Genomic DNA, 118,975 nt, shown 5'->3' on the forward strand with positions numbered 1-118,975 from the left:
TCCTAGGGCCATTCTGTAACTGTGCCCTTTTACTACTACAAACAAATCACAAAGGGCAAGTGTGCAGCTTAATAACCTTATGAATATTGGACTGGACATTCAAGTGTGTAATACCCCCTGACGTACAAATATGACCATCACATCATGCTTTGTTCCAAAGCCAGTGCATTTCATAAAGTAGAAACAAGAACCATAGTAAAAGTGTATGAACCTGTTCATATCAGGACTTGTTTTCTCTTCCATGGGATTGTCTAGGTTAAGAAGTGTAGATTTCCCACCTACCTTCCTTATAACGCCTTTTTTTTCATTTAGATTCGGTGAATTAGTCTTAAAAATGCAATTTTTTTCCTGATGTGTTGATGTTTAGGATTTTCTTTTCCCAGAAGGTGCTGTCCTGTTGTCTGTAGTCCCCTTTCATGTCTGTAAATTTAAAGATGTTAAGGCAGGGTCCTTGTGGTTTTTAAAAACAGTGCTTTAAGAGTAGAAGGTTATTAGTACCAACCAATTTGTGTTTTAAAAAAGACCTTGATTTTTTTTTCCAAAAATAGTAGCTTTCAGGCTTTTGTACTGCTTTGGAGCAGTACCAGACAACAATTGTAGGCTACAATCAGCAGATCCTCATTCTGTGGCCAGAGCGGGTACAATGCTATTTTGGTTTAAGGAATAATAATTTTAAAAAGAAAAGATATAGAGGAAGTGTTAAAAACATAAAAAAAAAAGTTTGAGTATAAATTTCAAGCCTACTGTCTGAAACTTTGGCTTCATGTTTTTTGCATTTGTAGTATGTACAGAATCTACACAGGCACATAATAAAATAAAATGAAGCTTCAGCTCTTGTGTGTGACTTATCTGGTGGTTTACAGATTCTTCAGCTCAGCACTGGGAAGCCAGGAGACATAAAGAGAGCTGGAGAAGACAATGGGGCAGAGGCTAGCTATAAATGCAAAAACAAATGAAAGATTGAGAAGGGGGAGGACATAAATTCTTTGTCTGGACCTTGGTAATAGAGGCTGACAGGGAAGGCATGATGATGAGGGAAGTGGTGATGAAGCCTGTGGAGGCAGAAACCAATTCTTATGTGTCTGTGTGAGATGTGTAAGAAAGATGTGCCCAGGTGTGCAGTAGCTTTTTAAACACACTCTTCTAATCTATGACTTATAAATGAAACTTGTGCTGTGTGAGCAGGTTTTTAAAAAAACCAAAATAAGTGAAAAATAAAATGGAAAACCCCATCTGTGATGGATACGGAAGTGGAAGTGAAATCCTGCCAAGAAAAAGTATTGTGAAAATCAATTCAGAGGAATATTTTGTTGTGACAGCAGCTGAGGTGTAGAGGGCTTTGACAGGCTGTGTGCCACCTACCCTTCAGAGAACCCCTCTGTGGGTACAAGGTGTCAGTTTGCATGAGGAATTTGTGATTATCAAGCTGGAATATGGCACATCTGCCGAGGATAACCAAAGGGAATCACTTTATGGCACTCAACTGGGAAGTAGCCAACTGCTGGTACTGGCTATACCAGTAGGGCAAGAATGTGCTACCAAGGGATCATCAGATGCATTCAAAAACTTTCCAGTTTACATTCTCTGTGCTGCATGTATGTCATCAGGAACTTTACAGCCACTATATGATCAGCTCATTCTTTGTTACAGTGAAAAATGTAAGCAAATACCTACATCTTTTACTGAGAACACACAGGTAAGAAGTCCCCTTTTCTTCTAACAGCCCAAATCTGTCATCATTTAAGTAATGACAGATGCACATGTCTCTGCCAGAATGAGGCAGAGTCTGGAGCTATCCTTTCTGTCTGAAGCTAGTTTTTATGTTGCCAAAGCATAATTGTGTCTTTTGCAAACTTGATGTCCTCTAAAGCAGACAACATTGCTGTGTAGTTATTTTAACCATTATAGTTCAGACACTCTTCTACTGGGGAAAGGAGACAGTATGGGAAAAACCTCTTCCCAAACCTACTCATGCTGGAAGCCAGTAGCTAAGGGAAAGCTACATAATGTGGCATTGCAGATTACACCCCTAGCAGCCTAGGCATAGTGGCTATTTGACAGAAATAAACCAGGCTCTGTTGTACTTCAGGGTTTTTTCAGCTCCAAAGCAAAAAGGGCACATTGTGCTAGTTGTTGGCATCACTGACAGCATTTGAGGCGAGCCTTTATGCTCTTCTCGAGGATCTTGCTATTAGCAGATATGGCCTAGAAGGATCTTATCTACTCAAAACCCAGTTGGTTTGGAAATGAAAATGTTGACTTTACCAACATAATGGTATCTGCAAGGTTGATAAAACCTTTTCCCCCACCCTTTCCTTCTTTTCAGCTATGAAAGTCACATTCCCTCTTGCAAAATGAAAGGCTCCATTAATGTTTATATTAAAAGAAAGGCAGGTATGACAGGAGGGACTGTCTCACAGAACATTTGCCAACACTGGCCCACTGTGTTGGTAGCAAAGCTGATGTATTGAAATTGCAGGTTAGCTGCCACTAAATACTGGTAGACCTTTGGTATAGATCTACCCAAAATTCAGTCATAGCCTGGGCTTATATGATTTTTAGCTTGATGTAATGAGTATTCAAAAATGCAGGTGATGATGGTGGGGAAGTAGAGCATATCCAGCAATTTTAAAACCTGACTTGTCTACAGAAATTACTACATATCAGCACTTTTCATCTTCAAGCTGGACAATCTGTGCTCATAATTAGCATTTTTAGGAAGTAGAGCTTCACAAGCAGCTGTTAAGACACTACTTTTTTATTGGTAGTGCATAGACAAATGTGTCTAGCTGTATGTTACAACTATGTAGATATTATGTTCATGCTTATATAGACAGGTGAGGTGGTGGTCATAAGGGTGGAACATGGGAGATGCTTAATAAAGATTTAAGGAAATATAATAATTCAAAAATCTCATTACCATAGAACAAATTCCTTCTTCACTGTTCCCTAAGTTTTCAGCCACTAACCTAGCTCAATATGACTCTTTCACAGAGAGGGAGACACCTGCCCACATTGTATTTCCCACTTGATTTTCAGAATTGACAAATAAAAGGTGTAATTCTGAGCACACACATTTCACAGTCTTTAAAAAGAACACTGCAATGCTGTACCACTTAACATTTTGTGTAATTACAGCAATGGCAGATGATGAATGAAATAGGTTTGAGTTAAAATGATTCTGCTACCCTGCCAGTATGGGAAACTGGCAGGATTGTTACTGGCAGAATAACAGGTGATACTGCAAACTACTTGTTTCAGACAAGTATCATCATTTAAACTTCTTTCTGTGAGGTTCTTACTCCTTGGTGTTGACTTTACCTGACTTTTATGAAAATGTACTTCTTACATAAGCTTTTGTTAACTTTGCTCCAAATGTCTCCTAAATGAAATACAGAACTACTTTTGCTTCAGTGCAGTGAATAAAATTTAGATACCTTAGCCCATTTCTTGTCAACTTCATCAACTCTCAGTTGACTAGTTGTGATAATCTGACTTTCAATGCACACTTAACAAGAAAATGTCAACATTGTCAACAGTTACTCTCTTGTTCTTGTCAGGTTACCAGTCCTGGGCAAGGTCCAGACTTTTCAAACCTCTTCTAAATGAGCAGAGTCCTAAGCCTCAAGTTAAGTTTCCTTTTTGGGCTTCTCTAGTGCTTAAAACTGGGAATCATCTAATACAGCTTACTCAGAGCTGATGCAGGTAGTCGGCAAAAATATTCAGCTAAGAAGGGTGTTAGTCAACTTGTCCATTTATTGACTCATGCATCCTACTTTAGCTCACAGGAAAAATACATAATTACAACATTTTTTTTATTCTAGGGGCAGTAACTGTCCTGGAATTGATTCTCAAGGTTTTTTTCACATCCACCCGTCACTTTTCCCCATGTTCACCACCTTTTCCTCCTTCCCATCTCCACCAGAATGTGAGTTTGATATACTCATTTCCTGTAATGACTGATTTAAAATCTTCTCCACAAACAAAGCAATGAATAGAGGAACAGCATGTGACATTAGATGTTCTTCACTTGGCCAGCAGCAGCCCGACAGAAACGACTTAATGATTAAAAACCTTTGACTCACTAGTTTGTGAATGGCCATGTTAAGGAATGTAACCCCTCTTAACTTCTTTACACCACGGCACAGTATAATTCACTCAGCCTAAGAGGAGGATAATGACAGCTTTATACAGGATCTCACTTCACACCTCCAAGTTTTCTCCTTATCTCAAAGGTTACACTATGCATTTAAGCAATAGTCTGTATGAATCTAACCTCTGATATTTGGGGCATATTAGCCCACCAATGCAGGTTTATGTATCTCACACCTCAAACCCTATCAAGAAATTTGGCAGTGGCAGCTTGATAAGGACACCATACCTTACTGAACTTGTTCTAAAAACAACATCAGCAAAAACACTCTGGTGGCACTTTTTAATGACCTTGTTCACTCTTCTTTAGCTATTGGCTATTTGGATAATTCATGCTCCTGTGGCATCAGAATTGCTGTAAAGGAGCAATGAAAATTCCTGTTTATCCGTAAAAAATATTAACATCCAGGGTTGTAAAATATGAGGAAAGTCTATAAACTGGAAGCTTGAGCTCAACTGAGTTCAATTTTAGATGACAGAATAATTGTTTAAAGCAGGGTTATGTTTTTAATGAGACTGACCATATTTCCTTTGTTTCTATACTGGACTAATTAACAAACTAATCTTCATTACCTGCTTTATAGTGAAAATTCTACCAGAGGGATCTTTCTGGTATTGCATCAAGTGGTTTAAGCAACCATTACAGCATATTCAGATTCTCTTTTTTTATTCATCTGGTATGGATAGTGAAATAACACATCTAAAATGTATTATCCCAGCTTCCCAAGATGGGATCTGTACTGGAATGTGTATTTCAAAAGAAGGAGGCAATAGCCAGATTCTCAAATTAAACTTAGCTTGTTTCAAAAAAGCTGTGACCATTCTGAAAAGTACTTCATCATCTTAATTCTGTGTCAGAGTGGTTTAGGCAGGCAAAGGTTTACCTGTCTTTTAAAGAACAATGGAAATAATGGAAATTGCACTTTCATAAAATCTTAAAAGTCTGCAGATGGGGTTTCCATGTTCTAACCTGACCCTCACTTAGACGTCTAAGTTCCCATTCATTATGTTGAAAACTTTTTGATTACCATATTTTGATTAAACAAAGATTTTGACGACTGTAATTAAAACACAGACAAAAGTCAAGTTACTTGTTTTATTAAATACATCATTCTAAAAACCTTTAGAGAGGCTGGATAATGAATGCAGTGAGAGCACTTGACCGTACAACTTAAGAAACAAATGATAGCTCTGCTTCAAAACTGCACGACAGGTTCTTGAGAGATTCCCTTTCACACTTGTCCAGTGGTATTTTTAGGATCAGCTTACAAAAGAGCCAGTGCTTTATTGCAGTCACTTTCCAAGGCAGCTCTGGCTAACTTTACACTTCTTTTATCTCCTTTCCTTTTTTTCTCTCATTATCTTCTTGCTTTCTTCTCTTCTCCTCTTAGTTACGGGATTCCGTGGATCATAGATCTCAAAAGTATCTTCATCCTGCATGCTTGCATCTTTCACCTTTCTGCTTCTGTCTTCAAACTGAAGCACATGTGACATCCTACAAAAAACCAAACTCCAACTCAGTGAAAGAATGGAAGATATAATTTGTAATTATGACATGCATGATTTATTTTTGGTCATAGCAAAAAAGAACTCACCTAGCTTTCTTTTGTTAGTGGGGTTTTTTTAAAATTTCTTAGAAGACCCTAATATTGTAGTGATAATTTTGTAAAGACTCCTTTTGAAAAATACATCTAAATACAGATAGAGTTTTCTGTGGATTTTATTTCACATACTAAATTCTCTTTTCCTGTATTCTTCTATTTAGCATAACTTCCAAAATATATGGCAAATTTTTCCCAGCAACAGGGAGTGTTCCTCAAGTTTTCCTATTAGTCACTTTACACACCTTTCACCAGGGTGGAGGGTTTTACAAAAGTGGGAAAGAGTTTACATGGAAAATGCTTGAAGTAGGTACACAGAAGATCAAAAAGGAAATGCTTCATGTCCTGCTGTTTCACATTAACTTGGTTCAGATCATGCTTTTTAATTCTCAATTTAATTTTAATTAAATAAATACCTTGTTCAATTCAATGTTTTTCCTACTGTTCATTAGAAGTTTCCCCCCATTAGATATTTCCTAATTTCAGCAAATTGCCAGTAATCTGAAAACATCTCTGTTACATAATGGAAAAATGGCACACGTGAACCTCAGGAGGTTCAACAAGGCCAGGTACTAGATCTTACACCTGGGCAACTACTGATAACAACACGTGGTGGAAGAGGAAAGGATTGAAGCAGCTCTGCCAAGAGGAACTTACATGTGCTGGTGGCTGAGAGGCTGCACATGACCCAGCCATGGCACTGCCAGCCCAGAGAGCCACACGTGTCCTGGGCTGCATCCAGAGCAGGGTGGGCAGCAGGGCAGGGAGGGGATTCTGCCCCTCTGCTCTGCTCTGCTGAGACCCCACCTGCAGGGCTGCGTCAGCTCTGGGGGCACAGCACAGCAAGGACAGGGACCTGCTGGAGGGGACCTCCTGGCATGAGGAGGCCACCAAGATGATCTGAGGAATGGAGCAGCACTCCTGTGAGGACAGGCTGAGAGTTGGGACTGTTCAGCCTGGAGAGGAGAAGGCTCTCAGGAGATCTTATTGCAGTACACAACAGGACTCCCTAGGACTGATGGTGACAGACCCTTTAGCAGGGCCTGTAGTTACAGGACAAAGGGTAAAGGTTTTAAACCAAAAGAGCCCATATTAAGATGAGATCAGAAAGACATTTTTAAGACAAGGGTGGTGAAACACTAGAAGAGGTTGCCCAGAGATGTGGTAAATTATTTTTTCAGGACAAACTCATATATCTAGGCAAAACCCACACTTAACCTTTGGATTCTGTGTGATCAATTTTCAAAAATGTCTTTGACTTTGGTAGGACAACTTAAGAACTATACTGATCTGATCAATTTCTATAGCCTTTCTTTGTCAACAGTCTTAGTGACAGAAAACCCAGGAAAATGCGCAAGTTTCAAAGGGAAAGTTTTGTGGCCAATGAAGCACTGCTTTACTGGTCTCTTGCAACATGTACAACATTCTGAACTAAACAGTTTTCAAAGAGCTTTAGTGCAAATCTCCATACATAAAGGGAGGGAGAACCAGCTCAGTTACTGCAGATTACAATACAGTACTATTAATGAAACCAGAAAAAAAATCAAAACTATAGACCATATGTGATGTGCTTGAATGCTTAGAAAATTCCTAAAAACAAAAATTGAGAATTTTCATCACAACTGATTTTTGACATATGTGTTTCATAAATACTTGAAGAGTTGTTTCCAATGTAAGAAACTTAGGTAGTTTATAATCCTGTCCACGCTACTAACACCCAAACTTGTTTTTTTAGTCATCTCTACAGTTCAGAATAACATAATGTACCATCAAAGTGACTCATGGTTGCATATTTGTAGTTTAATTATAAAAACATTGTCTCACAGTGGAGGGACTGAAGTAATTTATTTTAGCTAACATGCTTTCTGCATTTGTCATATTCTTCTCAACTTATTAAAGATGAGTAGACATATCAAATCCCTCTGTCCTAGTATGAATAAAGTACAGGCCTAAGAGATGGAGTCATTCCTCTGTCCATGGTTTTAAAGTGTGTTATGGGAGTGTAAGTAGAAGTGTAGTCACACTTAGTCCTTTCATCAACTCAGGTTTTCCAAGAATACTATAGCACAGGACATAACCTGCAGGATACAACTGACAGGAATTAAAATTAAATGTAACTCTAATTCTTGGATCAGGCCATACAGTGTCCCAAGTAGTTTGCAAATTACATGCAGTAGATTCAGACTAAGCAATATTTACTTCTCCCCAAGAGCTGAAAGAAGTCATAGTCTCTGACTCTTATTCGTAACTTTCCACTAAGACACTCCCAGCTGTGATTAAAAATAAGCCAATATTAAGAAACTTTTTGATATTCCCAGAATCAATTTTAGATGCAGCATCTCAGAGGTAAAGCAAAATAAACACAGACTGCAGTGGAGATTTTAAGAAATATTTTCCTTCTGTGACCTTAAATTTATTTTTGCAAGTCACTCATCTTCCCAGGTAGACCTGTTCTGCACCTATATGAACGGTGAATCACAGTGAATACTGTTCTTCAAAGCAATTAATTTTTTAAAGGAACATAGGAAGGATTTAATAATTATTTCTATATTAAGCATTTGAATTTAAATTAATCTTACTCAAGTTCCTCTAACTGAAGTGTGCCTTTGCATAATTTTCCAAGTGCAGAGTTAGGTCCACAAATACAAGTTTCATAAGACTTTTCCTTGTTCAGTTTATAACTCTCTTCCCTTCTGCATGCTCCTGGGTTCAGTGAGGAGCTGCCCAGTCATGTTTCTGCAGTCACTGTGCTGAAACAGTAACTTTATCTCTGTGTCTCTGGTCTTCAGGAACCCACTAACTTCTGCTTATCACTGGTTGTTGACAACTCATTTTATATAAGAGAGATATTCAATTTTAAAGTCCACTTTTCTTCAAAATTTAAAGGATGAGAGGTAGTCAGTTCTACCAAGCAAAACTCAAAACAAAACAAAACCTTGATTTTGCAGCTTAGTTTTTTGCTAAAAAGTTGTAAAATAAAATAGCTTGCCAAAACTGATTACTCTGTGTTTGAAGTACCTAGTTGTGCAAGTTGTTGTTCTTCCTAAATAGAAGATACAATCACAAGATTTCTGTTAAGATGCGCATCATCTTAACAAAAATGAACAAGGAATCTTTGCACGGATTTATTGCTGAAGAGGTTGATTTTTACCCTGACCAGATGACAGCGTCCTACAAGTTGACCACGCTCCTATCCCATGTAATGGGGGGAAGCTTCCCTGCATTTCTTTCCTTTCGTATTACTAAAGAACACTCAGTAGCTGGCTCTCTTCTGTAATCCAAAAATGGAATGTCTTGAAACTTTGGACTGAAATACACAAATTAATTTAAGACAGTTTCAGAAACAGCAAAGGATTTCAAAGGTACAATGATACTCCTGTGGCCTAGTGACATTCTCAGGTCAGTGAACAGATCAGGCTCTTTTGAACTACTCTAGTGAGACCGTACTTGTAAGAAAAGATATGATACACTGTAATCCCTCTGCTTTTGAGATGTGTGAGCCATGCACTGTATCTGAACCATATGCCAGCTGCTGACAGCTGGTAGTCATGTTAAGTGTAGCATAAAAAGAAGTCCCATGGTCCAAAAGCTTTGGCCTTTCCAGAACTCCTTTTGGGAGAAACTGAAGTGGCAGTCAGTGAATTGAATAATTTTGAATCTTGGCAAGAGTAAGGAAGCACTATGCTTTTGCTCTACGGATAAAGTTGAAACCTCCAGGTACACTCATGCATCAGTGATTTTTATACTAAGTGAAATGAAAGTGCAAAGCTGTATTGCCTAAGACCACACTTGCTTTTCAAACTGATATAGCTGCTGTTTGCTACCAGCTGCCTACTGCCCCCTTTGACTTTCCTTGCACTAATGGCCCTGCAGAGCAAACCTCCTGGTGCCTGGAGGAAAACCTGGGACATTATCTTGCACTCAAATACATCAGCATTTTAAACAGGAAGTCATCAACAAGTGTGAGCAAAAGTTACATCCTGCCAACTCTGTTGTAAGGGTAGTAGCTTCTGGCAGAGCAGCAGTAAGTTCTTTAACAGGTTTAGGCAGGTGCCTGCACTTTGGAGGGGCCTGTATAAAAAATTGCAGTTGGTGCTATACTTCTTTTTACACTAAATGCATACAAAATAAATAAAGCAACTAATCATGTTGCTATAAAATGTAGAGTATCATAATTTTGAACATTATGGCTGTGTTTTATGATAGTTATTGGTTCTTTTCATCAGGTTGCCTAAAATGAATGCAGAAGAATTAAGTATCTGTGTCAAGAAACTCAGTTGTATTGTATAAGCTGTCTAAAAAAATGGGACCAATATGAACCATAATTACTAGCAGTACCATTTGTTTCTGAGTTGAACATTGATTGCAAGTAACAGGCTTCCTATTTCTCAATTTTACAACGCATCAAATATTTAAAACATGGGATACTCCTTTCTGTAAATTATATTCTACTTAATTCTAATTTTACTTCAAGTACAGTAAATATTGAAGTGTAAGCAAAAAATCATTAATCTAGAAAATATTCTAGCATTTTTCTTCCACCATCCTCAAGATACCTAGGCAGTGGACAGAAAAGTAATTCAAGTGAACAGATGAGAAAACAGATGAGAATCCACAGATCAAAGCAAAGGAGATATCTCTCCCAAGGAAAAAAAAATTAGGCTTTTCTGGAAGAATGCACTCACTGGCAGTCTCTCTGCTCCCAGCAGAATAGTGGGTGGCACAGGAAGAAGAGATATTTGAGAAGGACCAAGAGACAGTTAAGACTACAAAAAAAATTGAGGAAGGGAAAGACTAAAAGAAATATAAGAATGAGAAACAAAAACAGAGAGAAAGAGACTTATCAAAATGTAAATCCAGTGAAGAAAATTTTCAAATGACAATTAAAAAAAAATATGAATTTTAAATCAAGGCAAGAGAACAAGAGTATGAACAAGGCAAAAAGAATATCAAAGCCATAAAACAAAGGGAATTTTGAAAATTTAATCTTCTTCCATTTTTTAAAAAATGTTTTCAATTGAGATGCTACAAGCAAAATAAGCCTCTTGGATCAGGCTGCTGTCATTATTCCTTGCAAAAGTGTGTCCAAGAGCTTTACAAATAATTTTGTAAACACAATGCAGCAGAAGAGAGGGAGCATTTTTGTGTCTCTAATGAAATCTGCAACTATCACTAAGTGCTCTGTGTCATACAACTCTTGTAAGAAAATTTTGTAGCTTCTGTTTGCTTTATCTCAACATCCAGATTTGTTTTCCTTCTTGTGTAACATAACACATAATCTCTCTTTCCACGCAAAGTAGTTTTGTAATCCAAGTTTCTCTCCTTTATCATTAAAAGAAAATTAAAAGAAAAATTATTTTTTACCAAGTACTTCAAGTAGTTTTTAATTCTTACAGCAATGAGGGTTGATATCCTAAGTATCATGATAGACCCAGTCTCAAAGATGGATGAATCTCTTTAATTATCACTGTTTCACACAGCCACTTCTGTTTCAAAAAAGATGCTTCAGAAAACAATTTCCTTAAGTATTGTTTGTCTCATTAACTCATAATAGTGGAGCTGTGCTAAATTACCTACAAAAGCTTGTATCCCTTTGTAGCACTTGGTATTTAAGCCTAACACTGCATCACACATTTCCACCATGCCTAGTTTGCCAAATCAGATGTGATTTCCACTTTAAGCAAGTTAATAATTAGAGAACCATAGATACTGAAGTTGGGAAGGATCTTTTGGATCATAAAAGTTGACCGTTGATCCAGCACTGCCAAGCCCACTAAACCACGTCCTGAAGTGCCACATCTACATGCCTTTTAAATACCTCCAGGGATGGAGCCACTTCCCTGGGCAGCCTCTTCCTATGCCTGACAACCTTTGTGGTAAAGAAAACTTTCCCCAGTATCCAATCTAAACCTCCCCTGGCACAACTTAAGGCTCTTGCCCTATCACTTATTAACTGAGAGAAGAGACTGTTTCACACAATGCTTTCTAGGAATAATTTCTGGTCCTAGGTTTCTGCTGTGATTGTTACCACTAAGAGATTTCACTCTTTCTTTTTTAAAGTACTTGTTTTCATCATTCCACATTCCTTGTTTCTTTTTCCTCATCTCCCTTCCTAATGATGGGATATCTTGTCCCTTTTTTAATACTTTCATAACACCCTGTATTTTTCATGTTTATTGACTTGATGTTTAAAAAGAGAAATACAATTTGCTATTCAGATCTATCAAAATCCAAATAATTAGTTATTCCATGGAAGTTTTAAACACTAAAAAATGCCTAGAAGAATAGTGAGAAAATAGTTATAAATACAGCTATGTGCCATATTGCAAATGTTAAGTATTCATATAAAACACTTACTACTTTGTAACCCAGAAGAGTCTATTACAGTTTTCAATATTTTAGCTTTCAGCTGTTTGTGCTGATTTTGACTGGGGTAGAATTGGCTTTCCTCACAGTGGCTGATGTGGGGCTGTGCTTTGGATTTGTGCTGAACAGGGTTGGTGATGATGTTTTTGTTATTGCAGAGCAGGGCACACACAGAGCCAAGGCCTTTTCTACTTCTCCTGTTGCAGTGGTGGTCTGGAGGGCACTGGGGATGCCTGGGAGGCTGGGAGGAGACACAGCCAGGACAGCTGAGCAAAGGGATATTTCAGACCATATGGCATCAAGCTCAGTATATAAAATGGGGGGAAGAAGAAGGAAAGGGAGATGTTTGGAGTGATGGTGTTTGTCTTCCCTACTATCATGAAGGATGGGGCCCTGCTGTACTGGAGATAGCTGAACACCTGCCTGCCCATTGCAAGTAGGGAATTAATTCCTTGTTTCACTCTGCTTGTGTGGGGGGCTTTTGCTTTCCCTGTTAAACAGTGTGTATCTCAACCCACGAGTTTTCAGGTTTTACCCTTCGACTCACCCTGCAGGTGGGGCAGTGAGTGAGCAGCTGCCTGGGGCTTGGCTGATGGCTGCGTTAAGCCATCACTACAATGGAGCGATTACTGCTGCTCTTGCACAAAGCAAAAATGTCCCTAGTGTTAAGCAAGTAAACGACGAAAATATGCTTTAAAAACATGCTTTAAAAATATTATACCAAGTCAGGCCATACACTTCTGGTAACTTTAACTAGCCCTTTGAATTTGTATATTACAGTTACTGGAGGATTGAAAATTGGCTTAACCTCTTCAGAATAACCAGCAAGTTTTGGATCCTTCACAGACCGAAGAATTAATTGCTTGTAACTTCTCTTTGTGTTGGCCTATAGCATAAAATTATGAGAACAGAACTTTTGCAGATATTTCTAATATAATACTTTCTGAGATAGTTTATTTAAACTGTAATATGCTTTGATTATCACAAAACAATCACTGCCAAAATTAGAAAAAGAAACTAATAGTTTCACTAACCAAAATTAGAAAAAGAAACTAATAGTTTCATGGGACCTCCAGTTCAAAAAGAACCCCTTTGTTGTTTGCAAAGCTAACAACAAAGTAACATAATCTTGGTGAAGACTAATATAGTATTGTATTCTTGGATTGCTCAAGACAGTACTAAAAATCTTTTTCTCTTGAAAGAACATTTAACTGTAAATAACCTTCTAAGAGAAGGAGAATCACCTTAACTATGAAAAAGCTCACCTTATTTGTAATAACTACGATGACTTATTTTTTCAAGCAATAAATATTTTTCTGAATAAAATTCAGTTATCCTATCTTGAGCTATCCTATGCTATCTTGATATTGCTTCTGTTCTATAACAATTAATATGTATAGTATATTTACACTACATCCTTGACCCCTTCACAAAAATGTTAAGTAGTTTGATGTGAGAAGATGGATGCTTTAAATAGACAACTGCTCCTGGTACAGTAGACTGGTATGGAAGACTAAAATGTAAATTCCAGACAGCACACCTGTAACGAAAAGCTCTACATAGCATTTACTACAGGGATATGTGAGCCACAATGGTGGAACTCATCAGTGATCCATCCATTCTAGCATCCTGTCTCTGGCAATAGCTTGTACAACATCTGATACTCGGAAGTCAGTCAGCAAATCACCACCCCAAGTTAACGCAAGCAGATAGGCATTATTTTATCAACACAGCACACAGCTGGAGTGAAAAGAAAGGAGAGGAGAATATTTCTAGCACAAAAATACTCAGATTTTCAAAACATTCGGATTTCTCTGGGCACTCTCCCTTTTCATTTGCCCTTCCCTCTCTCATTCTGAATATATCAAAATCCTTACTTCTTAGATTTGTCATTTAATGCGATGAAGTTGGGGTGCTTGGAAAGGTGTGTAAATATACAGGAAGCTTAAGCCAGGCTAATAAAGATTTAGAAGATTATTTTTTCATTCTTCACTAGATTTTCTGGCAATAAAAAAGATCAGCTTTCCAGACAGTAAATCTAACACTAGATATCCCTTAACTGAAACATGGATCATCTCTGAATTTAAGTCAAACAGTAGTCAATTCAGATGCCTAGTCCAAATAAACTCAGATACAGGGAGTTAGCAAAAAATAAACAAGCAAAAAGCCCCACTTTAAATGCTCTGACTTTCTCAGACATGCTCAACAGCTACAGGCAATCAATATACAACGTCAGCAGAAGAACAATTTGTTAATTTGAATTACTGACTGAAGCAGTGGGGTAGGGGGTGGCATTTACAAATCAAGCAAGGTCTGACCATATTCTAGCAGTACAGGGGTGAAGGTGGAGACAAAACTGGAGGGAAAAAAGAAAGATTTACAGCAGAAGTGGTTTTTTTTTTCTTCCTTTAAAGGTTAGTGGCAGTACTAAAACCCAAACAAACGCTTACTTTTTTGCCAAACAGAAAAGAAACCTCTCTTTCCAATGTGTTTCTAATACAGACCTCTGGCATTCATTTATCCTTTGTAGCAATCAAGTAAGTATTTTGTCAACTTTTAAAAAATGTAGTTGAGTAAATCAATGGCCTTAGCAGGAGAGACCTAATATAGAGCCAGTTTTTCCAGACTAGTGAAGGAACGCTGGCTCAAGTCTGGATGGGAGGAGGGGAGCAAACATGGCTTTAATCCATCTTTGTGCCTCACTGGCATAAATTACAGCAGCACTTTTTCTGTCATTCCCCAAGCTAGCATCAGCATGTAAAACAGACTGCAGCTTAGTTTTCAGGGGTTTTCTGTGTTTATCAGTTAAGCTTCTGCAACTGAAGCTGCAAAGACTGGTGCTAATCTTGAGAAAGCTGTATTTCATAATCCTGAATTTGAGGTTTTGCAGGAAAAAATCTACATTTTATAAAATGTATATTAAACAAGGCTTATAAAAGAAATATAACCAATATTTTAGGTGTCTCTCCTGAAGAACTTCACTCTGAAAATTTAAATAGTATATGCTGCAGTACATAGGAAATCCTGGAAATAAAATGGAACACATTATCAAATGTATATGGATTAAATACTGACAGTGTGCATTGTGATTTAGTTCTTATTAGAAATTAAGTCTTGTAATATAAAAACAGTCTGGCTAACTTCAGCATTTACTGATTCTAAAATTACTATTTCAATTAAAAAATACCCCAGTCCCAACCAATTCTAGCCTATACTCTACAAGAGACATTAAAAAATGATGCCTTGATACTGTTTTAAGACCCAAATTGCTCTGTTACAAAACCTTTTACTGTGAGACTACAAGGTAAGTAAAATATTGTCTGTTTCCACTCCTAATTGTGCCATATTTTTCATGAAAGCAATCATAAATCTTCTGAAAGGAAACTTCCTTGTATTATGAACAAAAATGTTTCTTAAAGAAGATAGAGGGCACAATTGTTGATGGTGGATAGAGAATACCTTCATTTAATATACAGATTTATTTTCTGTTTGTTCTAGTGTAAAATGAAACTATCTCTACAAACTGGGTAAAAAATTGTACACTGAAATTGCAATTATTGTCCTGGCAAAAAGAACTCAGCATTAGCACCCAATGCTCCCACAATATTTAAGTGGCCCCACTGAGGTTTTCTGAAATTCAGAATTGGGAACAGATTACAGTATTTGATTTATATAAGCCAGGCCGTACTTTAAAATGATTAGCACTGAACTTCTTTGAGTTTTTTGTCCACAGAACCAATAAATTAATAAAACCAGACTATTCCCTTCAATTTCTGCTAAAATCAGGAGATCTGATCTGCGTAAAGCATCTGATCTATGTGCAGATCAAGATATTTTATGACCAAGAAGAAGGTATGTTTAAAAGCTTTCTAAGACACATGAGATTTTAAACAGTGCCTTTTAAGTATGCATGTCATTACATCCATTTGAATTGGTTTTAATCCTCATTATCTTACATGAGGTTTTCTACAAATAACTTAGAGGACAACACTAGTAATTACACAATATGGACATGAAGCCATCCATTAAGCAAGACATGAAATACCTTTTTGTTTGAAATAGAAGACCTTGACTATCACACAGTTTTCACAACAACCTTTTGTAAAAATTGGAAGGTATTTTCAGGTATTGACTTTTTCATTTTGATTTAAAAAAAAGTCTATTTTCCCTATACCTCAAATTAACCAACAAAGACACAACAAAGGTAAGTAACCAGAAGAATTTTAGACTGAAAAACCATGTGAAAAACTACTACCTCATTCCAAATTCCCATTTTGCTCATTTTTACTTGTCCCAAAGTATATCTGAAAACTGAATGGATTTATGTTATTTAAATAAAAAGAAAGACCAAGTTTCAGAGTCTAGACATACTTCCAAAAAAACTTAAGTGACTTATTTACATTTGTTGCTTAGTTACAACTGTGACAGCACTCCACAGGGAAGGAAAAAGCTGATTTCTTCTAAAGATTAAGAAGCTTTATGTTTCACATGTAACACCTTACATTCCACCCAGGAAACACTGCAGTGGTTCAGTTATGAAGCACTGGTATCACGTGCTATTAATTAAATGAACTATATAGCATGCTGGCAGTCTCAGTCAAATTCTGAAAGGCTGCAGAGTGCATTCTGAGAGCAGATAAAGGCCAGTGATGAGATCTGAATCCAGAAGAAGAAATCCTAAACTTCTAGCCAGCTGCAGAGTGAAGGAAAAATTACTGGGCTTCACTGTAACACAAACTCTAAAATCAACTGGGGGTCTACTTGCAGTCCTGACTTGTGAACTGATGGGATTAATAACAGACCAAATCCTTCTACTGAGGATGATACAGATTTTGGCTGATTCCCTGGTGGCAGCAATTTTAATGCACTTCACATAATCATGTCCATCTGGTAAGGAACAACTTTCACATATTAATATTTCAGTTTCTACACTGAATATTGAAGGTCCAACAGAATGAATCTGGCATCTCCCATGAAGTCAAAACTGAAGAAGTAACAATTAAAACCGTATTTATCAGAACTCAGATTATCAGCATGGAAATAGTTTTCAAGCAGGAACAGAATATTGCCTCAATGCTCATATTATAAAATCATAGAATGGTGTGGGTTGAAACGGATCTTTAAAGGTCACCCAGTCCTACCCCACTGCCACTCCTCTGGGCAACCTGTTCTAGTGATTCTACCCTCTGAGTAAAGAATTTCTTCCGAGCATCTAATTTAAATCTCTCAATTTAAAATCATCACCCCTCATCCTGTCCCTACCTGCCCAAGTAAAAAGTCACTCTCCCTCTTTCTTTTAATCACCCTTTAATTACTGAAATATCTACCACAATAAGGTCTCTCCAGAGCCTTCTCTTACCTATCCTGAACAACCCCAGCTTTCTCAGCCTTTTCTCAAAGGAGAGATATCATTTTTGCATTCCTTCTCTGGACCAGCTCACAAGAGTCCCTGTCCTTGCTGTGCTGTGCCCCCAGAGCTGATGCAGCCCTGCAGGTGGGGTCTCAGCAGAGCAGAGCAGAGGGGCAGAATCCCCTCCCTGCCCTGCTGCCCACCCTGCTCTGGATGCAGCCCAGGACACGTGTGGCTCTCTGGGCTGGCAGTGCCATGGCTGGGTCATGTGCAGCCTCTCAGCCACCACAGCCCCAAGCCCTTCTGGGCAGGGCTGTCCCCAGTCTCTGATCTTGTCTGGGATTGCCCTGGCCCAGGTGCATCACCTTGGTCTTGTTGAACTTTATGAGGTTCACAAGAACCTACTTCTCAAGGCTGTCCTGATGCCCCTGGATGTTCGTCCCATTTTTCTGCAGTGCCACCTGCACTGCTCAGCCTCCTGTCACTGCAGATGTACTGAGGGTGCACTCTGTCCCACTGCCTCTGTCACTGATGAAGATTCTGAAGAGCATCAGACCCAAGCAGTGAATGAATAGGGATGTGTTTTCAATCAATCCAAAAAATTACCCATCATGATTTCCCAACCTATGTGTCTTCCATGTATTATGAAGTTCCGTAAACTTGACTGGTTTTGTGTGCAATGTGTGGTATTTTAGTGGTATGGAGTGATGATCATTTTGACTTTTCAGCTACTTGACACAGACAATTACATTTTAAGTTCAAGAATGTTGAGGAATACTAAAGTTGATTCCTGAACATTTTTGTGCATTTTTTCTGTGAGAATGTATGGAGATCCTATATAGATATATGCTAAACTGACTTGGCAACCAGGTGAGTTTTCAAAAAGCAGTGTGTGGCTTCATTACCACAGAAAATTCCACCAACTCAAAAGTTGTCATAGCACTAGATATACTTCAGTATTTCAATAAATCGTGTAGTTTCAGGAAGCCTCCACTTGTTTTAAAAGATCAGAGGGAGAAGAGTAAAGTCCAGATTTTAGTTAAGGACATGACATGTATTTTTAGAGCAGAGAATCTGTTCCTTCCACAAAAACCAATATTCCATATAAGAAAGTTAAGATATATTTCTCACATTTCACAAGCATGTAAGATTCCTAAAAATTCAGCTGGAGAGCCCTGTTTTTAGGAATAGACAGCCATAGTTTAATGTCAAAGTGAAAACCTTAATATGGTAATGGTTGGTTAGTTCATTTCCACTTATGACTATACTGGAGAAGAATATAATTACAAAACATATGTATAATGTGAAGTTTTGAATGTTTATTGGAGTATTCAGAATTCATGTGATTTTGGAAAAAAAGAGTAGCAGTTTGAAAACTGGGATACAATTTAAAAAGAGCAATGGCTAAATTCCAATAAGAGTGATCAATAGTATGAGAACAGGACAGAACTAAGTTAGGTAACCATTCAATAGGAAAGGCTTAGAAAGGAATGAAAACCAGGTATTAAAAAAACAGCAACAAAAAAGTAATCCTTCCACTCAACACAGACAGACTTAGCTGAGTGCTGTATTTAGTCTCAGATTTCACATCTTGAAAGAAGCACTTGGAACTCTCAGAATTACTTGATCGAAGGGTGCTTTACAGTACCAAGTATCACTCTTATCCTATTTGAAAAGGAATATTTTGCACAGATTAAGTAAAACAATTTTTGAATGTACTTGACTGCATCAGAATTTTTTATCCCATTGCTGGATTCTTTCTATGAAAAATATTTTGTCACGTTCACAGGATCTCCATCATTAGTTTCATTATCTGCAATTGCTGTAACATCCTTCTGGAATGAAAGCTGTGTTTTACTACAATTGCAACTATTTGTTATTATCATCAGAACTCTGAAGTGTCACTACTACCTGAATGAGTATCGCGTGCAACTATATGTGTTACAGTAAGTCCTACACAAGATGAGTAGCAGCAGAGCTCTGAATAAGTGTAGCCTGTGCAGCATTTTCTTATTCAAATTCAGGCCTATCAAGTAATCAAAGTGGCAAGTATCAAGCGGATTCCAGCTGGGTCTTCTGTTGTGACATATTTGGTTTTCATAATATTAGTCTCTAAGCAAATGACACCTCATTGTCACCGTGATTCACCTCACCTACATTTTTGGGAAAAGTCTTCTTGGTTAAGACTCTAAGCCAAGAATGAAACTGAGTTCTGACAGATAATCTCTACCTACCTCTGCAGCACTTTATACAATGTTTAAGAAATAAGAATATAGTAATGCATCTGAGTCCTTCTTACTTGGATTGTAAGCAAATAACGAACCACTAGTGATCAAATAGTACTGAGAATATCTAACAAATCATTAAGAGAAAGGCACAAGCACTAGTTGTCAACATGAAGCCAAAAGGAAAATAATGGCTGGAAGAACTCAGATCAAGAATGTCTTTCTCAGGTACCCAGATGCTGTAAAATTGTGTCCACTTACTTACTGTCAGACATTTTTATTCTTTGATCCCTTCTTTGAGCAGATACCATGTTTATGATGGTATTTTTGAATTCTGTAAGGGAAATTGGATTTTGATTGCTGCAGACAAATACAAATAATCATTCTCACAGAGCAGTAGAGGTTGCAATAAAATGTCTCATGCAAGATTCTGATATCCCACATTAAAATTTAGTCTTATGCATTTCTCTTCAGCACTCCTTACATTTCCTCAGATGTGTTCTTAGACAGTAAAGTCTGGTAATAATTATCAAACACCATACACACTGTTTACAATAGAGTCATATTTCTTCCTTTTTTATTGCATAAAAAGTAGAATGCTGATGAAAAGTGCCCAAATGTCTGCTATGTGCCATGCCAATACAGCAGCTCAGCCAAATATGCAGAGAAAAGTTTGCCAAACAAAAGAAAACATAACAAATTGGTAATGGTTTCTATCTTGACAGAGAATGAAAATTATACCTCAATGTGTGGCCACTCATGGACACATAAAAATGTCTTAGAGGCAATCATTTTACTTCAGATAACATACCCTGACAGTAGAGCAAAGCATACTGGCAGGCTTTCCCTTCCCATAAAAACAGCAACCATGACCTACGAAATGGCCTGGAGGAAGCACGTTGTTTGTGTGTACCATACATGCACATGCCATACACTAACTGTATTTCATAAAAATCAAATAAAGTGAAGTTACTGTCTTTTGAGAAATAGATTCAAATTAAAAAAGAATTTTAAAATGTAAAGTCACTATAGTTATCTCAAATATTCCTATAAAACAAAGGTACTGAAAATGTAAACACTTAATCCAAAATATGCAATTTAACTTTCCCAGTGCTTTACATAATAATTCATAGCTTTCAGAAGATTTCATTGCTTTGTTAATGTTGTCTACAGCCAATGTGTGCAACATATATTTCACAATTTACTTGGCCTCAAAGTAAATTATTTGAAAACAGAGTGCCTCATCTATCTGTAAATTTAACATGAACACTTACTGCTGAGCTACAAAATTAATGATATTAATTATTAATCTATTATGTAGTTTCATATTAAGTATTTGTTTTAGTTCAATTCTGAACGTAGTATTGTTTTCTGAACAAAAATACAACTTCATAACATAATCATAAATTACAGCACTTCTTAATTCAGTAGGACTGACAGTGGATAGCATTGCTGGTGATTAGGTATTAGTAGTTACTCAGAAAGAAATAGGAAAGATATGTTTGAACTCTATAAAGGTATTTAAAAGACTGGTCATATTACTGTGACAAGAAAATATTTGACATGAAGATCAAGTTCATAAAATGCTCATAAAAAGGCCAGATAAAAGAATCATATAGTGGACATGGGAGGTTTAGACCAGATATTTGGAAGTATTTCTTTACCAAGAGGGTGGTCAAACACTGGACCAGGCTTCCTAGAAAGGAGATCAATGCCCCCAGCCTGTCAGTGTTCAAGAGGCAATTGGACAATGCCCTTAACAACACAGCTGTTGGCCAGCCCTGAAGCTGTCAGGCAGCTGGACAGATGATGATTGTAGGTCCCTTCCAAATGAAATAATTGCTCTATAATTCTTGGAGGATATAAAAGCACTTTGGTAGCTCAGAAGGATCTCAAAATACCAGTGAACTCCAAGGATCTTGAAATTTATATTGTATGTTGTCTCTCATCCTCAAAGAGCCTGAGGTAGGAAAAGACGTAATGAAGGAAGAAAACACTGTTTGAAGAAGCAACAAAATATTTTTAAATCATCTGATATACAGAAATACCAGTTGTCTTAAAATATTTGCCAAGAACTTTGTTAAAGTTTCTATTTTATCGTAATTTTGCTGTAGCTCAAATGGCTTATGCACACAACTATGAAAAAAAACCTGTAGGCAGAGACAGCCTATTTTGTTGGACCAGCTGCAGTGTTTGCCTTATAAATGGAGACGGACAGACCCTTACAAAATTTTTTTGCTAGGATTTCTTTTCTTTTTTCCAGGTATTTTATGCATTTTTGCATTATGTCTACTTTTATGAGCATTTAACTGCATGCAGCCTAGAGCTTTAAGATCACACTTCAAATCATATTGATTTTTATCCCTTTGATTACCTAAGGTGGGTAGTTTGTATCAAAGATGAATATGAGACAACAGGGTACAAACTGAGTCCTCGACTGGGAGACATTAAGGCAGTAACTTCTGCAGTGCTTTATCTACTTCAGTAATATCCCACTGCCTTAGGGTCACCCTACACTTCAGATGAGTCAGACTATCTCAATCTCATCCATCATTTACAAACACTTACCATGCTCAACACACAGTTTAAGAAAGATTTAAAACTAGAGAATGCTAAATGTCATCTGCTCTCATGACATATTTCTCAGAGTGCTAAACCAGTACCTTTTAGCTGACTCCTAATGGAGCAGCTGCCTTCACATTCAGTGTTTTCTGCTACTCAAATGTATGCATACCAGTGTCACTATGTTAGTACAGCAGGATTTGTATTGGTAAACACAGAAACCCAAAGGAAAAAAACTTACCATCCTTCGTCATTATCTACATCAGGTTCAGACAGCTCATTTTCAGGAGTCTCTTCAATTGCCTGGGTTAACTTTGTTTTAAATCGGTCTAACAAGGCCAGTGTCTGAAATTAAACACATGGTTTTAGAGAAATTGTATATTTCTACACACCAACAGGCATATACAACATTTTTATTATTTTTGAGGAGAAGTACAATGAGAGTGATGTTTCCTATGAATTTGGAAGAAACACTTTAGAGAGCCAAGTGAGAGAGCAAGAGGCGATGGCGGGTGTGAGAGCGGGACTGCAAGGAAAGCCCTGATGAGTGAGTGGGCAGGCAATGCTGAGGCAACAAGAGAAGCAGGGAGGTGCCTGTCAGGTGTGAAAAAATACTTCTCTCACCATCTAGTGAAATGAAAAGGAATATTTAAGGAACAAATACTTGTAGCTACCTAGAGAATAAAACAGCTGAATAAATAACACTGCCAACAATGAATTTTACTTTTTGGATATGCTACTGTCCTATTTTAAAGTAATCTACTGTATAAATTACAAACCATTCAAGCCTTGAAGACCCAGTTTAACTGATACTCATATACTTTCTGTTGATGATCTTTTAAATTATATGTGGACATTGAAAAAACTCAATGTTTTTCTCTAAAAAAATGAACCAGCTTAAATAATTCTGCAGATACAGTTTCTTATGCTGTATATATAAAGCTCATACTCATTTAAATCTGCTGTTTTATTCTCAAACGGACATTGCCTGATCTTTCAGGGACAATGAGGTCACCAAATCTCAGATGACACCTGAAGGTCATACCATAGTTCTTGTTTCTGATCATCTCAAATGGAAGTTTGATTATACAAGTCATATGTCTGAGCCTTGTGATGGTACAGGGGGGGGCTCTTCAAAAAAAGGCAGAGAGCTTATGAATAATTTGCACAGTCCACAGCTTTTTTTTTTTTTTTTTCTGATATTTGAGACATTCCTGAAAAGGAAAGCATCAGGGAGTAAGTGCCTAACTGAATTTACGGCAGGCTACATTTGATTTGTAGGTGATAGGTTGGCAACCTATGTTGTAAAACACCTCTGTATGGCTGTGTAGTTTTGTTTGGTCAAGTTTTTCAAATTTAAAAGAATAAAAACTAAACAAGAATAGAAAACAGAAATAGGAAATACCAGAAGTGTTCACTGGAATCAAATTTCCTTCTGGGAGCAATCTTAACTTGAGGAGTTTCCTGGCTTTTGAATTCTTTCAAAAACGTATTTTTGCACTGCCAAGGGCAGATTTTGGAGGACTTTTTTTGCATTTACTTTCTTTATTTTTTTGTCTATTCTTCTGTTTAAGGTGAGAAAGTGGAAAGTTTTGAGGATATTTGGGCCCGCAAATCATTCTAGTTCTATAGCTTTCCATACTATTGTAAACAAACACTGTACTTGCAACACCTGAGACAGCAAATCTTTGCTGAGGTCATAAGAAAGAAACAAACTTAAACTGACCCTTTAAATATGAAACTGTGACCAAAAAAAAGCCACATTCCTTGTGTCCTGTCTAATTTTCTCTGGTGACAGCATTCCTGCGAATAGACCTGATGACAGAAATAATTTTGAAATATCTTAGTAGGTATGTTTTGCAATGAGTCACTAGATGCTATACTGTGCTTTGAATAACTTTATAATTTGACCCTAGCTGAATAGGAGGGCTATTATCTAGTATTTTAGAGAAAGATACCTTTTCTCCCTCTTCCTTAATTATTGCACTGAGGATGGAAAATGCTATTGTACTGTAGAATAAGTTACAATGGGTGTGAGACAAGAAGAGGTTCTCCATAAGTGAAATGGATTACAAAGAACTTGATTAATTATTGTTGAATTGTTGCCAGCAGAGTTACGTAAATAAAAATTAAGATCTCTTAGAATACATATCCCTATAATCTCATCTTGTTTTCTGGTGATGTCCAGGACAGGGCTGATATAAATTCATTAGAGATGGTTTTAAGTCCCTTGATCCTCACTGCCAACAGAGCTTTAGTACTCTTTGATTCAAAGATAATGGGATTTTGAATATACAAAGTTTCCATAAACTTTTTAGTTTAGGGCTAAATCAGCTTGCTGCATATATAAAGGTTTGCCAAATGCTGCTTTGAACTTACTAAGCCTCAAGTTTCCAATCTCTTCTAGATTCAACACGTGAACAGGAACATCTTTGTAGCTGAACTGACTTGCACTTACAAACCTATGTGTTTGATGTACAGCACAGATTTTATGTTGATGGTATTTCCATTTCATAGGCAGTTTCATATATTTAGCCATTTCAGACTTTCCTATTTTAGAAAAAACAAATGCCTTTGTAAAGCAAACCTTACTTTGCTCATATTTGCTTACTAGAGCCTACAGACATACTAACTAATTTTGAATAATAATTGTATTTAAAACAGCATCTGTTTTCACAGTGCTTATAAACCATTTCTTTCATTTCACAACAAGAAGTATTGATGAGTTTAATATTTTTAAACTGTAATTTAAAATGTTAAAAACCAAATGCCAAATATGTAAACTTCTGTCCCAGTGTTATCTTATAGCAAGGAAAGCATAAGGTGAAGAAATGGGAATTCTTAAAAATGTAATCAAGGACACCTCTTCATGACTAGCATTTCCTTTCAGAAGATTTTAGCAACTAAACTGGGAGCCCTTTCAAACACACAGTGAAAATTCATTTGCCTGTCTACCTGGGTAATAAAAATACCTATTTTTATAAATAATAACTTTCTTTCAATAGAAAATGAAATGACAGACTTTTAAATTCTGCTTTTATACAAATGAAGAGATAAACATTCAAAAATGAACATAAGTAATTTTCTGGATTTTTGTTGCCCAGGCTATCATTACCTGATCTTCACGGGAAACTCCCTTCTTTGGCTGCTGCTTTCGCTTGTCTTCATATTTTCTCTTCTCTTGAAGGTATTCTTCAACAACACTGTTTGGAGCAGGTTCCTCCTCTGAATAAGGAAACATATTTGGTTAAACAAATTTAGGTTGGTTCCATGATTTAGTGTCTTTTTGGAGATAAAATACCAAGCAAAACACTCCCATAAAACATTTCAGTTGTACTGCTTTCTCAGCAGTAGAATGATTTGCTGCTTGCTGAAATGAAAAACACAACACTGCACTGGGCAGAGAATGAGTCAAAAGATTTTTGTTTCAATTATATTTTACTATGGAGCCAGAGAAAGCAGGATAACAGAAATAAAACCACTGATGAAAACTGTTGAAATTCCTTTAACCAGATGACCTTAATTTCTGAAGATCTTGTAGCAGTTGAAATGCTATGTGTATTAATATTCTGTGACTATTTGTTCAAAAGTAAACAAATACAATTTATAGAAAATGTCATAGTTTTCCTCTTTTGTAGGCTGAAGTAGCCACAAATCAAGTCCTTGATTTTGCAATACAGAAAAAACTCAGTAACATTTAAATTCTTAACAGAGTCCATGTTGTTAATCAGGAATAAGCTCTTTTTTATATAACTCTTCAGGAATAAAACTATTCCTTATAAAGCGATATATGGATGAGTCAAGAGCTACTTTATCTTTTTTAACAGAGTCTGTACTGCAGAGTATGCACTGTCCCATTATATTATTAATTAATAAATTATTCATTAGTAGTTTAATGGGAAAAAAACTCAACTGGAAAATTGATCAATATCATACTTTCACATTAATTTCTTCTTGAACAGCATTAAGACATTGTACATGCTGATTTAGTATACTTAAAATTTATGAACTTATATTTACAGAATTGCTATTCCTGGTAACAAACAGAAGATTAAACCTCCTGGAAGTTCATTGCAAATGATGAACATTTGCAAATAAAAACATTTTTGGAGAAAACTGTTTCAAGAAATTTCAGGATTTATGGCCTGGTGAACTGCAAATCTAAATGAATTTGTTGTTATCAGGTTCTTTAGATGGCTGCCGACAGCTATACAGAAAAAGTTTCTGATTCCAAACTAAATTTCTCTTGCAACTCAAGTTTTCTATGAAGTTTATAAACACAGCCATTTGTAATAAAACAAAATAAATTTGTAATTATATATCTACATATAAAATAATGGCTTAAATTCTACAAATAAAATATCTTATTTCCTTTAATCTTAATTTCTACATTGCATTTGAAAAACATTTAAACGCTTTCTACATTGTATTTAACAGGTACCAGGGAAAATGATCAAACATACTTAATACCATTCAGAGCTGGGGTTTTTTTCGCTGATTTCCAGTTGATATGTTGGATATAATCATGAAAAAAGTATGACAGGTAGCAGTGAGACAAAGAAAGAAAAATCCACCTTCCAGAATGACCAAAATAGATAAATGCATACACACACACATTTAGTGATGATTAAACAGCTGCCTGAATGAATTAAAATCTGCCATAAAATCTTATGCAGCATACTATCAGATGAATTGAGGAGAACAGAAGTTCACAAAAAAACTACCACATAAAATTAAAAAGCTCAGTATTTCCCCTTATTATGTCATTTTCTTCTACTAATTAAAAATCTTGTTCTTAATTCAAGACCAACCCCTAGTCAAAATAATGCATTAGTTTTAGCATAAATGCATGTATTCAAAGTGTTGACTCCCTGGAAACAACATAATATCTTCTTTTACTAACATTTAGCCCCTAGATAAATAAATTGAAGTAAAAACCCATCAGCTTCCATATAAAAAACAACCTTTCAGGTGACATTTAGCTAAATGAGTGCTTTGAAGGGAAGCACATTTACCCCATGATGAATATAATTGCCCATCTATGATAAGCAAAAGAACTGAGAAGATCGTTCTTGAGCATGTTTGAAAATGCCAGGCCACGAACAAACTGGCCACGAACATTTAAACCTTAAATCCACCCATACATATTCTGAATTTAAAGATGTGGTCCTTAGTCATATAGATCTTTTGACTAAAATTTAATTTAATGTAGTGCAGCTCAAATACAATTCTTATACAAAATGGGTGAAATTCCCCTGAAGCTGGGTGTTTGTGTGTTTTTATCACACTCCTATGTGTGCCACGTACTGTTAATACAAGTAATTTAAATTTCAGTTAAAGCCTTCTTTTGGTATTATTGTTTCTTGGGTCTTTGCCTGTCAGAGGCTTTCTAATCCTCAACTTCATGCTCTCTGCCTCCTAGGAAAGCCTTTTCATAACTCAGACAAAAGCTAATCAGATCCACTTGAACTAACTTCAGAGTGACTCAACCAAAAGAGCTGTGCCCTTGTACACATCATAGTTTCCAACTTTCATTAAAATTACTTCAAAACATGCTTGTATTTCTTCATTAAGTCCTACAACCTATCACACACCATTTAAAGCAAGCAACAAAACAGGAAGGACCTTCAAGAGCCTCTAAGCCAATCAGTTATTAATATTTTAAACTTGAAGACTCCAATGATTATAAAACTACAGAGTGCTTTTTAACAGAAATTATATATTCAGTTTTTGATAAGCAGGAATTATTTGACAAACTTTGTGTCTGACTGGTAACTAGCAACCAAGGAAAAAAGTCCAGAAGAGAGTGACGTGGTAAGAAGAAACCTTTTTAAATGTAAGAGTAGATTGCTGTCTACTACTTCATATCTCCCAGTTTGCAACCCAGACTCCCTGCAAGTGTTTTGCAGCTGAATTGAAAATAAGAGGAACAACAGCACTGTATGATGGACTTGACATTCATATCAAGCTTGACAAATTTACGTCCAGCTTGCTCATTCAGCAAAAATACAAGGATCATGACTTTGATATTAATCTCCTTAATCTAAGAGGATTTATTTAGACAAAAATTAATGAAAAATGGCATGGATACACAAAAGTAAAAGAACAATTAAATTCAATTTAGGTACCACAAGGTGCAGAAGATAATTTAAGTTACAGGAATCTTGTTCCCTAGTAGGATCTCACCACAAAGTGTAAATAGCACGAAGAAAATAATTTCTTCTTTAGTTTGAACAAGCTGTTGTACATATTCCATCAGGAGGGAAGGTGAGCAAAAAAAAAAGAAAACAGATCATGTTCCTTATTGAAAATACATTTCATCCTACATTCAAAAGAATTTATAAGTAATTAGCTATTTATGTAAGCTAGCTTGTTACCACCAAGAAAGTCTTCATCTTACTGTCTCCAAATAATTTCTTTCAGACAGATTCTTCTATCCTGAAATTATGGCCAGTCCATGCCAACATGATGATGTAATCTAACTTAAACTTTGGGTTTGGGACATGGTTTACAGTGATAGTCTGAAACTAAGAGGGAAATTCTAAAGTCTTTAAAGCAGAAAGGAAGATACTGATTAAAAAAAATATGAAAGACATTATTTTGCTCACACTTAAAACAAGAACAGTTCAAATGATGTCCATTTTTAACTAACAAATGGCAGAAGTACAACAAAGGCAAAACTCAATCCAATGGCATTGAACTGAAGTGAGTGGATAGTTTAGGAATGATCAGTTCCTAATAAGAAGTGAAGCAGAAAAAAAGAAAGCTTGGTAATTTTAAGCTTAATTCCTAAAGCATCTGGTACATTTAACAGCATAACAAACACTCAACAGAAGATGTATCAGAAGTATTGCATTTTCAAAACAGCAATTTTATCCTCCACTAAATGAAACCAAGAAATATGAATCCTAATTCAGCTGCCTGTGGTAGATCAGAACAGCATGATCACTGCTTATGCTCACATTGGTATTGATCTTGAAGACTGGGCTCCATTCCTAGCACTGGAGGTAGTGTAACTTTGCCATAACAAGTCCACCAATTGTGGCACAGATAGGGTACAATTTGACACAAATGCAGATCTGAGAGTAATTTTCCACAGTACAAACTCTTTTAAGAAAACCACCTTGTAGTAATTACTGTTCTTGTACTTGGAATCTGTAGGAAACTCTACAGATTTTATTTCCTTTTAAGAAAGAGACAATGAAGCTGTGCATAAAACCCTTGTTAGAAAATGAAGCAAACTTGATTTGGTGAAAGTATTACCAGAAACGCACATGAAGGGTAGAAAAAAAATACATATTTTGGCAGACAAAAACATCCTGATTCTGAAGATTTAATGTAACCATAAAAAACCAAGAGCCTATAGCATTGAAAAGGATCAATGGAAGACTTATGATTTTTCTTTGATGAGATACAGCTAGCATGAAGATATTTACACACACTTATGTATTTAACATTACAAAACATTCTGGATATGCTAAAGCAATCCCATTAACTATTGTAATGAAATTTTAATATGTAATCATGACTTTATGCAGAACTGAGGTAAGATAACAAGAAAAATGTACAAAGATGTGCATATAAAAATGCATCCCAGTTTATTCAGCAGGGTTTGTGTATGTTTGAAATGTAGCGGGCCCATAAATTTTCCTCAGTATCCAAAATGTACTCTTTAGCAACTCAGATGACACATTTCATATGATAAAATACCTACTGGACAGAAATTCCAAAAAATGCATGGCATAGCTAGACTAAATACCAAAGGATCAAAAAATCCTCAAAAACTTTTTGTTTGAAGAGAAAGTAATTATGATTGAATGTTTTGGTGAATTAAAATAAGAGACTTAAAACACTTTCCTGTATTACTTCAGTATACTCCACTTTCAGCTCATCAATATTCAGTTTATATTGCATTCTTTTGGAATTGTAAGGGTATGCAGTAGTCATTTAAAAATCTTACTGAGACTGAGATCTTAAAAAAGAGAAGTTGTTTTTGCTCCAAACCAAATAAAATCCTCACAAATTATAAAAGAAATTCCAATATGCCATAATATTTCAGGAATTAAAATAGAATTCCTATCAGAAGTTACAAATACAGAAATTAGAGACACTTTGGATAATTAATAACCGAAACAAATAACTCACTTCTTCCAGAATTAGGAAAAAAAATTATTACAGCTTTAAATATTACGTATTTGAAATACAGTTACTTTAAATATTACGTATTAAAATACAGCTCAGTGTAAAGTAGTGTAAAAAATATATCAGAAGAACAACATGAAATAATTTTATGCTTGAGAGAACTGGTAACATACTCTCTTGTATTTAGGACCAGCTCTACTTGTTTTCACTTAGGTTTTCTTTGCCTCTTCAAGAACTGTTTAGTTAATGTCGCTATAGCTCTGGCCTGCCTAAGATTCTAAAGAGCCACTGTTTGCCAAGAAGTTAGGTAAGAGTCAGGAAATATTTAGCAACTGTGAGCAATTGAATAGATTTGCTTACAGAATGAGCTTCCATGGTTGGGCTGATTACTAGATTTTCAGTTTGCTACAGTGAACAAAGCAACAGCTCTAGAACAAAGTTACTAGTTCATCAGTGAACTCAAACACTAAAATTTTACAAGTAATTCCTAGAGGTTCAAAACACTTATCTGAAAGACCAGAGCAGATTTGCAAAACAGTGTGAACTACAAGTTTCTAGTAAATGCTTTCTGAACCTTGGCAGGCACACGGTCCTAGTCTAAAATACAGTTAATTTTCAAATGTTGGTGGATTTTGAGTACTTGCTCAAGATTATTACTAAAATCAAAGCTGGTATACAGTGAGGTTTTGGCCTCTTTTCTTCTGCAGACAGAGAGACAAACAGAAAAAAGTAGCAGGAAGGGGACTGCACAGGGATTCTGGGTATTAGGAGATTAAATGTAATAAAAAATGTGAACAGTGGGAGAAAACAAAGTTTTGCAAAAATGACAGATGAATACTTTGTACAATGCAGCTCTACTGTGTATACTGAAAAAAAACCTCCAGACTTAAAGCATTTGTGCTGCAAAGTTCCCAAACCATCAAAATTTGGATTTTGTTATTTTCAAAATTCTGTTAAAGTCCCAGACTTCAAGAAAGTATCTTTCCATGTAAGAAAGGGCTTAATTCTTTGAGTGCCCCTGATATTATCCAGACTGTAAAATAAAACAGAAATAAAACATAATGTTACACTGGAGCACTTGATTTTGAGAATTTTCTAAACATTTTAATAATTTGATTACCGTATCACAATAAAAAACAAAGAGAAAATGCCTCAACACTAGATGCCTCAGTAGAACTCTTATCCTTGAATGTTGGTTTTCACATTAGTTTTAAGGTTTTCCTACTCAGACAGTATTTTACAGCATTTCTGTTTTCTCATGTATGACAATTAAATTTCATAGTCAACAGATTATTTGTCCATTTACAAAAATGTCCTAACAAGAAAAACTAAAATATTACTTTCTAAATACTTCTAGTGTTTAAAACCAACATGTAATTAACTGGACAGATGCTGTTTGTCTGAAGCAGATTTCACTGAAGTACATTCCCAGGTTTACTCTACAGAACTTTGAAAATTCAAAAAGATCTTTTTTGAATATTTGACCAAGTACTTCAAAATGTTGAACTAATTCAGCTCTCAAATGATAGTGTTTGATGTAATTTCTGGCATCACTACAACAAACGTCACATAAAAGAAAAACATCTTATCTAAAGTAAGGTCTTGACAGCAGTCTGGCATAGTCAACAATACTATTCACCAATTGGAAGACTGGTTATAATCAAACATGTACAGAGGGAATTATTTTTTTTCTCTGACCTCTTGAAACAATGTAAACATTTAAATTTTCACTCCACAGTCCTTCTTAATTAATCTAATCTCCAAATAAAGAAAAATATTAGGTAAGTATAATATGAACAATTTGAAGAAGTGATACTAAATATGATGCCAGTACTAATAAAGATCTGTGCAGTAAACTTAAAATAGATGTTTCATGCTGCTGACCCTTCCTTAGCATCCTCTCAGAACAAAACTCAATGTTGTCCAGTATGACCTAAGCCTTATTCTCACTGTTCTGTGATCTTCAGTGAAATTCTCCCACTATGGCTGCAAGTTCTGGCTGTGATGTAATGTTTATTAATTAAGCACAGAATCACACTAATGTGGTTACATAGCCTGTGAACTAACATTTCTTCCTAATGCAGCCAGCTTAAAGCATAGGCAGACGCAATGCAAGTGTCTGCACCATCTGCACAGGTACACCTGATACAGCATGACAACTCCCCATCCCGAATTTCCTAATAGGGTAGGCAGAGAACAATGGAGAAATTGGCTGCTACTTAAACATCAATTTCCTGATAGAAGTACTTTTAAAATATGTATAATTTCTCATATGTAAACTAATGTGGAACAGGTAAACTATTGTATGTTTAGCAAACTGTCTTCCATGTTGATATCTCTACTGTACCGATGAAAATTCAGGCCAATAAATATAAAATGACTAAGTGCTTTTAACTTTGGGGCAAAATTTGGTACAACACTTCTGTCAGAGTTCATTATATTAAGGATAAAGTTTTTCTAAAGTCTATTCTATTATTCTTCAGTTGTAAATTCTGTTTCACAATAATGGTATGCTTCATTCCTTTGACTTGAGATTTCACCCTTCTATCTCCCTCCCTACATAAATTACACATATCTTCAAGTATCTTCTAATAAATTTGTCCAAATAATGTTCTGCTAGTTTTGTGTGGTCTTTTCCATTTTAATTGACTTGTTCATTATCCTTTTTGGTGGTACAATACTTGGAACTGAGTGCAATAGTACAACCACCCTTTCACAGGTACTGCACTTGTAGCAAAAACCACACAGTGACAGCCACATCAGAGCGTAAATTCATGTTCAGTTCATTTTCTAGTACAAACCTGAAATCTTTCACTACATTTTCATTAATAATTTTATCCTTTACTACTTGCATCTCATTTAACATCCTTTTAATTTTGCCTTAAATTTTAGAACATGTTTATTTTAAAGATTTTTTAGTTAGGTACTCCACTGACTAGGTCAATAGGTTTTTTCCTGCCATCCATCTTTTTCAACAGGTACTGGAACAGACCCCTTCCTATCACAAAAAGGAAAGCTAAGATTATTCAAGATTATTTGTACCATTAGCTGTAACCTGCAGATTTTCAACTGATTTATGTCCTGCCTGCTATTTATTTCAAAGAAAATAGAAGCCTCCACACCAACCCTGGTATATAAGCTCCCTTTGCTTGAATAGAAGATATCCTTCCAAATTGTACCATAGTAGTAACTATTGCCCAAGTACTACTTTATTCTGCCACTGTAAAGGTGAATTTCCTCAAATAACAAAGCCCACTGACTGGTACCAGAACAGGGAGAAGTTAAAGCAATAGTGTAAGAACTGCCATACATGGCACTATTCAAGATAATTTATCATATATGTTCAAAAGGACAACACTTTACCTTTGCAATAACCCTACTCACAGTTCTTTTTTTACAAGGCTAGTGACAGCACTCATTATTTTGCCAGTGAGAGCTTATATTCCAGTGATTACTAGAACATTTTCAGAGTCAGCAATTCTTAACATTTGGTGCCAGATTTCATATACAAATTCATGATAATGTATTTTTTTACTTTGTCAAAATGCTGACCAAGCTCACCTGTTATTAAGAGAGTGCACAATTTTTTCTAAAAATTATGTTATCTTTTATACCACTCTTGCAAATTGTGTGTTATCTGAATTTTGAAAAAAATGTTTTAATATTTTCTTTCATATTTCTATGGTATTGAGAACTGAATTAAGAATCCACTCTAAAAGCGTGTCTCGCAACCCCACAGTGTTTAAAGACACTTATTTGTTTCCTCAGTTTGGCTAATTAAGGGTGTTTCATCCTCCTGGACTAAAATGTGCACTTTACATGCTATTATAAACATAGTTTATTCACATTTTAAAAGAAACAGAATATAAAAATGGTCTGACAATGAAGAGGGCTGTTGAAGATGCCATTTTATCAAGGCAAATAAATATGATAGTAACTTTGTGAATTTGAGTTCTATCAGTATCTTATGACACATGAAATTTGAAGTCAGTAGCTTTGAGTTCAAAGTTAGCCATCTGCATTTAAGAACCTTTCCAAGTCAGAAAGGCAAAAAGACCCTGCAAGTCAAGAGGCCACAGTATGGATGTAACTAATGAACACTTAGAAGGAGAAATACTACATGATTTGAGAAAAAATGCTATCTATACAACTTCCTTACATACTGGCATCATTACATTACTACCATCCCTAAGAAAAGAAAAATATCTACATTTCAACAATATTCCACATTTATACACATTTATAAAACACAAAACCAAAAAAACCCTTTAAAACCAGAATGTTAACTGGAGATGTACACAAAACCTCTTACCTTCTTTCTCTTTAGGTCTTAAAGCTCTTTCTTCTTTTTTGTGCTTTGCTTCCAGCAGTTCTCGTTTCAGCTGTCGGGCTTCCTTCCGTAGCTCCTCACTGGAAAGAGAAACATTTATAGGAATATAATCTTCTAAGATATACAACTACTCAGAAGAAAGAGAGTCAAAGTTAATGGGCAGTAGATTTTTGATACAAACAAAGGGAAAGTACGGACTCACTGATGCTAAGAACATGGCTTAAAAATCACTTAGGACCTCAGAAAGTCCATATTTTCATTAGCAGTGATAACAAAAGGACATTAACAGACATCTTACCTAAAGACCCCACTAGAAATATGTTAAGGAAATGAATACTATTTGAATTTTAACATTCTACTTAGCCATGAGAAGCACACGAAATCTGAAACAGAGGTACTGACAAATAAATATTGCATGTGTTATAAAATTTAGTTCGCTCAAGTAATAAATCCTGGTATTTTTCCTGGATTTTTGGCTGGACAAGCAATGCAAGTTGCAAGCAAGTTGTTCATTGACAAAGACATGAAATGTATATAAGTATATATTATTAGATATGAACATTAATTTCATTCTACAAATACCTACTGGGATAACACTAGAAAAAAGAAACTAAAATTTTCAAATCATTGTGCCAATATCAAATTAAATATTTTTCTTTATAGAATCACAATTTTTAAAGGACCTCTGAAGATCAAACAGTCCAGGTTCTTTGTTCAGTTGAGGGCCCAATACAGGAGGATGCTGAGAGCACTGTCCAGTCAGGTTTTGAATACCCAAAAATGAAGACTTCAAAAAGTCTCTGGGCAACTACTTCTTAATCTCCCTCAATGCAAAAAAAGCTGTTCTGTAAATTGAATTTAAATTTTATTTCAGCTCTTGCCAATTTGCAACTATCTAATGGTTACCTGTGCAAAAGAACTGATAATTAATTCAAATTATTCTGATGTTAGAATTTGTATTTTGCACTTTAAAATTTTTTAGCTTTAAATTAGGTTCTTGATTTAAATTTCATCACAATCAATGAACTGCAGGTATTATTACAATGCAGGAATGTGACATGCAAGCATTTTCCCCCTGCACTTGTTTTATGCACCTTAATTTTCATCTGTAATACCACTACAGACTACAACCTTTTCTAAGCAAAAGACTCGAAACTGATGACTACTTTTGATTTTCACTGTCATTTGTATATATGCACAAATACAGAAAAGCACATGCAAAAAGCACTTGCAAAAAACACTAGCAAGGAAGACAGACTATCACTGTAAAAACAGACTATCACTGTATTCAGCCAACCACATCAGGAGGTCTTTATTTTCAAGAGCATGGCAGAAGCTGCACTAAGCAAGATTAACAGCTTTTACAAAAAACTACAGTTCTACTTTTCTACCTGAAAAGAAAATCATAGGGGGAAAAAAGGGATAAAGAGAGATTTTTGATCCAAGTATCTCCATTGCTTTTCTACAAATTGAGGGTAAAACTGTAAAAAGCTGCATTAAAATACTATTACAGTATACTGCAACATTTTCTTATTGAAGTTGCACAGTAGGAACAACACACATCAATAAAAGGTTATATGTTTAAAATATTTAGAGTGACAGACAGTGACAGCAACACAGAGAGAGTGGGTTATAAATGGCACTTGGGAATGACAGTCTAGCACATCAAAAGTTTTCTGTAAGGGGGACACACTTACTCTTTCTCCTTGTTAGCTAAACACTACTGCAGCATGAACAATGAACTAGCTAGTGACTATTATTCAGCCCCCCACATCCTCTTTTACCCCAGCAGAAAGAGGTTTTTGTACCGAACACAGAAAGTCTAACTCTAAAATATTTATTCAAGACCTTTCTATGATCAGTACTAGGTCAATAAACAACTTTGATACTTGGCTCTTTACAGACTCCACACTAAGCATATTTTTTTATTTCTAGGTGACTGCCAAATCAGGTTGGTGAGAATTGCAATCATTTCATCTTTGAGGCCTAGGTCTTTGGATGCAGTAAATTTGCATTCAGGTTTCACATAACATAGCTGTCACTTTGTAATCAATTATGTAAGTTCCTGCTATCCCTGGAAGCTTCTGTTGCTATAAAAGCACACCTCTCTGCTCTATCGTTGTCTCATTGCTCCCTTGATTCCACAGCTACAGCAGGCTCTCCCCTTCCTCTTGCTTCCTGCTTCTTCCTCTTTTTCCAAGTTTCTGCAGCTTGGAAACTTCTACTCTCTACATGCAGAGATAGTGCCAGAGCAGATGAAATCTTCCTCTGCAGAAGATTTAGGATCTAGTCAACTGGTTCGTAACACCAGAATTTTCAGATTCCACTGAGAACAATAAAATGATTTTATATTCCAATTGAATTTCTGGTTCAGCTGTGCCTTGGTTTGATAGGACTGTGAAGGGTGAACTGATAGGAACTCCATATGTTAAGAACTATGAGTACTTAGGTAGCTTTCTGCTGAAATCTAGTTGCATCCTGAAGACACCATGTATGGCGATGGCATCAGCTTTCCTAGTAAACTATTCTGAATGCACAATCAAGAAACAAAAACTCTACATTGTTAATTATGGTCACCACTCTGGCATCTCTTTAGCAGATTAATTCATACTCTTTTTAAAGAGCTCTTTTTAAAAGAATGTTCTCCTAATATTCACTTTAATCACATCTGTCTAATCCAGAACTCCCAGCAGTATTTCCTTAGTCCTTCTCAAGATGGAATTCAGAATCAGATATACCGAGGGGTTTCAGCTTTCTTGCAACTCTCTGCTGTTGGTGCACTCCGTTCCTAACTCAAATAGCAGCATAAGGCCAACACTGCACTGAGCACTCATTTTCCACAATGACTCTCAATTCACCTCTTCTTGGTAATTTCTTTCCAAAATGTCATTCAGCTGTTGTACTGTCCTGCAGCTACAATCTGCATTTTTGATTTTCAGCTATAAAACATAGCATTTAGTTATATTACAAGGATATTTTTATTGTATTGTGCCAACTTAGGTATTAAATTCAAATTATTTGTAATATTCTGTTGACATGTACTCTATTAATTTCTCATGAGGATTTCTGAAAAATAAAAATAAGAATGTCACTGGCTTTCAAATAAATGATTGATATAAAATTACCTGTACTATAAACATTGCAGAAGTTCAGTTATTTCTCTAAACCAACACTTTCTGAACTTGTATCATCTAATTTCCTGCCTCCAGTTATCTACTACCTACAAAATCACACTAACTTGCATTAATTTTAACTTTGGTAATTTCTTTTTCTTCTGAAGAATGTACAAAACCATTCTCTTACACCTGGTTAGGAGAGAAGGAAGGCTAACTTTCCCTCATTTCTCTGTATCATACCTATCACGATGAAACAATAGTTCTGTTCTTTGAATTCTTCTAGCTTTCTAGCTTTTATTAAAATTAACACTAATAAACCAGAAAGCATTATATTCTCACCAAAGTTCTTACACTTAAGTTAGCAAGCCCTGTTATCTGAAAATGTTTAAACTTAAAAGATGAGGGAGGAAATGTTTGAGAACAGCCCTCCTGAGAAGGACTGGGAGGTGCTCATGGATGAGAACATGAATATGACCCATCAGTGTGCATTCTAAGCCCAGAAAGCTAGCTGTGTCCTGGGTTGCATCAAAGCAGTGGGGCCTCCAGAGACATGAAGGTTATTTTCTGCTGTTACCATCTTAATAACATATATTCCACGCTTCAACTTTCTAATATATATATAGAGAGAGAGAGAGAGTGAAAATTTTTCTTTTGTCTCTTAGATCAGAATAATACTCAGTTAATAAGAAATAAAATCAGCTGGAAATTTAGCCAAATATTTTAGGTTAAATGGATAAAATTGTTTTTGAGTGCCATGTACTGAAGGTGTTTTTCTGAAAGTAATTAAGGGCCTTCTGAATTTACACAGTAAATTTATTCAAAACAGAGAGGTTCTGTATTTGACTTCACTTTGGCAAAAGAAAAGAGAACTGATGACAGAAATAAACAATAATTGTGACTTTGGTATAAGTGACCATATGACCATACTTGCTATGCACAAGTCCAAAACCGTTCCTCCTTCTCTACATACAGATATAAGCCTCTCTGTACTTGTAGGCTTCTGCACGCAAGTATACAAACCATAGATGCCTGTATTTATTTAAGCATACCAAGTCTCTAAAAATAAAAAATATATTATATATAGACAAATAAGACCTAGAAAGGCACAGTATGTTATTCCACTGTGATTTAGGGGGAAAAAAAAGGCTGCATATATTTAAGACAAATTCAGATATTTTCATCCGATGATGACAAATCTCAGAAGATGCTAAGATTCATTTGATGCTGTATTTCAATCACAAAGTGCTGGAAAACTTTGCATTCTATGCATTTCCAAATTTACCCCTACTCCAGTCTAAACTCTAAATTCCCTACAATTTGGAGTATTCACTCCTCCATCTCTAAACTCCATATAAGACCTTAGAGAGGCTCAAACTCCTTGAGGTAACCCTAGAACACAGTCATTCACTGATGCTGGTACAACAAATATGAAACAAGACCACAGACTTTCAAAACTGAAATATTTGGGTGGTGGCAAAACAATACAGATCACCTCACAGCTAGAGCATTTACTGAAATAAATGTAAATTTATAATCGAGGAACTATTCAGAGACTAAACAACAGAAAAATCATGGCATCTTCATCACTGGGCCTGACATTTTTCTAGAATGCAAGTCACAGTTGAAACAAGAATTAATTCAGGGAAGTGCTGTAGTAATGATTAAATTATTATTTTTGATGGCATAGTACGTTATTTTCCCTTTTTCTTTTTCAGTATTATAATTACATTGCTTATATTTTTTTAAAGACAATTTCCTTCCATTTGCTTTTACTGTCTTCTCATTCAGTAACATCAAAAGAAAATTATTAACTGGTTATCCTTAGACGGTAACATTATTTAGGAAGTGCTGTTCCAAGTAATCATATCAGAAGAAAGAAAACAACCTAAAATACTCTTATTAATTTTAAAAGATATTCTAGAATGTTATAAATAATAAAAGTATGTACATAATTTTAATTTTTACATGAGCAGAATCCTGTAATATCTTAATAAAATAAAATTATGACTGAAGTACTTCAACATTGCTCATGTTAATTTCATAGCAGAGATGGATCTTAATTCATTTTAGATAAACCAAATAAAAACCAAGCTATAGTACAATATTATCCTTTCATCATGTAAACAAATAGCCTGGAAGGAAGTCCTGGATTCAATCCCCTCCTATTAGGCAGCCACATCTTTCCCCAAACATATTAATTCCATTAAAAGCACATTTCATGTTCTCATTCTTATATTTGTCAATGATAATTTTCAGCACTCATGATTTTTATGGAAAGGTTATTCTAGAACTGACAAGCAGGCACCTTAATAATACCAGAGACAATGAGAAGGAAAACAGAAATCTCTGTTCAGATAATAGTTTTGTTTTCTGCTAGGCACTCTTGAAAAACTGCATGATATTCTGTTTGAGAGTTCCAATTCCAACATAAACACAAACAGTATTTTCAAATAGAGAATCTTAATGATAAAACAAAACAATATAAAATGTAGTATTTGCACAACTTTCAGAATGTGTGAAAGAATCAAGGTGAATGTTCTGCTCTACAATGTCAATTTTGAAGCCTTTTCTGATATTACCCCTTCTGCTCCTTGGGGTATCTGTGAACATGCAATTCTTGGAATGGATAGCAAATTCCCCATTTGGCATGTGCATCTAAGACTTTTATAGGGTTCAAGAATCTTATTTTTGTCTGGATTGCATTACTGTTCATCTCTGGTACTGCAAGAATTTTACAACTGTAAATATTAGAATAAAAAATATGGATTTGGAATACGCACTTTGTCTCTTTGCCAGCCTGGTTTTGCTGTAGAAGTCAGACATATATCTGTCTGTTTTCTGCAAGTGGTGTATTGCAACTGTATCTCAAATAAGATGATGATATAAAAATGGTGGCAGACATATTCAGCAGTCTTGATGTTGGAAAACTATAGATGAAACATTTTAATACAGCTGCTGGGTCCTGTATGGCCACCTGTGTTAACAGTAAGGCTGACAGTTAATGTTGTGTTTGACTTAAGCAGTAGCTGTTACAGTTTGCAAGCAGTACTGCGATTCTGTGTTTTAGAAAGAAAATGTTAAAAACTTCTGCACTGAATTAATTTATGCATGAATCACCAGTATTTATATATTTTACCTAGGAAAGATTTCAATGAGGAAATCTAAAAGGACCGGCATGTTTATTAAAGACTACATGGCCAACTCTTACTATCTTTTCACTACCATCAACCTGAGTGTAAATAGGTGCATCACATCACAACACTTCAGAAAACTGGCACTCTGTTTTAATTATACATACTGAACTGTAAGCTATGTGGTATGTCAGCAGTCCTAATACTGTGCAGTGAATTCTCACAACTGAAACTGATGAAGAATGTTACCACTTGACTCTACTGGGAGAAACTCAGCAAACAACAGGGCCCATAAGCTGAACATGCAGTACAAACCTGCGCCAAAAAGATACCAAAGCAGAGGCAATATATTTTATTATGGTTACTAACACAGATGTAGAAGGAAAAACCCCCACAGGTTTCAGGGCACACAAGCTCTTCTTCAGCTAGTTTATTTTTCTTCCACAGTTTGCTTAATAAAAGGTATTAGCTTTCACTATAAACTTTCTTTGCTTACATTGTTCAGTCACCAGTTACACTGTCAGAAAATGCAGTATGCATTAGGGTATGTATAGAAGCATATATCATATACCACATATCATATATTAAGGCTGATTTTATGCACTATCTGGACCTTCTATGTTCACAGTAGATCCTGGAACAGATAGCAGACTGTGTTTTCTCGGTTTAAGACAGAAACCTAACTTTGCTTACCGCAAGATAGTTAACAACTGTTAAACAAAACAAGAAAAAGTGGAGACCAACAGCATCTCTCATCCAGACCAATGCTATGTCTATCTGGATTTGGTTTTGTTCCTTATTACGATTCTATGACTCTTAAATTTCACCCTATTTCTATCATTCAACCTTTTGAGATCATATGATTTTGCATTTGTCTCATTAGCATTACCTTTCAGCTTTATAGTATTTACAAGCTTCTGATAACAAACTGTGGTGGGTTTTTTTTTTTTTTAGTATTTAAAGTATTACTGAAAAACCTGGAATTAGAACTAGCCTTAAATTTGAATCAAAACAATAGCTTTCAACATAATTTACATTTTCTTTTGACCAGCTTCTTGCTTATTTTGCAGTTCTTGTTCTTCTTCTGTATTTCCCTCTCTTTAGTTTTAACCATCTCCTCCAGATTAATCCCAAATAAATTTTATCATTAATATTCAGCCTAGAGAAGAGCCTACCATGGCTCAGGAAATACCTATAGGCTGGTCAATTTATAAGAATCTTTTTTAGTAAATCAATTCAACATGTTTTTTCTATTAGTCACTAATAAGGATCTTTAATATTCTTGTTTTCATATCTAGATCATTGTCTTATATTTTTCTACTATCTTAGGGAAGCAAACCAAATCTGTAACTCGATACGAAATCTGAGAAATATGGTTTCAACAAAAAGTCAAGCAGGTTCTAATAAATTAGAAAAGGTAATAAACCCTTTAGAAGTAGCAAGGGTGTACACAAAAAAAAATCCCAAAAGTATTGCTTGCAATGCAAAACTCACAAAAAAATGGACCAGAAAGATGAGCAATTAATTAGTGTGACTAGCAAGCAGTAAAATAATTTTTGGAAGAATTTTGTCTCTCTATGCCTAAAGTTAGATCTGTCAGGATAGACTGTAAAAGGTTTTATGTTAGAAAGTGTATTGAAGGGGCAAAGATGAGTTTTAAAGAGGAAACAGCTGAAAATTTAATGCTAAAATGATTGAATTAATTAAAACAAGAAAAGTAAAAGAAGCCAGAGGTCACCAGGTCACATGGGATTAAAGGGAAGAATAAAGTAAAATAAAATCACTGTTGATTGGATAAATGATTGATTTGTGTCAGCTTTCTCAAAAGAAGATTCTAGGAAGTAACTCTCCAAGAACTTGATCTGATTTGGACATAAAGATGAAACAAAAACAGAGAGAGAGAAGAAGCATCAGAAGGGTAAATTTCAACCAACTTTAAGTGTGATAAAGTTCCAGAGTACATCCTCAGAAACGAACTCAGAAATTACTGTTTCACTAACTCACCTTAAAACCAACGTTGTACCAGATGAGGAGATAGTAACAAGCACTGCATCTCTAGAACAAAAGGGATGACCAAGGACAGCACAGTGGACATCATGACAGCTTCTGTTTGAAGTAACTAACCAAGTACTTGACTTCACTCACGTAAAAATCAGCCTGAACAGTGAGTCTCTAAATTTTCTTGCTAATCCAGTAATTTCATTCAAACATACTGGTAGAGGTGTGGATGAACAAAGTCATGGATAATAAGATGAACAGCTTTATACATTCAAAAAGCCTATACAATGTGCCTTTCAAATAGAGAGAAAAGGATGAAAAGTGGATTGAAAATAAAGCACAGAGTGAAAAAAATTAGCTAGACTAAGACAAGAATGAGCAGTTATATTGTTTATTTCAGTATAACTAAATTGATACTTCAGGTTAAATACTCTGAATAAATGGAGTGAAATACATTTATAGAAGATCCAAAATCAGGAATTCAGCCAATTCCAGAAAAAATATGATGATTTCTCATGGTTTTACCCCAGGAACATGGAAAACCAGGTTCTCACAAATTTTAATAAAATTATCTTATAAAACTGAAGAAGGTCCTGCAGAGTGAAGTCCTTCTACTCTTTACAAGGACTGTTACTCTAAAGTAACAGAACAAGTTCATGAAAAATACATATGAACTTAACTAGTAACAGAACAACAAAGAACTCTATCAATCTGTTGTGGAAAACAGTAACAGAAAATGCACACTTATTAAGGAGAATAAACCAAGGATTATTATAGTGGCTCTACAACAGATAGCCAGTATTACTCCATTTGGAATACTATAAATGAAACAGAATATCCTAGGTGAAAATTGCCAATACAGTAGTACAGGAAACACCAGAAAAGATGACCAAGATTATTCCCATCATGAAAAATCACCCCTGACCTGAAGATGAAGAAAAAAGTAATTACTAATTGCAGAAGAAGATGAGATAGAAGAAACATGAAAAAGTGTAGTAAAACCACAACTTACTGCAAACTTTTAATATCTAGGCAAGAAGACACTCAGTAATATCTCCGTAATTCAGAAAAGATAAAATATTTTTCATTTTTCACACCAGACTACAGTTCCTTAGGGGTAAAAAGCCTCCATATTATTAAAAGTATGTCTGACATTTACATGAAAACCAGAAACATCTATTTAGAACAGCTAGGGCTAAAAATTTCAAAATAAATAGAATATTCTGTGCTTTGGGATCACCTAATTACAAATCACCTTACAGGTATTGCTGATGGATTCCTTTCACAATTCTTTGAGGCCAATGGTACTGGCTGGCCACTGGCCAGACAATTCTACTAGCAGATTCCTACATCATCAATGGAGGCAAAGACACTTCAGACCACAGCATATGCCAAATGGAAATTTTTCTTTACAAGTGTCACTCTGACTCTCCATTTTATGCAAAGTGTCATCAGTGCTCATGATTACTAAGCACCGAGATATTTGTATCAGCACCTTTGTATCAGAGTCTTCAAAAGAATTTAATGTGAGAGATGATGGAAATAGCTTTCTATATATTCTAGTACTACTGGTATACCATAGGTTATTTAAAACATCTAACTGGACAGATTAAACTAAGAACATAATATATGCCAATTATATATCACCATTTCTTGGAAATTGGATAAAACACTTGCTCTGAGATTTGCCTGCTGTTTCCCAACATCTGATAAAAATTTTTAACAGATGGAAATGATTGCAAAGTGAACAGCACTTCCTTCATGTTCTCCATTCTGCTGATTTAATCACAAATCCACAGAATCTGATAGTAATGAAACAATAGACTTGTTGTTGATGAGATCACCAAATGGCTTCCATAAAATCCTATCAGACACTGTAAAATATAGCCACTACAGATATAGTTATTTTCTGATCTACCATATTATCTGACAATACAAAATAGTAAATTCTATAATAGAAGCAATGTTAAACAAACAAATTTTATTTGTAATTACATTGAAGAACCATATTAAAAAAAGAATTTCGCCAAAAAATTTTCATAGATCAAGTGGCCTAGACATTTATAGATTTTAACATTCTTCCCTATTACAAAATGTCAACATTATTTCTGAGTGAGTCTGCTCTGCAGTCTCTATATAACTGGTATTTTAAAAACCCAAACCATATTAAAATGATTTGCTACTGCAGACTACAACTGGGAACTCTGAGTACACAGTAGCTAGTAGTTCTAATAATGTCAAAAAGGCTTGAAATTAAGTTTGTCTTGAGGTGCTCTCAGGATCAATGCTGAAATGTCCGAAAGATCAGCTAAATGTCCTACAGAATCTACCTAATGTATTCCTCCACAAGCAACTACAAATTTTTTTTACTAAGACTTGAAATTAGTAGATATCTGAAGAGAAAATAATTTAATTTTTCCCAAATGTCAACTCTACATAAAATTGCTTTTTTGTCCATAAAAATGTCATCAACTTAATGCCAGTTTAAAGACTGTCTGCAGAATGTTTCAAGTCTAGAAACAAACACTGAGTCTCACTCAAAACAAAACCCCCCTCCTTCTTCCAATAGTACTATTTGAGCCTCAAAGGATCCAACAGGGTGATTCATCCAGCCTGGGGATCCTCCCTGGCTGCCCCCTCTTCTAGGGGCTCCTCTGATCCAGACAAGAGAGAGCCCCTGGAAAGAATTTTTCTGGCAGCAAGAAAAGAACCTAGCTGCAGCAACTGCTTTTCCCAAGCCCTCTTTTGTCACATGAAGGAACCACATGTACATGATGTGACAGGGTAGAGATGTAGGACACTATGGGAAAGTCAAAAGCCAGGATTTCCACTGTCAAAACAATTTACATCATACTTCTTCTGAGGAACTCCTGGGGACAGAGATTGCTATGTACAGGCTGGATAAGATGGTCTGGTAGCAGCATCCTGCTCCTTGTTTTCCTTCTCCTATTTAAGGCAGAAAACAGAGACATACCCAGTAAACACAGCGCTTCAGGGAATTACCTCCTGAGCTGCACAACGGAATGCAATCAAAATAAACCAAGTAATATATTGTGAATTCTCTATCTCTGGAAAAATTATGTAGCTCATTCATTAGTCAAGCACTGTTAGCTCAGGCTACCCCTGCTTCTGTATCAGAACACAAGCTGGTTAAGAGGACCTTTTAAAACTCCCCTTCCTTGATTTTGTGACCTCCTCTATCTAAAAAAGCTGACAGAAGGAGCAGATCAGTTTCAACTGGGATTTTGGTGAGAATCGGCCATCAAGACCTTCTGGCTCTTCAGTAAAAGAAGAGATCCTCATATCGAAGTTTGTTCATAAATCAGATTTCAGACATCAGAGACAGGATGTGATTAGCTATTCTGGTTACAGATATTTTGTGTAGAAGGTGAATTACAATATAAATGGAGATCTGAAAGAGCCTAAAAAATACATCCAAACAAACAGAAGACAAATATCTTCAAAGAATGTAAGCTACGTGTGTTATTTGCTATTTTTCATATGACAAGGACTTGTGGGTATAAAATGAAACTGCAAAACAGCATATTTAAAAGAAATAAATATTGTCCACACTGCTAACAATTAAATTGAGGAATGTATTACCACAAGACACCGAACAGATCAAAACCATGAACAGGTTCAAAGCAGATAGGTCTAGTCACAGAAGAAAAATATACCACAAAAGATTAAACAGAAAAGGCAAAATTAACTTCTTGACTAAATAAGCCTTGAACTTCACATTGCTGGGAAAAGGAAAAGTTGCTCAGCAGTATTGCAGCATTATGCTGCTTCTGTCCACCATGAGAGACAGGACATTTGGCTAAACAGATCTTTGATCTAATTTGTCATAATTTATTCTTAAATCAGTTATGGTTTCTAAAACCTGACACTTACTATCTTAGTAACACACAATCATGGAGTGATATCTGCCATATTGGAGAGCTCCATGTTTGAAAGTTCATAAATGTATTTTTTAAAAAATGGATTTTAGGAATGAAATACTGCTCATGTAAAAATATTCCTTACAGAAAATGGTTTGTCATTTTCTGTTAATGAATGGAGGGAAACTATGTTTTTTTTGCAGCTACAAGAAAGATCATCCTCCTATTTTATGCAACAACTGTGAGATATGCAGTGGTAAAACAAAAAGCAAAAGCTTTCTAATTTTATGCAATGCATCAGTGGTCAAATGAGAAAGTAGATCAATTTTGAAATACAACCAAAGCCTGACTCAGTATTTATGACCTCTGGAAACTTCCTCCATATTGAATACTTAATGCTCAAACATCATGCCACATCTGATATAAGAGTTATCTGAAAAAATGCCTAAAGACTATTGAATTAATTACACCAATGTATACACAATCAGAAAAACTATCCCAGTTTCCCCACAGTGTTATCAAAGCATGTATTTCAGTGCATAGTATGTTCTGTACATTAGTTTTTTAATTTCAACTATATGAGTCACAAAAACCAGTGAAAAAAAAAAGCATTATAGTAAGACTACTACCAAAAAAAAAATTAAAGTAACCATTTCTATAACAATTATTATAAACGGTGAAATTTCTGAATAACCAAAAGTAGGGTCCATTATTTCAGAGTCCTACAAGCACCATCTCAGCTCTAGGTTATTTTACAGAGGAATATTTGAGCTAATCTGCTTCCTACTCCAGGTGGATTTCACATTCTTATGAAGTAGTTCAATTTCTAATCTCTTCCCATTACCCATTCTCTGCTCATGTGAAAAAAGAATGGCTCCAAAATGCCTCTTACATTATTATCCCAAACCTGTACAACAATTAAGCATGGACTATATGTGAGCCAGAAAAAACATTTTGATAGCTCTTTAGGCTGAATGAAAAGCATTTCTAAATTGAGCTAAAGCACATATCAAAAATGAATTCAAGTAGCGAAGACATTTTATTTTTTCAGTAGATCTGAAACTGGACCTGAATCATTATGTTGCAATAGAAGTCTGCTTCAGATGATCACCCCACACTCAGGTGTGATTGAAAAGATTTTTAATTGACTAATAATGAACATTATCTGTATCAAGCCAATTTAAGGATGTTCAACAGGATGCTTTATTCTAGTAGCCACAGCAATTTAGAGATAACTAAATAACTAGAGATAATTGGCATATACAACCATGTCAATTATTTGTATTGCAAGTGCAGTGTCCAATCCTTTGGTTTTATACACTGCTTGATATATAAATAATTCTACTGCGTGATTATAGGTACGGGTTAATGTATTACATCTCAAAATGAAATAAAATGGAAAAAAACCCCCAAACTAAAAATAACAACCAACCATAAAAACAAATGGACATATTTATTAATTGAATAGGCTTAAAATGTTGAGGCTGAAACATTTCCAAACAACTAGCTGTAAGTATACAAGGAAAACTAACCCTATATTGGAACATTTCTAAGACAGGTGCTACCTAGAATGCATTTTATACCATATGTAGCTGCTTCAATTAGGAAATATCCGGCAAGTTTCATCTTATTAGTCTTCGGTCAATCAAGTTTTTGTCCTTACTAGTTGAATTTATTATAAAACAGTTGACCAAATTTTATATTTAAGCTGACATAGGTAACATTTTCACAGCTCATATCACAAGAACAGTTTGATTCTCCTATTAATGCCACCACTGACATTAATTTGATCAGTAGATGGCTATAGAGGGCATTCATCTGTCACATATAAACATGTTGTCACATAAGTAATATTTTAAAATTGTAAATATAGTACTTGATTTAATAAACATGCAACTGCTTTACTATTGTTTAAATAATATACTACATAGTATAACTCATACACTTTAACCATACAGTGTTTTACACTCTATGAGTTAAGGTAAATTATTCTTGGTATAGACAAGTTCCATTAAACAGACAAGAAAACCAGCTGTAACACACAGAAATATTTCTATCACCTGCTGAAGGCGGTGCTCATTTGGATTAAGGAACAAAAAGCTAGTAACTGGTTCATCTCTACTTTGGAAACAAAACAGGCTTGCGGCATCATAACAAAGCTTGCAACATGGGTTTTAATTAAGTACAGAAACATTAAGGGCAAACTCTTTTTCATGAAGAAGTCTTAGAATTTCCAGGAGTCTATCTGTCCCAGCCTCCTAGCACTAAAGAGTGTGTTACCTCTAAGCTGCTTGGTATTTAGAATCGGAATGCACCTAAAAATACTTAAGAGTACTGATAAACCAACAAAAACCAGTGCTTAAGTTAGGTGTACAGTTAAAATAATAATGATATCTGCACTTAGAAATCAAAGGATGCCCCTTTCTTTGAAATTTTCTAACTAAAATTACTGGTAAGGAACATTAATTGACAACAAAGAAAAAGATAAAAAGGTTATACCAAGAAGTAGTCTTTCTACAACAACATAAGGTAAAAAAGTTACCAACATTCTTTTTACTTTTCATCTCACGTTTAATGTCTTCACCGCGCCTGTTAATCAGTGCTAAAGTAATTAGGGATCACCGGACACAGATAACAGGTCTCATGATCCTCAATGTTACTTTTTCCTTACATTAAAAAAATTCCTTTCTAGCATGAAGTCCATGCATAACAACATAAAAAATAATCATATTTAGGAGTTTTTACTTCAAAATGTAATGTATGGTATTATAATACATAGAGTATATATAGTACAGTATACTATATAGTATTAAAATATAGTATTAAAGTATTAGTTATTTCTCCTTTATCATTATTAGCATTTTGGGAACTGGTTTTCATTTGCTGATTAGTCAGTAAACTCCTGTTCCCGTTTTTACTGAACTACTAAAGATTATGACTAAATATTATCAAGTGAGTAATGTCAATTGAAATGCTTCATATAAAACACTCATGCCACCTAAGTCACCATATTTCAAATTTTTTGTGAGAGTTCATCTGATTTTTACAATTTAAATCTAGAAATACTTGGGAAAATGCTTGCAAACTAAAATCAGCCATCAATCCTCATTCAAGCCAGCTGCACCACACTTTATTCTAAAAGTATTTTATATCTGTAATATCCTTATAAATAGAAGATTACAGCTGTATGCTCATATTCTAAAAGTTCATATTCTAAAGGATTAAATGCAGAAAAAAGAAAGCGAGACCAAATTGAGGGATGACAGACATGTCACTTGTATAAAACAAAATAATGGATTTAAGAACTTCTTCAGTGTTAATAGATTGTTGAGATAAGGTTTGTTATTGAGGTCAACAAGTAAGTATTAGATGATTTTTAAGCACTGAGTGTGTTGATGCTTTTTTTAGAAAAAGAAAAGCTTGAGACACATGTGGCACACAGGTTCAGTTAGGAGGCTGCAAAAGGAGAGCAGGGGATTCAGCACATATTTTATTAACTCGATTTTCTTTTCAGCTTTGCAGTTCACCTTTAAAATAAAAGCTTAGATTCTGCTGAAAACAGCAAAATTTGTGGAAAATCCACAGGGAGGCTCCAAATCCTTGGTATTTGTGGATTTTCTGTTTGAACAGATTTTTATTGTTCCTGTTGATTGCCCCAACACTCACTTTCAGGCACCAGGCAGCTTGAGTTATGTTATCTGTGGGCATTTAAACAGTACCAGCAGGTAGCTTAACTTTCCAAACTCATTTTTCCTAGAAGGTAGAATGCCAAATAACTGTTTGGAGAGACATGAAAATGTAAAAAGAATGATCTGATCAGTTTAGTTAATTTAACTTGGTTTAATAATTGCCACTGACTTGTTAGATATATTAAGTTATAAAAATATTTTTATATGGACTGACACCTCTATTTTCATTCTTTTTGTTATTGCCTGATCACATACTATAGGAAAAATGGCTCTGTCTGGGCTAAATGCCCAGAACATTTGAAGCATCTCATACTGAAACAATAGTACTCTTTGTTGAACACCATCTGCTAGCAGACTTTTTCTTTTTTTAATCACTGTGTGTCTGCTAATACAGATGCACTGCACTTCCACAAAAGTGGAATTACATTTAAGCTCAGACTAAATACTATTCATGTAAAAAGTGTTTCATTTCACATAATGATTGAGCTGCAGTTATATTGATGCAACACACACAAGATAACCATGATATATGTCACCCGATTATTCAGAAATATTTGTTCTTGCTCTTTTTATTTTTACACAGTCATCATTCATTCAGTGCCATAAATCTTATCTTTCAGTGATCATTTGTGTTGTGCATTTGTTGGTAGTTTTCATAACTCTGTATTTCTTCACTAGCTATTTTGTGTAAACTGACTTGGCTAAATTACAAATCAGACACTAAACAGTATATTAATAAAAATCTGCAGACACTAAATAATTCTTATCTGCAGTAAGAAACCAGAAATGCATTAACAGGCTTAAAAATAAAAATAAGGGCAGAAATGAACACTGTTTTGAAAAGTGCAAGAAAAAAATCTAGGGAAGATAGTTAAAAGTGCAGTTAAGTCAATAGAAAGAACCATATAGTAGCATGAAACTCACAGACAATGCAAACAAAACTAAAAACAGCATTGTGGCTATATTCACAGTTCTCTTAAAAAAATTTGTGGAATTAATATTCTGATCGTACCAGTCCTGGCTGAAGTTCCACTGCAAAAATGACATGACAAATGTTAAAATGATTCTTGGAACAGCTAAAAAGGGATAGTTCAAAATTTGTAGCAAATTATTTTTAAAGCTGGATGTAGAAAATGCAGAAGGTCTACTAGGTTACTTAGTTTATCTGCTTCCTCTTTCCTATGAGACACGTATCACTTTTTGGTACTCTTAGTATAAATACCTCAAACAATCATTTCCTTATGTTTCATAATTTGGAAAATATTTCTGATATCCAGTTCAAATATTCTGATTCTCCCTTCCTTTCAGCATCTTGGAACTTTTCTGTTTTGTACTTTGAAAACTCCCATAAAAAATATGCCATTGTACATGAGTAGACACAAAAGGTTTAGAGATGACCTTGTGTGCACTAACCAGTTATAACTGTATATACGCTCAGGCAGTCTCAAATACAAAATAAAGCATATTAGCTTAACATTAAATTAAAATGCCAATTACAGCTTCTCAAGGCAATTGATCTTGCAGCACCATGTCAATTCAACTATAAGTTTTTTGGTAAGCCAAGCCAGAAGGCACTTGGTTAAGACTATATCCAGTTGTATTTTTAAACCAAATGGAATTAAAGAAATAATGAAAGTAGCATGGATACTTCAGAAACAGATTTTCTGTTTAGAATTCAATATGCAATTAAAAAATTAAAATGGATAACTGGCTTCTTTAAAGTTTCCTCATCCTTTGGTAGGTACAGTAAAAAAAAAAGTAATTTATACAGAAAAAGCTAGACAGCTATTTACATGATCCTAATAAATTAATATTTCTAGTGAACAAAATCAGAAATTTCATAATCCACAATTCTACAATTTTGGGGGGTAGTGGCCATTGGAAGACAAATCCAGTACCAAAGCGGAATTATGTATCTTTTAAGTCTCGTACTTTGTGAGTAGCTGATTAATATTTTATATAAATGCCTTCCAATACATACTCCCAAGTGAATTTAGTATTTACACCATCACATCCTTAAAATTCTGACTTGCAAGACAAGGCTACTGTTCATATTTCACATAATTTAGCTGAGGAAAACAGTAAGTGTTCATTGTATTATGAAGTAATAATGTATTAATAAATGGATGACAGGCCTATAAATGTTTTTCCTGCAAAGTATTATAAATAATTTTTAAGTTCTCTGTATAAAATGATCTCCCTTGCATATCTAGTCTCAGAAATGATCAAGCAGTGATGAACCATTGCACATTTTGTTTAAAATATTCTTACAAAAACAAAACATAGAAAGAAAAGATAAATAATGACTTCTAGAACTGACATATATTGCAGAACATTTCACAATTAGTAAAACCAAACTCAGTTAAACAACGCTTTAATAGCAAAGCAAGTAATACATTAAGAAACTTTCTTATAACTCATTACTTTCCAAAGAATTTCCCTACTTCGGAATCTTTCTCAACACAGGATTTCAGTAACAGCCAATACCTTTTTAAAGTGATCCACTGAAGCAATTACTATACAACAAAATACTAATAGGAAGTCAACAAGTTAAAACCTGGCAAGTAGTTTTTTTTTTTAAACTGTGGTATATAACACAAGCCCTTAATAACCAGTGACAGTTTATTGGATTTTTGTAGGCATAACATGATCAAAGTGTTCTCTAAACCATGAAAACATGGAACTATTAATTACATGTTCAGAACATTTTTAAAGTACATTCCATTTAAAAATTGCACATTGCAAATAAAGAAAAACTGAACTCCATATTTATAGGGAAGCTGCTGCGCTCATGTGTTTATGTCTCACAGCTACATAAATACATCATTTGTGCACATTGCCTCCACCTACTCTCAAGGCATTTTTTTAAAGCTTGTTCACAGCTTCTTTTGCAGGCTAATCTATTTTTTCCTGATAATGAAACCTCCACTAGGCTGGCAGCTAGTCAGCTCTTTCAGCCACTTTTTTCACTTTCAAGTACTTAACATAACTTTGTGTAGTTTGGATGTAGGGAATGAACTACTCTTTTTCCCTCACAAGATTACCATTGATTTGTCTTGTCCTTAACAGCTTCTCTTCTGTGTCACTGCAACTACAAGAATCCACCACACTCTTCTGTTTCACTGTGTTAGCAGGTAAGAAAAAAAACAACGAGTTGATTTCTGACATGAAAACTTAATACTCAAAAATACATGAAAAATTAAATATCCAGTAAATCCAGTGCTAGCACTTATTTCAGGTACAAAAGTCCTTGATACTTGGTTATTCATTATAAGGAGACATTAATGTGTTTGACATCAGTTTTGGCTCACGGCTCATGAGTTTTCCAGTAGATACTCTTGCAACAGTTTTCCCTGCCTTTCTACCAGTTACTTTTCTTTTCAGACTGTTCTACCATCTTCTTTAGCCCTTTAACAATTCATCTTTATCTAAACTATTGCCAAATACTGTCTTTTGTATATTATCATTCTTGCAAAAGATTAAGCACTTGTTACAAAGAACACAGCAACCTTCAAATGATACATTATTGCACAATTTTTGATCTAGTATAAAACAGAAAGAAAAAAAAGAGAATGGATTCATTTAACATTTTTGATGGGTATATGACATACTGATAAACCATGCTATGTATACTTTTATCAATACCTTTGTTAAAACTACTTTGTAAGTCAAAGAGAAGGGTTAATTCATTAAGAACAAGTTTTTCCACAACTAGTTCAAAGTATGCCAAAGATTGAAACCGGCAGCATAAGAAGTGAGTCTTAGGAAAGTACAGCCATGTCCTTCACCTTCCAGGCTTCACATCTGCCCTTTCTAACCATCCCTGACACTAAGCAGATATGTAAGAACCCTATGACAAATGAAAGTAATTTCTTTAACATCCATAAGAAATCAGTAAAATTGCTCAAGTAGATAGGGCAAAATTAATAAATTTTTCTTATAGAGGAATATTTAACTTCTTAGCTACATTTCACAAAGTACAGCATTAGAAAAAGAAGTAGTCTTTTAATCACAATTTTCCTCATGATATTCAGCATTTTCTACACAGGGAATTTCATACTAACAGAGCATAAACGCTGCTGTAAAAATTGTGGTTTTAAGTTTCTCTAGAAAGCAAAGCAAGGTAGTGAGGGCTTGGCCAGTAACAGATGTCATATAAATACCATTAATATACAGCATCAGATCTATCAAAAAACACAACAAACTAGAAAATTAATTCATTTGGAAAGAGGCGTAAGTAGTAACTGCATCTACACCCCTGGCAGTATATGGTGAGGCATTACCTTCAGGCTAAGTAGACTGCAGAAATACAGCCGTTCACAACTCCCCAGAAGTACATTATAGAGCATTTGGGAAAGAAGAGACAAGTGAATATGTAGTTTTTAAACCTAAGTTTCCTTAAAACAGAAAATTACAATTGTATTTTTAAGGGAATGGAATTTGCTGCTTCTGGAGAGGACTGATACCTTGAAATTACAGAAGTATAAGAGAAATGTATTAAATTTGAGAGAAGAAAAAGAAGCACAAAATGAAATTGACCCTAAGTGATGATTTAAGTCTTGTCTACCTTTGCATTAGAAAAGGCAACATAGGAAAGAAGAAAATAATGCAAGTTTTTGCTATTTTTAGCAAAATTAGCATAAGAGTGTGCTAATTGGTATTACTGAAACAGAGTCTGCCTTAGGTATAGCAATAGAAATAACTAGCTCAAAATGCTACCCTGGCATTCAGTAAATTGAATTTGCCAACACCACATGTCCACTGTTGATTACATTTGTCCAACAGGAAATCAATTTCACACAATTGTGTAAGATTGTGTGTTTTGACTCCAATCAGACTCTATGAGCACAAGGAACACCAAAATTTGCATTTGTTACAGACAAGTAAAAAGAGCTCAGGCAACTGCCTTTCATGCATCTGCTGTGGTGTAAAAAGGAAAGCTGCTGCATTCCCATAACAGCCTAACTTTGTACATAAATGCTTCTCAGCTCCTTCCCCATAAACTCTTTTGCTTTCTGTTTTCCTGTCCCTTTTGTCTAGAAATTCTGTGATAAAATCCAGATAGAAACTAAAACTTCATCCTCAAAAGCCTCCTGTGTTACTCATCCTCCACCATAATATCCACAAACCCCCAATTGATACCACGTGTAAGCAGATGTCAGCCGGTAGTCACTTCTGTCCGCTTATTTTTCCCCACTGTCTTTCCCTACTCCCACTTACCAAAACAGTTAACAAGAAGAGCAGAACTACATTAATTTCTAGACACAACCTTGTGATTTTGGACTCTGTATTTGCATGTTGCATCAATGCCCTGACCCCAAATCTCTGATTGCCTACAGCTTGGAAATACACTGGCAAAGACTCTATCCTTTCCATGCTAACACAGGATCCAGCTTGAAATGGCATAAAATACAGTCACATACCCTCACTGAGGGTATTGATACCCTCACTGTCAATAATCCTCAAGGCTATCAACAGAGAATAAATTAATTTTCTTTTTAAAAAACAACTTTGCTGAGTGCTTCAAAATGAGCAGGAATATTAAGCATAATTTTAAAAATCATTATCAAGAGACCATCTTCCAAACAGGCAATACCATCAATTGGCAGCAAAGAAAGAAGAGCCATTTACAATTCTTACATGCTTATTTTGTTAAAAAAAAAGCATAATCTATAATCAGGTTGGACTTATTTATACACACATGCAAAAAGTAACTTTTCCTCTCCAGTTTTAATTGCCAAATGCCTTTAAAGATTAATACAATAACTAAATGAATAAAAAGACTTATTTATAGAAAGTGGATAATGTAAATGGAAAAAACCCCAATCCTGCAGTTCAAATGCACATCATGAAAGAATATTTCAGGGACCAAATTCAGGGTCTACATCATATTTTAAAAAGTTAATGTTGGAACAATAACTGAATACAGCTCATGGTGTTAGTCTGGATGAAGTTACTTCTGGGACAACCAGCAATCTTGCATTCCATGCCAGTGCAAACCAAACTGGCTTATGCAGGTAAGGAATGGCTTTAGGAGTTCTTTAGGAGAAAAAATTAATCTACTTGTGGGGGAAAACCCCATTATTTTTGAAAAAAATCTGCACAGTGGACTACTAAACACTATTTTAAAGAATGAAGACGCTACATTTTAGAGATTGGTAAATACATACAGAATATGTCTAAGTTGCAGTAGGAGTAGAGACCCACTTGCTCTGTTGGGAAATGCAGTAATAATTTTGTTTATGAAACTATCAGTTGCAACAGTTAGCTAACAGCTTGATATCTCATTAGACATGTGAGTAGCCAGGAGAATAAAAAGAGCATATACAATCTCTCATATATACCCTAAACCTGCAAAGATGCACATATTAAGTGATAGGCCCAGGGAAATAAAGGACAAAAGTAACAATTCATTAAACTACTTCTTAACTGAATAGTTTTTAATATTGAAGATGCACAGATTACATAAAGTATTTTGAGATTATCACTACACATGCATTTTTACTCATGTTTCAGGCCTTTGTTTGGGTGGGTTTTGTATTGTTTTAATTTTGGGTGGGTATAGGTATCCTGTATTTGTTCCTGAAAAATTCCCAATTCATGATACCACTTGAAGATGAGTTTTACTACTTTGTGTCTTATCTGTTTTGAACTCAAAAACTAAAACCTAGACTAAACTGAACTGGTATTACATATTTAATATTTTCAAGAATAGAAACAGTGAAAGAAATAACTTGCTCTTATGTTTTTACTGTAATTGGAAACTTCTGGCTTGCCCATGTTCCTTTTCATGACTGTTAGATTAACTTAATATCATGCAGATTTCTCATGCTATTTTTCAATATAGATGAGCAGGAATTACATGCAAACAGCTTCAAGTCAATAACCTAAAACATAGCAAGCTAAGCTTTATAGAAATGCTGGTCTGTAAATGAGTGCAAAAACATGTGACAAAACAGCAAATGTGAAATGCCCCAAGACATTGCTCACTCAGACTCTTCAGACAGTGTTAGCAGTCTTTTTCTGACCACACCTGTCCCACAGGAGTCTCCAGTGGAGTAGTGATGTTATGTTTTAGTCTCAATTCATGAAAAGAAAAAAGCACCCTTTCATCTGCTTGGGGGGCATATAAAAGACATTTCCAGCACACATAGTGAGTTTTCATTAAAATGCATCCTTTTTCTGTAACTTCATTTCCTTAAGATACCTCCAAACTCCTCTCACCTCCATTCTGTGCTATGTGTTTATGTATTTCGTAAGAAGTTCTAAGACCTGGAAAGTGTTTTGTCTGTCTCCAGTTTCAGTCTTAACAAGCCTCTCCTCTTACCACACAACCCAGTGCATAGCCTTTTGAATTTAATGAGTCAGCAGCTTTTACCTTCCACTGAAAAGCCTGCAGAGCATGCTATGTCTCCACCAAAAGGTGAACTGTATGCACTGCATGTAGAAACAACTATTAACATTTACAAAAAAAGGAAAATAGACCCATTACCTACTTCCACTTAAGCTCACTAAATATTTAAACCAATTGTGAATCTTGTTCTAAGTTTTAGAACTCACACTACTACAGCTGTGCTGTCGAGATTTTTTACTTGCTGTCAGTGTGTAAGGCAGTGATAGACAATGAACAGAAACTGCCAACTTTAAGCAGAGTCAACAGCTAGCACCAAAGCAGAGAAACAGATACTGGCCAACTTATGTAACTTCTCATAACATGATGTCAAGTGTCCACACTGAACCATTCATGATTAATCCACAACAATTTTTAATAAAAACAAAAGAAGTAATTGTTAAAGTATTTAATGTATATGAAAACATTTGGATCAACAATTAAATGAAGGAATTACTACTTGACTTCAGGGAGAAGGGTGAGGAAAAACATTACAAAGATGGCTATATCAAAAAACTTCTATCCACATACACGGGAGGATTTAATAAAATACTAAACAGAGCCATAATCCATTAAGATCCCAACTTTTTAATGAAATGGTTTTTCAGATGACCCTGTTCCACTTTTCCAAGATCATGATTACAATATTAATGTAAAAAGTCAGTACCCTATGAAGAACAGTGGATGAACAGTGAATGAGACAATGAAATCAGAATGGTTCGACGTTCCAGAGGAAAATATAGAGGGCTAGGATACATGAACTCACTTACTGGAGCAGTCCTTATGAAAATAGAAAAAGATACCAGAATTGCACAAAAGATCCCTGTTAAGCATCCATACAAGCTGGATTTTAGGAAAAGGCACTGCCATTTTTAAGAACAGGACACAAAACTAGCAAAACCAGAAATATATTGCTGAAAAAGTTCTGTTTTACCAAGACAATTGCTAGTACCTTAAAGTTCAGTTACTTAGTAATTCAGTAGGAAAAACACACAGACACAAACACACAAAGGTATTTTGCTGCTGGAAAACATGTTTGTATGAGGAATAATTAAGAGATATGATGGAAGTACCATTACTCGGAACATTTTGTTCTCAACAAGATTTTAGAGAATATGAAAGGGTGTAATCCCGCTCTGATGAGATGACAGAATAGGTGACCTCATACATCCCTTCTGCATTTACATTACATGAATTTACTGCCACGTCCTCATTTCTAGTAGGAATGATCCCATATTCCACATATTATGTGATATGAAACTAATTGGTACAACTGGCTAACAGATAGAATTGACATTACTGAAACCTACAGGATCAATACACACAGAGTGTTGAGAACTCTAGGAAAAAATCAGTGACTAGAATTCTTGTTAAAAATGATAGTGTAGAGTCAAGAAAGTGGAATTATTTAAACATACTTTTGAAGCTGAAGAGCTTTCCAGGCCTGCAGACCAGCCTGATAACTAAAAAACCTGAACACCCTGAAAACAGCATATTTAGCGATGTTGTCTAAAAACCAAAACCCCAAAAGAAAAAATAAAATACTCTAGAATTATCTATTAATAAGGTACTGAGACAAAAATTGGAAATTATAGTGGAAGTTCTGATGAAAATAGCTTAAGGAGTACTACATGACCTTTTAACCACTGATACTGCATCCAATACAAAGTATTTCAGACTTCATTATGAGATGAAAGTTAGTCAGTTTTGAATTGAGAACGACTGCCAAGAGACCACTGATCACAAACTAAAATAAAAGAAAATAAGAGCAAACTGGCTCACAAGCATATGAAAACAGTGTGGTATCCGAGCTGGTTCTCCAACACAGATAAAAATTATAGAAAGATTTTTTTTTGGTAGAATTATTACAAAATTGAGAATACTAGAATGCAAAGAGATTGTGATTGCATTTGAAAATCCTTAAAGACATAAGTTAGGTGGCCCCAAATCACAATTCTGCAACACATGAAAAGGACAACATTGGTAGGAACCCCAGACTGGTTCACTGGGAAACTGAATGCAGCAACTTGAATTGAAAAACACTATGTACAATGAGGGATACAAACATACAAATAAAAAAATACTTCTCTGTGTTTGGCAAAAACCAGAATCATGCTACACAAAAATGGTGCACAATTTCTCAGTTCATCTGTTGTAAAGGAAGTTGCTATAACTCAATTAATGGAATAATAAATACATTTTAATCAGTCAACTTCTATTTAAATTTCCAAAAGGATTAGTTGAGTGACACTCTGTCTCCTCATCTTTTGATTTATCATACGAATATTAGAAGACTAAGAATATGTCAATCTTTGCACAGTGATTTAGGATTAGCCAGCAATTTTACTGGCCAATTGCCTTGGCATCAATAAACTACTAAATACAAGAAAAAAATGAGAAGGGAAGAAAGGGTATTTTCTAAAAAGTAAGTGATAGATTTTCAATTATAAAATATTTGTATGGCAAATAATTAGTTAAGAAGTGCAACTTCATAGGCAGCACAGAAGTGAGCCAAAAAATTACTCAGCTACTGAAGAAAATACTTGGTATAAAGAATCAATGAAACATGAAGTGCTAAGGGGTTGAAATGAACCTTAATCATCTAGTCCCAACCACTCCTGCCATGGAAAGGGACAACTCTCACTAGACTGGGTTGCTCAAGGCCTTGGCCAGCCTGGCCTTGAACACTGCCAGTGTTAGGGCAACCAAAATCTCCCTTGGCAACCTGTTTCATCACTTTGCGGCCTCTTTCAGATACTGGAAGGTTGCTATGAGGTCCCCACACAACATTATCTTCTCTAAGCTCAACAACTACAACTTTCTCAGCCTGTCTTCATAGGGAAGGTGTTTCAGTCCTCTTATCAGCTTCATGGCCTCCTCTCCACTTGCTCCAGCAGTTCCTTGTCCTTATTTTGGGGGCACCAGAGCTGAATGCAGCACGCCAGCTGGGGTCTCATCAGAGCAGAGGGGCAGAATCACCTCCCTTGCCTGCTGGCCATGCTCCTTTTGATGCAGTCCAGGATTTCCTTGGCTTTCTGAACTGGTTAATATTGAGTTTCTCATCTAGCATCACCCCAAATCTCTCACTGCAGGCCTGCTCTCCATCACTTCTCTGCCCAAGCTGTTGGGTGTGTCTGGGATTGCCGTCACCCAGCTGTAGGACCTTGCACTTCGCTTTGTTGGTCCCCATGAGGTTTGCACTGGCCCAGCTCTCGAGCCTGTCCAGGTCCCTCTGGATGCCATCCCTTCCCTCCAGCTGTGTCAACTGCCCCACACAGGCTGCTGCTGTCAGTGACCTCGCTGAGGGTGCCCTTGATCCCCCTGTCCATGTCCCTGACAAAGATGTTGAGCACTATTGGCCCCAGCGCTGACCCCTGAGGGACACCACTCCTCACTGGTCTCCACATGGACCATGAACCCTTGACCACAACTCCTTGTGACTGGCCATCCAGCCAGTTCTTTGTCCACCCAGTGGTGTCCATCCCTCAAATCCATGTTGGTCCAATTTAGAGACAAGGATGTTGTGTGGGACAGTGCTCAACACTTTGTGTAAGTCCAGGAGCATATGTCAGTAGCTCTGCCCCCTCCCCCTATGCTGTCGTCCCAGATAGAAGGTCACTAGATCTGTCAGGCACAATTTGCCATTAGTGAAGCCATGTTGGCTATTATTAATCACCCCTTTGTTTCCATGTGCCTTAGCAGAGTTTCCATGAGAATCTGCTCCATGATCTTGCCTGGCACAAAGGTGAAACTGGCTGCTCTGTACTTCCTTGGGGCTTCCAGTTCCCCGGAACTTCCAAGAGTACAACACTGTCTATTCTGTCTTTCCAAGAAAAAACAATTAAGAAGACAGACAGTATAAATGTACAAATGAAATAAGAGGAAATAATACTGAGACATGAGGACTAACATTAGCAGAGAAAAGCAAAAAGATGTAGCTGCAGATTGGGCTCAAATGTTTCACAGAAGGTACAGCCACTCACTACCAGAAACTGCTGAAAGAAGTGCATTCTCCACATTTTCTTGTCTTCATATCATGATACCCACTTCTTCAAAATACATTCTGAACATGTTCTGACGGCATAACCTCTGCCTTCCAAAAACATGGATTACTGGGCTTATGAAAAGGGTAAGTGGGACAAACTGCGGTATAATGAAGGTCAGACTAGATGATCTAATAGGTCCAAAATCCATGCCTTTTTCCATTACTAGTTTACATGATGGGAAAAAGGAAATATTCACGTTTCCATGTCTTTAGCCAAAATAAACATACCTCCTTGCCAAGCATTCAAAAATCTATAGTGCCCAAAGTTAACTAAGATTTATAAAACAGAACATAGACTTTTATATAAAAAGAAATGAGCAAATCATAGATATCTGATCAAAGTTTCCATCACATACTATCTCTTCAGACAATCATTAGTATGTAGGACTTACTAACTCACATAGAGAGAACATGGTTTGCGCTAACATTGTAATTTTGGATATTTATCTACAAAAAATTCAAAAGGAAAATATGGTGAAAATTCTTTGAATATGCTCTAGTTTCCAAAGCTTGAATACTACTAGACTAAGTTCAAGTATTCAGACAAATTTAATAAACACCATGGTTACTTGAGTTTATGTCAGAAACATGCAGACGTCAGGGAAATACTCTCCTCCCAGTCTCTTCCAGGCTCTGCATAATCTATGAAGGATCAAGTGGTTACATCTTATTTGTGACCTACACATTTTATAAATGCATAGTAAACTTTTTTTAGAAAACCCATACAATCTTTTTAATAAACAGATAAAACTCTTTCTGTATTCTTCTGCACAAATCTGATGTACTTGATGGAAGAAATATTCCTGTACTCATACCTCCGAGACAAAGAGGACTGCTGGACATCTCTGAAAGTACATGATGCCTTAATACATCGAGTCTAGTAAGTAGGAGCTTGCCTCACCTAAGGTCCCTGTACTCTGCTGTAAAACTGCAAAACTCAATTTACCTAGACAGACAAAAAAAAAACCCCAAAACAGACCCTTTCATTGAGAGAAAGTATGCATGGGCTGAAATACTTGATTAAGCATAACTGGTTTCGCACCTCTTTTCAATCATAAGCTTAGATCAATTGAGACAGATCATGAAGTACCACAGATTATCATAAGTAAACAGCATTTAACATGAGTACTTCATACATGAATGTCAAATACTTCTCTTGATACAAAACCAATCTCTAGTACAAAACTCAGCTGCCTGCTATTTTTTGCTTCCTTTTGAAAGCTGATCTGTCATCCAAATATTTCCTAGGTACCAAATTATGAAGCACTGTAACATGTATACAGGCAAGTGGAAAATACAGAGGCATTTAAGGTAAAAATAGATTGAATTTCTAAACTCTTATTTAATCCAATGCAGTTTTAATTTATCCCTGAAGTTATTTGTGAACCCTAGTCTCAGCCAAATTCAGGAACCAGTAAATGCACAAACTGAATGATTTTGCTATTCTAATTTATTGTATTTTCAAAGCAAAACATAAAACAGCATTTATTGAAATTGATTCAATTGTCTATAATCAACAACCATGTGTGGAGTTCTTCCTTGGATATTTTTTTAAAAGATAAGAGCATGAGATGAAGTTAAAGACTATGGCAGTGCAGTGCAAATTGTCAAAAGCCATGATTTTTTACACCAAGATGCTCAAGTACTCTACTCCACCAAAAAAGGCAAAAACCTCTGAGAACCACAGCATGATCTCCAACAGCAATCACTGTATAAGTATAGTTATTGACCTTTCTAAGCAACAAAAATCCCCATCCTCCTGAGGAAGCGGATGCCTATCTACCTCTGGAAGAAGCAGAAGTTCACATGCCTAATCCTGTGTGTCACTGCAGAACTGCTGCTGAGCTCCTGTTCTCCACTGGCTTCCCATGGAGCTCAAAGCTTAACTTGGCAGCTTGGAAAGTTCTCACTGTAAATGGTTCAAGCTATTTACATCCTCCCACACACATGCAAAAACCCACAATGTCAAAAGTCATAGATATTTTTAAAAAAAACACCAAAATCATGGAATCCGTCACTCTTATGACAGCCATGACAAAAATGCAGTTTTAGTGATGGGTTGGCAAAAAGTTTATGTAACCCTAGACTCTTCCACGGAGTGTGAGTTACAGTGCATTGTATGGTTTATTTCACACTATGGAATTTTTTTCCTGTTTTATAAAGTTAGAATCACTTAAAGCCTGAAAAGAGCATCGGGTGCATATGAATTCCATTTTGGTATATTTTGCAAGAAATCAGTATGAAACAAATGAGGTTTTAAAATTCCTGCTACTAAAAAAATAAAGCTTGCAAATCAAAACACTAGAAATATTCTGAATTTATGGTAGCATACATTAAAAACTCAAATCAGTCCAAGCAATGGGTAACAACTCATCACCAACTGGAGAGGACACAAGAAAGAAAAAAAATCCAACCTAAATTCAGAAAGAAAATAAATCCAACCTAATTTGGGACAATGCTCAACATGATATCAAAGTAGATCAGGCAGAAAAAATAAATAAGAAAGAGAAAAAACTAGGAGAGAAACAAACCATGCAGATTTGAAAAACAGAATAACAAGATCTCACAGTGGCAAATTGCTACAGCAGTACATATGCCACAGAAAAGAAAACACAACTTTGAAGTAATCAGTAATTTCTCCTAGCTCTCCTTCAAAAACTTTCAGGAAGAGAGGCAAATCAACTTAAGAAAAGTTGCCCTTTTTCAATTTATGCTGATTCTACCTCAACATAACAATGTAAGCAGAAATAATACCATCTAAGCCCTTGAAAAGACATTTGAAGAAGAGAAAAAGTCTGATTATGTATCTGAATTCATCATGTAAGTTACCAAGGAAATAGTAGGAAGAAATGCACTGTTCTGCACTAGGCTGTTCTCTTCATTATTGAGAGAATGGTACTAATGGAAGAAGTGGTAAAGCATTGACTGTACAAGTGTGACTGATGCACTCTTTCATTCATACTGGGATAGAAAACTGTTATTGACAACATGTTGGAAAAGAATATAAGAAGCCAGATTCTTACAAGTATGCACCTCAAATTCTAAAGGCAATAAGGACATAATTTTTAAAATAATGGAGATATATTATTCACACATATACTTTCCTTCCATTGAGGCACTGAGGTGTCTTGCCTTTCTCAGGAAACACTATTGTATCTTACTACTACAGGACTGGCTGACATAAAGGGAGCGAAAACTGTACATATGATCTTAAGTTTGGGGTTCCTATGCACTTGGATTTTCTTTTCCAGGGTGAGTGCTGCAATAGTACCAATTCTACATAAATCATATGATTTCATATTTTTGCAAAGAATATTTTCTACCATACCAACAGTCCACATTTATCATTCACAATTAATTAACAACTCTACCAGTAACTAACAAATAATTTAATGGAAATAATTTAATGGAAAGGAAAAGATCAAAATATAGGAAAATACTGAATGTGTAATAATACATTTGGACAGCTGGAAAATAACACTGATATTCTACAGAAAGTATTTGAGATTTAGCAGCATGTATAGATAAAGTTCTCATTACCAGCCCAGTTGTTTTAATAGTCAGTAGACACTGAAAACAAAAGGTATTGCACTACTGTCCCCTCCTAAACTGCTTTTTCTTCATCTACCATGGGACCTAGTTTAGGCAGCCATACTTCTAATGGCTTTTACTAAGTTAACTTTCTTACAGGCAAGTGAATTAAGTCAGTGCTACTCTGATGAGTTCATGGTAAGCAGTAAAATGCAAAAGCAGGGTTATAGGGGTAAGAGAATGATTGAAAAGAGATCGGTAAATGAATCCTACAGACCTGATGATTATTATTTGGAACTACCAAATAAGTTTTAATTTTTGCTAAGAAATTTGGTGACCTCTCTATTTTCCAGGTTTTTAGGTCATGCTTTAAATACTCATAATCACTAAGCTAGTTTATGGCATTTGCTGGGTTTGTTATCTGTTCTGCTTCTGTCTACCCACATTGAGAGAACATACTGTTTAGCATACAGCCACAATACTGACAGAAAAAAATAACCATGTGATTATTACTTAATGTTAATGACTCTGTGGTACTAGGAAGTCTCTGTCATTGGCCATCTTTTAGATCTTCATTTTAATAGTGAAAAAGGTTTCTTTAAAAAAAAATCCTCTATTTTCCAATTCATTAAATATAGATTCCTGTCAACTGTATCAGAGAATCATAGAGTATCCTGAGCTGGAAGGAATCCACAAGGATTATCAAAGTCCCAACTCCTGGCCTTGCATGGGACAACCCCAAAGATTACAGTATGTGCCAAAGAGTGTTGTCCAAGCACTTCTTGAACAACAGAACACCCATTTCCTTTAACTGCAGATTCCTAAGAATGCAATAATAAGATCTTTTTCGCTCTTTACATCAATGCTACCACAAAATATATATTTCTGGGCTAATCTATAGGAAAAAGAACAGACTATAGAAAAAGACTTAAGATATGAAATAAATTGTTGCACTGGGCAATATGAACACCAGAAGCTAAAACTTCTACTTAGGAGAGTTCCCTAACATATACTTGGAACAACAGTCCTTCAAAATTCCATTTAAGTACCCATTTTAAATACAAGTTTTTTCTTTTCCTGGCCAATATAAGGCTTCAAACAGTAAACTAATATCACCATGACTGAAATTAAGCATGAAGAGAAAGCAGAAAGGAGCGTATTTAGAAAAGGGAGAAAAGGACTTGGAAACAATAGGACCAAATCTCTTGTCTAGTACAGAATGGTATGACACCAGATCTTTTGTCCTAGAGAGGAATGGAGCCTTTCTATGACAAAAAAGATATTGATTCGTGGACAGCATTCGTTATTTAGCATTAAAATGACAGACCCAGCCCTTTGCAGATTATATGAAGAATCTCAGCTGATATGCAAAGGTTTTCTTAACTCTATGCCTTGTCATCTGTCTATATAAGAACCTACAGATTTGTGGAAAACAGGTTAGAACACCCATAACTGCAGTTTTTGAGAGATTCTCTGAGCAGATAATAAAATTCTAGAATTTTGTAGGTTACAGTAGACCTTTAAGATCATCGAGTTCAACTGTTAACCCAGCAAATGCCAAGCTCAGCACTAAACCATGTATCCAAGCCCCACATCACATATATCTTAAAAATCTCTTCAGGGACAATGACTCTACCTGGGGCAGCTTGATCCAGTGCTTGACAACTGTACTGGAGAAGGAATTTTTTCTAATAACTAGTCTACACCACTCCTGGTGCAACCTGAGGCCATCTGCTCTTGTTCTGTTCTGGTTATGTGGGATAAAAGACTGCTACCCACCTCACTACAACCTCCTTTCAGATGGTTGTAGAGAGCAATAAAGTTCCCCCTAAGCCTCCTTTCCAACCAGGCTAAAACACCCCAGTTCGCTAAGCTGCTACTTATAGGACTTATGCTCCTTTACACTGGGGGTAGATGCGCGTCCCACACTTAGGAACATGGCTTAGTGGTGGATGTAGCAGTGTTAACTTTACAGCTTGATCCAAGGATCTTAAAAGTCTTTCCCAACCAAAACAACTCTATGATTCTATCCAGTGCACCCTCAGAAAGTTCACTGAGCACACCAAGCTGGGTGGGAGTGCTGATCTGCTGGAGGGCAGGGAGGCTCTGCAGAGGGATCTGGAGAGGCTGGATCATGGCTGAGGCCAATGGTGAGAGGTTCAACAAGGCCCAGTGCTGGGTCCTGCCCTTGGGTCACAACAGCCCCAGGCAGCTCCACAGGCTGGGGCAGAGTGGTTGGAAAGGAGCTGGGGGTGCTGGTGACAGCAGCTGGACATGAGGCAGGCCGTGCCCAGGGGGCCAAGAAGGCCAATGGCATCCTGGCCTGGATCAGCAATGCTGTGGCCAGCAGGGCCAGGGCAGGGATTGTCCCCCTGTGCTGGGCCCTGCTGAGGCCACACCTCCAGTGCTGTGTTCAGCTTTGGCCCATAGGATAGCCCCTCTTTGGGCAAAGAAGGAATGGGTGATGACATTTTGGTAACATAAATGAGAGAACAGTATTTCAAATACTATTTCAGATTAGTCTTAAAAATCAAAGCAAGAGTGCATCAAAAGCTTCCTTCTGCACAGCTAAAGAGAATTAAAAGATTATGCATGGAACAGAGACTTAGCCTGCAATTGACCACTACTATAACAAATATGTTCCCCAAGAGGATGCACCAAATTTTCAGAAAATGAAATAGTAAAAAAAAATTGATAAGGCTCAAATAAGTTTCAAGGAACTTAAAAAAATAATTTACTAGAGTAAGAGTAACCACAAAAAGTTACTTGAACCTTCAGGTACAAGTCTGAACAATTCTTAATATTTAATAAAATAAATGCATGCAATCCTACTTTAAGACTGAGGTGTGATATTCTGGTAATACTGTAAGTTACCCAGAATATTTGGAACCATGGAAGCTCTAAAACACATTCATCTGCAACTGCTCTAAAACAGATAATTTCATTCCACTTACACAGATAACAACTTGCATTATCTGGATCTGATAGTAAAGGATACCCTCATACACTTGATAAAAATCATCACTGGAGACAAGAAAAAGGAAGAAATAAAATGACATCTCTCATAATATCTTCTTCAAATTCATATGAATCATAGAGATATCTCTTTAAAAATTGCATTAAAATATTACTTCCTAAGAATTTCACTATTTACACTGTGCTGTTGCGCATCACCGTATTTATGGACAAGACAGGTATGTAGAACTGGTACTTAGGGACATGGTTTAGTTGAGGACTTGGGAGTGTCAGGCTTATGTTTGGACGTACTAATCTTAATGGTTTTACCAACCTCAGTAATTCTGTAATTCTAAATTAACAGTTTCAACATTTGTTATAAAATTTCCTAAAGTACACATTGCTGTAAAGATGAAATACTGTAAAGATGAATTTAGAATTCTCTTTGAGAATTCCAAACTTCTGTACACATTAAAATATTTCAAGAATGACAGAATATTTTAAATCTAAGGAATTTTGGAGCATGCATTTGTATAGCATTATATGAATCACAAATGCATTTAAATAAAATTGAGTATCTTTGGGAGTAGGCTAGCAGAGCCTGATCAAACAATTATGGCAAACTGCTTATCTACAGTTAGCCTGAACGTAAGAAACACTCAAAGATATGCAGGTGTGAAGTACAAACATATGATTTAGCCCCTTAGGATACAAATTTCAGTAAGAGCACTGGAAATACATTTAAATAAATGTAATAGACATTATATAACTCCTTCTAAGGACCAGATAATGCCTTGGATCTTCTACTATCAAAAAAGTAACATGAAACTAGAGAGAAATAGAACCTCATGAATTGTAATTGTTTCAAGAATTATCAAAACAGTACAAACAAGTAAGGTTTATTCCTACTTCCCAACATATACTAGTGGATAAAGTGGCTAGCTAAGTAAGAATTCTGCTGAGCAATACATGAAATTTATTAATACAGCTTTTCCCACCCCAAGTCCTTAGGGCTTTTTTACTGTCATAGTTTATCACCAAGTTATTTCCATGATCAGGAGACAACATTGTCACTTAATCTTAGCAGGCATTCTTGCTGATCCTCTAGCCAGAGGGTCTGTGTTAACAGAACAATAGCCACCATTCAAAACCATCCTTTTTCCGCCAACAGCCTCCAACTATCATTTCATCAGTCAACGAAAAAAAAACAACAATGAGCCTAAAGGTTACTGGGCAGTAAATTTGTGGAGGAAATGCTTGAATTAAAACAGACACCCATGAATGCATTTTTCCCTCACCAATATTCTACCACCTTACTGATTACACAGTTTTGAAAGGATCTGCTTAATCCTTGAATTTACCATCAGAAAATGGCTACAACTACAACTCTAAAGCCCTGCAATAACCTTATAATAATATATCTGCCATGGACAGACTGCAGATAAAATTCTGCAGATGCAAAATAGAATATTTTTATGCCTTTGAACAAGTTAAGCTATTTATTTTTGTCTGTCCACTGGAAGTTTCACAGGAGAAACTTCTAACCATACAAATTACAGACAGGATTTGAGGGACAGCCCCTGTAACTCACCTGGAGAGGAATATAGATTATGAGATTAAAAAATTGTCTCTGATTAAGGACGGTCATATTATTCAGATAATTTTGTTAAAGATTTGCCAAACAAAAATCAGTTTATAACAGATAATAACTCTTTTAACTGAATTTTGATTAATACAAAAAGCAATATAAATACTGTTTTCTTTGTAGGCATAAGTATTTTTTTCAAAGAGGCTTACATTCAGTTACATAGGAAGGATATATGACAGTGCTTTAATAATGTCCTAAAATCTGTTAACATTCCACCAGCTAACAGCTCTTTTTTCTGGGCAGAGTTGTTATTAAAAAATCCGACAGCTTCAATTAAAAGGATTGATTTCACTGAATCATGCACTCGTTTTTAAAAATAACAATCATTTTTTAAGTCAATTTTTATGCTTTTCAACAAATTAAAAATTATTGTCAAATTTAATTCAATTACTCTTTCCTCTAAAAATAATTATTGTGAAGATACTGTCTTCACTATGAAATAGAAGGGATATCATGACATAAGAAATACAGCTATTTTAAGTAGACTAACGGTTTTATTTTTCATTTAAGCACTTATTTTTTAGATGAGAAAAAACCACTTATTTGATGAAACATATAATGCTGATAAACAATTTCACATTTTAGATGGTTGAAGTGATCTATTTTTCTATGGATATTTTAACAAAATGGCTAGTTTCAGATACTTTATTTTGTAATAAAAATAGCTAACAGCATGAACTTACCTAAGAAATAATTTGGTAACTTTTTGTCTTAGGCAACTGTGTATGAGCACTAAATTGCTCTATACTGAATTGTAAGAAAAAAATGAGTGCATAAATTATCTATGAAACAATCTGAAGCCTCCATAACATGTTCATTATAAAAATAGCACATTTTGACAGAATACTCCAAAGAATATTGTAATTAATATCTCAAGTTAGTCTTGAAGAAGCTGACTCAGTTTGAGTGTTTCACAGATAATAAGTATTAAAATAAAAAAATTAAAAAATAAAAATACAAAATTGAAGTTCAGAATAAGCTGAACATAGTAAGTCCCTCCTCTTTTTCTGGTGGTGACTAGGCAAGTGCTGACCTCAATTCACAATAAGAGTTTTTTCCATTTTGTGTTCTAGTCACTGAAACAGTCACACAACCTACTTGTTTGAGAATGCGGTCTTATAGGGGGAAAATATATTCATAAAATTAGCTTGGACCGTATCTCCTACCACAGCAGAAGTGGCATAAATACTTAATCTACAGTGAATTACAGTACACATGTACTTAAAATGAGCGTACTACCATAATGCCATTTCTGTGACAATATCATGCTATACATAAAGTCATACACTATTTCTTGAGGAATTATTTGGGAAATAATGAAATATAAGCTCTGTACTAGGTTAGTATATAATCCACATGCATTCAGAAATACTCTCCAACCCATATACAACTCACAATCCCAAACTAGATGTTGTGATCTCACAATCAATATTCAAATGTTAATTCAATCATGAAAATCCCACCAACTTATATCTTCTCTAAAAAAACCCCTACATGATTCCTGTGCTGCAAGGTGTCATAAGAACAGCCCCAGTGAGAACAACTTGGAAATGTCCTGGATAAAATGATGGGTCTGACCCAGCAACATGCAATTGCATCCCAAACAATTAGCCATGTCCTGGGCTGCATCCAGAGCAGGGTGGGCAGCAGGACAGGGAGGGGATTCTGCCCCTCTGCTTTGCTGAGACCCCACCTGCAGGGCTGCGTCAGCTCTGGGGGCACAGCACAGCAAGGACAGGGACCTGCTGGAGCAGATCCAGAAGAGACCCATGAAAATGATCAGAGGATTGGAACATCTATCCAATGAAAAAATGCTTGAAGAGTTGAGGTTATTCAGCCTAGAGAAGAGAAGGCTCTGGGGTAACCTTCAGTATCTAAAGGGTTCTATGAAAAAGATGGAGATAGTCTTTTCACAGCAGGACCTGTTGGGATAGAGATAACAGATTTAAGCTAAAACAGTGCAGCTTCAGACTAGATGTAAGGAAGACATTTTTTACAATAGGTGCAGTGAAACACTGAAACAGATTGCCCAGAAAAGTGGACAATCCCATCCCTGGGGTTCATTCAAGGTCAAGCTGGTCAGGGCTCTGAGTATATTAATGGTGGAAGATATCCCTGTTAACTGCAGGAGTGTCAGATTAGGTGATCTTTTTACGTCCTTTCCAACCTACCCTACAATTTTATGATTCGCTGGTATCATAACTTTTAGCAAGATTCTTTCTATTTAATAAAGAATGTTACAAGAGATGTTTCGGTTAGGTGAACTTATTCAAATAAGAACAAAGTTGTAAATAATTTTTCATTACAAAAGAGAAACCTACAAATTAATACATTCTTAAAAAATCCCTGTGTTCTTAACTAAGCATTGCCTTGCAGGAAAAGAACAACAGACTTCATTTTCCAGTTCTCTGCACCATTCTCATTTTGAGAAGCTCACATCATAGCTGAAAAGTGACAATCTGAACTTAACAGGCATGACAAGTTGCCAAACTAAGATTACCTCTAACAATGCTTCACAGTGCACCAGACTCTCTCCTGCTGACCTTTCCACACGTGGTTCAGAGACCACTGGATTAGAGCTGTTAACAAATCACAGGTGCAACCAATTAACCAAGAAATGACGTAACAATGACTTCCAGTCTTAAGCATGAGGCTCGTTCAGCAAATAATGCTTTTCCATCAATGAGCTCAGTATGGATGCTTATCAGCCAAACTTAAGAACTTCAAAAGGCCTGTACTGCTGATACACTTCTCATTAAAAAGCGATTTTATTATGAAATTATCCAACTGTGACTATGGTATGCTTTGCTGTTCCCTAGCTTGGGAAGTTGTCAAACAATGTGCATTAACCTTTTTACTGAGAGGATCACAAATTTTCAGGTGCACAATGAGCCAAAATGCGAACTAATGGAAATGGTGGTAAGAATTACATTGTTGTGTTTATTGTGGGTTTTTGCTTGGTTGCCTTTTTTTTAATAATGCGTTCATTTTGTTGGTTGGTTGGTTTTGTTAATTACCTTTCCACCCCACTTCTCCCAAGTGAGTATATCTCAGTACATTCCACATTCTGCAGGTTTAAATACACTATGGAGAGAGATATAGCTGGGCGCAGCCTAGATTTTGCAGGACTCAATAAACCACACTGACTCCACACACCATCATGTACTCCAAAAGAGTCAATCCCACTCTAAGAATGTGTGCAAGAACACACAGCATGTCTCCATATGTTATCTGATAGGCTGGGCATGATTTTCAGACTTCCATTCTACACTGAAGTAACCTGGCTTATACAACTTTTAAAGCTGAGTTCTTTCTGCAGACAGTTAAGACCCATTTCTTTAGTAATGCAGAAAATCCACTAAAAGTCAGACTGACTTCTCATTAGCTTGTGCAGCAATATGTCCTTCTTTTGTAGTATCCCTTAGCTAGAAATGAGTGGACAAGAGCATAACAGCATTCTACATTATTCTCTCCTGCTCACTTTTATGATCCTTATCTGTCTGATGCCTCAAAGCATTCCCTAATTCACTGGAAAGTGAAGGGGCAGTGCCACTAATCTCAGAGCTCTGAGACCCGGGAGACCTAGAAAACATGTCACAGTGAAAGGAGCAAACTGTAAAATGAAAATTCACATGCTGTAGCCAGCTCCATGAAATTGTGTATTTTGAACTGCTAGTCCCACTGCCATTAGCAGTGCTACTTGTATTACCAGAGTTATTTCCTCATGCCAGATGCTATAATATCCAAATAACCCCTCAGAGTAACAGCCATTCTGTAGTGTTAGTCCAAACCTCTTAGACCTTCTTGGTAGAAAAGGCAGACTCTACAAAATGCTATGCTCTACAGAAACTAGTAATACCTGGCACAACTATTAGTAAAGGTATTTTGACATAGGTATTTAAGACAACAGTAATCTCCAGCAGAATAAGGAGAAGCTACATGAATTCACCAAATCATTTTTCTGTTGGATGTTCATTCACAGACACACATATTTACAGCTTTTAACATACTTAAAAACAAAACCCCCCCACATTACTTTACAATAAAAATTTTACTTAAAAAGATGCCACGAACACATGATATTTGGCTTTATACTTTGATTTAACCAGTGTCATGAATTTTATACTTAAGGTCCAGGAAAATACAAAGAATAAACAACTGTACAGAATAAAGTGGTAAAGATGGGTATTCATAGTTTGCTGCGAAAGGCCTGAATCAAAAAATGGGGCCATATAGGAAAAAAAAAGCCTCAGATTTTATTTCACAAGTTAAAAATATTTTTACATAGAAAACTGATGGTTTAGCAATCATTGTCCATTTATTTACAACAGACACAGCTGAAGATATACAGACATTCATCTCTGAGCACATACAAGAAACCCCCCTACATTATTGTTTTGTGTTTGTCGTTTTATTTGTTGTTTTATGTTAGGGATTAAAACCCCCCTCCAAAAAAGAAAAGGACTTAAAATGTAGAGAAGAAAAAAAATGATTCAATAGCTCTTTCTGTTCATATATCAGAGAAAGGCCGATATGATATCTGAGAATGACATATTTTTCTGTTTTCTTGAATTATCCCTAAACAGAAAGACAAGCAAGTAAAAATAAGCATCAGAGGAAAAAATGAAGCAACATGGTCATGCAGTTTGCTTCTGAGTGTTTTTTAGAGGCTTTTTTCTTTGAGCCACGAGGAACACTGGTTGTGAATAAAATGGGAGGAAAAATTTAGAGAACCAGTAGTGTTATTCTTTACAATAAGAAAATATAACTCTGATAATTATATGCCTCAGAGTGACAAAGTGTTCTTCAGCAAAAATAACAGAACTGTAACTCAGATTAATAAAAAAATTATTTCTACTACTTGCAGACACAAAGAAAAGATAACTATCAAATGTCTTCTGTGAAGAAAAAAAACCACAGCATAATATTTGATGAAGCTGACACATAATGAAAGCTGGGGAAAACTGTAAAATGCCACAAAAGAAGGTTAATGCTCAATCTTCCTGACACACCAAAGTCCAAGAGAAATTTTGTAGAATTTGCAAATAAAGATATGTTAATAGAAAGCTAGCAGATGAGTGAAAAAGAGTCCAAGAGGAGCAAAAAAGACTGAAAAGTAGTAGCATTTTAAGTAAGGTAATTGTCTTACTTAATAAGAAGGGCAATTACAAAAAAAATTTTTTGTGGGGTACATTCTTTACATTAAAACAGGATTTTTTTTCCACCAAAAGATAAGAATGAGATAAAAGAATTTAGGAGGCTTGTGTGCTCTATTAGGTAAATCGCTGGATGAAATGATCATAGCAGTCTTTTCTGCCTTACCCTCTCAAGGTTCAGGCTTCCTGGATGTTTTCCACTTTTATAAGATAAACAGCTTCTTCTCATTAGAAGCAGATACACCCTTATAAGGATTCAAGTTGGGTTTCCTTTGTTCGTGTTGATTCAGATTTTATTCAACCCCTCCAACCTTACCCATTCTGTGATTCAGATCATAAAGTTTTGTAATTTATTTTGTTTCACTATTATCAAATTATCAAATTAGAATACTCTATCACCTACTGATTATCAGAAATGTAACACAACTTTTTAGGTAATAATTTAATTCCTTTCTTTTTATTTATAAACCATTACTCATTATAAACATTCCAAACCAGAATCTGGTAACCAACATCACTTCTTCTACACTATATTAAAAATACTTATTACCTGCTTGGCTCTATAGAAAGGCATGTACAAATAATAAAAATATTGAATTTTAATATAGATTGAATGTCTACAGTTAAACAGCAGATGCGATGTTTAAAGAAACTGTTTGAGCATACTCCAGTCATCCTTCACTTCAGTGCCACTTTAAGATATACCACTCATATTTACAAAAAATATATCATAGAAAGAAAACCCTCAAAAAGTCTCTTCCCATGCTACTCAGCTCTGTTGAAACAAAGAAAGGAAATGGAGCATGAACATTTAGCAATTAAAAAGAACATGGCTATACCACTGCTAAATCCATCTTGTTATGTTACAAGAATAAAACAATCACATGTGCAGCTAAACAACTGAGAACTCTCCAACTCTTTGAAATGGTATCTTGCCCACTATATAGTGCTACCAATTCACTGTATAATAAGGATTACATGTTCTCACCTCCCGTTATGCTAACTGCATTTTCACGGGTCATATACGCATCTTTTTTCCAGGTGACTAGACAAATGCACACACAAACTTCACCTAAAAATACACTGATTCTTGCCAAGTAGCAGCAGGATGAAATATACCACAGTAACAATCCCGTCTTTGTCCTAGCCTAACACTCTACCTATTAACAGGCTTTGATGCTTAGCCAAGAAAAATCTCAGTGCTGGGATTTTGGTTTTTGTGCCCAAACAATCTGAGCTTGTGTTTAATATAGTATAGTCAGCTTTTAAGTTACTGCCAATCATTAACTCTACAAAGAGTGTGTCTGGGATTATTCTGTCTTTACAATGAATATTATTAACGTAAAGAAGGGAGAAAAATTTACATTATTTTGAAAAGAATAAGTGAATTGTGCAATCCTTAGCACTAAGAAAACAGGCTTATTCAGAATATAAATGTATTGCTGAAAACAATTCTGGAGCAATCGAGTTTTTTTTCTGTCAGTAATATGTGTCCAAAATACTGAATTTCTTGAATAAAATATAAAAATACAGATTGAAAGAAACACTAGATTCTTAAACTTGCAGAAAACTTCAAAACTCATTTTTACTAAAGGAAAAGTAGGTAATTGTTTACATTTTCTTAAACAATTACAGAGACACTACCATCAGTTGAAAAATTACTTAGGAATATATTAAAGAAAAATATGAAACATTACACTTTGATAAACCAAATATTATTGCTATCCTTGCAAAAAAATAGACTGAAGTGAGTGATCCCTCATGCACTGAGGAAAAGAAATATGTAAAGCAAAAGAAAATATCAATTAAATATATTTTTAAAGCATTCATGCTATGAGATTAGTGCAGAAGATGAGAGAAAAACTAATAACAAAATGACTTGATAAAATATATAAAGATTAAAACAAGAGTAAATGTCATTCAAGGCTCTAGTCCCAGCAAGAGGCTTCTCCCATTCCACTGTAAGACTGATATCTTTTACACAGTACACTGTGGACAGAAGGTCATGCCCACCTTCTATACCACTAAAACTTGCTTAGAAGTCTCTTGTCTATGACAGCTTACTTCTGGCCTTGGTTTTTGTAGCTGACTTTTTAGAATTTGATATATTGAGATTGTGTAAGCAATCTATTCTACAGAGAACGCCACAAGCAAGTAGAATATTCTAGTTGTACAAAAATTGGCAAGAAAAGCAGGCCAAGTGGACAGGAAAAGAAGATCTCTTGAGACAGTCTTAAAAAGAAAAAGTTGCTCAGTCCCAAGGGTAAGAATGTTTTCTGTTGTTTTCACCAAAATATTCTTTTCTCTCCTTCATCCTCATACCATAAAATTATTATCAAATTCCAGTCCAAATCAAATTCTTTTCAAATCCTTTTTGAATTTATATACTATGACACGTCACTCAAAGCATACAAAATACACATGAATTAATGTAGAATCCTATCAAAATAAACATCTGACATGTAGGTAAGTATGACTGTAAGAATGCATGACCTGTGGGTGACTGTATACAATATAATTACAAAATTAGGATATCAGTACCAAACCAAAATACTCTGAAAACATTTCCCTTCTTTCAGACACTTGGAATATATAAAACTAAGTCTCTTCCTTTTTTCTCTTTACATGTGTAGTGAATTTGTGTGTGTGTGTGATTTTCTAGTTTAACATTTGCCATAGTCAGTATCAAGCAAAGCACCATAAAAGTGTCTAACATTCTTTTCCTGGGGCTCTGGTGTATAAAGACATCTTCATAGATGCCAAAAATCTCCAGAACAGAAGCAAAGAGAAAGTTCAGTTTCTAAATTATAAATATGTGGAGGTATTTATACCTTCTGAAAGGCAGAAACTTAGAACTGCTATTGTATTAACACACTCAAAACTGGGTTTTAAAAGAATACATAAAAAAATAAGTTCCTTTTTCAGGTTATTTTCCATTCCCACTGTTTTTGATACCTAGCCAATGAATTTCTACCAGTTAGTGTCTGTGCTTCTTCTTAGCACCACAGGAGAAAAAAAAAAGTTTTCAGTTAACTTCAGCTTATGCATATCTGCATATCATTGCTGTGGCTATAAAACACAAGGTAGCATTAACACAAGTTACACTCTTTGGTAAAACAATGTTAAATGTATTTAGAATTCAGGAGAGTCCCATCTGCAAACCACTGGAGGCATGTGACATTTTGTCTACTTTATTTCTGACATAATCTCCAGAACTCCTCAAAGGTAGAGCCCCACATGTGCTCTGAGTACAAGCTGAGTTTGGCATGTGAGGCAAGGATTGTATGTTGGAGCACCTTTAACTACAGCGTAATGCCTGAAAAATGTGTTGATCTTGACAACTGGCAGGTGCTTTCCCTGTCCTTATGCTGTAAAGTCAATTTATAAATAATGGAATTACTTTCAATAATAATCCAAATTCTACCCCTTCACTGAGGCTGAGTCCTGCTCAGATTTCCATAAAGTGCTTCTCTAGTGAAAGAGCACTGTTCTGGTACACACTGAAAATATGTAGGGGTAAGGTACTACTTGCATTATCTCCTACAACGTTGTCAGGTCTTCACAGCCAAGTTTGCATGCTTGAACTAATACCTTCTCAAGAATTTATAAGATGAACAAGAAAAACTGTCTAATATGAAGAACTAAGAAAAGCTAGTATTCTTGACATACTGTATCTAATGCAAGTAACTAACCTTATAAAATTCTGCTTGGAAACAGTTCAATCAAGACACAGAACATAAAGACTAAAATACTGCCATGTTGTTCTCTATAAGTATCAGCACATTTCAATGCCTAGTACTTCTCCAAGAAGCTTTTCAAATAACAATTCAAACCAAGAGTGATAGAACAGAAATGGCAATATATTAACCACTGAAGAACAACAAGTAGAACACTTAGAACAGTCCTAAATATGTTTAGTGCAATAAAGGCCACTGAAAGTTATGATTTTAAGAGAAACATTTCAATACTCTGAATTGAAATAGGACTTACTTATTTGCTCTCTTGAAGTTCATCATTATAGGAGCTTTTGCACTCTTACAGAAATACTGGTAAAATTTTACTCAATATTATTTAAAGTTATTTCAGTATGTGATTAAATAGCTACTTTTGTATAAAGCTGTAATTTATCCTTTTGAATATAAATTGTTTAAAGCTTTGGACACTTAGTGTCAAAATGGCCCGCTTCAAATTAAGTTAAAATTGAACAACACAAGATGTTTTGCCAGTTTATTACTAACAATGGCCCCTAGTTTTAAAAGAACATCCAAACAAATGCAGCGTATTAAACACAGAGTGAACAAGCCTTTTTTGAAATACAGAATTAATGATTTTTAATAAAATAAAAGTATTCACAATTTCCCCATGAAACACAAGCACTAGCCTTAACAAGAGATACAGAATCATGGAATGGTTCGGGTTGGAAGGGATGGTTAACAGTTATTGTCTCCAAGCCTCTACAATGGGCAGGGTCATCTACAACTAGATCAGGTTGCTCAGAGCTCTGTTCTGCCAGACCTTGAACAAACTGCATGGTGGAGGAGCATCCATCACCTCTCTGGACAACCAGTTCAGCATTTCACCACCCTCATTGTAAAAAACATCTTTGTTAAATCTAATGTAAATCAACCCTTTCTTTTTTGAAAAAAAAGAAAAAAAAAACAAACAAAAACCAAAACCATTGCCTCTTATTCTTATTGCAAAAGACCCTGCTAAAAAGTTTATTACCTTCTTCCATACAGGTCTTACCTCCCTTGCTTGGCTGGCCATATTTTTGAAGCAGCCCAGTTGGCTTCCTGGGCAGCAAATGCATGTCTCCAGCTCATGTAAAGTTTCTTGCCAACCAGCATCCCCCGGTTTTCTCCTCAGGGTGGCCCTCAATCCATTTTATGCTCACCCTGTGTTTGTGCTTAAGATTGCTCTGACCAAGGTGCAGCACCTTGCACTTGGCATTGTTAAAATTCAGAGTACAATGAGTTTCATTTTGTGAAAAAATTGAGAGGGGAAATTTAGGTTTCAGAGTAGCATATAAATTTTGACACAATGTTATCAGGGAGTTTCTTAATAGAACTAAGCATAAGTTCCTGACTGGCTACTAACTTGGCTAATTTTAGAGTCAATCCAAAAAAGCTGAAAATGTGCTTCCCAGTACGTACATGTAAGGAAGTCTTAAAATAATAGCAACACAAAACAGGCTAAAAGACCATCTTCAAGAATTAGATTACAAAGTTATTGCTTAAAGTAGTTGCCAGAGGCACATAACCCACTGAGTAGATATATACCTATTCACTCCAGGGAACTCTACTAAATCCATTAGTAGTGGATCGCACTAACTATCACAGTAGCAAACTGTCATATCAGAACTGCTAGGCAACCTGGGCTTGCTGAATAAAACAAAACCTGAATATCTAATTGCCAAAATCTAGGAACTAAAAAACAGAGAAAATGACAAACTAATTCTCAGAGAGCAATGACTGAAAAGAAACTGAAAAGCCCAAGCAACCTAAGTGATATCAGTTGAATACTTGTAAGAAGGGCTGATGTGGTCAACCTGTGAATGAACAGGGAAGGGGAAGTAAAAAAAAAAAACGTTGCTGCTCTCTGCATACAGCATTATTAAAGCTAGTAAGAGATTAATGATGAAAGAGATTTAAAGAATGTTGGAAAATTGGAGATGGAAAAGAACCCAAACTATAAAGTAATTTGAAGACTAGAAAAAAATTTCTTACTGTGAAGGCCAGAAAAAACTCAATGTCTACAGCTTATTGAAAGGACTCAATTGGAATTTAAGTGGTAGAAGTAAGAGAAAATACAGCCTGCTGAAGTGAACATCAGAAAAAGGCACAGCAACAAGTAATTCAGTGGCTACAAGCTGAACCCAGACAAGTTAAAATATAAAACTGGAAGAGGTACCATTAGGAATCATGTATCTAAATACTGGAAGAGAATACACTCACTGATTAAATATGGAGCAAACTATGCTCTCTTGATATCTAAAAAAAATTATGTTTGAATGCCTTTCCAGTTCAGCTGTAGCCAAACAGTGAGTTCAATACAAGGGTAACTGGCAGTAAATTATGGCATGAGATACACAGTTTATCTAATTGTCTCATTTGGCTTAAAACACTTAAAAGAATACCTGAATTTGCTGTATGAAAACAGCAGCAGTTCTCTAGGTACAGTGAAGTTTGAAGCCAGTTGCAAAAAGAGTTTCTATTCAGAACCTCAAAAGCCAATTTGACTAACATATAATGTCTGTTTTCTGGTGCTAAACTGGAAAACCAGGAGACAAAATCTATTGTTGGACAAAGTCTGATAGTAAGTTACCCTTAGTTTAAGAAAATGCTGGTAGGATTAGAAGTACAGTTATTAAATTTAAAATAGTAGTTTTGTGAAGAAATATATCTGTTAATATAGAAACAGATAAAACTTAACATTCCAAAGTAAATACGTAGCTCTAAATATATGGTATTTACATCACATTATTATATTTATTAACAGCCAACATTGACAGAAAGTAGTTGCTGATCACAAGATGAGACACTAGATTAAGTTTAAATAAGTAGAAACATATAAATACACATTTTTACTACTTTTCACTGTGCAATGCTTGCATTATAAGCTCAAGGTAACAATCACACAATAAATACATTTAAAACAACATATTTCAGCATAAATTATTAATTTATAAAGTACATAACTCATAATTTATAACAACTGCAGATTTATAAAGAGAAAAAAATTGATGATTTCAAGATTTTTTAGAAAAGATTTCCATGTGATCATGTAAGATTACCTTTGGCTTTTCCACACCACAGTACTATATGAGCACCTTAGAAAAGCAAACTCGCATGCTCAGTGTGGCAATGTTTATTCATGTTGATGCCAAGAAAATGCTGAGGTGTCTTGACAATATTCAATTTTTACTGTACGGTCTAAACTGGATTTAGCATGAACTTGAAACCCTGCCTGGCATTATTAACTATTTTTATTATGATTGTGTCTAGGTGACAGGACTGTGGGGGTGTAAGCTTTTCTCCAAGTTATTTTATGTTGTCTTTCAATAAAAAACTAAGCCTTAGGAAGCACATCTTAAAAACTGTTATACATTTCTGCTTTAAGGATGAAGGAACTAATTACTTATATATGCACAGAAAATATGTAAAGCTTCACATAGGATTTATTTTACCCATGGCAAATGGATATAAGAAAATAACAGGAATGCAAAGGAGTGCCAATAGAGCTACTATTAACTACTTTAATAATTATTAAAGTAGTTAATAGTAGTAGTAGTAGTAGTATTTACTACTATTCATCTCCTTGGGATGGTAATAGTTTGCAAAACAAAATAAATGTGATTACTTAGTTGAACAGCAAATTATAGGATTATTAAGAGAAAATATACAAGAGGAAATGCCAAATTAAATTCAAATGACATTAACTACTCAAAAAGTCAGCTTCTCTTCCTTAATTGTTCAGCTATTATAAGCACTTTTTTCATATTGCCATTTAGTATCACACCCATGAAAAGGTGTGTGAAATCAAAAGTGTGATCACATGTGTTAATATCACACCCATGAAAAGGTGTGTGTAAAATCAAGTGAACTTGATTATACAGTGAAAAACTGTACAGTCCACTGTATTTCACCCCACATTGCATGTCTTGCAAATAATAAGCACTGAAAATTTTTAAAGCTAGTAAGCAGAAATGTGTAGCATCCGAGCTCCACCTACAGGATGAAAAGAAATGTAGAAGAAATATTTTTAATTACCAGACTACAAGAGGGCTATTTACTCTGAAGTCTTCAGATGGTCATCTCAAGCCACTGCCATTTTACAAACCCAATGCAATGCTGAGAAATTTTATTACTTATGCAATGATGGCAAACACTTCTTCTATCTCTAAACATTCCTATATATGTAAGTAGCTGTTTTACAGTGTGAAGTTTAGGTTTATGCTTTCTAAAATACCCCAGACCAACAGAACTTCTCTAACAACTTGCCAGAATGACTGGGAGGCTCTTTTTCTCAAGTTTCCTTATCTAATACAAAGTTGTCCAAAAAAAAGCTATTTTAAAAATATACACAAGAGGTTAAAATGCATACTGAAATGACCAAAATTAACTTTACTATTCAAGCACTTCAAGTATGGCTGCATTTAGAAGTGGTATTGGATCTCAGCACCATGAATTTGAGAAAGTATCTATTGTTTCCATACTGCTTCTCTAAAACAGACCTCACAAATGCATTTGGATTAAAAGAAACTGCTACAAATGAATACAGTTTTGCAGAAGGCATCACGCATGTTAAAAACGGTACTCTGAAACAAATGTTGTTAGAAGTTCAATTATTCTACCAGCACATTTAAGTATCTGATTAGAAGAAATTTTGATAGATATCAGAAGTTTCTTCACCCTATGATGTCAGTAGACATTACCCTCAAGCTGTGGATAGTCCGTCTAACTTTTTGTTTGATATTTACACCTCGCACATCTCTGCCTCTGATCAACACAGGCTTTGAGTACAGTAGGTGGTGAACATCCATGTGTATATTATTGAACGTTGCCAGTACAGTGAGAAAATAGTCACTATTTCAGACAATGAAACTTGATATTGTTTATCTTACTTTTTCTAAACAGACCTCAAATGTAAAACCACATTATTTATAACAAACAATATCGTGCCTTTGATTTTCAGGCCAGAGGACTGCAGACAATTATGTGGAAAACAGTAAGTCTAGAAATTTATGTTACTTGTGATACTAAGCAGTATTTCCTAAGGCTATGGCTCCCAACTGCTAAAAATACAACCAATAAAACCCTCTTCTGAGTTAAGATAACCCATTTGGCTTTAAAACTATTACTACTGCTTCCCTGAAAGAACAGAGTAACCACAAAAAGAGCACATTGATCTACCACATGTAGAGCCAGCAGCTTACAGACTGACTACACAAATGTCTCTTAAAATTAGCTATAACATGATGCTAGCTTGGGCTTTTTGTACCTAATTCCTATGGGTATCCTCATGCCTCTTATTCTCTTCATGCTAAAGACTTGCTATTACACCTTAGTCAATTTTGTTCCCAGCAGCCATTCTAATAAAACCCTAGGGACAATTGAACAGATGGGTGCACAGGTAGTTGAACGAATAGGTAGCAGTAAACACGTACAGCTTCCAAAGCCCTTTGCTGCTGTAAAGAAGTTATTTGGCTGCCATATAGTTCAAGGTTCTTTTTCAGAGACAGCTTTTCTTAGAGACCTTCAAATTTCTAAGCCTGTCCTACTGAATATGGCTATCTAATGCTGAACGGTAATTGTTTATTCTCCCCAACCAAGAACAATTCACTGAGTCTCAGAAGATTGCATCAATCTCAACCACAAGACTAGTAACCAGATTTTGGGATTGAAGTTATTCATCATCCTCACTGATCTCTACTTCCTGGGGACCATCTGTCTGCAGCAGTGATACTATAGCCACCAATTCCCAAAGCAACACACATCACAACTTCAAAGACAACAGAAAGAAAAGTCAGGAAGTCTGTTTTACAAGATGTTTTGTACATGTTCTTGAAAAAAATACCTAGTTATATCTAACATACCCATAAAATCATGATACTCTATTTTATGTACTGCAATTTATGCTATATGTACTGCTGTATGTACTAATATGTACTGCTCTTACTGAGAGAAAGGAAAACTGAAAAATAGAAATCTAGTGCTCCAGAATCAGAGTTTCACGCTGGTTTCAGCTGAGGTAGAGTCAATTTTTTCTGCAGTAGCCAGCATGAGGATATGCTTTGGACTTGTGTTAACACAGAGCTGTTTTACAAAGAGCCAAAGACTTTTTTGCTTTTTGTACTGAAAGCAGGAGAACTGGAATGCCTGGGAGGTGTGAGAAGACAAAACCAGGACAGGTGGCCCCAGTTGACAAAAGAAGTATTTCAGGCCTTGTGACATCATGATCAGTATGAAAAGTGGTGAGAAGAAGGATCATATGAGTTGGAAGGGATGTTCACAAACACTGGCATAACCAAATTACATGACAGGAATCCATGCTGTTATGTCTGCAGAGAAAAACGGATGTGACTGCTGCAGCGTTGGAAAGTTGGTACACTGCAGGGTGAGTACTGTGATATACCAGACTTCACTGGATGACCCTCCTTTCTGTGAGTCTCAGTGGTGGGCAGCTACTATGTGTTACTACTATGTGTTAACACACGTAAAGAACTGCTAAATTCAATCTTACAACTGAGAAGAAAGACAAAGTAAAGACTGACAAATACACATAAAGACGCTTTATTTCTAACTCACAGGGAAAAATAAAACTCCCATACAAGGAATCAATAAATTATGAAAATCCTAAAACTGTAAGCAGTATAAAGAAAAACATCTACCAAACAACACAATCCTTACCTGCGACTAGTTGTTTTCCTTTCTGTCTTGGTTACTTCTTCTTGAAGTTGCTGTTTAGTATTTTCACTTGTATCAATTTTGAGTTTCTTGGCAATGCGTTCCTTTATTTGAAATCTCTCATTACTAGCAGCTTCATCTTCAACACTATCAGCATCTTCATCATGTTCCTCTTCATCCTTTATTGATTTAAAATGATAAAACTACTTCAGATACTTTTCAGTACAGAATGACAAATATGGAAATCTTTTTCTTACAAATATAATCTCTTCCAAGAAAAAAGCAAACTTCAAACAATATATCCTTATTTGCTACAGAGGTAATGAAAAAAATTACAAACATGACAGTTTCTTTTCCATACACAAATTACTTCTTATCTGTAAGGGTTAAAAACTTAAACCAGTCTATTCTAGACTATTAACTTTTACAGCTCTGTAGATGACATCACAGCAGTGTGATATTACCCATACCACTGTTCATGAATCAAAAATTTGATTGACACAATACCATTGTCTCAATGGTATTGAGACATGATGGTACCATCCTTCATTGTCCACTGAAAGAAAAACTTAACTCCCTACCACATGGGTATACTACAGTCATGATGGGATAGAAGAGGGTAGCCCATCAGCTCCCATTAAGGAATTTACAAATACTAAATTGATCATAACTGTGAAATTGTTATAAGCTTAATGAATTGATCATAATTGATCATAAGCTGTGAAAACCTGTGGAATTGATCATTGCAGCTTGCTACAGAGGTCAAAGGAGAGGCCTCAGGCCTCCATACCTAGCACAGGTAGGCAAAAGGGATAAAGCACCTTGGATCAAAGACATTTGAAGGGAGAAATAGCTGGAGAATGAACAAGTAGCCTGACTAGACCAAGGGATCTAAGTTTGACTATCTCCTTCATGGAAGAAGGAAGTCTGCATGAACCTTAACTGAAGAATGACAGTTTGAAGATGACATGGTATATCTTTTCACATTTACTTTGGTGTGATGCTCATCAGCAAAAGGAAAGTGTAAGATGCCACATGATTCTAATTTTAGCCAAAGACAGAAAGGACAGTTAGAAATAGCAAGCCAGAGGACTTAACTGTATCCAGGAGACTGCCAGAATGTAAGCACTTGGGAAGGAAGAACATGTACATGTCCTGGGTGTGAGATACAGGTAGGAGGAAGAGTAGCATGAAGATTATGTCCATAAACATGAAGGAGGAAAGAATAAAAGAAGTAAAAGCAGCAAGAGGCAAAATTTGGGAATAGAAGAGAAAAATCAACAATTGGATTTCAGAAGTTGTAGTGGAGTCACTGTTTAGGAATCTTTAGACTACTATGCTTAGATTCAAGATTTAGACAAGACAAGACCAGTCAGAAATAAGACAGAAATCTCTGAATATTTAGCACAGTAAAACAGCTGAATATTTTGCCAATGAAAAGACAGAAAAATTGTTGGGGGATTTTTGTCTGTTCCTTTTTAATAGGGAAGAGAAAACTGGAACAGGATCAGCATTTCCCTTAATTTACCAGAAAGATATTGTTTGACAGAGGAGATAATGAAACTTTGTAGAATATTTGCTTACATGATAAATTGTCAGAGAGATGGGTGATTACAGACCTCAACAGCAGGGGGAGGTCCAAAAAAAAAAAAAAGTAAAAAAGTGACAGGACTGTGTTTGAAATCTTTAACAGTCAAGGATAAAGACAGGCTCCTGGTGGAGATTTGACTAAGGCTTAGGTAAAAGCATTTCACTGACACACAATTAATTGGACAAAACTTCTGGAATAAAAATGCACAACTCTAGAAAAATAGCATTTGCTAAGTAGTAAGCTAGTTAAAATTTGCAGACATCGGAGTAACAGGAAGAGGGTTAAAACTGGGGAGACAAAATGTTTTAACTTGTCCCACTTGGCTAAAACCTCTATTTCTCAAACCACCCATCAGCCTCAGTTTGCAAAGTATTTCACCATTTTTCTTCTAGAAAAACACTGAGAAAATAGGATATACTCTTCCTCCTCAACTGCGTTCCCTCCTGCAGCTCTACTCTTTTCTCCTACCTAGTCTCTTCCTTCAGTCCTACTCTCTCTCTTTAAGTCCATCTCATACCAACAAACATCTAACAACAGAATAAACAATCCAGACTGAACTGCATGGCACCTCAAAAGGGAAGTGGCTGTTCTGTTGGCTGAGTTGCTCTCCATGTGACACAGATATGCAAAAGTGTTTGCCTGAACGTTGTACTACTTCTAACTGCTGTTATTAGCTGGGTGGAGTTGTCCTATTCTCCGCCTTAATATGAAAATAAAAATGGTAATGAGACATTTTGTGACAGAATGACTGGCTACTACATGTAATATGATTTTCCTGTTTAAAGAGATTATTGAACTGAGGGGTGAATAATTCATTTTATCTACACATAGTACTGCATGAAACTTACTGTTCAGCAACTGACAGACAAATAGGGAGAGGAAAAGAAATTGTGCACAAAAGAAATGTCACTGGTGAGAAAAAAAATTGTTAATACATTTCATATAATGTTTTCATTAATTACTTGAGCACAAAAAGAATCCTAACAAATAGCTATGAGGTACTGCTAATACAAAGACTCTCTCAAAGAATTAAATGTACAAATTTGAGGACTGCAGTAAGAGAAACAGGATGGTATTTAATAGCATGAACAGCAAGGCCAGGTGCTTAGAGAACAAGAGTTTCTCTTACATGCTATGGGCTGGTAGGTTGGGGGAAGTAGGAAGATCTGGAAGAATTATTTGCTCCCAGGTTTGGCAATAAAACTACCAACATCTTTCAGCTGTGTAAATGCAGAAGTGATCCTGTGATGTGTTAACTAAAATAACTCTAAGAGATCATAAAATAATAGTACTACTTCACAAGACCCAGGTAACTGCCTGAAGTGCTAGATCTTAGCTAAAATCTTAAATGTAATGAAATCTAAAGAGAATACCTCCCCAGGAAAAAAAGAGAAAAAGCCTTCATATTTCCAACTTTGGCTTAATTATTACATTTATTTAAATTTTTATTCAACCTAATAAATCCATGTTCTACACTCCCCAAATCAGTTTGTTTTAGAAAGCGATATTTGAATATCTGAAGAATTACTACTAAAATAGCATTCTCCAAACCCTTCTAAGACTAAAATGCTCCTGCATACAGCAGGAATTACAAAGGAGAAGAATGAAAAAGCCTGAATTCATACTATGCCTTATGAAAAAAGGAAAAGCATGTAAGTAGATTGTTTTTTTAGGCACGTGAATGAGACAGACTGTGCTCTTCCTTTACTTCCACTACGTCAACACACAGTATAGTTAATACAGTCCCAGTCATATATTCCAACCTTATCTCAACAGCAATATAAAGAGGTACTCCCATGATCTCTGGTTGGAGACAGAGACATATTTCAGGTAACAAGCTTATGCTTACCTGCACTATGTACAACAACTTTCTTGCACAACAACTTTCTAAACTGCCTCTGTATTTACTTCAATGTTACTGCATGACTATTCAAATCCCATGTCTTTCAGAGGTGACAGTCTCCAACAATACAATTTCACTGCTACAATTTAATAATTCACTGAGTTTGTGTTCTCTTGAAGAAATCTTTCAAACAGGACTCTGACTCACATGCAGACTTACCCTCAAACATTGCAATTCATAAACTTGATTTTAATTATATTTTAAGAAGTAGTTTCAGAGTTTTTATCACTCTGGTGGTTTGTCACCCTGTGATACACAACCCATATAATATATTCCTATATAACTAATCTACTAACTGAAATACAATACCATCAGTTTCTATAAAAGTAGCAGGTAGTATGCTAATTCTACCCTGATGTGAATAGCCAAACCTGAGAGCCTTCACACTTTTGCCAGAAATCTGGCTTGTGCTAGTTCTTAAAGATCTCTAAAGTAACATTTGTTCCCCAAAGGAAATCTTATCTGCCCACAGTAAAAAACAAAGAATTAGTAGTAAAAAAAAATAATACTTGCCTCACTCAAATCCTCTTCTTCATTTGCCACTTCACTAAAAGAAAAAGAAAATGAACTACTTTGAAGTGCTAGAGGAGATTCAAAGTATTATTTAAAACCCAACATTTCTTAAATAAAAAAATTGTTAGCCACCTGAAATTTTAGTAAACTTACTACTTTGTATCATCCTTGCATTTATCTTAAAAGTATCAATATTATTTTCAATCATTTGACTATCACAATCTTTTCTAATTAAAAAAGCTTAAAAACAAGAGCATTCATACAATGGAGAAATCCTAACCATATCTTGAGCTATTCAAGCAAAACACTAACATGTACAGTTAAAACCAACAAAACTCAGTTGAGATGTTTTTGATCTCATTTATCAAACAATTAGTAGCATTTCATTGCAACGAGTTTATATTTTGGAAGATGCATTTTACTGATACTGAAGCTTAACATCAAGTTAAATAAATTCATTATACAGCTATAGCTTGATGAATTAAAAAAGAACTCTATCTGAACACACTAAGGCTAACACACCCACTGTTAATTATCACAAACTAATAATAAGGGCCCCTGAACCACTTTAGCCCACATTAACAAAAATAAAGTTTTGCTAAAAAAAAACCAAGGACTATTAAATAAGTCTCAGAAGTCAAGGCTTTGAAGTGTGCTCAAAGCAATCAATAAGTAATCAAGATCACTAAAGAAACTCCAGATGTGTTGCAACCAGTGTTGCAATCAATGACATTAACTAATAAAGTGCTGCAGCTGGGTCAGGGCAATTGCTGATATCAATACAGACAGGGGATGAACGGACTGAGAGCAGCCCAGCAAGGAGGACGTGGGGGTGCTGGTGCATGAAAAGCTGGACATGAGCTGATGATGTACACCTGAAGTCCAGAAAGCCAACTGTGTCCTGGGCTGCATCCAGAGCAGGGTGGGCAGCAGGGCAGGGAGGGGATTCTGCCCCTCTGCTCTGCTCTGCTGAGACCCCACCTGCAGGGCTGCGTCAGCTCTGGGGGCACAGCACAGCAAGGACAGGGACCTGCTGGAGGGACTCTGGAGGAGAGCCATGAAGACGATCACCTCTCCAATGGGGAAAGGCACGATCGTTCAGCCTGGATAAGGGAAGACTCCAGGGACACCTTATAGCATGCAGCCTTTTCATACTTAACATGGGTCTGTAAGATGGGGACAGACTTTTTAGCAGGGCCCGTTGTGAAAGAACAAGGGGTAGTGGTTTTCAACCAGAAAGGAGTAAATTCAGACTAAACATAAGGAAGATGTTTTTTATGATATAGATGGTGAGATACTGGTGAGGAGGCTGCCCAGAGAGAAGGTAAATGCTCCATTCCTGGAAACATTCAAGGCCTGGCTGAATGGGGTGCTGCACAACCTGATCTAGCTGGAGATGTCCCTGCTCACTAAAAGGGGGGCTAGATGTGATAAATTTTAATGGTTCCTTCCAAACCAGCTAGTCTAGGATTCTAAGATAAGCAAATTCTCAGAGTTCACATATTTTCATGGAATTTTCTCACTTTATAATTCAACTGTGGTTAAAAATCAGAATTTATGAAGTAGTAAAACTAGATAAGAAAACTGAGTTTATTAAAGCATGCAGATTTATGATTAACCTGATATTTTGCTTGTTCTTTAGATTTGGAAAAAAAAAAGGTATTTTCAAGCATAAGTAGGGTTAGAAGGTTGGGAAAAGCAATCCTCGAGAATAATCACAGCAAAGAACATCTTCGACATGAAGAAAATTTAAGTATCTTTAAAAGTTTAGGCTATGAAAGAGATAGTAGGAGTAAGAAAGGACAGTGGTAAAGAGAGGTATAAAAGGGGCTGTCAGCTCACTGTCTCTTCCAGAATGCGAGTTAGAACTTACGAAATGCCACTAGTAGCATTCAGGTTCAGAACAAAAAGGGGAGATACTTCCTCTGGTAGTGAAGAGGACTTGTGAACTGAAACAATGTTACAAGAGACTTAATATACACTTTGAGAAGAGCTCTATTAAAGGTTACTGAATAGAGGAACCACATCAAAACCTGACAGTCCTCTGAGGTGAAACCTGAGAGGAAGCTGAGCAACTACTCAGATAAACTTTACATTCGCACCCTTTTCACTCTTTACTGGGCGTCCACTGAGGGCCAGTGGTGGTGACAGCTTAGTCGGTTAGAGAAATATTTGGTCTGATCTAGCATTGGCACTCTTAATTTTTTAAATAGTAACGTGAATTGACATTTCTCATGAGTATACATGTGCATAAATGGGTATAACATATTGAAAGTAGATCTGTTCTAGAAATTGGAAATCACATACTAACCTTTTGACAGCAGGAACTGAGCTAAGATGTGGATCATCCTTCAGGAGATCATGACTACTTTTACTTTTTCCCTTCATGCTCTGTTAAAAGAAAAAAGTTATTATTCATTTCAGTTTAAGAGGTTAGACAGTGAAAAAGGATTATGGTAACAAACACATAACTTGTTTCTTTTTAGCTTTAGTCTATCCAGTAAGCATAAACACTTTTAAGAACAGAAGAAAGAGAATCATCAAACTCGCTCCACAGATTTATTTTTGCAATAGCAGTGCACTTAGTTTTAAAGACAGAGAGAGAGGAAAAAAAAAAGATATTGTTTAGTCATGTACAATCATTACACATCATAAAGATGGTAGGTCTAGCATATATACACTTAAGTGAATAAAGGGGTTAGAACTTAATTCCCAATAATGACACATGACAATTGAAAGAACCACCATGTATAAAACAGTACTTATTAATTACACTAATTAGATCCCTAAGGAAAAAAAAGAAATTAACTAACTGCTATACATCAGTCTGGAACACATAATTTAAGAATAATTTACTGACACAAGGAGTCAAATAAATCTACTACATAAGGTCTTCAGGCAAAAAGACTGCAGTTAGAAAGCATTCTACATGCTAATCTGAAAAAAAAATTCTTAATTTTCAGAGAAAAATCAGACTGAAAATCTCTGTTACAGGAACAGTCTGTGCTGTGACCTGTACTGTGAATGTCTCCATTGCAGATGCATTGTCTAATGCTTTTGGGAACACATTAGTCAAGTGGACAAAATCTTAGTCATTTAAATACAACTGAAGTTTTTTATTATGTAGAAAACAAAGACTAACACATTCAGCAACATGAAAAGATAATTTCTTCATTAAGGAAGGGGTGGTGTGTTTGGAGTGGTGGTGGGGCTGTGTATGGCACAGTGCTCCAAACAGGTACAGACAATGAGCCTGGACACCGAAGGCTAACACTGATCAACAGCCAAATCCCCAACCGCACTAACAGCCTTGATCTGGTTCATAGCTTGAGGGGTTTCACCCAGAACTTCTCTGCCCTTCTTAAACAAGCAAGACTTACTGCATCTAGCACCCACAAAAAGCTCATAGGATTTTGTGGATTCAAGGATCTCAATAACAACTTTGACCTTCCATTTTTCTTATCAAAAACAGAGAATGCAAGTTAGTGCTGATATTCATGTACTTCAACTTAAACAGATTAAGATAATGACCAGAACTAGAGACACTGATCTAGGCCTATTATGAACAAACAATGAGGTATCAAAAATAAGGCTTTATTCTGGTACAAAGAATGAAGATAAATTCTTCATAAAGAGTTGTTATGGTTAATTATCTAGCTACAATCAATGCAGAATTTAGTCAGGACAAATAGACAGATGAGATTTTGAGGCTGAGTTGAAAGAGAGCCTTAAAACACTGAAACTCGGTTTATAATGAAAGAAGCATTCTATTTAGACAATTTTAAACTGAAACCAAGTATTTGGCATGAAAAGAAAGGAAGTCCAGGCAACTGAATCAAACCCAGTATTATAAGCCAGATAAACAGAAAGAGCAAAACAGTAGATGAACATATTAAGCTAAACAAGTAAACTTTGTCTGACTGGTAAGTTGGAAAAAAAAAAGAAAAGTAGTTAAAGCTGCTGTTGTAACAAATCTCTACTATCATTCTGACTGATATCACATTACCATAATATTGTCCATCATTATTCACTGTTTTCCTTTTGTATTTTAGCTAACTTCTGAGGACTAACAACTGTTTTTTCACTTATGTGCTACAAGATGCAGGACCATGTAGTCTGATCACTAACTGAAGTGGTGAGGTACTGTAGAAAGCCTAGAAATCTAGCAAACAACTTGGTCAGCAGTAGAAATGAAATCAGAAATTTATTTAAGAAAATTTTAAACTAGCCTTATTTAAATGCTAAATCAGGGAAGGAAATGTTAGACCAAAAATTATACGTGCAATCCTGGAATGTGAACATTTCACTATGGTGCACTATTAAATTATGACAATGGACTATTTTCTCCACAATAACCACACTTCACTTTGCTCACAGATGGATGAATATATGTAAGAAAATGGAGCTAAGCGTGTGCTGGAAATGTATAAAATGATCCTCAGTATTCAAGTATTTTACCATATAATTGCAATCATAAATAAAGGACTTGAAAAAGATAACGTACTTATTGCTTCCATGACTTTTAAACAGCAGACATAGATTTATACTATGAAACTTTTTGTTCACGGAAATGTAAAAATTCCATGCAGTAATTGAAGGTACCCTCAAAATCAAGAAAACTAAAAACTTCTGTTTTTGCAAAATGCTGTAACAGCAGAATCCTAAAAACTGAACAAACTGCTATTATTATTGTTCAAAATATAAACATAAGAAGAAGACTCAAAACTTAAAAACTTTCCATAAACATGCAGAAAAGGTAATTAGGCTAAAAAGACAAATAATGATAATTTGGTACAATACCTGACTAACTCTACTGACTTCTTCCTCTTCTTCTTCAGCTTCTTCCCCAAAGGAAAGCAGATTAAAATTTCTTTAAGAGAAAAAAGAAAATTCCTAGTAAAATTTTAAATATTGTCTTACTAACATTCCATTAACTTTAAATACATTACAGTCGTGCTGTACATGACCTTTTAAAAAAACCTTTTATCCTGCTAAATGTACCAATTCCAAGAAACTATTGCATTTTGCTTTGCAAAAAATCATAAATATTCAGAAAAGCATGTTGTATTATACTCCTGAGATACAACAAGGATAGCAAAGCATCAGTTAAGACACAAATTAAGAAATCCTGTCTTGACTTGCTTTCCCAGCTGACAGTTCTGTTGTATTTCTTTTCTCAACAGAGCAGCATTCAAGACACAAGATTTTCAAGATATGACAGCTCAGAAACATATCAAATGTGTATTCATTCACAGAATGCAATTAAAAAACTATGAGCTATAACTTATATTTCAAGAGTTAATTGTTCACACTGTTGGAACCAGTCAGTTGCAACATGTTCTATTTTTATGCAGCAGAACTGACAGCATGCCCACTTTAGAGTTTCTACTACTTTCTATTGCATGTTTGTGAATTTTCATTCAGAGAAACTAAGATTTCCCATGTCAAAATGTCTGCCTCTTGCTAAGGTCTTCAGTGGGGAGAAATGGTATCTGATAAAATATGTTCAAAAAATCCCAAGCAATTGAGCTGTGACCCAGTAACTCCTACCAGTAGGTTTCACCTGCAGCGTTGTCTCAGTCAGATGACTGCACTTTGTGGGACATGGGAAAGACAAACTACCTTCTATTATTTTCAACAAACTATCACCATGCATGCAACAGTTACAGCTCAGCAGATGCACAGTAACATTTCAGTCAGAGAAACTAGATTTGCACGACCTCACCCGCCGGAAACAAGGAAGTGCTTCAAAGGCAGAAATGGAAGTAAAAACCTGCCAAACCACAAAAAATTAAAAGGTGAAAGAAAATGAACCACCACTTCTGTTGCATATATTTACTTTGTGCCTTTTACTTTGGACTTTTTAGTTTCTTCCTCTGGTTTGTCTTTCTTCAGTTTTCTGTTTGGTCGTGGGATAATGTCATCAAACGGATTAAACAAAACCTATTTAAAAAAACAGTATTTTAAACACACCTTTAGTAAATATTTTGTCATTAAGTAGCTCAATATTTTAAAATATGCAAAAGGACAAGCCAAATTTTCTGAACACTATGCACAAAAGAACTTCAGAATGTCCCATTTCAAAACAGAACATACTCACCTCACTGCTTCTTATTTTGTGTGGACTGAGAGGTCTCTCTTCTTTGTCAACTTCTACTTCAGCCAGGCGCAACATGTTATATATTGTATCCCCTGTAACCTGGCAAATTTACAAAGAAAGGCTTGAAAGTTCATGACTGTAATTTGTGTTATTTATTCTGCAAAATACAAGGCAATTACTATGTAAAAAATTTTGTAAGTACAACTGCTATAGGAAATATCGTAAGCATGTAAGACTTCTAAAAGATAGCAAGTACAATGTACAAAAGTTTGGGTTTTTGAATTTAATGGGAAAAGTTAAAGGAATACAGGTAGTTTTGAGAATGTAGGCAGATGAAGATGTTGAAGTGTTACTGTGAGCTATGAAACAGGAAAATGAAAACCACTGAAATAAAAAAAGATCTGCTATATTTTCTTTTAAGTAAATCATGAGAGTGGCAAATTCATCTAATGTTTTTCATCATCCTGACTTTTCTTGGGTAATTAGAATCAAATTAATTCTAAACGGAATTTTCTAACATGTCATTAGTATTAGATGAACCAATTAATAACAGAGGCATAATAATACAAATAAGATTATTTAAAGGCAGCACAAGATGCAAATACAATCTAGAAGAATAAAAACAGCCAAACAGATAATAACAGGAACAATCCACAGATTTCTGCCAGATATAGGAAACAAAGAGAATGGAGAGAGCATAGAAGCACTAAAATAAATTTCAAATGCACATAGCATCAAACAATACCAAACTGGCCTTCAGAGAAACTTGTAGCAGCTTCTGTCAGACTTAAACTGGGACTCCAATTCATGTAACAGACCTTTCCAAAGATTGTGTGCTTGTTGTTAAGCTCATCTGCACGACCCAATGTAAAGAAAAACTGACTCCCGTTATCATGGGGCCCAGCATTGGCCATAGCAACAAGTCCTCTTCGATTAAATCGCAATCGTGAGTGGAACTCATCCTGGTAAAGGCAGGACAGAAAAGAGAACAACTTCAGTATAAAACTATCTTTTCACTCCTTTAGCTGCAGCGTGATAGGAGTGAGATCACTTACATCAGCATGCACACGCAGAAAAAAAATGCTGCTAGTTTTCTTTTGAGTTCAGGCAGTAATAAATCCCAAGTATTTTGAAACTCAGTACCAGAATTATATTTAAAAGTTCCTACTATGAGTGGCAAAAATTATTTTTAGTCAGTATTTCTAATCCCTAGTGCCTACAATAATGCAAACAAATGAACAATCTTCAAAAGAAACCATAAACACACCACAAACAAAATTAAAAACTAAATATCAGTAACAGAAAGACACATTACTAATTTAAAAAATTCTAAGTTCTGTCTTGTTAATTTTATCTTTTTTCACTCATTGCCTAAAAATCAATTGTTATTCATTGTTTTTATTTGCATTTGTTATCCCCCTAATATTAAGAAAATAAAAAGCATTTTAAAAAGTAACTGCATTTCATACATTTCTTGCAAAAATACTATTCTTGACAACAATTACTGTATTTATGCGAAAAATTAATTTAAATCCTAATTCATATAAGGTTACTAATGGTGCAATAACAGGTTGTAATAGTAGAGTAATGCAGAAATCCATAGGAAGAACATTTTTTGGAATTAAGAAGACAAAATAGGACTCCTTTCAAAGCAAGGAGAACATGAAGAATACCACTGTAATATCACAATGCTAAACACTGCAATACTGAGATACCACTACTTTGAAGCGGCAGTGCTACTACAATATTGGTAATTTTTGCTTTGTTCTCTGCTCAGGTACCACTCCCTCCCACAAACCTCAGGCTCATGCTAGATGTAAAAGTCTAGCAGCAAGAAGGTGGAAGGGCCAGAAATAGGCTTTGCAGCTTCAGTCACAAATTAAAGGTGCCTGCCCCACCTGAAATAAAACAGGCAGAACAGAACACAGCTGCTAAGCCCCCAGGTTTATCATTATACCAGCATAGCTGGGTCTAAGAACTCTCAATTTAGAAGAGCATATCCAAACACACTGAAGCAGCACATGAAGGCAACTACTGCACAAGTATGCATTTCATATAAGATTTGATTTTTCAGAACTTGGTAGGAAGAACAATGGGTAGAGGATACCAAACAAATTAATGTGTAAGTTATAGATACACACCTTGAAAGGAGCTCCATAGACCGACTCTCCTCCTGATCCAGTACCAGTAGGGTCACCCCCTTGCACAATAAAGCCAGGCACTACTCTGTGAAATATTGTGTTATTGTAATACTCTAAAAAAAATGAAAAAAGAGTAAGATATTAAACTTTGATATAGATCATGCAGAGATGTCCAGAGACTGAAGTTCCAGAAAGCAAATACTGAAACTAGATTCCACTGTTGGCTTCTATTTGGTTCCCTTCTGTTCTCCACAGACTTACGAGATCACATCCTGTAGTGTCACATGTTTCTTTTGCAAAAAATCCTGCCCATCACTGACAAGATGACCTTGAAGAATTACAGTATTTTCAGCTTTTAAGTTTTTATTACTGTAATGACACTATCAAAATACACCAACTTAAAAGGAGAACTAGAAATACTGTGCTCTATTCTGGACGAGATCTCACATGCAACATTAGCAATACCCATATACAGATGATTTGTACTTTCACTCACCAGCATAGAACACTTTTCATCACCTATACTACTACTATACTATACCTAAACCAATAATTTTTGCAGAATGAAATATGTGGTACATTTTGCTCTCTAAGTTATCTTCTTTTATCTATCTATTTATCTGACAGAGGTTACAAGATCATAAAAAAACAAAAGGAATGAAAAGAAAAAATTACCTGAACCAAAACCCTGGTTGATATAACAATAATAAAAAATAAAGAATAAATCTGCAGCATGCTGCAAAACAAAGTAGGGTGTGCAAATGTTGCAGCATAACTAGACACAGTCGTGGATGGTTATATGCTGGGATATTAATGAGAAATACTTAAATGTATTATGAAGCACAAGATGCTACGCAGCAATTTAAAAAAAAAATCAGAAAGCAAATAAAGCCCACTGAGTATACATGAACCTTTATCATGGGCTAAGGAATTCTTTTACCATTGCAAAAAGTCTCAAAATTAGGGAAAAGAGACTGGACAAAACAAACTGGATCTGTGCTGGAGGCACAAAGCCTAGACTGCTATTTTTGTTTAACAGATGAAGGCTAAAAGAACTCTTCACAATTCTACAAATGCGTAAATGGGAAAATAACACAAGTTAGAAAACATATAAAGGTATCAAGTCTTTCACAGATTTTTGTTCCAGTTTTCTCAGTAGGGGGCTTATCATTCTGGTACCCACCACTTCAGTGAAAAGTTTTACAGAGCTTTTAGCAACAAAAAAAATACAATAACTGAAACATTAGGAGCACTCGCAGAAAAAAAAAAAAAGGTAGTGTAAATTGTGATGCAGAAATGAGAATTTTGGAGAATGTCCAATATTGCATCACTGTCATTTCATTCACACACTGAAGTTGCTATACTTTGTAGATATTTGCTGGAAGTAGGTCTCTCAAGACTCTGAAAGACAATGTTTCAATACCATGTTGTCAGCTTAATTTGAGAAAACCATCCAAAATTTTTACTTTTTTTTCTCCACCAGCTTCACTGGCAACCTTGAAGAACATTGTCTGGCTGTTAATTAATAATTCCTAAACAGAAATAAACTTATTAACATACTAAAGTCAAAACATAATTGCGACTTTCATTTTACATAAAGGGACCAAAGATGGCACAGAAATTAATTTCAACAACTCCCATCCCATTCAGTCATTACCTTCCATACACAGCTGGATGAAATTTCTGCATGCTTTTGGAGCTTCTTTTGACCATAATTCTATATCTATCTCTCCTGCTGTAGTTCTCAGCAAAACCTACAAACATACAGATAAATGCAGCCTCAGTTTTACTGTAATTTAGTCACTGATCAAAAAGTATATCTGCCTAAAAAAAAAAATCTGAATTTGTTATATTTGTAAGACTGGTATATATTTAAGTGTGTCAGGCAGCTACTGTTAGTTCTAACTTGCATTTCAGAACTTGAGATACAGCTCTGAATCAATATTATAAATATAAAGTATAATAAAGATGTATAATATAGCTGTAATAATATACATAACATTCATAACATAACATGGCCGATGCTTTATAGAAACTTAAGATACCCTTTATCATTTTTATAACGAAACAACATGGGAAAAAACCAAAACCCATAAATACCCAAAGGTATAACTCTTACAAGGAACATCATTACATTCAGTGAGAGTTCATAACAAAATTAACGAGATAAGATATAATAGGGAATAGAGGACTCCTCTATTTTACGTCTCCGAGGACTGCTCTGTTGTATGTCTCCAGACATCATGCATCACGCCTCATGCTTTGACTCCAGCAGCATCAAAGAAGTAACTTTAACCAAACCAATCCGCCACAGAAACAACGACCTCGCCAACCCCAATCACCATGTGTTCATCTCGCTGTCCCCCCATAACCCAACAACATACAACTTCTTCAGGATTTCACCCCACAAGCCTCACCTTCCCGTTGGTGGGCGGCTCCTGGATGTAGATGTTGCTCATGGTGAGGAAAAGACCGGCCCGGTCGGTGAGCCCTCCCCAGCGACCGACGCGGCACCCCCCTCGCCTCCGACACTTCCTACCGCCCCGAGCCGCCCGACATCCTGGGCGCCCCTACGCAGTTCGGAGAAGAGGGGGATGAAGTTACACAAGCCGGAAGAAAGGATGAAGAAATGAGTCCTCGGCCGGAGCCTCTCCGAGATTCACTGAGAAAGAACGTGTCCTGGGAAAGACCCGAAGGTTTCTCTACACATCTGTGGTCTCCCACCGTGGCTCCCGCCCTAGAGGTGCTGAGGCCCCCTGCCTTCCCTGGGAGTGGTACGGTCCGGGAGTGCGCCGGGCAAAGCCTTCCGGCGGGGAGAGGCGTCGCTGAGCGTGCGGGCCGGTGCAGTCGGGAGAGAGCGGCGGGATGGCGCTGCCGGGTGAGGGGCGCCTGCCCGGGGCAGTGCCGGCCGGCTCCGCCCGGCAGCTTGGGGACGGGAACGGGAACGGGAACGAGCGGCGGGGCGGTGGACAAGTGGGACAATTGCGCGGGGACGGCGCGCAGCTGAGCGCGGCACGGGGAAGCGTGCGGAGGGCGGCGGGCACTGCTCCAGTCCGCGCTGCCGGGGGCAGCGGCTGGGAGATGGAGATGGGGATGGAGACGGGAATGGGGATGGGAATGGGGCCGTGGCCGCGTTGGGCAGGGGCAGCGCTGCGGGCGAGTTCCTCTTGTGGCTGCGGAGCCCCTCCCCGAGCTCCTGTGTGACCCAGCGCTGCGTTCTCACGGCCTCCTCTGAGGCTAGCTGGTTATCTGGGCTTTTCTCCTCCGCCGCCGTTCTGGGTTAGTGCTTGTGTCCCAGTAGGTTGTGCCTGTGAGTCAGGGCAGGCAGAAACACCTGCGCGATTTGAACGCGATTACCATTGCTCCGTAGGGTTTTCTTGCCCTGAAAAACCGGGAGTGAGTGGTTCGGGAGCAGGTGAGCAGGCCTGAGCTTTGGTGGTCTGCTTCTCTGATGAAACGAAGGTCTTCAGAAGCTTGTTCCCATTCTAGAAGGAAGTTTTGAGGAAGACGTGTTTGCATTCAAAGGTTTCCAAAGGTTTTCTTTTCAGTCTTATGCTCCACTGAACGAATGAAGTCCTTAGTTTTGTGCCATTTATTGTCTTGAAAATTAAGATGAGGGAAGAAGGAGTGAGAAAGGAAGCTTCTTGCAATGAGTTTGCTTTTAGTCAGCTAAAATTTCATCTAGTCTAAACACTTGCTTCTAACATTATTATTTAAAGCCTAAAACAATAACAAAATGTCAGTCCTAGGAATTTCGTAGGAATGTTTGGTGACAATATTTGCATTCTTGTTATCTGCTGGGTGTCTCTATTGGAGATCCTGACTTACACTGCAGATTTCTGTAGGGTGCACATGACTGTGCTGACCTCCCTTGGCTGGAATACCAAATCTTTCTTTACCTATGGGTCAGCTATGCAATGGGGTTGGGGTTAACTCAGAAATATTTCAGAAAATTAGGACAAAGTAGGTGGCTTGGGTGATCTTGTTTTCTAGTCCCAAGAAGTAGTGAACAAGCAAATGCTGGTTTGATTGTTTTTCTGATGTGACATGGCATTGGTATGCTTTTGATTTTTATTTTGTGACTCTTCTTCTGTGTTCCCTACTTCCATATCTCACTCATGGGTGTCCTTCTAACAAAGGGACTGTCACAAAACAGGGACCTGAACACTGCTGACCTTGAAGGGGATGTGTAATATTAAGGGTTTGGGATCTGCAGAAAATAATCCATTATAATGGAATGTATGGATCTTTGTTGCTTGGCTTTCCAACACTCTTTTAAGGCATACACCTGAGCTGTCCAAGTTTCCAAGGTAGTTTTTTCAGCTTGGGGTTTGAAGGTTTCTGTTATTTTGAGCAGAATTTTTTAAAGACAGTGCTTGTTTCAGTAAGTCATAGTTTAAATTAATGGGACTGATGTACTCAGTTTCTGCTAGTATATGACTGCTTAAGGTGCTGGGGTGTTTCTGCTGTGTTCAGTTGGGAGATAGAATGGCATCCTTTGATTTTGGGAATTCAGTTGTCACTTTTATTACCAATGGCTAAAATGATAAGAATTAAGATTGACCTGTTGGGGGGTGGGGTAAATCCCTGGTGCTTCTCCTGCATTGTGTCCTACTGTGTCTATTTAACTTAACTGTTGTCTCACATGGCAGAATCACACACTTTCGATACCTATAATTTGCATTATTCAGATCCTTCTCCCTGTTTAGAATCCAAACTTTACTGTTACTGTCTTCACTTTCTTACACATTTGCTTTCTTGTGTTTTTTTGTGTTTGGTCATGTTGTCTGAATTCAGAATAACTTAACAATTTGTTGACTTTTTAATTTCCTTCTTTGTTTTCAAGGATTGATTTTTGATTTGGTTTGGTCTTTTTAATTGCCTTATTAAGTCAATTCTTGTTATTTAAATATAAATCACTTCAGAGTTTCCAGTGAATACATGTCAACATCCTTGCACTACTAGAATTTATATTGTGTACTACAGATCACTGGAATGTTAGATGTCTATTACTATGTTCATACTGTAACTAAACAAGTGGAAAGGTCACAATAAATCAAATTAGGATTTGGCAATAAATATTGTAAGACCAAATGATCTCTAGCAGTTTAAATTAGTCAAGTGTGTTCTGGTAGATTACTGCACAGAAAAGTAGCCTTAGAAATGCAGTTTTTTAAAGAGATCTTGGTGTACTTAATACTCGTGAGGGGTGATCACTTCTGGCTGTGTATTGACATTATCAAGCCACATTTGAAAGAAACTTGAAGGTTCTCCTCAGCAACACCTAATTGGTGAAATTTTCTCTTTCAGGAGGAAATAAGGATAATATCAGAGCTGGATGCAAGAAGTGTGGCTACCGTAAGTCTGTAATAAGCAATATAAAGTTACAGTGTTTTCTTCAGTTTACGATGTTGGTTGGAACTGCCTTTTGAGGAGAGGGGAAAAAAGGAAAGAAGTATTCTTCTCCGTTGTTCCCCAGGCATTTGTCAGTTTAAATTACCATGTTATCATTCTTCTGTTTATTTCATGTTTGTTCTCTGGTTTCTCACAGTTATCAATGCTCTTTGAGTGTCTCAGCAAAAAAAAATATGCTATTATATTCATATGTACAACATTTCAATGCAATTACTTGAGAAACTTTGAAATGAAAGCATCTTTTTTGATATATACTGAGATGTGCAGTTGTGCTTCTTCTGAATCTGACTGCAAAGAGGCAGGCATTTCAGTTGAAGTTAAGTACAATCTAATTCACCAGAAAAAATAGTTTAAAATCTGTATAAACTTTTATTCTAAGAGAATACTATCGTGTGCATTTTACATTTCAGGAAACAGCTACCTTTATTGCTTACAGGTTCTGCAGTTGGCATTTAGCTCATGCTTTGGATTATACACTGATTGTAAATGTCTGTGGCTACTTTCCTGATTAATGGAGACCGGTCTTAGTGAAGATTTCAAATTTTTAATCACTGACTCTTATTTTTAGAATGTTGGATGAACAGACACTGTTTTGTACTGAATTGTCTTGAACTTTTAGCACAGTGAGTTAAGCTGTTTGGGTTTTTTATATAAGTGTTACATTGGGAAAAAAAATTTCTTCATTCTTTCTCTTAAGGCTTTTGCAACAAATTTTGTCAATTACGTGCTTTGTGTATCTGTTCTTTCAAAGAAAGTGGATATAAATACAGATTTAGTGCTTTCTTTCTACATGCAGCAAGTATCAGAAAGTTTCTGAAAGAGAAGAAAATTTGTAGTCATACCATATGATCCATGTTTATATGTTTCTAAAATCTGTCTTGAAGGTGTAGGTAGTTTGTTATCATCCTTACTAAGAACATGAGCTTATTTCAATTACTACTTGAATTAATGTGTCTCCCAAACCATATCTTCCCTTTTTTTAAATTTCACTTTTTAAAATTATTTCAATGGGTGTATTCAGCACAAGGTTTCTAGCTGGTCATGATTATCAAGATGCAACTTAGAAAACTAAAAATACTGGTCAGGCAGTAGTTTATTCAGTATTAAGTACTGGCTGTTAAAGATTATGTCTCATGGGCAAATATGATTCTACAATTTCACTAGAGGGAGTTAAGCAATGCAACACTGACTGTAGTTTTTGAAATATTTCATGCTGTATTTTTAGGTAATTTCTTAAGAAATACCTAAGATCATTAAAAAATAGAACCTAAAGTTGGAAAAAATCTTCAAATTAGCAGAATAGGAGAGAGGCCGTAAAGCACTATTGAACAGTGCTTTGTACAACCTGTCAAATTCTTGGAGAGTTTTTCAAAGTGAGCTTTCTCTTGCCCCTTTCACAGATCACAGCCTGCCTTTTTTCCTTTCACTTCTCAAAACTGAATAATACAAAAATCAACGTTTTTGATGTTTTTTTGATAAAGTGTAATTTTTCTTTCTGTGTATTTATTTTGTTCAGCTGGTCATCTGACATTTGAATGTCGAAACTTCCTCCGAGTAGATCCTCAAAGAGATATTGTTTTAGACGTTAGCAGCACTAGCAGTGAGGACAGCGAGGAAGAGGAACTGCAGAGATTACAAGCCATGCGTGAAAAAAAGAGTAAGGTGTTTTTTGTGGGTTTTGGATAATAGTCTTCTGACGTGCAGGGACTCTCATTTTATCCTTTTTGATAACTGCTTTTAGTTCTTTTAGCCTGTGATTTAAAAATAGGTCTTTTACTTTGTGTTTAGACTTCAGAGGTTTGATACACACACTCTTTTAGTATTATGATTATTTCCTTCTAGAGTTATTAATGTACCTGTTTGGAATATCTCAAAAGGGGCTCCTAAATACAAGAGATTAATTAATCTTTTACAAAGAAGCTACTTAGAAGAAAATAACATGAGTGTTCTGAGTTAATCTTTTGATTATGTCATGTAGTTTAAACATCTAACTACTGAGAAATATGACACCTGAATTTCTCTCCAGTTTCTAAGTAGGATTTTTACTGAAACAGCTAGTAGACTGGAATTCAGTCATTCATATTTTGAGAAGTACTGTTCTATATTTGGAAGCTCTTAAGTATCAACTCCTTGTCAGAATAAGAATAGATGAATTGTTTATCAGATACTTGAATTGATTTGAATTTGGACTCAAAAGAGATTGTGCACCTAAGAAAGAAGGGGAGTTTCACCTCAGCGTGTTTTAAATGAATGAACATTCTTCTCCTCAGCCCTTCTGTTTTTCATTATGTTTTGTTCTTTTGCTCTCGTATGCACTGACGTTTAGTTCCTACTGAAGATGCTATTTAGAAGGGAAAAGGGGCAGATAGAACCCTATAGTTAGTTGTACACTTTAAAAGAAATGGATGGGCTGTTTATCCAGATTGTTGAATTGGTACTGCAATGGTACATTCTTGGAACAAGTCTCTTTGGAAAAAATACTTACCACTTACTATGTACTTTTGAATGCAAAGGTTGGGTTTTTTTCAGCACTAAGCTTATTGAAGATAAGCTTAGATGGATATCTGCAGGATATCTGCAGGAAAAAACGGCTGTTTACTTGATCTTCTAATCTTCCTGTTTTTATTATATGTTCTTTTGCAAATTGTGGCTGCTGTGTATATTGTAAGGAGATGTGTATCTGTCAGTTATCCAGGTGGAATTTTGCCATTTTCTCATCTCAAGATTTTGCACTATTTTCTTTAAAAAATACTGCTTGCTCACGCATTATCATTCATGTTTTTTCATTGCTCCAAAGGTAGTTTGCTCTTTTATTAATACTAAATTATTTCAAGTTCCATTCCATAACACACATACCAATAATTTGTGATTATTGTAGCAAAGGAATAACTACACCAGCATTCAGACTTTATGGAAAGGGTCATAGGAGTAAAATGAAATACTCAAAATTGGCTATCTTTTTTAAGGATAAATTGTAAAGGCAGTATTTTCCTGTTAGTTGAATGTGTATTTATGTGGTAGATTTGCCTTTTGGAGAGTTCAAAAGTACTTTTTGAACCGGTATATAAAAATCTAAGGTCAGAAATTTCATCAATGTCATAAAAACATTGCTTGTAAGTGAAATGTGAAGTCATGATATCACACTGCAGAGCATTAGGGCAGGGGGCAGACACAACCAGATTAGGGGAGAGTCTTTTGCTGGTTTCTGTAGGCAGTACATTGACAATTAACTCAAATGTGTCTCACTTATGGCATTGCTGTTTGTGAATGTGTGGAAGTAACTCAGGGATGCCTGACAGAATATTATTTTATTTGTTCTAGTTTTCAGACTTGGACATGTATGTTAAATGTCAAAACTGTTAAAATACAGAAGAATCACAGAATGACTAGGTTGGAAGAGACCTTCAAGATCATTGAGTCCAACCCATGCCCTGACACCTCAGCTAAACCATGGCACTGAGAGCCACATCCAATCTTTAGCACACCCAGGGATGGTGACTGCACCACCTCCCTGGACAGACCATTCCAGTACTTTATCACCCTTTCTGTGATAAAGAACAGATATGAAAACCTGAATCTGGTATAAATGTATAGGAAAAGGTCTTTTTGCTACATTTTACAGGCCTTCCTTCATTCTTAGTGCATAGATCAGTGTCAATACAATGTAAGTTGTGTATAAAAGTCCTGCTGCTACTGCAATATATTTCTGAAATTGCTATACAAACCAAAATTTGGGGAAAGGAAAAGAAAGCCTTTTAACAAGAATTTTGTAGTAACTTGACATTGCCATTGAAGCTATTTTTTAATGCTGATCTTAATTCAGACAAGTGTTTTCTAAACTTTAACTTTCTACCTATAGATCTAAATGAAGAGGAAGAAAAAAAGAAACAAAAAAGAAAAAGCAAAGAGAAAACAAAATTAAAAAGATCAAGGAAAAGGTAACTTTCACACACCTTTTTAATTTCAAAACACAGCTTTAGAAATATTTTTGATACTTGTGTTTTGTCAGAAAATATTGCTTCTATTGATGCAACATTATTTGCAAGTACTTCTTCCATTTGAAAAGTTTTCTGTTTTCCAGTGAGAACTGACTAATGGTAAGGTAATGGTAAAATAATGGTAAGGTAAATGTTCTTAGATTAGTGGTGGAGTTACAGGCTTTCTGCTGTGCAGTCAGGATCATAGGAGTCTTGAAAGCTCTAGCAAGCTGCAGATCTGCAGATCAGAGAAAGCAGAACTGCCCCTGACCGTCCAACTCTAGGCAAGCTGTGATGAGAAAAGAACAAGTGAGGAGGATTGTGCGGTTGGTCCCCAGCCTAGCCAGCGTGGAGAAGGCTCTCTGAAATTCAGGGACTGTAGGGTTCTTTGTGTGCAGACATGCATGTGTAAGCACACCTGCAGGCACACACATGTGCTCTGAGTAACTCACTGTTATCAAAAGGGAAACTTCTCTAGTACTGAACAGGTGTTGAGTGTTAGTGTACCTGTTAACATAGAAGCCTAAAAACAGTGTTACTCCAGTTTCAGAGGAAAATGTCATAATACCCCAATGTATTGTGGATCTGAGTTCTGGCCTGTGGACTGACTTGGTTTTTTGAGGTTTTTTTCCATTTTTAAAGTGAGACTATAGATGAAATTAATGTTTCGTTGTTAAGATAATTGATAAGACAATATGCCAGGAATTGCACTGGAAGGTACAAACTGTAAAATGTATATGAAGACCACAAGAAGATGTCCCTCCAAAACAAAGAAACAGGATTTAATACTTGTTGTATTTGCTTTTTTTTTTCCTTATTTACATTGTGTAGCTTAAACTTCCACTTTTGAAGACAGCCCTTACAGTTGTGAAGAAGTAGAAGAGAAAAGAGTCAATCTGGTTGTCAGTTTTGTGATAAACAAGTCTTACTCTTTAAAATTTTTTAAAGTTTAATAAGGGATAAAGCAAAAGTAACAGCGCTGGGTGCACAGCCATAGCCAGATGCATGTGGTTAACTATAACAACTTTTGTTACATACTTTTTCATTGCATTGGTCAAAGGCATATTCATGAAGATTAAACGTTCCTTTGAGTTTACATGCTCCAGGAAGTATTTAGCTTAGTTCTACTCCTGGCCACATCTTCTTAGAGTATGTGCCACAATGCAGATGTGACTTAGAGAGTCTTGTATTTTATTTTCTCACAAGGCCCCCTGGTCTGTGGTTTGACAGCTACTAATAGTCAAAGGGTCTGTGGTAGATTTCTTCTTGCTCTTCCAGTGTTATTTGCCTGGTTCTTTTCAATGTTATCTTATCATACAGATGTTTTGGCCATTTTTACAAGTATTGTCAATTAATATTAGCTATTTCACCATTGTCAATTAGTTAAAATAATAAAGGCATTAATTACTATTTCACAACTACAATTACTTCTGCAAAAGTCAATGTTATAATATACAGCGCATAGCCTCTATTTTAATATTTTGTGAAAGCTTAAACTATAATATATATCTGTCACACTAAAATATACAATGTACACAGGGATTAGGGTATTGCCCATAAAAGGCTACACAAATTATACTATATAAAAAGCAGTTAAAAAGAGATTACAAACTGTACTATATCAAAGTAATTTGCAAAAGCCCATATATAATAGCGAAAGCCAACAACTACATAGTTATCTATAACAGTTTTCTTTACATTCAAGTAATAGTTAATCAAGTAAACAGTAGCATAAAACTCCCCTCTTTAGCATTCATGAATATTTAATGACTTATTGTCCTCATAGTTTATTTTTGTATGTAATCACTTATCACTGCTGGTTAGAGACCCATAGTATGAGCTGCAAGTACATAAAAATTTTTCATAACAATTTCTCTCAGATTCTTGCATCATCAGAGACATATATATGAAGGCATTAATTAGCATTGTTACTGATCATGTGATATTTAAAAAACAGAAGCTCTACCTTGTTGTCATACTTTATTTTTTGATGGACTGTACTCTTGGTCTTTCTTTTCTCAAAAACTAAAAACCCACACAACTTGCCTATTCCATTATTTTTTTATCTGTATTATAAACATACTGCTTTTGTGGCATGAAAGTTGTATTAGAAAAGTAATCATTTAAGTTAAACATGCAGACTCAGATATCATAAGCATTCCAGTGGATGCTACTGTACAAATTCTACACCAAATTCAATTTGTGACATTACAAACATTCTGACACCTTAAGTTATTATTGTGTAATTTTCCTTCTTTAATTACATACTGATCTGCATTTTTTTTACTAGATCTTCTTCATCAAGTTCAGCAGAAGAGGATGAGCCAAAGTCAAAAAAACAAAAATCACACAAAAAAGAAAAGGAAAAGGGGAAAAAGCATAAATCAAAGAAAGGAAAGCATCATAAAAAGGAGAAAAAGAAGAGACGAAAGGAAAAAAGTTCATCTTCTAACAGTTCAGACAGTTCGAGTAGTGACTGACATGTCTATTTTTGCTTTTGCTTCTGCAGAGAAGATGATTTTCCTTTCATAGCAAGTTTATTTATGCTTTGCAATGCTGTTTAAAAATGGGATATATTTTTTTTGAAAAATCTATTAGCATACGTCAGTGCATCAGATCATTAGATGGACCATTATATGAAAAAAACCTGCTTTTCTATTTCAGGTTTATTAATACTAAACCATGCAACTACTTCTTCACCTTATTCTTAATTCAGTTGTGATTGTGTTTGAAATCCTTTACAGTAGGATGTGGTAAATTTCAGTTCACAAGGTTTTGTTTAGAAAGATATTAACTGAAATACGCTTAATGTCAGAATGGTTACATCAAATTTGTAAATTCAAGTAAGATTTTCTATTACCCTTTAAATAAATGTATGTTTTACACAACAGTCTCTGTTTATATACATTAATCAGTAAATGCAAATATGAATCAGTGTTCAGGTCCTGAGAGGAGAAGAATAAGCAATGGGAAGCTATAAAAGATAAATCCTTCAAAATTATCTTCTAAAATTGATCTAGTCACAGACTGTGAAACATAATTACACATTATTTTGGCAGGACCACTATAACCAAGCTGAAAATAAACAGATGCAAGCAAAAGCTATCGATTTTTAAAGTCCTTTTTCCTTGGGTTTTGTTCTTTTACAAAATGTTATGGCCATTTCATCTTCGACATAGATGTAAAGGTTCGGATGTCACAACAAGACTTCTGGTGATAAACTGTTTCTTCATTCATGTCAGTTGTTATTAGCTTCACTTTGCATGAATCAGACTTTTGAAAGCTAACCCTGGCATAACTCCTGCTGTTCTACAGGCCCCAAGTAGGAGTGACTGCATCCCTGCTTCTCTGCAGCCTCCAAAGCTCTTGCAATACAAAGGTGATGCCAGTATAAAGAGTGCCATTCCCTGTCAGCTTATCTCAGATACAGAATGAAATGCCTATTTCCAGAAAGAAGGACAAGAATAAAGCACGTGAGTAGTATGTGGCATGGGCCTGGCAAATGCATAGAGTAGTGAAGAGTCAACAACCTGCCTTACAATAGACTCTGAAAAATGCAAATCAGTCTTCAGCAATTGGCACAGGAAACAAAAGCAGATACTTGGTGTTTCCTTCAGTCATCTTTCCCAGGTAGTGGAAGAAAAATGTGCACACTGGCAACTGAGCTGCTAAACTGGGAAACAAACTGTGCTGTAAAATGCACCGAGGCCTGGAACAGCTGAATTGAAACTGAAGGAAGCTCTTGTTTTGCAAATAGCCAAAGGAAATACCATTCACAGCACAAAAGCTACAGCTTCAGCATTCTCTGCAACTTGTGAGACTCCAAGGAAAACCCTTCACTCTCTTTCACAGTTTAGAGCACATACATTTCTTCAATGTACCTAGAATAATTGAAAGCTCCTTTGAACACAAATAATTTTGTTTAACAGGTATTACCCTATTTTTAATACATATCAGATGAGCACCATTGAACAACAATTCAAGAATATTTTTCTCTTTAAATTCTGACAAAACTACACTTCCACGCTTAGTAGTTTTCATGGTCTTTAGAGGCATTTTAACAATATACTTGTCATCTTCATAAACTTCTGAAAACTTTTACCTGCTACTAGCATAATTTTGCGGTGTGAGGACAGCGGTGTGTACATCACTGATTGTAATTTAATGTTCGTTTCCTGTGTTCATGCCATTTGGGTTTTGCCTTTTTTTTCCTTTTATATGTTCTCTGTATTCTTTACACATATATTTGTAACAGTGTCACCTATTGTGTTAGTAGCTAGTTTTCCCTGCAGTTCTCCATGGCCTTTCCCTAAGCAGAAAGATAAATTCCAGAGCTCCAAGCCCCAACAGGTACAAGGTACTATCTTGGTTCTTCCTGTGAACCAAGGCTGAGAACAACTCTTTGAGATATTCTCATGGAAAAAGTAAAACTAATGCTGAAGGGGGGCTCCAGAGAAGGGGCTTGACCTGGGGGAAATTGTGTCACCACTTGTCTTAATTAGTGCTTTTTATCAGTTATGCTAATTTCCTAAAACCTATAAAAATGTACTCACCCCTGTGGGGTGGGGTGGGCTTTTGTGGGTATCTTTCCATAACTGATCCTGTAGGCCTTCAAATAAGGGTCCCCTTTTATTTTACCTCCTTACTAAAATCTCAGGTTTAATTTCCAGGTTGGGCAAAAAGGCAAAGGTGTTACCACTACAAGCTCTACTACCATTGAAATTTGTAGGAATATTACTTTAAAGATTTAGTCATTTGGTAGCATCAACTTGTGTTGTTTTCAGGACTCCTTCCTGAATATTTCCTGCAGTTCCTCTGTTGTATTCTTTTCAATGGTATGTGTTGGTTCTTGTGCACTCTGCAAGGGGGCATAAATGACGGACAAACAAAAAGTCTTAGCCATAGGTACTTAAGTTGTAGAACAAACAGAAAAAATAAATTCTTTGTGATGCAGTATTATTATGCAGCTTTATAACGGTAAGGTTTTGGCTTATTTTTCCTTTCAAAAATAAGTCATACTGAAGAATCATAGCTCAGAATTGCAATAATGCAATTATGGATAGAAAAAATTGCAGCATCTAGCTGTGAACTTGGAATGGACTAATAACATTTACAGGCATATTCTTTAAGCTGCTGAGATAATGTGAGGAGAGTTTAGTTCAAGCATGGCTTAAAGAAAAAGGCCATGAAGGCATACAGTTGAGAGAACAGTAAAAGGTAGTTGCAAAGCAGTTCCAAAAGCAGTTCCCAGCCTGATTACTATAAACAATTAGACTCTCTCATGTATCACTTTATAAACAATAAGGTTCTCAGACAGTCTTCCCATAACAAGTGTAACACCCTCTCTGGGAAAAGATGGCACCCTGGGAACAGATATGGAAGTTTTGGGAACCTTTCAGTGGGAACACTGGTTTTGTTTTTAATAAACAATTATAGGTATTGTAAAACAAAAGGAGTGGTTAGAGTTTTCTCTGTTAGCCTATTGTGAACCTGGATTTTGGAATATGCATGAAGTTAATTAACACTGTTATTTAAAGTGACTGATCGATGCATTAAAGGATGGTCGTCTCCCCTTCACTTCAACAAATGGTGACACCCGGACGTGATAGCAAACACCATGAGGATCGTGAACACCACGGGGATTGTGAACACCACAGGAAGTGAGGACTGGTTCAGGTTCCGAAGCAGCTAGAGCGGCAAATAAGCACGAAAACAAAGCGGAGGAAAACCCGCCGATACGCGCCATGCCCTGGGTGACCATATCGACGGGCCTGGCTGATACGTGCGGCCGACGCCTTGAGGAGCTGCAAAGTGCGCACTTATATAGGTATGGAAAGGCAAGCCGCATATGAACTTTTTATTACTTTCTTGCAAAAAAGGCAAATTAAGGGAATAGACTTACAGAAAGAATTACCAGGTCTTTTGGCTTATGGTTTGGAAAGGGGAATCTTTGTAAATCCCCACACAGTTCACGAGTTGTCGGAATGGCGTAAATTTGGTGATTTATTGTGGCAGGCTACATTAGATGATGGTAAAACTGCTAGGAAGTTGGGTAAATTATGGCGGGTCATTAACACCGAGCTGTTGCAGTTTCAGGCTGAAAAAAGGGCTGCCCACCAGGCTACTGCCGCTCACGGTCGTAACAAGGAGTACGATCAAGACAGGGAGTTTGATACGGAGTCGGGAACTCCTCTCGGCCCCGCTACGAGGACGGTTTTATTACCAGCCTCACCACCTCCCTCAGCGAGCCAGGCAGCGAGCCAGGCGCCGCAGAGCGCTGCATTACCCGCTTCGCCGCCTCCTTTAACGAGCCAGCCCCCCCTAACAAGTTAAGCTCCGCAGGGTGCTTTATTGCCCACTTTGCTGCAGGCTACACGGAGCACCTCTGAGTCTCCCGTATCTGCTGTATCGCAGCAGCTGGGGCCAAAAACGCATACTCTGTTCCCGAAAAGCAATCAGTCGATCCCTGGGGCGGAAAATGATCTAGCGGCGACGATTGCGAGGGATAGACGAGATGCATGGGCTGCCCTGGCCAAAGATGCCATGGAAAAGGGAGATCAAGAGCTGATAAGCACAGCTAGCGAACTGGCTTGTCCGGTTGTTTTCACCCCTCAGGCTGGGGGGGCATTCAGGCAACGATCACTGCTCTTGACTGGAAGATGTTTTCTCAATTGCGTGCTGCTGTTAGTCAGTTTGGCTTTAAAAGCGAACCAGCCAAACAAATGCTCGACTATATTTTTGACACCAGTATCCTTCTCGTTAATGATTGTCGCGGCATAGTTAAATTAATCTTTACCCAACATCAACAATTGCTGTTTAATGCTCGTTGGCAAGCGCTCGTTAGCGAGTGTGTGGCAGTCAAAGGCAGCAAGGTGACGCCCTCCATGGCGTCACTCTTAATGAGCTTATGGGTCTGGGACCTTTCCTTCGTACTGAGGCACGAGCCTTAATAGGTCAGGAGAAGTGCCAGGAGGCAGTGAGGTTAGTCAGACTCACAATGGAAAGGGTAAAGGAACCAGAAGGGATACCTGTATATATAGGAATCAAGCAAGGCAGACAGGAATCATTTGGCTCTTTTATTGATAAGGCTGCTGCAGCAATTGAAAGAGCTGAGGTGCCAAAATATCTTAGGGGGGTATTGCTCAGGGAGTGTGCTCTCCGAAATTGTAATTCTGCTACTAGGAGAGTACTTAACACCCTAGGTACTAATTGGACTATAGAAGAGGCATTAGAGAAGATGGTCCTCATATCTACGGGACAGCAGACTTTTGTGATAGATGTGATCAAACAGAAATCAGCATCAGGAATAGGCTTGCAAGAACAGGCAAAGTCCTCTCAGAGTCAGGTATTAGCCGCTCTTGCACCTCTCCAAGCGTCAGCTGCATTTGCAACATCAAATAATTGGGGCCAAAAATGCCGCTCGGACGACCAGGCACCAACAGAAGTCATCGCTGCAGCATCGGCACCCTCTCCTGTCTCCAACCCGACACCACAGGGAGCCGCTGCAGGGGGACCGGGGCCGCCGCAGAGGGAGTGACCTGCAGCGCAGAGCGGGGGGGGCCCGTCTGCTCCGGCACAAGCGGCGACCAGAGCGCTTTTCCAGCGCCAGAGCTTGTCTCTCCGCCCCGCAGCTGGTAAAGAGCCTCGGTTTTGGACCTAACAGCCTAATGGATGTTTCGGTTTTGGACCTAACAGCCTAATGGATATTTCGGTTTTGGACCTAACAGCCTAATGGATGTAACTTTTGTCAATAAAAGGAAAGATCCCTGCTGAAATTGAGAAACTAGTGATGGTAAACAAGCGAAGTTAAAGGAACTTTTGTTCTTCCTGGCAGAGACTGAAACAGGAATCAGCGTACTGTATGCATGGGTCAAATTTCGGCCGGTTTGGCTCGGCATTGGTTATGCTGTCATAATCACCTGCATTGACATGGACTTTAACATCAGAGGCCCGGATGGCTCAGTCGGTGGAATATCAGACTCTGGGATTGTATTTTGAAAAATGTTAAGATGTGTTGGACTGATTGTATGAGTGAGATGTTGTGAGTGTGCTTTTTGATATAGAAATGCTATAGCAAACACGTGAACAAAGTTATTTTAACTTAATATTTTAGAATCAGGCCTGTAAGTAAGTTATAGTAAATGCTATACATTATTTCTATAATAGGTTTATCTGTTATTAAGTAGTTTAAGTTAAATTATCTATTGAGTGCCGTTAAATGCTAAATACTATTAAGGTTAAGTTTGTTGAGTTTATTTTCTGTTAAGTTTGAGGTCTGTTAAGTTTAAATTGTATTTAGGTTTAAGTTATGTAGGATTTGTTAAGTTAAGAACAGTTAAGTTCTGTTGATTTGAAAATAAGTCTGCTAAGTTAAGTATTTTAAGTGCTTCAAGTGCATACTACTTTCTCACCACTCCAAATCAACAAAGGACTGAGAATCGCCCAGCTGATGCCATTTCAGCCAAATGACTAAAGGATTACAGACTGTAAAACTGGTTTGGAACTTTTCTGGGAAACCCAAGAAAAGGGTGGATGTGAAAATCTCAAGGACCGTCTGGAGAAGAAGCTGCTCCTGAGCCTGAGACCACTACTGCTTCAACTGAAAGGACACTCGAAGGCGATTGACAGGACCATAACACGCCGCTGCCGGACGACCAGGGAACTGATTGACATTGTTGAATCATTATCATCTTTTCATATAAGAGGACCGGCAAAAGAGAACTGCCTTGAATGTCACAGCCCAAATTGTGCTGCTTGGGTTGCACTGTGTTGTGGGGGTTGTGATAGGACCTTTTGGGTGGTTCAGCTTTAATTACTCTAACTCTCAAAAGATGAATCAACATAAACAGACATGGGCTACTCTAGATTCATCTCTAAGCCCAGACATAGTGTCCAAACAACTTTATAACCAATGTAAAGGCTCTAGTATCATGACACCTAAGAAATTACCTACAGGAATATTTCTAATTTGTGGAGATAGAGCCTGGAATGGAATACCAGCCCAGCCGCAGGGTGGACCTTGTTATTTAGGCAAGTTATCATTATTCCACCCTAATATATCTGTATTAATGCAACTAAGTCATAAGACAAGCAAGCAAAGGCACAGCTTACATAGCTTAGACTGTAGTCAAATAGGAGATCCATGGTTCTGGAGTAAATTTAAACAAGTGATGGTTTCAGCTCTCCTACCATGGGGTGCTGCAAGCAAAGCAATGACTTTAGCAAAACAAATAGGGTGTTGGGCTAAGGGTGAATTGAATAAGACCTCACAGATATTAGATATGTTGACTGCAGATGTACAGAGTGTTAATCACGCTGTTTTACAAAATAGAGCTGCCATAGATTTCTTACTGTTAGCACAAGGCCATGGGTGCAAAGAGTTTGAAGGGATGTGTTGCATGAATTTATCTGATCATTCTGTATCTATTCATGCTAAGATAAAAGAGCTACGGCTAGGGCTTAACAGCCTTAAGGAAGAAGAAGGATTGGGAATTGATGAGTGGCTTAAAAGTTTAGGATTGGGACCATGGCTAAGAAACCTTGTAATATATGCTATAGGGATATTAGGTGTACTCTTATTGCTTTTACTTATCTTACCTTGTTTCTGTAGCTGTATCCAAAAAATGGTTAGTAGGATGATAGAGAAAACATGGCAAGCTAACCTCCTTTCTCAAAAAGAAAAAGACGGGGGAGATGTGGAGAGTTTAGTTCAAGCATGGCTTAAAGAAAAAGGCCATGAAGGCATACAGTTGAGAGAACAGTAAAAGGTAGTTGCAAAGCAGTTCCAAAAGCAGTTCCCAGCCTGATTACTATAAACAATTAGACTCTCTCAGGCATCACTCTATAAACAATAAGGTTCTCAGACAGTCTTCCCATAACAAGTGTAACACCCTCTCTGGGAAAAGATGGCACCCTGGGAACAGATATGGAAGTTTTGGGAACCTTTCAGTGGGAACACTGGTTTTGTTTTTAATAAACAATTATAGGTATTGTAAAACAAAAGGAGTGGTTAGAGTTTTCTCTGTTAGCCTATTGTGAACCTGGATTTTGGAATATGCATGAAGTTAATTAACACTGTTATTTAAAGTGACTGATCGATCAATAAATCGGAGTTCAATGCATTAAAGGATGGTCGTCTCCCCTTCACTTCAACAATAATGCATATTGAACTCTGCATTTACTCAGTGCTTTTGTAGTTGACAGCAGGAAAGAATGTCTTAGCTGCAGGCCCTTCTGAAAAGTATCATGAATAATGAATCTGACATGGTGCTTGTTATCTGTTTCATGTAACAATCAGTTCTAGGAACTGCTGGGATGTATTTTTAGAAGATCATCTTTTGGAACTCCTCACGTCATCTCTCCCCAGTCAAAAAAGGACACAGTCTCTGTGTATGCAAAACAGAATGGCACACATGCCAAACCTTTTCACTGAACTGATGATTCGGTTGTGCTCTGAAGTCTCCACAGTAGAGCCAGTGTTGAAGATGCTAAAAGGTTTTACTGGCATTGCCATGTCTTAGGCAGCCAACTTATCTTACCTTGTGAAAATTACCACACATCACAGACTCTCTTGGGCAAAGACACACTTGGTGCCTCTTACTACAATGCCTCTGCCCCATGGCAATAGTACCTGAGAAAGGCATTAACAGAAATTCTAAGATGCAAATCACAGAAAGTAATAATAAGGGTAAATAGAGAAAACTATGTCAAAAATGCTTCTGTAGTAAAAATGCCAGTACATTTATACTACTCACAAGAAATTCTAGTATAACAGTCTATGAAGATGAATTTAGGTAAAAACATGAAATGAGGTGGTGGTAGCAGGATACAAGAGGTACAAGAATAAAGAAACCAAAGAGATTAGGAGGGGGAAAAAGGAAAAATTATTTGAGAAAGAAGACCAGAAGAACAGGTTTATCTAGAAAAGCAACATTATAGTTCAAATACTAGCAATAAAGGAGAGAAATCTGAAAAAGGCTGTTTGTAGTGTTCATTTAAACTTCAGCAAGATGTACTCAAGATATGGTTTAATTTTCTGTGTAAGCTAAATATTGGTCCCACTGAGAAAGTGTACTGTGAAGGAATGATTGATCCTTATTTGTCTGTACTGTGTATTTTCCTGAGGCCTTAATCTAGCATAATAGTTTATAAAATATCATGGCAGAATTTTGACCATCAGAGAATTTTAACAAAGAATAAAGTTGACCTGGGAGAAACACATTGTATATGTTATTAATTGTCCAGGAGTAGATTTAGGCTGAAAATTGGTAGAAACTTTGTTTTCGTCAAAGAACTGCAGTCCCGGAAGAGCTAGAAATAACTAGCTGGAAGAGGGACCTGAGTACATATAATGGGTCAAATGACTCATTGCATTAGACAGCAACAGACTTGACAAATAGAAACAGGGGCTTTCTTGGACACTAGAATTCCCATTACTACTGGTACTTAATACATTTTTAAAAAATGGAAGTGAGAGAAATACCACTCCAAGAAATTTTACAGATGACACAAAATAAGGTAAAGGCTCAAAGTACTAGTGAGATGGAGACTGGAAGTTCAAAGCCAAGTGAGTTCAGGATGGAAAATGTCTAAAACTGGCAACATATGAGGCTAGATCTGGACAGCAGATTATGCATACGCTGGGAACAGCATAAGTTGAAA

At 36.1% G+C, this 118,975-nt stretch overlaps 2 protein-coding genes across 2 annotated transcripts; one reads left to right on the top strand and one right to left on the bottom strand.

Annotated features, from left to right (window-relative positions):
- Nucleotides 1-5,251: 5,251 nt before the first annotated feature.
- Nucleotides 5,252-100,472, bottom strand: CWC27 (CWC27 spliceosome associated cyclophilin). Its single transcript, XM_058823773.1, has 14 exons — nt 100,340-100,472; nt 99,580-99,676; nt 97,923-98,035; nt 96,600-96,743; nt 95,782-95,880; nt 95,521-95,624; nt 94,482-94,551; nt 91,993-92,072; nt 89,682-89,715; nt 85,678-85,853; nt 34,711-34,808; nt 25,372-25,481; nt 22,498-22,601; nt 5,252-5,647 (listed from the first exon to the last, which is right to left on the bottom strand). Exons 1-14 carry the CDS (start codon nt 100,379-100,381, stop codon nt 5,485-5,487), a joined length of 1,434 nt encoding a protein of 477 aa, XP_058679756.1. The 5' UTR covers nt 100,382-100,472; the 3' UTR covers nt 5,252-5,484.
- A 79-nt stretch (nt 100,473-100,551) lies between these two features.
- Nucleotides 100,552-110,611, top strand: SREK1IP1 (SREK1 interacting protein 1). The gene is given in 6 exon segments (XM_058824123.1): nt 100,552-100,672; nt 100,675-100,800; nt 103,233-103,280; nt 104,854-104,994; nt 107,197-107,275; nt 109,605-110,611. Coding segments are annotated over 6 exon segments (705 nt in total). The 3' UTR covers nt 109,795-110,611.
- Nucleotides 110,612-118,975: the final 8,364 nt, after the last annotated feature.

This window comes from Ammospiza caudacuta, chromosome Z (genome assembly GCF_027887145.1).
Source record: "Ammospiza caudacuta isolate bAmmCau1 chromosome Z, bAmmCau1.pri, whole genome shotgun sequence".
NCBI lineage: Eukaryota > Metazoa > Chordata > Aves > Passeriformes > Passerellidae > Ammospiza > Ammospiza caudacuta.

Bases quoted from the DNA above. Each gene is read 5' to 3' on its own strand.
- CWC27 (XM_058823773.1), bottom strand. From the start codon at position 100,381: ATGAGCAACATCTACATCCAGGAGCCGCCCACCAACGGGAAG. The intron at 95,881-96,599 runs GTCTGTTACATG...TAAATTTGCCAG, and splicing joins AGCACACAATCTTTGGAAAG to GTTACAGGGGATACAATATA. The intron at 89,716-91,992 runs GTTAGTATGTGA...TTTTTCTTTTAG, and splicing joins TCAGTTCCTGCTGTCAAAAG to TGAAGTGGCAAATGAAGAAG.